Consider the following 118,347-nt stretch of genomic DNA (forward strand, 5'->3'; position numbering starts at 1 on the left):
GAAAACTAGCAGGGGAATAACATGACTGAGGGTGCCTTTAGCCAGAGTGGTCAGTCAGGTGGTTGCCCCGAGGGGGGACGTCTGAGCAGAGAGAAGACCCCAGCCTTGGGGACGTCTGGGGTGAGAGCTAAAAAACAAATATGCACATGATCCAAGTTTAAGTTTTAGATTAGTGGCGTTTCCTGTGGTTTTCCTGCAGAAGAGACATTTCTTGGAAGTTTACATTTTAGCTTAATTAGACTTGAATGTGTTGCGTGCTAACATGGTCCTCTGCAATTGAAGATTAATAACTGAAGGCAGCAGAGCATGGTTCTTTGGGAAGAGGAAATGTCTTTTCCCCTGTATACATGACAGCGAACTTAATCAAATGTATTTCTCATTATCTGAAAGCATCAATATTTGTGGGACATCCACAGGCCTCAAAGTTTACAAATATAAACTATGCTGCTTATTTTTATTTCTCTTACCCCCAGGTAGGGTCTCGTCTTCCTTTCAGAGGATAGAATGCTGGTTTCAAGGACTTTCTTTTATTACATGTCCCAAGTGTCAGCAGACAGTGCAATTACCCCACCCCTACTCTGCCCCACCAGCAGCAATGGAGGTTTGTACACTGGTTACATGCAAAGGCCCAGAGTTGTCACACACTTACTATTGTGTGACCTTAACTTCTCTGAGTCTCAGTTTCCTCATTTGTAAAGCGGGACAATATTGACACCTGCCTCGCAGGGTGGTTCTGAGGATGAAAAGAGGCCATGTGTGTAAAAGGATAGCCCAGTGCCTGGCACTTAGTAGGGATTCAGTGATGGTATGATGATGGAGATATTGATGGAAAGCAGAGCCAGACCGGAGACCCTCTACGGTCAGACCTAGATGATTTTTGTTTTTATCGACAGTCTAACAACTTCACACTTCAGTGACCTTTCAGTTGAAAAGAGACTTTGGGGACTTTCTTGGTGGCTCAGCGGTTAAGAATCCGCCTGCCAATGCAGGGGACACGGGTTCGAGCCCTGGTCCAGGAAGATCCCACATGCCTCGGAGCAACTAAGCCAGTGCACCACAACTACTGAGCCTGCACTCTAGAGCCTGCGAGCCACAACTAGGGCTCGTGTGCCGCAACTACTGAGCCCACGTGCTCCAACTACTGAAGCCTGCACACCTAGAGCCCATGCTCCACAACAGGAGAAGCCACCGCAGTGAGAAGCCTGCGCACTGTGAGGAAGAGTAGCCTCCGCTCGCCGCAACTAGAGAAAGCCCACGTGCAGCAACAAAGACCCAACACAGCCAAAAAAAAAAAAGGAAAAAAAAGAAAAGAGACTGTCTTTGACATGGCACTGAGATGGATCAGAATTCAAATATCATGTGAATTATCATCAACATCTTGGAACCAGCTGAAGTCACTGAAATTTTTATGTTTTAAAACACATGTATATATGGGCTTCCCTGGTGGCACAGTGGTTGAGAGTCCACCTGCCGATGCAGGGGACACAGGTTCGTGCCCCGGTCTGGGAGGATCCCACATGCCGCGGAGCGGCTGGGCCCGTGAGCCATGGCCTCTGAGCCTGTGCATCCGGAGCCTGTGCTCCGCAACGGGAGAGGCCACAACAGTGAGAGGCCCGCGTACCGCAAAAAAAAAATAAAAATAAAAATAATAAATAAATAAAAATAAAAAAAATAAAAAACATGTATAGGGCTTCCCTGGTGACGCAGTGGTTGAGAATCTGCCTTCTAATACAGGGGACATGGGTTCGAGCCCTGGTCTGGGAAGATCCCATGTGCCACGGAGCAACTAGGCCCGTGAGCCACAACTACTGAGCCTGTGCATCTGGAGCCTGTGCTCCACAACATGAGACTTTTTGATAGTGAGAGGCCCGTGCACCGTGATGAAGAGTGGCCCCCACTTGCCACAAATAGAGAAAGCCCTCGCACAGAAACGAAGACCCAACACAGCCAAAAATAAATAAATAAAATTTAAAAACATGTATAGGATTTACTTTGAAATGCATTAAAATATAAAATGTATAGATGGGTAGATATGTGATAAAGCAAATAGAACAAAATGTTGATTGTAGAATCTGGGTGGTGGTTCTATAGAAGTTCACCATCCACTTCTTTCAACTTTTCTGTGTGTTTGACATTTTCCTAATAAAATGCCAGCAAAAGATACGTACAGAGTCTTGACCGTACAGCCAAGCTATAATCTTGATATTTTGTCTTTGGAAATCATTTTTTTTTTCAACCTAAATATATGAAGGAATGCGGTGACTTAAAAAGAAAGTATCTTCTCATGCCCATTTCCTCGATGACTGACTCTTCCACACTTTAAGAAGCTCTGTAGAAGTTGGGGTTTTTTGAGTCAAAGTTCAGAAGCCCAAGATTAATAACAGTCACAATCACAGTAGGACAAATGGGTGTTTAATGTAGCAATCACCATTCTAGATGCTTCACATTTAATCCTCACAAAACTCTTTGGGATACAGAGTATTATTAGCCCCATTTTACAGATGAGGAAACAGAGGCATAGAGAGAGAATAAGTAACTCACTCAGAGTCACAGAGCTAGTAAGTGGTGGGTTAGTAACACTGAATATTTGATTCTGTCAGATAACTAACCCCAAACTAAGCTTAATGGGAGGTGGAGAGCGGTTATCAGTGGAATTCAGATTTGTTTGGGTTTTTTTTTTTTTTGCTATTGCTTGTTTGTGCTCTGAGTTACATAAAGGATGTCCTCTTGTGATCAGAAGCAAGCTCATCTATGCCGGCTATCACTGTTAAAAGGACAGTCTTAAATATGTGCGGAATTATCATTGTGATCGTTGTTAAATCCAGCTATCCACTCCTACCTCTGCTGACTTCTCCTGTGGACATTATGGTGTATTCCATTCATTCTAAATATGACACTGAATAATTAGAGGACTGTATTTTTCTAACAAAATTGTTTTCTGAAAACCTGTTATAGGAAAAGCAGAGAATATGAAAGCCTATCTAAAGAGTGCAGAAGGCTATTTTGTCCTGAATAAAAGCACTACGATTGGAAGGCATGAAAATTCAGACCTTGTTTTAGAGGTAAGACCTCTTCCTAGCCAGTCCCCGACCCTCCCTACCCCTCACACCACCAAAAGTCCTTACTGTTCTGTGGACTCCAGTCTCTTGTAAAGCACAGCCTCTGGCTAACAGTCCCAGCCTTCCTCGGTGTGCCACCAATAACCAATCCCGGCATGTGCTGGGTCTCCCTGGCACATGTGGTAAGAATGAGCACAGTGCAAAGTGCGATGGGCCCTGTGTCCTTTGCTGACTGTGTCTGCAGTGTCCCACCCTGATGGCATGGTTTGGAAGGTGGGCTTAGAGCTGATGCTTGACCTTCACCTGCTCTGCGTCTGGCAGCCACGGCCACCTGAAGGGCCCAGCTTGAGCAATGGCCTCTCGCCCTTTCCAGAGCTTCTGGAGACTATGGGCCCCTCAGAGCCCTCCCGTGCCCCCGTACCTCCAAGTAGTAAATCAGGGTAAGCCCTGGGCATGGCCTCAGTGCTCTCTCACTTCATTTCATTCCATTCTCTGAATTAGCTGTGGCTTGGTCCACAGTCCCAGCTCATTGACAGCCAAGGAAGTTGGAAGAAATTGTAAGTAAGGAATTATACAAACAGTGGCTTTGAGCCTTTTACCATTTTGAAAGGGATTAAAATATTGAAGCAGAAAGAGAAATGCAATGGAATCCCTTTAGGACTGTGAAAGGCAGACCACTCTCAGACTTCACTCAACAGATTTTTTTAAACTTTATTTTGAAATAATTATAGATGCACAAATAGTAGAGGGAATGGCACGAAGCATGTGTGGAGACCTGTGCCATTTTACCACGTGTGGATTTGGGTGTGGCCCTCAGGATATAGGAGTATTCCATCATCAGAGATGTCCCTTGTGATGCTCCTTTTATAGTCACAATTCCTCCTCCCACCATCGTCCCCACGCTCCGAAAACCACTAATCTGTTCTCCGTCTCTATAATTTTCATCATGTATGTATGACCTTTGTGATTGATTTTTTTTTTTTTTAGTCAGTGTAGTGCCCTTGACATCCATTTAGGTTATTAGCTTGTTCTTTTATTGCTGAGTAATAGTCCACGGTATGGACGTATCACCTGTGTTTAACCATTCACTTTTTGAAGGACATTTTGTTTCCATTTGGGGCTATTACAAATAAATGTACTATAAACATTTGTGTACAGGTTTTTGTGTGAACATAAGTTTTTATTTCTCTGTGATAAATGCTCAGGAGTATGATTGCATGGATTAACATATGTGTTTATATATATTCGGTTTGTAAAGAAACTGCCAGACTTATCCAGCATGGCTGTACCATTTTTCATTTCCACCAGCTATGTATGAGACACATCCTCACCAGCAATTAGCATAAACACTGTTTTTCATTTTAGCTGTTTTAGTAAGTGTGTAGTGGTATCTCATCATAGTCTTAACTTGCATTTTCCAAATCGATAGTGATGTTAAATGTCTTTTCATGTACGTGTTTGCCTTCTGCATATCCTCTTCAGTGAAATATCTCTTCATATCTTTTAAGTGTCTCTAATCGAATTGTTTAGTTTTTTTACCATTGAGTTTTGAGAATTCTTTATGTATTTTAGATATGAGTCCCTTGTCAGATAGATGGTTTGCAAATATTTTCTCCCATCCGTAGCTTGTCTTCTCATTCTCTTAGCAGAGTATTTCACAGAGCAAAAGCTTTAACTCTTGATGAAGTCCAGGTAGTTATTTTTTCTTTTATAGATCATGCTTTTAGTGTCATGTCTAAGAACATGCCACAAGGTCCCTGACCCTGAGGATTTTCTCTTACGTTTTCTTCTAAGTGTTTTATAGTTTTATGTTTAAATCTATGAACCATTTTGGGTTCACTGTCGTTTATGATGTGAGATTTAGGTCAAAGTTCATTTTTCTTGCATGTGGATATTTAGTTGTTCCAGAACCATTTGTTGAAAAGACTATCCTTTCTCCATTGAATTGCTTTTGCAAGTTTGTCAAAAATAATCTGGCCATACTTTCTATGGGGGCTACTTCTTAGTTCCCTATTATGTTTCATGGATCTATTTGTCATAATGGATCTACCATTATGAGATAGCCTTGATTACTGTCGCTATGTAAGTCTTAAATCAGGTAGAGTGATTCCTCCCACTTTTCCTTAAAGAAATTTTTTAACCTCTTCTAGTTGCTTTGCCTTTCCATTTACATTTTAGTGTAAGCCTGTCTGTATACACAAAATATCATGCTGTAATTTTGATTGGAATTGTGTTTTATCCTATATATCAATGTGAGAATAATTGATATACTCCTATATTGTCCTCCAATTCATGAACATGGTATATTTCTCCATTTATTCAGTGTCTCTCATGAGTGTTTTGTAGTTTTCAGCATACGAGTCCTGTACGTGTTTTGTTAGATTTACACTTAAGTATGTCTCTCTCTTTTTTTTTGAGTGATTGTAAATGGTATTATATTTTTAATTTTGGTGTCCACATGTTCATTGACAGTATATAGAAATACAGTTGATTTTTGTATGCTTCTTGGGATCTTGCAACCTTAACTGCACTTTCTTATATAAGGGCTTTTGTAGATTTCTTGGGATTTTATACATAAACAATCATGTCATCTGCAAATAAGAACAATTTTATTTCTTCTTTCAGAAAAGGAGATCTGAATGCTTTTAATCTTCTTTTCCTTGCTTTATTTCCCTGGTTAAGACTTCCAGGACTCTGCTGAACAAGAGCAGTGTATAAATCCTTATATTCGCTTGTTCCTGACCTTAGGGGAAAGCAGTTACTCTTTCACCATTAAGTAGGAGTTAGCTGTAGGGTTTTTATACATGTTCTTACCAAGTGAGAAATTTCCCCCTTTATTCCTAGTTTTCTGAGAATGTTTATTGTAAATGCAACAGATTTAAAGATAACTCCATGAACCTCCCCGTGAGATTCTCCTCCATGATATGGTCTCCCTTCAAGGACACAGAACATCTGTTCAGTGTGCAAAGTGGGAGGAAAAAGAAGAAGAAGAAGAACTGTAGTTTCTTCTTTATCCTAACAAGGCATAGATTTGGGGTCGTTTTATTTCCTGTCTGGCTAAAGTAGAGACAGAGATCTCTGTTTTGAACCTGACTATGATATTAGAAAACTGTAGTAATTTTTAAAAGCACGGGCTTTGGAGATAGACAGACCTGGGTTTGAATCTCATTAGGCTACTTTGTGGCTGAGTGACTTCAACCAAATTACTTAATCACTCTGAGCTCCTTTTCCCTGTCTGTAAACCTCTTACCTCACAGGGTTATTCTGAGGATTAAGTGAGAAATGCATATAAAGAGCCTGGCATGTGGTGCTCAGTGAATGACACAATGATCATTATTATGGTCTCCTAAAACAGAGACTGAGAAGAATCCTCAGAGGTGCACAGGGTTGAGATGAGGATCCACTGACATTAATAAGCCATTTGGAAAAGGGAACTAATGAGGACAGTTATTAACGAGACAGAAATTGAGTTGCATTCATTGTATATAAATAATTGACTGCTTACTGCTCCTCGGACTTAGCTTAAGAAATACGTCACCAGGCTTCCCTGGTTGCGAAGTGGTTGAGAGTCTGCCTGCCGATGCAAGGGACACGGGTTCGTGCCCCGGTCCGGGAATATCCCACATGCCGCGGAGCGGCTGGGCCCGTGAGCCATGGCCGCTGAGCCAGCGTGTCCGGAGCCTGAGCTCCACAACAGGAGAGGCCACAACAGTGAGAGGCCCGTGTACCACAAAAAAAAAAAAAAAAAAATGTCAGGGATTTATATTACTAAAAATCATCCTTGCAATTACCCAGAGGTTACATCTAGCAAATAAAAAAGATTGTTTGTTTTATTTGCCTGGATCAATCCTAAAGAATAGGCAGTCATGCTTCTAAAGATTTCTACTCATCAGCAAGGCTGACATGTTGTTTTGACTATTGGTATTGTAGTATTTCGACATCATTTACTCTTTCCGATAATGGAAGGTAGTTACATGCTTCTTGTTTTTAAAAATTGGGAGAAAGGAAAATATAAGGAAGAAAATAAAAGTCACTTGTAATCATTTGGCTCAGGGAAAAATCAATATTGATATTTTCTGGGTTTTACCCTCCAGACTTTTTTCTATATCCTGTAAGGAGTTTGGTTCCCTAAGGCAGTAGGAAGCCTGTTTATAGCCAGGCTAGTGAGAACTGTTTATAGTCAACAGTGATAACTGTTGCTATCACTCATTCATTGCACAGTATTTACCCAGAGCCTCAGCACCGAGCCAAGTCTAGGGGTACAGTGATGTCAGAACTGGACATGGTCCCTGCCATCAGGAAGCTGCCAGGAGAGAGAGAAATAAGTCAAATGATCCCACAAAGGTGTGACTAATTCCATTCCAACATTGGGGCTGTAAAGGAAAGGAATATGGAAGACAAGGAGGACTTAACTAGACAATAGGAGAAGGGAATGGCATGTGCAAGGGTCCTGGGGTGGAAGAGCATATTGTGAACCCAAGGGACTGAGAGAAAACCAGGGCGTCCAGAAGTCAGAGTGGGAAGGAGGAGGGCTAAGGGACAAGTCGGCCTCCTTCATGTCACCATAAGGGTTTTGATCTTTATCTGAAAAGCAGTGGGAAGAAGGCTTGAAGGATTGTAAACAAGGGGGAGACCTGCCAGTGAATATCCCGGCTGCTGTGTGCAGACGAGCCATCAGGAGCTCTATTCACAATCTCCCCTCTCCCATTTTACACGGCTCAAAAGCCTCAGCCTTGCTCATTTCACAGCTAAACCTTGCAAGTTATAATTTATATGATTTGATGTGCCTTGTAAACTGTATTTTTTAGAGTTGGATATGGCTGTTATTTAAACTCTGCTGAGAAAGGGACTCAGTTCTTCCAGAATGAAGAAACACCAAAGCCAGTGGTTGTTGGATTTTCCTCATGTTTAAGAGTGGTTGTTCAACATGAACTCCTAGGCATTCTGACCCAGTGGGTTTGGGGTCAGGCCCAGGAATCTTCACATTTGTATGCTCCCCAGGTTCAGGTGGGGGGAATGGAGTCCCTGGAATTGGTTCCAGGACCACACTTTGAGAACCCCACCATCAGTGCTCCCTCCCTCTCCCTTCTTGATCAGCAGAGCTCCTGCTTGTGTGTGTGTGTGTATTCTTTCAATAAACTTTGTTTTGAGGAAAAGAGAAGCGAAGGGTAAACAATGAAGGGCTGACTGACCCTACCCCCTCCCCAGGGACTCCCCCAGTCCCACCCTGGGGAAGTCCCAGGATCCCTAGAAGACTGAGCTCTAGGACAGCCCAAGTCAGTGCAGGGCTGCAGCTAGGAAGGTGGAGATGGGAGAGAAAAAGAAAGAACAGACATGACAGGGGGTTGAAATGCTGGTGTCCACACCTCACTCTCGGTGGTCAGTGTCCTGCCAGGCATCTCCTTTCTCATGGGTTTAGCCATCTCTCCAGCCTGTGTCAGCCCTTCTCGCGTGGGATCTGAGGGTCGTGAAGCCAGACTGATCTCATACACACACCCCAGATCCCATCCAGCCGGATGACTCTCGTCCCTTTTCCTGGCCCCTGTCAGTTCTGGGCTGCCTCTCAGGAAAGAACCAGAGCCTACACCATAATCTTGTTTATTATTATTAAACAAGGCTGCTGGGATTCTCCTATTATTTGCGTAATTTCACGGACATCAGGTATGTCTGCTCTGTCAAAGGACACACACAGCTGTAGCTCTGATGGGCATGGCCAAATTTCCCACCAGAGGTTTCCGGATGTGGTGTCCTGCCAGCAGTGGACGCCCGTCTCCCACTCCCTCCCCAGCCTAGGGTGCTGACCCCCCATTGGATCTTCACTGATCTACGGGGTGAAGTATGGTACCTGTGTCATTTTAATTCACATTTCTCTTATTCTAAGCGAACACCTGCATTTTGAGACATAAGGTGACAGGTAGACTCTCTGTGGGGAAATCCACGGAATGAAACAGGCCTGGGAGGGTGCACTTGCTGGCTCCCCATCTGCATCGCGCTTGTCCTCCTGCCTGGGTCGTGCTCCCATCCTCCCCCCTCACCCCCACCTCACCCCTGGCTTCTCCCCAAGTGCTCCTTGCTCTGGGGGTTCACCTGTTAGGTCTCACCAGTCCTCAGGGAATGTTTTGTCCCCTGTTTGGGAACTGGCGGCTGATTTCATTGGTCAGTACCCAGCACAGCAATTGATGGGACTAGTTTCTCACCAGCAGATGGAGGGCTTCCAAGAGGAAAAAGTTCAGAGGAAAGGGCTAGATCGTGATCTCATTTTTCTCATTTTTTTTTATTGTGGTAAGATATGCATAACATAAAATTTACCATCTTAACCACTTTTATTAAGTGTGCAGTTCAGTGGCATTAAATATATTCACACTGTTGTGCAGCCATCACCCCCATCCATCTCCAGAACTCTTTGAATCTTGCAGAACTGAAACTGCACCCATGAAACAACAACTCCCCTTGTCCCCCCATCCCAGCCCCAGCAACCACCGTTTTGCTTTCTGTCTCTATGACCTTGGCTACTCTGGGTATCTCATATAAGTAGAATCATAACAGTATTTGTCTTTTCATGACTGGCTTCTTTCACTGAGTATAATATCCTTTCACTGAGTATAATGTCCATGTTCATCCATGCTGTAGCATGTGTCCGAATTTCCTTCCTTTTTTAAGGCTGAATAATATTCCATTGTGTGGATTCACCACATTTTGTTTATTCATTCATCTACTGATGGACACTTGGGTTGTTTCCACCTTTTGGCTGTTGCAAACAATGCTATGAACATGGGTGTATAAATATCTCTTCAAGGCCCTGCTTTCAGTTCTTTGGGATATATACCCAAAAGTAGACTTGCTGGATCATATGATAATTTTATTTTTAATTGTTTGAGGAACTGCCATGCTGTTTTCCATAGTGGCTGCACCAAGTTACATTCTCACAACAGGGCACAAGGGTTCCACTTTCCCTGCGTCCTCACCAACACTTGTTATTTCCCTTTTTTTTTTATAGTAGCCATTCTGATGGATGTGAGATGAAAGAAAGATCATAATCTTTTGAATAGCATACATAATACAAACAGCTACAGCATACATTTATGGACTACTTACTGCATCTCACATGGCTTTATACATCACCTATGTATGTTCTGTATATATATTTATAGAATTATATCCACAAAACAAATCCTGTGCGGGTGAGAACTACTATTATCGTTATTATCCTCATTTGATGACATGGACATGGGACTCAGAAAGGTTAAGGAACTGGCCCAAATCACACAGCTAGTCGGGGGAGGTGGGGCTGAGTTTCAGACTGAGCTGACTCAAGCTTCTAAAAACAGAAGCTTCACTTTTTGAGTGTAAATTTAGCTTTGGGAACATCTAATATCTAAATTGGAAATTCTCAGTTAACTGAGATAACAAGATAATTGACTAAGCTAGGGAAATTCCACCCTGTGGAATGGAGAATGGGGGTTGTCAGTGAAATGTGAGATCAATGTTCTCCTGATCCTCATTCATGCAACAGACTGAGGTGGTGCCATCTAGGGGGGGATTTGGGTAAAGAGGAAACGTTGACCTGGTGCTTTCCCAGGAAGAGGAGCATTGGGGCTGTTAAGTGGGGGCCCAGCAAGAAACACCACTTATCTCTCCAATCCAGCCAGAGTAAGTTCTCTGCTTATAAGGACTGGTGGAGTTCAATTAGTCCCACCTGGATAACCCAGGATAGTCTCCCACTTTTTAAAAAATTTTTAAAAAGTTTTTGGCTGGGTTTGGTCTTCGTTGCTGAGCACAGGCTTTCTCTAGTTGCAGCGAGCGAGGGTTACTCTTTGTTGCGGTGCACGGGCTTCTCATTGCAGTGGCTTCTCTTGTTGTGGAGCACGGGCTCTAGGCACACGGATTCAGTAGTTGTGGCACGTGGGCTCAGTAGTTGTGGCTCGTGGGCTCTGGAGCGCAGGCTCGGTAGTTGTGGCACACGGGCTTCGTTGCTCCATGGCATGTGGGATCTTCCCGGACCAGGGCTCGAACCCGTGTCCCCTGCATTGGCAGGCGGATTCTTGACCACTGCAACACCAGGGAAGTCCTTAGTCTCCCTCTTTTAAGAGCACTGATTAGTAACCTTGACATCGGCACAGTCCCTTTGGCCACCTCATGGAGCATATTCCCAGGTTCTGAGGATCAGGGCATGGGCATCTTTGGGAGACCATTCTGCCCACCACATTAATACTACCACCTGACTGGACCGTTGCTTTGGGACTGGTCTGAGAGCTTTCTGGAAGGATCAGTAGGATCAATGCCACAGGCCATGGAGAAAGATGGCTGGATGAGCTGGCAGGTGATAATCCCGTTACCAAGAGGGCAGGAAGCAGGACTGGTTGAGTGAGCACCTCAACATCCCGGAAGCAGCCAGGCAGTTTGGGGCCTGGAGATGAACCAGGGGTTGGAAATACACACCTGCGAATCCAGGGGGTGGCACAGTGGCCCCAGCCCATGGACAGAGTGTGGAGGAAATGGACATCTGCAGGGAGAGGAGCCCGGCGTGGACACCTGGAAGCAGTCAGAGAGGTGAGGGAGCCAGAGAGCTGCTGCCAGGCTGAGGGTATTCATCACAGAGACAGCTTGCTTTGTGCCAGGTACTGTTCTGAGCACTCTCGAGTGTATTAACTCATTTCATCCTTAGGAGGTTAATGTTGTTTGCCCCACTTTACAGATGAGGGCGTTGAGGCACAGATAGGCTGAGTATCCTGCCTGAGGTCACAGAGGGAGGCTGGGGCACTGGGCACCACGCTCGGGCAGTCTGATTTCAGGACCAGCCTCTCCTGAGGCCTTGCCGGTCCACAGGGCTCTCCCGGGGAGACCGGGGAGGAAGGATCCAGCTGACGGGGAAGCAGAGAAGCTTCTTCTTTCCTTCCAATCCCAGACCCATCATCTCACCAGCGCCTGGCCGTTTCCTCATATCCTTATTCTTTTGAAAACCCCATTTTTTTTTTTACTATTTCTGCACTACATCCCTTTCTGGAGGCAGTGGGGGGATGGGGCTGGGGGATGGGATAGCCTAGAACCAAAAGGTTAAAAGAAATAGATAAAACACACACACACACACACACACACACACACAAACACACACACACAAGTTAATTTCAAAAATGTTATCCCACTCCTTAGAACATGTCACCAAGCAGTACCTTTTGTCAATCCTACGAAGCCCAGCTTATCAAACTCATTTTTGCTGCTCAGGGAGCAACCAAAGAGAAGCAAAGAACCGTGCCCCAGGCTGCACAGCTGGAAGGTAGCAGAGGTGGGACTTGAACTCAAGGCTTTCTAACTCCAGAGCCCATCCTCTTGCTCATAATAGAGAACATTTCCCATTTGCCCTATGTTCTCTTCTAAGTGCTTTAGTATGTATTATATCATTTATACGTCACCAGTAGCTTATAAGACTGTCCTTTTGTTACCTTACAGATGAGGAAGCTGAGGTATCACTTGCCCAAGGTCACCCTTCTAGGAAGTAGGAGAGCTGGACTCGAGCCCATTCTAATAACCACCACGTTGCCCTGCTCCCCCAACCCCTGAACCATCAGGCCACGTGCCTCTCTCTGAAAACTGTGTTTCATGTCACAGGGAGGCCGAGAGCCCGAGGAGGCCCCCGAGGGCAATGGCAGTGGGTTGAGGACCCAGCGGGAGAGGACCCTCTTGAAGCCATTTGACAATAAAGGAAAGGAAGGGGGAAGGGGCGGCGTTTCCAGGCCGAGGGGGTGGTGAGCACGTTCACAGGTTAGACGGAAGTTACACTGTCAAGGTGAGGATGCAGAAGAGGAGATGGTTGAGGAGAGGGACCAGACCAGGGTGGGATGAAGGCAGGACCACCCGGAAGCCCTTGGCAGCTAAGAGAAGCCTTGAAGGTCCCATCTAGGAGCTTCTCCAAGCCTGGGAAGTCCAGGTCCTGGCAGGGAGCTGAAGGCACATTCACAGGGGTGTGGAGTGATGGAGGGGAGTTTCCTGAAGGGACTCCACAGGGAGTGGGCAGGGCTCAGAGAAACCACAAAGGATAGTGCAGGGCCCAGAGCTAGTATGAGTGAGGACTGTTCCCACCCCCAGAGCTGAGGGGTGAGGGGCAGGGGCATTTCCTGGGACCTGGAGACCCCGAGGGCTGGGTAGAGTCCTCTGAGGGAAGCTTTGTGGCCCCAGAGAATGGAAGCCAGGGGAGTAAGTACCCCAAGCTCTCTCCCTGCTCTGATCTCTAACCCCCCCATTGGCCAAACCCAACCAGAAACCAGACACAAGGAGCCCATCAGCCCATGGATGTAGCCGCACAGGTGGGCCTGCTGGGCAGAGGGCGCCGTGTAAAGGGATGGAGGAGGGTCGGGAGAAGCAGACGGAGGATGCAGGCAGGTGCAGGAGGTGAAGACCTAGGAGGCTGTTGTCAAAGTAGAATGAAAAGCCTGAGAGCAGGGACCTGGTGGCTGGGGGGCACAAAGGGCACTGGGCCAGCCTCAGGACAGAAGTGTGAGGGTGGCAGGAGGGTTTGGGGGCCGGGATGGGCTTGAAGGAGCTGGTGAGCTTGAACAGGGCCCAGGCTGGTTGAGCATAGGGCATTACCCCTAGGGAGCAAACAGGGAGCAAAGGCTACGTGACTCAAGGAGAGGACGAGACAGAGGATAAGGAAGGCCGGGAGTGGGAGGTTATGGTCTGAGATGGGGCTTCCCAGTGCCAGGTGATGCAAGGTTGAAACCTAGCTCCAAAGGACGGTTCCAGGTACACGTCGAACCTCAGCGACAATGTCAGTGAACCTCAGGGCAATGTCATAACTAAGTCAGCTTCCCGAGGAGGCTTCCTTAAAGCACAGGGGTCATCAGAGCAGATGGTCATTCTTAATAGAAATTGAAACGTCTCAATATTTTATGGACTCACTATATACTTTTTAAAGACATTTTCAATGCAGGAGCCTTAAAAAATGCACTTGTTTTGTATATTAGGTCCTGCCTGTCTCCTCTCTCATTATTAAATCACTCTCTACTCTGAAAATCACAGGGTACAAATCAAAGGTACAAGTTTTGGAATTAGACTCGGGTTCAAACCCTGATATTGCCCTGGGCCAGCATCCTGATGTTGAGTGAGTCCCTTCATCTTAGCCATTTTTTAAATCGTGGTAAAATACCTATAAAGTTTACCGTCTTAACCACTTTTAAGTGTACAGATCAGTAGTTGTAAGTTATTCACATTGTTGTGCAACCAGCCTCAGAATTTTTCATCGTGCAAAACTGAAACTGTACCCATTAAACAACAATTCCCCGTTTCCCCTTCCCCAGCTCCTGGCAACCCCCGTTCTATTTTGTTTCTATGAGCTTGACTACTTTATGTACCTCACATAGTGGAATCATACAAAATTTGCTTTTTTGTGACACTTATTTCACATCATGTCCTCACGGTTCATCCATGTTGTAGCATGTGTCAGAATTTCCTTCCTCCTACACTGAATAATATTCCACTGTATGGATGGACCACATTTTGCTTATCCAATCATCGGTCAGTGGGCACTTGGGTGGCTTCCACCTTTTGGCAATTGTGAATAATGCTACTATAAACATGAGTGTACAAATAACTCTTTAAGTTCCTGTTTTCAATTCTTTGGGGTATATACCCGGAAGTGGACTTGCTGGATCATATGATAATTTTATCCTAAATTGTTTGAGAAGCCGCTCTACTGTTTTCCATATCAGCTGCACCATTTTACATTCTCAGCGGTACATAAGTGTTCCCCTACTCTACATCCTTGCCAACACTTGTTATTTTCTGTTGCTGTTTGTTTGTTTTTGATAGTAGCCATCCTAATGGGTATGAGGTGGTATCTCACTGTGGTTTTGATTTGAATTTCCCTAATGACTAGTAATGTTGAGCATCTTTTTATATGCTTGTTGGACATTTATATATCTTCTTTGGAGAAATGTCTATTCCAGTTCTATGCCCATATTTGATCAAGTTATTTGGGGGTTCTTTTTTGTTGTTGTTGTTGAGTTATAGTTCTCTATATATTCTTCATATTAACCCTTTTTCAGATTTGTGATTTGCAACTATTTTCTCCCATTCTCTAGATGGCCTTTCACCCTGTTTATTGTGTCCTTTGATTCACAGAAGTTTTAATTTTTGATATAGTTGAATTTATCTATTTTTACTTTTGCTGCCTATGCTTTTGGTATCATATCCAAAAATGCATTGCCAAATCCAATGTCATAAAGCTTTCCTCCTGTGCTTTCCTCTAAAAGTTTTATAGTTTTAGACTATGTTTAAGTCTTTGATCCACTTTGAGTTAATTTTTATACATGGTGTAAGGTAAGAGTTCAACTTAATTCTTTTGCAGTCTTTCCCAGCATCATTTGTTGAAAATACTGTTCTTTCCCCATTGAATAATCTTGGCACCCTTGTCAAAAATCATTGGACCATATATGCAAACTTTTATTTCTGTGCTCTCTATTCTATTCTATTGGCCTATGTGCCTGACCTTATGTCAGTATCACACTGTTTTGATTACTGTACCTTTGTATGCAGTAAGTTTTGAAATCAGGAAGTGTGAGACCTCCAACTTTGCTTTTCTTTCTCAAGATTATTTTGGCTATTTGGGGTCCACTGAGATTCCATATGAATTTTAGGATGGATTTTTCTATTTCTGCAAAAACTGCTGTTGGGATTTTGAATCTGTAGATCCTGCTGTGTAGTAATGACATCTTAACAATATTAAGTCTTCCAACCCACGAATACAGGGTGTCTTTCCATTTATTTGTGTCTTTAATTTCTTTCAGCAGCACTTTGTAGTTTTCAGTGTACACATCTTTTACCACCTTGGTTAAATTTATCCCAAAATATGTTATTCATTTTGATGCTATTGTAAATGAAATTATTTTCTTAACTTCCTTTTCAGATTGTTCATTGTGAGCATATAGAAACACAACTGATGTTTGTGTGTTGATTTTGTGTCCTACGATTTTGCTAGTGAATGGTATTTTTTAGTTCTAAGAGGGTTGTGGTTTTTCATGGACTCTTTAGGATTTTGTACATGTAAGATCATGTTGCCTGTGAACAGAGATAATTTGACTTCTTCCTTTCGAATTTGGATGTCTTTATTTCTTTTTCTTGCCTAATTGCTCTGGCTAGGACTTCCAGTACTTTGTTGAATAGAAGTGGCAAAAGCAGGTATCCTTATCTTATTCTTGAAATTAGAGGAAAAGCTTTCAGTCTTTCACCTTTGAGTATGATGCTACCTGTGGGCCTTTCATATTTGACCTTTATTATGTTGAGGTAATTTCCCTCTATTCCCTGTTTGTTGAGTGCTTTTATCATGAAAGAGTGTTGCATTTTGTCAAATGCTTTTTGTACGTCCATCGAGATGATCATTTTTTCCTTCTTTCTGTTAATGTGATGTATTACGTGGATTAATTTTCATATGTTGAACCATCAGGTCTGCATTCCAAGAATAAATGCCACTTGGTCATAGTGTATGATCCTTTTACTGTGCTGTTGCATTCGGTTTCCTCCTGTTTGGTTGAGGACTGTGGTGTCGGTGTTCATAAGAGATATTGGTCTGTGGTTGTCCTGTCGTGTCCTTGTGTGGGTTTGGGATCAAGGTAATGCTGTCCTCTCACTTCACCTGTTGAGTCTCAGCTTCTTCATCTCTAAGATGGAGATAACAATAGAGTCCCTGTTTAGGGCTGTCATGCAGATTAAATGATAAAAATGCACACAAAATGCTTCAGCAGGGCCCAGTTCACAGGAAGCCCTCAAAATATGTGAGAGGACGATAAGGATAATAATAAAAATAATAATGAATAAATAACAGTTCATCTCATAGTGGGACAGCTCAGTAGGCTGGGGCTTATAGACTCAGTCTGTATTAGCAGCAGGGCGTCTGTCCAGGAGCAGCATTTAGCAATTTTCCAAGTAAAGGGAGCGAGTGATATTATAGGGCCGAACTAGGAAGCTGTCTCCTGGCCTAACATGTGGTAGAGGCTCACCCAAATTTGTGGAGTCATTGAAAACTTCCTGCTTGCTTTGATGTCTTAATAATGGCCTGACAGTTTTTGAGGAACTGAACGCAGTGAAGCCTGGCAAGAGACAAACAAAATGTCACAGACAGAATTTCTCTCATTCATGGGTTATCAAAGGTTCAAAGGACACAAAGATCAATGGCAATGGTGATGAAGATGATGTGGGTGACATTTTCCAAAGAGCTAATGTGTTTTCATTTTTTTTAATACTTTATTTTTTTGAACAGTTTTAGGTTTACAGGAATTTTAGCAGAGAATACAGAGAGTTCCCATATATCCACCCCTCCAATACACACAGTTTCCCCTATTATTAACCTCATGCATTAGTGCGGTACATTTGTTACAACTGATGAACCAATATTGATATGCTATTATTAACTAAGTCCATAGGTTACATTAGGGTTCACTCTTTGCGTTGTACGTTCTTTCGTTTTGACAAATGTATAGTGACAAGTATCCACCATTACAGTATCATAAAAAATATTTTCACTGCCCTGAAATCCCCTGTGCCCCTCGTCTTCATCCTGAGCCCCAGAGCCCCTGTGCCCCTGGCAAGCACTGATCTTTTACTCTCCTTATAGTTTTACTTTTTCCAGAATTTCATACAGTTGGAATCATACGGTATGTAACCTTTTCAGACTAGGTTCTTTCACTAAGCAATATGCATTTAAGATTCCTCCATGTCTTTTTTGTTATTTGATAACTCGTTTATTTTTATCACTAGTATTTCATTGTATGGATGTACCACAATTTGTCTATCCATTTACCTTTTAAAGGACATCTTGGTTGCTTCCACTTTTTGGCAGTTATGAATAAAGATGCTGTAAGCATGTATCCAAAATAAATGAGTCTTCATGGATATAGAGAACAGACTGTGGTTGCCAAGGGGGAGGGGGTTGAGGGAGAGATGGAGTGGGGGGTTGAGGTTAGCAGATGTGAGCTGTTACATCCAGGATGGAGAAACAACAAGGTCCTACTGTATAGCACAGGGAACTATATTCAATATCCTGTGATAAACCATAATGGAAAAGAATATTTTAAAAAGAATGTATATATATGTATAACTGAATCACTTTGCTGTACAGCAGAAATTAATACAACATTGTAAATCGACGACATTTCAATAAAATAAATAAATAAACAATATAAATGAGTCTTAAAAATCAACAGTAAGAAACCAAACAACCCAACTTAAAAATGGGCAAAAGAGCTCAACAGACACCTCACCAAAGAAAAGCTACAGATGTCAAATAAGCATATGAAAAGATGTTAAACATCATATATCATTAAGGAATTTCAAATAAACATGAAATATCTCTTCATTTATTTAGACTACTTTGATTTCTTTCATCAACATTTTGTAGTTTTCTTCATATACCTCTTCACATAGCTAAGTATTTTGTGAGATTTATTCCTAGGTAATTCATTTTTTTTTTGGTGCTAATGTAAATGATGTTGTGTTTTTAATTTCATATTCCACTTGTTCATTGTTGGTATATAGGAAAGCAATTGACTTTTGTATATTAATCATGTATTCTGCCACCTGGGTACAATTGCTCATTAGTTCCAGGAGGGCTTTCTGTCGGTTCTTTGGGATTTTCTGCATAGACAATCATGCCATCTGCAAAATGGGCAAAAGATCTGAACAAACACCTCACCAAAGAAGATTTCTTTTTCCTTCCCAATCTATCTTTTATTCTCTTTTCTTGCCTTGTTGCATTAGCTAGGACATACAGTACAATGTTGAAAATGAGTGGTGAAAGGGGACATCTTCACCTTATTCCTGATCTTAATTGGAAAGTTTCTAGGTTCTCACCATTAAATATGACGTTAGCTTTAGGGTTTTTATAGATGTACTTTATCAGGTTGAGGAAGTTCCCCTCCATCCCTAATTTGCCAAGAGTTGTTGTGGTGGTTTGGTGGTTTGTTAGTTTATCATGGATGGTGTTTAATTTTGTCAAATGCTCTTTTTGCATCTACTGTTATGATAATGCGATTTCTCTTCTCTACGCTGTTGATGTGATGGATTACATTAATTGATTTCCAAATGTTGAACCAGCCTTGCATACCTGGAATAAATCCCACTTGACTGTGGTGTAGAAGTCTTTTTATACATCACTGGATTCAATTTGCTAATATTTTGTTGAGGATTTTGCATCTATGTTCATGGGAGGTATTGGTCTGCAATTTTCCTGTTTTGCAATATCTTTATCTGGTTTTGCTATTAGAATAAGCTTGGCCTCACAGAATGAACTGGGAAGTGTTCTCTCTTCTTCTATTTTCTGGAAGAGATTATTTAGAACTGATATCATTCTTTCCTTAATGTTTGATAGAATTGACCAGTGAACCCATCCAGGCCTGGTGCTTTCCATTTTGGAAGGTTATTCATTATTGATTCAAATTCTTTACTAGATATGAGTCTATTCAGAGTATTTATTTCTCCTTGTGTGAGTTTCAGTAGATTGTGTCTTTCAAGGAAATGGTCCACTTCATTAACTTATAAAATCTGTGGGCATAGAATTATTCATAATATTCCTTTATTATCCCTTCAGTGTCCATGAGATCAGTAGTGATGCCATCGCTTTCATTTCTGATTTGAGTAATTTGTATCTTCTCTCTTTTTTTCTTGGTTATCCTGCTAGAGGTTTGTCAATTTTATTGATCTTTACAAAAAAAAAAAAAACAAACAGCTCTTTATTTTGCTGACTTTTCTCTATTGTTTTCCTGCTTTTTATTTCATTCATTGCTTCTTTTCTTGTGCTTGTGGTAGGCTTATATTGCTCTTCTTTCTCTAGTTTCATAAGGTGGAAGCTTAGATCTTTTCAAATGTATGCCTTCAATGCCATAAACTTCCCTCCAAGCACTGCTTTCACTGCATCTTGCAAATTTTCATAGGTTGTATTTTCATTTTCATTTAGCTCAAGATAAATTTTTATTTCCCATGAGACTCCCTCCTTGACCCATCTGTTATTTAGAGGTGTGTTGTTTAATCTCCAAATATTTGGGGATTTTCCAGCTGTCTTTCTGGTATTGGTTTCTAGCCTAATTCCATTGTGTTCTGAAAACGTACTTTGCATAATTTCTATCCTTTTACATTTGTTGAGGTATATTTTGTGGCCTGGAATGTGGTCTGCTTCATGAATGTTCCATGGGAGCTTGAGAAGGATGTGTGTTTTGTTGCTGTGGGATGAAGCTGTGTGGTTGCCAGTTAGATCCAGATGATGGTAGTGCTGTTCAGTTCAACTTCATTCTTCCTAATTTTCTGCCTGGTGGGTCTGCCCATCACTGACAGAGGGCTGTTGAGGTCTCCAGCTACCATGATGGATTCATCTGCTTCTCCTTGCAGTCCTATCAGTTTTTGCCTTCCATACTTTGATGCTCTATTGTTGGGTACATACAGTGAAGGACTGTTATGTCTGCTTGGAGAATCGACCCCTTTATCACTATGTATCGCCTCTCTTTATCCCTGATAACTTTCCTTCCTCTGAAGTTGGCTCTGCCTGAAATTAATAGAGCTACTCCTGCTTTCTTCTTGTGTTTCAGTATTTTAAGTGCCAAAGTGTTTGGTAGGAATTTGAAAAGTGGGTAAAGGCACAGTCATTTGAATCAGGCAAACCTGGGAACAAGCCAAGCGAGTCAAAGTGGCTGACTGTGGGCACACTTAATCGTTCTATGCCTCAGTTTCCTCATCTAAGAAATGAGTAACTATCGGACCTACTGTACAGCACAGGGAGCTATATTCAATATCTTGCAGTAACCTGTGATGGAAAAGAATCTGAAAAAGAATAGATATTATATATATGTATAACTGAATCACTTTGCTGTACACCTGAAACTAACACAACATTGTAAATCAACTAGACTTCAATAAAAAATTAAATTTTTTTGAAATGAGGAAGTATCCCTTTGAATTATTGTGAAGATGAAACGGGATAATGCAGTAAAGCACTTAGCAAATTTCCTGGCATTTGTGTAATTACACATAATGTGTCATTAATATATTCTACTAATATATGCAGTTATATTATTATCTATTCATATACTATAAGCTATTATTAATATAAGCTATAGGTTATAATTATATTGTGGGACATTAGTATAGATTTCTAAGTCCAAGTACTCTCTATGAAATTTGGGTGAGGCACTCTGAGAAGAGTGACTTAGAAAATATTTGCAAAGTCTCAGGCTGGAGTGGATGGCTCATAGGCAGTGTCCTGAGAAGACACAGGACTTCGCACGTGCCCTGCAGCCCATAGTCCAGGGCGCCGGGGCCAGGTGGGGATGTGATATTTCCTCCTTGGTGCCGAGTTTTGCTCATTCTTCTTATTAAAGTGGTTACACAGGAGGTTTCTGAGGCCACTGACAAATCACTGTCTGGGGTCTCTCTCTTTTGAGGGAAATGTGGTCACACCAGGGCCCCTATTGAAAAATAGATCATCTTTGGTTAGATAAATTCTGATTAGCTTTTAAGAAGCAACAGTAATAATTAAGCACATGGGAAAAACCTTCATTGTACACCAAGGCTTTTAAAAGGTAGTTATAAAACTATGTTTTGTGGTGTGAGCTCAATTGTGTTTAAACTTTTTAAAAAGATTGTAAGCATAGAGAAAAGACTGGAAGGATGTGAACCACCGTGTTCTCGGTGCCTGCCTCTGGGGGACGGGAGTCTAAGTGATTTTAATGTCTTCTTTGTGTTTTTCTCTAGTTCTCATTTTCTGCATTATTACAAAAAACATGTTATTTTAAAAATGAATAGAACAAACAACAATTATTACAAAACCTCCCCTGAACTTTAACACTTGCAGTAAATGGACAGTTGTCACTTGCCAACTGACCTTTCTGGTTTGTGTTGGGCCATTTCTGCTGTCTTGCCACTCGGGACAACCAAAAGGATCCTTGCATGGGATCAGAGAACTATCAAGTGGCCAATTCCTGGCCAATTCCCCCCGAGTTCCCTCTTGCCTCTGTGTTGCCTGACGCCCTACCCCAAAACTGGGCATCTATTCTGGGTCTGCTGTCAGGGTCTGGTGACCCTCCACTCACTAGCTGTGTGGCCTTAGGCAAGTCACGTAACCTCTCTGACCCTCAGCATCCTCCTCTTAAAATGAGGATTGCAGTGACTGTCCAGCCAGATGAAGTGGTTAGCACATTGGGGCCCCCAGTGTCAGTGGCACTAGTTATTCCTTGTTATTCCTGTTATTGCTGGCTCTGACTGTCCCCCTTCTGCATTTCAGTCTGCAGACGTCGACAACCATCACGCACTCATTGAATATAATGAGGCTGAAAGCAGCTTTGTTCTCCACGACTTCAATTCCTGCAACGGCACGTTCGTCAATGAGTGCCACATTCAGAATGTGGCTGTGAAGCTCCTACCCGGAGACATCCTGAGGTTTGGGTCCAGAGGGCTGACCTACGAACTGGTCATCGAAAACCCAGCCTCGGTGAGTCCAGGCCCCTGCGGGGGTGGGGTGGGGTGGGGTGCAGAGGTGCCGTGTTGTGCCACCTTCCGTGCAGCCTAGGGCTCGGGTACGGCCACAGGTGGAGTTCGTCTGGAGCGCGTCACTCTTGCTTTCGCGATTCTGCGAAGTTCAGCCCCATCGCGTGGGTGCCCGGGGAGAGCGAGTCCTCCCGCCCTCTTCTGGGCATTTCGTGGAATTACGTGCAAGGGTTGCCTAGCGACCAGCCCGGAGCGAGAGCGTTTTCCTGAAAAGTGAAGCTTGGCGAGGGGAGGTGGAAAGCAAGTGTGTGCTTCTGAAGATGCAGAGATGGATGCTTCCTTTTTAGGCAGATCAGTGCTCTGCAACTTCCTAGCTTTGTGACCTCGGCCAGGCTTCTCTGTATGCCTGGGTCTGGGTCTTCTCAGCGGTGCAGGGCGTTGAGAGAGTATCTATGTATAAAAAGTCAAAGTCTCTGGCCAGAGTAGACGCTCAAGGCCTGCCAGCTGTTATCACACCGGATCAGAAATGTTCCCGGGATCAGGACCTAAAGTATGGCCCCAGGTTAAGCGGAACGTAACCCAAAATTCGCCCAGCAAAGCTCAGTGACAAGAAGTATCTGGTTCAGTAGGGAGGCAGGATGGGGGCTGGTTAGCAACACAGTCCTGGGTCAGAACCCCAGCTCTGCCACTGGCCTACTCGGTGCGCTCTTGCACAAACCATTGGACCCCTCGGAACCTCGGTTTCCTCATCTACAAAATGGGGCCAACGACAGCAATGACCTTGCAGGCTTATCTCGAGGGCTAAATGAGATGGTTATCATTGTAAAGCTCCCAGAATAATGCCCATTCGTGGTGAGCACACAATTAATACCTGTCGTGTGTGTCCCAGAGAGACGGCGTGTTAACCTCACTCGCCAGCACCAAGAACCCTGCATGGACTGAGACCTCCCAGGCTTAAAGTCCTTTCTGGGACGAGGCTGGGTATAAATAAATAAAGTTTAGAGAATCTAGACAGAATCCTGGGGTGTGGGTCCACTAGGCAGCCTTAAATACTCACTCAGAGAAGATGAGCACCGTCCCTCAGGCTGCAGGGCCCGTGACACCGTATCCACCACGTTTGGCTTTGAAAACCTGGGACAGTTTTCTCCTGCTGCTTCTCAGCCCCCTTTTCCTCCTTGGACCAACATTAAAGTGTGCTCACTTGTGGGATGCACTGGGATCCACTGGCCGCCCTGAGGAGGGGCTCCTGACATAGAAGGTGTTGACCTGATCAGGGGTTCTCAACATGGGTTCTAAGGATCCCCCTCGTCAGAAGCACGTGGGGAGCAGACCAACAGTGCAGATCTGGGCTTCACCCCAGGCCTGAGGACTCATACTTAGGATTCCCAGATGAAATACAGGACACCCAGTTAAATCTGAATTTCAGATAAGCAACAAATAATTGTTATGTACAGGTGTGGCCCAACTATTGCAAGGAACCACATATGCTAAAAAAATTATTTGGTGTTTATCTGAAATTCAGATTTAACGGACACCCTATAGTTTATTATATATTGATTTATTCATTTCTTTATTTATGCGAAATCTGGCAACCATACACATCCTCCCTGGGAGTAGGGCCTGGGAATATGCATTCTCACAAGCTCCCTGATGATTCTGATGCACCGCCAATAGGAGGGAAACCGAAATTTAGAATCATTTGTATGGAACACTTACAGAATTTTTTAGGGATCAAAGAAAAGGGGATTTCACACTGCCAAGCCTGAAAATCCAAGTTCATGAAGTTTGATTCAATGTGCCCCAACATGTCTGATTCCAAGAATTTTTCAGGAATGTTCAGTAAAATTACAGGTTCCCAGGCCCCCTCCCTGGGAAATTCTGACGTTGTGGCTTGCCCGTGGGGAGAAGAAGAGGGGGAGCAGCAAACAATATCTGCATTTTTTTCTTCTTTTTTCCTACACAGATATTTATTGAACTATTATTTATAGGGGCATAAAATTTGAAACCTAAATTTCCATCCAAAGGGGGCATTGTTTAATAAATTATATTGTTTAATATATTCTAAGGAGTTTAATATATTATAAGGAGTTTGTTATATATGGAATACTCTTCTGCCTTTTTAAAACACAGCTTTAGTAAGATATAATTGACATGCAATAAACAGCACATGTTTAAAGTCTGTAAGTGGATGGGCTTTGACATATGGGTACACCTGTGAAACCATAGCCACAATCAAGACAGTGAACAGCTCCTTCATCCTCCAAAGTTTCCTCCGGATCACAGCATGTGTTTGTTTGCTTGCTTGCTCTTAACAGCTTCACTGAAGTACAATTTACATAACAGAAACTTCACCCATTTGAAGTGTCCAATTCAATCAATTTGAATATATTGATGGAGTTGTGCAGCCATCACCACAACCTGCTCTCAGAACATTTTCCTCCATTTCTATCACCCCAAACCTCGGAGAAACCTTGGAGGTATTTCATTTTGGGGTTTGTTTTTAACTTTTAATTTTCAAAATTATGGTAAAATACACATAAAATTTACCATCTTAACCATGTTTCAGTGTACAGTTCACAGTGGCATTAAATCTATTCACACTCTTGTGCAGCCATCACCCCCATCCATCTTCAGAACTTTGTTCATCTTCCCAAACTGAAACTCTATGCCCATCACATCAAACCCCCTGCTTCCTTCCTCCCCTCCCACCATGCATTCTGTGTCTGTGAATTGGACTATTCTAGGTTCCTCATATAAATGGAATCTTACATTGTTTGTCCTTTTGTGACCATCTTATTTCACTTAGTATGATATCCTCATGGTTCATTCCAGTTGAATATTTCATTGTATGGATTCACCACATTTTGTTTACCTGTTCATCCATCCATGGCCACTTGGGTTGCTTCCACCTTTTGGCCATTTTGAGTAAGTTTGTTATGCACAGGGGTGTACAACTATGGAATGGGGACTTTATTTTACAAGGTGCTTCTTATATAATTGTGGGAAAAAGTGATGACGACCTCTAACCTTGAGTAGATAAGACGGAAGAAGATGCTTTGTAAGAAGAGAAACCAGGAGAGCAGCAGGAGGAATCACTGACGTGAACAGCACTGTGCTAAGCAATTCACCTGCTCTCCCTTATTTCACGCTCATAGCAACCTATGAGATGGGTTCTCCCATGATCCCCATTTGACAGACAAGGAATCCGAAACTTAGAGAGGTTAAGTAATTTCCCCAGGGCCACACAGCTAGTCAGTGCAAATTAAACACTATCCCCACTTGCGGAAAAAGGAGGGGAGAAAACCATTTAGTCTGATGCTAGCTGGAGCAGTAGCCTTGACTGGTTTTCACACCGAGGAAAGCATACTCTCACGGTCACTCGAATATGCACGGATTTTTTCAATTCTTATTCCTACACGCACTTGCACCTTGCTTCATTCCTCAGTTGACTGCAGGCAGCTGCACAAGTGTTCCCCTGGCCTGTGCCCAGGGCACTTTGCAGGACTCTCCATAGCCCCATCTTCTCAAAAGCGCTCTCTGCTGGGGCGTCCCCAGCTTGAGAAGCTTCCATCCATGATGCTCATATTCATGGAGGGGTCCTTTGCAGCATCCGTGTGAGGGCGGCCTGTGGACTGACTGACACGTTCCTACAAATTCCACTTCCTGATGACCCCAACCTGCTGGCTGTTTAAAAGAAGAGAAAGGAAGAGGGGAAAAGGGAGAGGTATTGAAGAGCACCTCTCATCAAATATTTTGAAGCCCAGTTTTTCTAAAAAATTCGTGGCCGTCTTGCTTCCGGCCTATTCTTGTTTCCAATTGATTTTGGGGTCCCTGGTGAGGGCGCTGTGTTTCCTCCTTGGATGGAGTTTCCACGGAGGACTGCCCTGATATCATACAGATTCAGTATGATGAGAACTGTTCTTCTCCCAACAAAGAGTTCCCAAATGAAAGCATTTATTTCAGGCTTTGTGGTGACCCTAACCAGTAGAGGAGGGTGTGACGGCATTTTATTGGGGGAGGCGGGGGAGGTGCGGGCGGTTAGGAATCCAGATGTGTTTGCAGATGTCTCAGTGCTTAGAGCACGTGCCCTGAGGTCAGGCTGACTCCAGCGCCGTCCCAGCCCTGCTCTTGACCGGCTTTTATACTGGACGTGCCCAAATCATCTACCTCTCAGGGCCTCGGTCCCCACTCCTGTAACAATAGTTCCTACCACCTTGAGTGACTGTGGTATTAAGTGGGCAAAGTGCGTAAATTGCTTAGTCCAGCGTCTGGCACCTAATAAGCACATGATAACCCTCAGCTTTAGAGTCAAGCAAACCAGCATGGAGCAGCCAAGATGCCTCCTTTGTAAGTGTCCTTATGGACAGGGAAACCTCCCAAGACCTGCCCCCGCTAGCAGATAAATACATTTGCAGATAAATTACCCATAGAATAACATACAAGATGGAAAAATATAAAGAAAAACTCTTGTTTGACAAAGTGCATTGGCAGCCAGGTTGTGCCCAGGACCATCCTTTTTTTTTTTTGTGGTCGCGGGCGTCTCACTGTTGTGGCCTCTCCCATTGCAGAGCACAGGCTCTGCACGTGCAGGCTCAGCGGCCATGGCTCACAGGTCCAGCTGCTCCGCGGCATGTGGGATCATCTGGGACTGGGGCACAAACCCGTGTCCCCTGCATCGGCAGGTGGACTCTCAACCACTGTACTACCAGGGAAGCCCCCAGGACCATACTGTGTAAATTATAGCTCTGTCATCAAAGTATTACCTAGGGCTGCCATATTGCACAACTCCAGGGTCACCATTCACAACGTAGTCCATGTGGATGGCGCCCACTGAAACTGTGCAGGACATAACCCGCAGGGCCATCTGCAATGCCCTGAAGCAACCGTTGATTAATCCCATAGAGTCTTGGCACCAGGCGTGGGAAATTGAAGTCCCAGAGTCAGGTGTGCCGCCGTGTTGTGGGTTTTGTTGGTTGTTGCCTTTACTCGTGCTTTCTGAGCTCTGGGAAAGGAGGTGTGGAAACAAGTTGTGCTAGTCACAGTGGCGCCGTTCTTACAAGGCAGCTGAGTAAGGAAACCCACGTCACCCATATGTATCAATCATGTCTCTCTCTGTTCTGAAATACGGCAAAACAGATGGAAATGGCCAGAATGAAAAAGGAAGCCAGGGGCCACAAATGACGTGCCAAGTTGTTCCATGAGGGGGTTGACAGCTCCTTGTCGGCAGCCCCCATCCCCATGACAGCCTGTGTCTGGCCTTCCCTGTAGCCTGCTCTGCCCTGTTCCCAGTCCAGCCAGGCTCTCCCACTTGGCTCCTGGATACTGTCTTCTGTCCCTGCAATGTCATGACGTTCTGTCTTGTGAGAAGCGCGCCCTCTGTCGGCCAATATTCCTTGCTGCTTTAATGGAGAAGCTCTGCAGAACACAATCCAGAAAGCAAGGGCTTTGGAGTTGGATGGACCCAAGTTGAAATGCCAGCTGCAACTGACTTTACCTTTCTGAGCTTCAATTTCCAATTTCTGCCAAGGAGCTACTCATTAATCCCAGGTCCCCTTTCCCCCTTCAGTTGTTTTTATAGAGGTCCCTGGGACCACCCCTATCATGGCATAAACTGAGGCTCAGAGAGTTTCAGCGACTTCCCCAAGGTTAGGCATCAGTCCTATAGATCCAGAGCCAGGATTAAAAGCCAGCTCTCCTGAGTCTTTTGGAGGCTTTTCCTAATAGCACGAAGCATCGTGGGGCCGTGAGAGCCCAGGCAGGTCCTTCACTGCCCAGCGGTTAAGGAAGGTCTTGCAATTCCCAGTCCAACCTGTAATTTCACACGCTGACAGGGGATGATTCATTATGTGGGTAAAAACGAAAGCCACTGATAATAGAAGAAAATGCATTTTCAGTTACCTGGCTTCCTTGCTTGTTTGGCTCCACTAACTTATTTTTAGGCTGCACTAACGCAGGATCTTAGGTCCTCAACCGGGGATCAAACCTGCACCACCTGCATTGGAAGCGTGGAGTCTTAACCACTGGACGGCCAGGGAAGTCCTTGGCTCCACTAACTGTTTTTTCTTTAATTATTTTATTTATTTTGTTTATTTATTTTTGGCTGCGTTGGGTCTTCGTTGATGCGCACGGGCTTTCTCTAGTTGCGGCGAGCGGGGGCTACCCTTCTTTGCAGTGCGCGAGTTTCTCTTTGCGGTCGCTTCTCTTGTTGCGGAGCATGGGCTCTAGGTGCGTGGGCTTCAGTAGTTGTGGCACGCGGGCTCAGTAGTTGTGGCTCGCGGGCTCTAGAGCACAGGCTCAGTAGTTGTGGCCCATGGGCTTAGTTGCTCCGCGGCATGTGGGATCTTCCTGGACCAGGGCTCGAATCCCTGTCCCCTGCATTGGCAGGCGGATTCTTAACCACTGCGCCCCCAGGGAAGTCTACCCACTAACTCTTTACCAGGGATATTGCTGCCGTTCCTGGACAAATTCAGTTGCGCCCTTTCTTCTCCTTTTTTGACGATGGTGATCACACCTGGTGGCTAATGTTATATGCTCATTTATTATGGACCAGGACGTGTTCCCAGCATTTCACGTGCACTGTCTCACCCACTTCTCACAGACTAAGAAATGGCTGTTGGTATCCCTGTGTCTTACAGACAAGGCACAGAAATGACACACTCGTCAGGGTCCCAGAGACGGAGCAGAGCCGGGAGCCGGACCAGAGTCTGTGTGACGCCGGATCCCAAGGTCTTAACCTGAGGTCGGCACGTTATGGCCCAGGGCCAAGTGCGGTCCATCGCCTGTTTCTGTAAAGTTTCCTGGGAACACAGCCATCCCATTCATTTCAGTATTGCCTGTGTTGTCGGCTACAATGGCAGAGTAAGCTGGGCAGATCCTATGGCCCACAGGGCTGGAAATGCTTACTGTCTGGCTCTACAGAAAACGTTGACCAGCCTCTGCCTGTAACACTATGCAGTCCTGCCTCTTTCATTTGACTTGGTTTCTAAAAGAAGAACTTAAAATAGAGGGGGGAGCTGGGGAGAAAGAACTCACTCAGATTGAGCCTTACTGTGTGCCAGGAAATGTGCTGGTTAATTGCTTAAGTTTACTGAGGAATAAGAAAAAACAGACAAGCTGGAAAACTAAATTTTGAACAGGCTTTTCAATACCTCTTTAAAAAAGAGCTGGAAATATGTGGTTCTAAATATACATACACATATATATGCATTTGCAAATATAGTAATAATATAATTACATTGACATGGATCTGATAAATGTACTAGACATTAACATATTATATATACAACAGATGCATATTATAAATTTTACCTGTTTCTTCAACTGGAAAGTTTTCTTTTAAAACTGTGGACTGTTGGGAATTCCCTGGTGGTCCAGTGGTTAGGACTCAGTGCTCTCAGTGCTCTCACTGCTGAGGGCCTGGGTTCAATTCCCGGTCAGGTAACTAAGATCCCACAAGTGCACAGCGAGGCCAAAAAACGAAATAAATGAAACTATGGAATGTCTTCCCTGAGTCACTTTTGAAGCAGAAATTTGGGGTTTGTAGTCTGAAGCCTGCTGTAGCTAGAGAACTATTTATCTATCAAAGTTTCTCTAAGCAGCGTTTTACTACTTGTCTTATGACTGATTCCTTTATCTTAAATCATTCTTCTCTGGAGATGCTGCTTTACTTTTATAAGTTGAAAGGTAAACTTGGTGCATGATGACAGTCTGGTGGGTTTTATTTGAGCATGTCATAACCTTTAAAACAACTTTCACTCTGAGTACATAGTGATGCTTATGCTAAAGTCTCAGTAAGCATACTGTCCAGGAAATTTGATTGTTTGCAAGTGTCAGAAAACCAACTAAAACTAGCCTAAGCAAAAAAAAAAAAAAAAAAAAAGCTCATGGAACTGAAAAGGCCAAAAGCTGCAGCTTAGGCCCAGCTGGATCCAGGCGCCCAAATCATGGTCAGGAATCTGACTCTTTCTTCCCTGTTAGCTTCCCAATCTCAGACAGACTCTTGCCTCACCTGTAGGAAAGTGGCCACCAGCAGCCCCAGCACCCTACAAAGTAGCAGTTCCAGGGAAAGAGCCAGCATCTTCATTGACAGTGGCTTGGATCACGTGGCTTCCCCTGAACCAATCACTGAGGCCAGGGGCCAGGAATGCTCTGATTGGCCAGACCTGGGTTATGGTCTCACCCCTGGGGTGGAAGGGTCAGAGTTCTATGGACTCAGGATTGTCAGGGAAAGGGTGTCTTCCCTGCCAAAAAATTAAGGTGCCCATCCAGAAGATGGAAGAAATGGATGCGGGGGAGGCAAAAACAAAGAAGATGTCCATGACATTAGGAAGCATTCCTATTGCCTAAGTGGAGCCTTCCTAACGGGATTTGCCACTAGGGATCTGGGGGGAGGAAAATGATGAATAATCCACTTTTCCATTGGAAAAGTCCCAGGCCAGTCTCCAAGGTAGCAGAGTTGCTCATTTCTCTCCTGTGGTGAACTGGTGTGATGAGAAGCTCAGAGTCTGGGCCTTAGTTGTCCATCCCCAAGAAGGGTGGTGTTTCCACGTTCCTGGGACCTCTGAATAGGGCCCGTTCTTGAGGAGGATGTGGCTTTACTGTACCGGGGGTTGAGAAGCCGGCAACTGAGTGAATGACCAGAGAGTATGGTGTCCTTCAGAACAAAGCCTCTTTCTGGTCAAGCTTTGTCATCTCCTACCTAACCTTGTAGGATTTCCTCTACCCTGTGCTCTTCCAGGTCCCGTGGGGACTTACTTATGTGATGAGAACTCCTGAGGCTGGGTGTTTCATATCAAAGGCGATTTCCCGAGACCAGTGAAGTGGAGGGCACGGGGCAGCAGACAGCCTCAGGCTCGGCCTCTGCAGCAGAAACTCACACAAAAGGACCCCTGAGGCTGTGTTGTCACCAGATGTCTACAGGCGATGCAGATGACATCGGGGGAGGTGGAGACGGGAGCGCGGGCTGAACCCTTAGCATCCTGCTGAGACAGAACCCAGACTCGGTCAGGAACCGGGCCGCGTCCTGCTTCCTCTGGCAGACCACACCCTTTGTTACCAAATCAGAACCACGTTGCTCCTTCTCTGAACTTAGTTGATGATCATTCATTCATTCATTCATTCCGTCTCTCTATCTGGCAAGACCGAATTGAAGCAGGCCAAGTCTAGGGGTAGCAAAAGCTATTTGCAAAAATCCGGCTGTTTTCTCATTAGATTCTATTTCCCATTTTATGGACTGACCAGGAAGCTGATTAGAACTTGAAAGGAAAGGAAAAACCGTAAGATTGAAGATTTACAAGAAAATGGGAAAATTAGATGGGCCAGATCTCCTTTAACACAGCTGGGAAAAACCCAAACGAATGGCTTTTCTGAACAGCTCAAAGGGACTTAATTCTTTTAAGTTCCAAAACCTAAAAATGATGTATAACTTGGCGGTTCTGTGTTCTAAATGTATAACCCTGATTTCTCACACTGAAGCCCCGTACATGATTTACCCTTTTCTTGGGGACATAGAATTATTACCCGTCTCTGAGTTACGGTGACACCCCGGTAGCTGTTGAGATAAAGGCCATTTGTCCTGGCACCAAGTAGCACCCTCTCCTGGCTTCTGAGATCTACTGGCCATGTTTTCTAGTCTCCATTCTGTCTTTCCAGGTCCATGGCTCCTCCATGCTGCGGTCAGTGTCCCTGCTCGCCACCATCACCCCTACCCCCCAGGCCCTTCCAGACCATGGGAATTAAGCTCCACATCTATGTATGTTAAATTCTTCTGTAAGGAAGCCGGTCTCTTCTCCCTCCTTTATGTATTTACTCACTAATGTATCTATGTCAGTATGGATCCATGTATACTGATTTTACACTTTGAATTATAATCCAATACTCATTAACTTGTTCATTGCTCAAATTCTTCCAGCCTTGGCCACTGGGAGCTCTTTCAGATTGCTTGCTGTGTCCTTGAGCATCTCCCCACCTTTTCGTTTTGGGCACTTGCTTACTCTCTGCTGTTACAAGATGCACCAGGTTTAGCATGTGTTTTCCCCATCCCAGCCCCAGAATCAAAGTGCTTTTTATTTACACTCCATTTGCCAACTGTTCAGCTCAGTCAGCGAACACCTACCATGAGTAGCAGGCACTCTGCTGGGTGCCAGCACAGCCAGCAATTGGCTGGTAAATATTTAATGACCAGCTCTCTGGGAAAAGTAAAGTACATGGATGCATAGCATAAGGTTTACTGATATAAAGAATGTGTAGCACAGTCTTTCCATGTAACAAGATATACAGTACTCTTTCTTGTAAATTCTATATAGCCAGCTGAGTCTCACAGAATGCTTTCATTGACTTTAGGTGAACTCTTGTATCCATAGCCAATTTCTCATTGCAGTTGACGAATGAGAGAGTTCCCAACCTGAGCACTGGTGGGTATTTTTGGATATTTTGGATTTATGAATAATACAAGTGAAAAAAGAAAGACGTTAGAACTTCACATGTTCATCAGTGACATGAGTGACTTTGTTGCTGCATCAGATAATAATTTTTAAATACTGGAAGAACGTTTCCCCAATTTTTTGCTCTATTCATAACATAACGGCTAAGACACAACATGCTTTTGTATAATCTGCATTGTTAACATTTTCTCCATTACCGTCTTAAGTCTAGGCAATCAACAAAACAAACAAACAAACAAAATCAAGCTCTACATGAACCACCATTATTAAACCTATTTATAAAACTTTTTAAAAACCAAGCCCTCATTTATAACATTTCCTGATTTCTATGGTGTAATACGCCCTCCACGGTCAATTTCCAGCTCCCAATGACACATCCCTGAATACAGAGAAGGAAAGAGAGGTGTGGTAACACATTACTATGTAACATTTCCAACAGAAACATATAGTAGAGTGAAATAACCTCAAGAGCATAGGTAATAATAAAATAGAGTAAAATAATTAGGAAGGGGTGACTTTTAAGTTTGTATACCAATTGTTTCTGATATAATTTAATTGTAAATTTATGTAAGTTAATTCTTATTAATGGCTGTGTTTCTCAACCAGTTGGCAAAATTCCTGGACATTTAACAATCAGTTCTCGTGGGCGGGTACCAGCAGGCCCCAGCACTCCTCTGGTACAGCAGTGAACATACCACAGGTCTTCCCGGATGGAGGCTGGGGTCCTCTGAGCTGCTTCCAGGGCGTGGCATGTAGCAGAAAGAATAACACTTCCATAAGACAGTTGTCAGTGTTCCTAGAAAATCCCATTTCTAAGTAGCCCATGCGATGTCTTGTGTTTTTTCACACCATCTAATGTTCATTTCCTTTTTTTAACTTGGAAAATATCCTATCATTCACTAACCAGTCGTCTAAGATCCGTTTCTGAGTATGGAAAGCAGGTAATAAATCATGACTTCGAGTAACCTAGAAGTCCTAAGAGCACAGGTATTGGAGTCAAATTGTGTCACCACTTCCTGGCCGTGAGACGTTGGGCAAGTCATTTAACCTCTCTGAGCTTCAGTTTCTTAATCCACACAATGAGGGGTAAAATGCCTCCTGCAAGATTATTCTGGAGATCAGATGAGACCACATGCATTAAGTGCCCAGCACAGTCTGTGGCACATCTGTGGCTTCTCTACACAGTGGCTCATAGTCGTTGTATTGTCCACAATTACTTACAAATGGCAGAGCACATAACAAGCTCTCCAAGGGCAAGGTCTAAGTTTCCACCTTCTCTGCAGGCTCCAGGGCTTCCTGGCAGAATTCATGTGTACTGTAGGCACTCGATGTGCAAACTACTTCGAATTTTTTTTAGGGTGTCCCATTCAACTTACACTCTTTTCAGGGTTAGAAGCAGATATTGGGGAAATAACACAAAGAACAAATAGATAATCTGAAAAAAAATGGATAGTGATTTCTTGAGTAAATCATTGACCTGTGTTTATTAAAGCTAATATAAATTCAGCCGTGGATGTGGTCATGGTTAATCCAGGTGGTTGACAACCTGCTTTTTTTTTTTTTCGGTACACGGGCCTCTCACTGTTGTGGCCTCTCCCGTTGCGGAGCACAGGCTCCAGACACGCAGGTTCAGCGGCCATGTCTCACGGGCCTAGCCGCTCTGTGGCATGTGGGATCTTCCCGGACCAGGGCACGAACCCGTGTTCCCTACATCGGCAGGCGGACTCTCAACCACTGCACCACCAGGGAAGCCCCAACCTGCTATTTTAAAGGTAGTATGGAAAAGAAATCAGGAGTATCACATATGCTACCTCAAAAACAAAACAAAAAACCCAACCATGGCAACATACCATATGGTCAGAGAACAGACACAAAGAAAGAGAAAAGGCATTAGCATGTATTTTTAAACTAAAGTTTCTAAAAACAGACTTGAAGACTTCCCTGGTGACACAGTGGATAAGAATCCACCTGCCAGTGCAGGGGACACAGGTTCGAGCCCTGGTCTGGGAAGATCCCATATGTCGTGGAGGAACTAAGCCCATGCGCCACAACTACTGAGCCTGGGCTCTAGAGCCCACGTGCCACAACTGCTGAGCCCATGTGCCCCAGCTACTGCAGCCCATGCGCCTAGAGCCCACACTCCGAAACAAGAGAAGCCACCACAAGGAGAAGCCTGCGCACCACAACAAGAGTAGCCCCCCGCTCGCCGCAACTAAAGAAAGCCTGCAAGTAGCAACGAAAACCCAACACAGACAAAAATAAATAGAATTAAATCTAAAATAAATAAATAATAAAAACAAACTTGTTGATAACTGACCTTGACCCCATGCTTCCTGTACAGCCCAGAGCTAGCTTTTTTTTTTTTTTTTTTTTTTTTTGCGGTATGTGGGCCTCTCATTGTTGTGGTCTCTCCCATTGCGAAGCACAGGCTCCGGACGCGCAGGCTCAGCAGCCATGGCTCACGGGCCCAGCCGCTCCGCGGCATGTGGGATCTTCCCGGACTGGGGCACGAACCCGTGTCCCCTGCATCGGCAGGCGGACTCTCAACCACTGCGCCACCAGGGAAGCCCATCAGAGCTAGCTTTTAATGTGAGTCTTCTTCTTATGTTTGCTTTTCTCCCTGCCTGTATCGTTGTAGTTGCCAGCAGCAATTTCTGAGAAAACCTTGACCTTCCCTTTGATAAAGCAAGCCGGGAAACTAGAGAAAACCAACTTTAACCATCCAACTAAAGCTACCCTCAACCAACATGCTTCAGAGAAAAAAAAAAAAAAAACCTTTATTTTTAAATTTTTAAACCCGAAGAGCTTGGAGTCTCTGCTGCGTTTATACATCTTTGGCTCCTTCCCACTAGGGGCCCTATCGTTCGGGCTCTGTGTGCTGCAAGCGACAGAAACCAGCTCTAGCCAGCCTCAGGGATGGAGCACTTCAGGGTAGCACCCCAGCCAGTGCTCAAAACCAGCTTCCTTATTTTCCCCACCATGTTCACAGCAGCATAGTTATAATAGCCATGAGGTAGAAACCACCCAAGTGCCCATGACGCTTAATGGATAAAAAAAAATACACTCTAAACTGTATGGTGGAATATTATTTAGCCTTAAAAATGAAGGAAGGGCTTCCCTGGTGGCGCAGTGGTTGAGAGCCCGCCTGCCGATGCAGGGGACAGGGGTTCATGCCCCAGTCCGGGAGGATCCCGCATGCCGCGGAGCGGCCGGGCCCGTGAGCCATGGCCGCTGAGCCTGCGCGTCCGGAGCCTGTGCTCCACAACGAGAGAGGCCACAGCAGTGAGAGGCCCGCCTACCACACACACACACAAATAATAAAATAAAAGAAGGAAATTCTGACATGTTACAACATGGATGAACCTTGAAGGCCTTATGCTAAGTGAAATACGCCAGTCACAAAAAGACAGGTACCATGTGATTTCACTTATTTGAGGTACTTGGTACTTAGAGTAGTCCAATTCATAGAGACAGAATGTTGGTCACCACGGGCTGGGTGGCGGAGGGAATGGGGAGTTGTTGTCTAATGGTTAATAGAGTTTACATTTTGCAAGACGAAAAAGTTCTGGAGATCCATCTCACAGAAATGTGACTATACTAACACCACTGAATAAACAGCTTCCCTCTCTCCATGTCTGGGCTCCACTCCCTCATGCTGGCTGCATTCTGAAGTCCCACCAGGTCACTCCAGATCCTGGTGTCCAGCCAAGTCTTCTTGGGTCTCCTTGGCTCTGATTGCATCACTTGCCCCACCACTGAACCAATCAGTATGTCCAGGGAGTGTGATTGGTTGATTGCTTAGCCCCACCCACAGCAATGGGCCGACAGATTGGGAGGGAGATTCCTGGAATTTCCAGAAGAGCCAGGTGGGTTGCGGCCTGTCCACTACGGCAGTGAACCACTTGAGTCATGAGATATGAGCACTCCCTTTAGCACCCTGGCAGTTAGTGGGCAGTGAGGCACATCTACCTGAGCATCCCAGCACAAAAGGGAATTCCTCCACACTACCCGTGGTCTCTCGATTTGTTTTCTATCAGGCGGGGGTAAAACATATTCAAATTTCCCCCTTCCCACCTTCAGCCCTTTCATTCGATAAATCTTTATTAAATCGATGAGGAAAGGTTGTAGGAATGATTGAGGCAAGACAGCCCCAGAGGAGAGGACGGGAAGGGATCGGATGGATGGAGAAGTGAGTGCAAGGCAGGAGCAGGACACCTCAGCTTCTGAAAGGAGAGAAAGGAAGAAAGCTTCGGTGGAGACCGAGGTGCCCACAGTGGAGAGAAATTCGAATCTTCACATAAGGTAACAGAGTTCTGGAACACTGCCAAGTCCGTTCCTGAAACAGGTTTCAACGGGGCCAGTGTCATCATAAATGCTGGGCCAGGTGTCGCCAGGCAATTGGAGTTTGATTTTCCCGAACAGTGTTCTCCCTGACTCCAAAAAAGTCTTCAGGGGAATTCACCAGATTCTTGACTTGGCTGGGAAAGACTGTAGCTAAAAGACTGGTTTGGGAACCTGAGTGAGTGGAGAACCTTCCTCTTGAATACAATCCAGCTGGAGCTATAGGAAGTTCTGTCTGCCAGTGCTCCTATTTCGGAAGCATTCTGTCCTGTTTCTCATTCTGTGTCTGCAGTCTGCAGAAAGAGAAACGTGACCGCCACAGGCGGGAAACCTTTGAACTTAGCTTCTTCCTTGAAAAGTGTGTTTTTTTCTGCCAAGCGACTGGGGGTAGGGTTGGGGCAGAGAAGGGAGAGAGAGACAGAGAGGGAAAGAACTTTCCAGAACCCCAGTCCCACCACCCTCTCCACCACCACCTGAGCTTGGTGAAGTCCTTAACCTCTCCAAGCCTCATTTGTAAGCTAGGAATAAGGAGAGCTCCTCCCCTTCAGGGCTATCGCGAGAAATCGGTGAGTAATTACAATAAATGGTAGCATTCACGATGTCACGGTTTAACCACTAGGCACAGGGAGGGACGGCCACAACAGCATTAACCAAGAAAAAGCCAGGTGTCAGCACCTCTCAGCATTTGCTTCTCCTGGTGTAGATGGATTTTGATGTGCTCTCTAATGAAAGTAGATAGAGACATCTTCCGCCGGGTCAGATGAAAAAAGGTTCCCTCGATAGATATTTATGGAGCGTCTGCCAAGAATCAGATGTGGCAGATGTTGAGGATCACAGGCTAATGAGCCAGCTGGGTTTCGAGCCAGTTGGGGTGCCTGCCACCCCAGAGCTCTCGGCTTCGGGGAAGAGGTGGAATGGGAGTGCCAGGGAGACACACAGTGTGTATGTGTGTGTCCTGGAGAGCTGGGCTTGAATCTCGGAGATGTGTTCATTCATTCTTTCAACCAATATTTAAGGACCTACTGTGTATGTGCCAAGGGTTTATTCTAGGAGCTGAGGATACGGTGCTGAGCAAGGTAGACAAAAAGCTGTCAGCCTCTCAGAGCTCAGAGGTGGCGTTGTACCAGCTCAGACGCTCACTGCCAAATCTGTGGTCCTGGGAAAGTCACTAGGTCTTGCTCAGCCTCGGGCTCATCACAGAGCATCAGGGGTATTAAATGAGGTAATGCATGTGAATCTCTTGACTGGGTGCCTGGCACGAAGGCTGCACCCAATAAATGGTGGTGCGATAGTGTGCAAGGTGACCCATGGTGGGGACCGCCATCCCAAATTTGGGGAGAGTGTGGGAGGGATTCTTGGGAGAAGTGACTTATACGCCGAAATCTAGGGCAGCAATTATGTCGCCGGGACAGAAAGGTGAAGACCACCCCAGCTGCTCGTAACCTCCCCTGACCCTCTTGTCTGCCCCTGCAGGTCTCCTTCCCATGGGTGAGGGGCCCAGCACCTTGGCCAAGGCCACAGCCACCTTGGGCCACCCAGGAACTGAACCAGTCACCCTCACCACCACAGACCCCCTTCTACCCGGGCATCTGGACAGCGCCAGTGCAGAGGAGCTGGTCGCAGGGGTCCCCCGAGCCCCCCATGGTCCCACCAGCCTCCCACAGGCGGCCCGTGAGTGCCAGCGAGAAGATGTTCTCCTTCAAGGTGGACAGAGCCGCCCACAGCGTTCCCATCATCAGGCAAGGTACTCATGGGCGCTTCCTTGGCGGCTTTGGGGAGGGGCTTTTGCTAGGAGGACGGGTCTCAGTTTCTGCTTTCCCCTTTTTTTAAAAATTTTTATTGAGGTGCAGTTGATTTACAGTGTTGTGTTAGTTTCAGGTATGCAGCACACTGAATCTGTTCAACATATACATGTATCCACTCTTTTTTAGATTCTTTTCCCATATAGACCATTACAGAGTATTGAGGAGAGTTCCCTGTGCTATCCAGTAGGTCCTTCTTAGTTATATCTTTTATGTATAGTATTGTGTATGTCAATCCCTCTCTTCCAATTTATCCCTCCCCCCTCTTATTCCCGGTAACCATAAGTTTATTTTCTACATCTGTAACTCTATCTCTGTTTTGTAGATAAGTTCATTTGTACCTTTTTTTAGATTCCACATATAAGCAATATGGTATGATATTTGTCTTCCTCTGGCTTTTGCTTATGTTCTCTGGTTCTGAAGTAGAACATAATCAAATGTGAAAAAATTGGGATAAGCAGAAAGTTAGAAAACAGTAAAAGATAAGCTGTCACCCTTATCACCAGAATTCTCCCTGTTGACTTTTTGGTACAAACTCCTCCAAGACTGTGCTCTGCCCATCTGCACACGTCAGTACCTCTGTGGTGAGTGTGTGTGTGTGTGTGTGTGTGTGTGTGTGTGTGTGTTTGTACATATATATGAATATATATGAATTTGTATCAGAATCTAAATTTATATACTTCAACTCAGATGTACAGACATATTGGTAACTGAAATCCCTCTTGCCTTAGGAGGTTTTTAAATATTTTATTACCATTTTACAGGTAAGAGGAGACTGAGGCTTATGGAGAAAATTACTTCTCCAGAGGTTATGTATTCAATCTAATCTAAAATAACGCTTTTCAGTCAACTTTAAGGCTGGTTATCTCAGTGACTGTCACTCACAGCCTGGTCACTTTGGGGACACACAGCCATCAGGGTTTCCTTCTCCCCCCCTCCCCCCCAGAAGGCCTCATGGCACTTGGGGAGGAGACTTCCTGTCTGTCACCATCCTCTTGGCCTTGCCAGGCTTACTGGCAGAGTAGCTGGGTCGACTTAGTCCCTGGCATGATTCCCAGGTTTCTTCTGTGGCCACTGGTGTGGAGGTCCCATTCTCTGTTTTCTGTGTCCCAGCCCCAGACCCCTCTGAGTCCCCAGGTCTCTCGATGCCTCCACACCCTTCCCTGGTCTCACTCAGGAGCACTCACCTAGTCACTTCCCTCAGCCATTCAAATAATAGTTATTATTCTGAAATAAACAGACTAAGGAGCAAATGAAAGGTATCTCTGCAGTTTACATCATCATCATCATCATCTAAGGAACGCTCATGTACCAACCACCCAAGTTAAGAAATTACTCAGCCATTTCCCCCCAGCATTTTTTAAATTTAATTTTATTTATTTCTTTATTTATGGCTGTGTTGGGTCTTCACTTCTGTGCGAGGGCTTTCTCCAGCTGCGGCGAGCAGGGGCCACTCTTCATCGCGGTGCGCGGGCCTCTAACCATCGCGGCCTCTCTTGTTGCGGAGCACAAGTTCCAGCCGCGCAGGCTCAGTAGTTGTGGCTCACGGGTCCAGCTGCTCCGTGGCATGTGGGATCTTCCCAGACCAGGGTTCGAACCTGTGTCCCCTGCATTGGCAGGCAGACTCTCAAACACTGCGCCACCAGGGAAGCCCCCCCCCCAGCATTTTAATGTGAAAACTTTCAAGCATACAGCAAAGCAAAAAGAATTTTACAGAGACAGCTCTCCTCCTAATTCTACCGCTAACACTTTGCTGTACTCTTTATTACATTTCTGTCTACCCATCCTTCTTGTCCTGCATTAATCCATCTTATTTTTTGGATGCATTTCAAAATAAATAGCACACATCTGTAGTCCTCCCCCTAAATGTTTTAGCACATATACCATTAACTAGAACTCAACATTTTTTGTCTCCTTCATGTAAAATGAACACAGAATGTGTATTAGTTATCATGAATGCATAACGAATTCTCCCCAAACGTAGTAGCCTAAAGCAAAATCAAACATGTGTTATCATCTATACGGTTTCTGTGGGGTCAGGAATTTGGCAGCAGCTTAGCAGGACGGCTGTGGCTCAGGGTCCCTCGTAAGGCTGCAGTCATCTGAAGGCTTGACCTGGGCCAGAGGATCCACTTCGAACACGGCTGCTCACATGGGTGTCAGCAGGAGGCCCCGGTTCCTCACCACATGGGCCTCCCCAGAGAGTGGCTCGAGCGTTCTCATGACACGGCAGCTGCTCCTCCTGAGCAAGTGATCCTGGAGGACAAGATGGAAATGGCAACATCTCTTGTGACTAAGCCTCAGAAGTCATGCTCTGTCATTGTTGCAATATCCTGATGGTTACCCAGGGTGTCACCCTCCAGTGTGGGAGAAGACTACACACGGGCCTGAAGACCAGGAGGCGGGGATTATCAGCAGTCATCTTGGAGGCCGGCTACCACAGCCTGCCCTCGGGTCCTCAATGATTCACACTCCTCCTCCTCTCTCCCGAGGCCCCCCAGAATCTCACCCCAGTAACAGCATCGGCTCAAATTCCAGAATCTCGTCTAAATCAAGTCCAGGTACAGATGGGGCTCATGGGTGTAGTACGTTACGTTCAGCTCATCAAGTACTACTTCCAGAAATCTGAAGACCTCTGAACAAAGGGTCTGTCCCTCACACACCCAGCACATATTGGTGGGACAGACATAGCATCACTGCTACATACACTCCTCTTGTTCCAAAAGAAGAAAAACAGGAAACACACAGGAGTCCCTGGCCCAAAGCAGTTCTGAAGTCCAGCTGGGAAAATATCGGCAGTTCCTTGACTGGGCTTCAGTCCAACTCTTGCCCAGAAATGACTTTCCAGGGCTCTTGGCTCTGCCCCTGGTCCGTGAGTTCCGCCTTCTGAGTCGTCCTCCCTTTCCTATGAAAGGTGTCCCATGGATGTGGCTGCATAGTTTTATAGCCTGCTTCCTGCCTGTAGAAGCTTGGGGGTCCAGACGCTTCTTTGACTTTTGTGGGTCTCTGTCAGTGTGAGTTGGCAGTGCTTCTTATTGGGGTTCATCCTATCAGGCAAAAACCACGCCCACAGACTTTTTTGTCACAAGCCCTTCCACCATGGGCTTCTGCAAAGACTGACAAAGGACAGAAGCTTCTTAGAAGCCCAGTTCTTTGACCGAAGGGTTCTCTTGGACACTGCCCTGGATCTGTATTCTTAACAAAGGATTTTACAACCACACCCTCAGCTTCTTCTCTGGACTGTGTTTTCTTGAGAGTGCCCTTGATTTGATCTTTGCCCAGAACCTGTTTCTTACATTTCATTTGCCACCTGGAGAGGCAGGGAATTTTCAAGCCCAGAACATTGCCCTGATTTAACAGCCCTTCCTTTAACTGTCTCTCCCCCTCACATTTCACTATAAGTAGCAAGAAGTAACCAGGCAGCACCTTCCAAGACTCTGTCTGGGACTCTCTTTAGCTTGACCACTCAGCCTCATCACAAACATTTTCTACCTTCCTCATGACCACAGGCAACGTGTTAGGAAACCTTCTGCCACCACCTGACAAGGATCCCTTAACCCCAGTAACATTTTCCTCACTTTCCTGGAACCCTTCCCTCACTGCCTCCTCAAAGGCCATCGGGCTTCTACTAAGACTATTCACGCTTTCTCAAGGACTCTTGGCCAAAGTCCTCCAGCTTCTGGCCACTGTTCCATCCCAAACCACTCCACATTGTAGGGTTTTTGTTAAATTTTGCACCACTCCTGGTGCCCAAACCTGTATTTGCTACTTATTGTTGCATAACAAATTACTGCAGGATGTAATGGCCTAAAACAACAGTAAACATTTGTTATCTCCTAGTTTCTCTGAGTCAGGAAGTTGGGAATGGCTTCGCTGGGGGATTCTTGCTCAGGCTTGTCCATGAGGTGGCAGTAATGGTGGTGGCTGGGCTGTGGTCCTCTGGGGGCTTGTCTGGGGCTGGAGGACCCACCTCTAGGATGGTTCACTCACATGGCTTTTGGTAAGAGGCCTCAGTTCTTCACTAAGTGCACCTCTCCATACGTTGCTTGAGCATCCTCAAGCTGCCAGCTCCTCCAGACAAGTAGTCCTAGAGAGTGAGGCAGACGCTGCAATGTCTTTTAGGATCTAACCTCAGGAATCAAACTGTGTCATTTCTGCAATATCCTTGGTTACATAGAGAAGCTTTGTTACGGACTGAATTGCATTCCCCCAAAATGCATATGCTGAGGCCTCAATCCCAATATCGCAGAATGTGACCCTATTTGGAGATAGTGTATTGAAATAGATGAGTAAGTTAAAATGAGATGATTGGGTGGGCCCTAATCCAAGGGCTGGTGTCCTTGTAAGAAGAGAGAGAGAGACGCCAGGGATGCACGTGCACAGAGAAAAGGGCATGTGAGGACACAGCAGGAAGGTGGCCGTCTACAAGCCAAGGAGAGAGGCCTAACCCTGCCCACACCTTGATCTTGGACTTCCAGCCTCCAGAACTGTGAGAAAATGAATTTCTTTTGTTAAGACCTCCTGTGGTGTTTTGTTATGGCAGCCCCAGCTAACTAATATAAAGTCCATCCAGTATTGGAGAGGATGATGCAAGGGTCTGAATACCAGGAGACAAGAATCAGTGGGGCCATCTTGGAGACTGGCTACCACACCCTGAAAGGTGTAGACCTTGAATGTGTTCACTGAGTTGTGCCAATCGTGCACAACTATGTAACCCAAATTCCTATCAAGATATAGAACATTATCATCACCCCAGAAAGTTCCCTCATGTCCCTGCCCAGTCAATTCCCAGCCCCAGGCCCCAGAGGCACCCACTCTTCTGAATTCTTTTCCCGCCATGGATTAGATATTCCTGTTCTAGAATCTCAAGTACACAGAACCATGTAGTACATGTTCCTTTGTGGAAGGCTTTTTTCACTCAGCATAGTATTTCTGAGATTCATTCATTTTGTTGTATGCATCATGTTCTGTCTTATGAACATATATACAGGGTTTTTGAGTTTTTTTTTTTAATGTGTCCTTTGGACACATGGCACATGGGCTGTTTCTTTTCTTTTTTTCACTCCGCCATTTAAATTTTTCCACTGTAATCACCGGTTTCTCCAGTGCCATGCTGAACTTGGGGCTTCTCTGAAGGCCTTGGATTCCCCCTGGAGAAATGAAGGATGAGTCGTATGGCTTAGAGTCCCTCACATCTACCTGGGCTCTATCTCCTCAGCCTCTCAGCTAGGTCTCATGTTTCCAAACGTTTGCCCTCGTTCCCCTGACACTCTCGCCATCCTCAGAAAAGGACTTTCATCTTCCCGTGTCATGGGGAGTTCCTTTGTGTCTGGGCCTCTCTACTCCACGCTTTAGAGAAAACTCTGTGCTCCAGTCCTCCATGATGTCTCTTGACAGAAAACACCTCTTTTTAAGGGTTCCGAGAAAGCTCTTTACTCTCTTAGCAAAGCTGGGCTCTTCCAATTAAATTGGCTTACTGTTAGACTGTCACCTTGCTTTAGACTTGAAAAATTCTATTTGAAAACCCAAAGCCAAGGATTTATTTACTGCAGATCAGGTCAGGGTTTCTCAATCTTGGCACAGTGACAGGTGGGTCGCATAACTCCTTGTTGAAGGATCTGTCCTGTCCACTGTAGAATGTTTAGCAGCATCCCTGACTCCTACCCACCAGAGGTACCAGTAGCAACACCACCACCACCAACCGCCCTAACTGTGGTACTCAAAAATGTCTCCAGACATTGTCAAAAATCAAAACATCATTTTGCCTGGGGGAGAAATCACCCTGTTCTAGTTAATACTCATCCTTCCTTTACCACAAGGCAATAAAACGTCAGCTCCAAGGCCAAATCTTAATGGCAAGAGCTCATGGGAGGTGGGGAAGAATTACTGAGAAAAGAAAATATGTGGAGTGACTTATTAAAATAGCATCTTGATTCATATATATATATATATATTTTTCCCAATAATGGGATCATATGAACCTAACATAGGTAACCTTTTTTTTTCTTTTTTTGGCCGTGCCGCTCAGCTTGCAGGATCTTTGTTCCCCAGCCAGGGATGGAACCTGTGCCCCCTGCAGTGGAAGCACAGAATCCTAATCACTGGACTGCCAAGGAATTCCCTACCTGATTTTTAAAATTCAATAATATGTCATAAACATCTTCCCACTTCAATACATTGACTACATAGTGGTTAAAAGCATAGGCTCTGAATCCAATAAACTTAGGTTCATCCCTTGACTCTACCACTTACCAGCTGTGTGTCCTTGAGCAGGTGACTTGACATCTCTGTGCCTCATATCTCTCACGTATAAAATGGAGATGGGAATAATAATGCCTATCTCACTGGGTTGTTATGAAGACGAAATCGTATCCTGCCTGTAAGTGCTGAGCACGGCGCCTGGTGCATAGCGAACATTCAGTAAATATTAAAATATTTAATATTTTAATATTTAAATTTTAAATTTTACAATCTTAATAATTTAAATATTTTAAAATTTTAATATTTAAATTTTAAATATTAAAATTTAAAAATTAAGTTATTACCTAACCATGATTGTTATTTAACTTTTATTTACAACTTACAATGTCTTAAAGACACAGTTAAGGTGCACACATACTGCCCCTGCTGCAGACTGGTGATTATTGGAGCGCACCAGGACAGCTGGGGGTTGTTAAAATATTAAAGTAACTCCCCTGGCTTTTGGCCAACAGCTCATGCCCGAAAATTCTTAAAGTGCCTGCGTCCCCATATCCGCCGTCCCACCGCCCCAGCCCTCCCGACTCTCCCTGGGGCTTCTCCCCACTGGGACCTCCGAAGGATCCAGCATCTAGAGTTAAGCCGGTTTGGTCATACATGGCCCTTATGTTCTTTCTGATAAATAACAGTAGCCGGTAAAGAAGTTTGGGGCAGGTGAGGGGTAACTGCCTGGGGTAACGCACCTCCCTGCCTGGGTGTAAGGAAAGCAAGTCTCAGAGCAAATTCTATCCCCACAAAGACTTTGAGTAAACACACCTTCCCCAGTAAAGGGACCCCATCGATCAGCCTGTTCTGTAAGTTTGATGAAGTCCCCCCTCCGGCCATCATCTTGCAGGGAAGCGTCCCTCAAGACAGCCACGACAGGTTCGCAGAGGCAGCCGGAGTCACCCCTAGAGATGGCATCAGACGCCAGAACTCTAAGCTGAGACTGGACAGGGGCCCAGTTAGGGTCAGACCCCAAGGCCCTCCCTGGGGACACAGGCCAGGCAGTACCTTCCTCCAGTGGGAGCCGATTTCTTGAGGAATATGAAAACAGATGAAATCTTCCTCCTGAAAACTCAGTTTCCAAATTGCGATGCGCAATCAGTGTAAAATAAACCCCAGATTTCAAAGGCTTCATGCCTCGAAGGAAAAGAATATAAAATATCTCCATATTTTTTGTCGATTACGTGTTGAAATGATGCTTTTTAATGTATTGGGTTAAATAAAATTGATCATTAAAAAATCCTCTCTTCTTTTTACCTTTTTAATGTGACTACTAGAAAATTGAAAATTGCATTCTGTAGCTCCCATTATTTCTCTATCAGGCACTGCTGCTGTAGTCAGTTAGGACTTTGCTGCTCAGGATCCAAGCGAGTCAGATGGGGGCAGTGAGCTTCAAATAAAAGTTTTCTAATCATGGACCTAGTTGGGGAGGTGGAGGGAGAGAAAATGGGCAGCTGCTGAAGTTCCAGGCCCTTCTGTTCCTCGCGCCCCAGGGAACACTGTGGCCAGGGCTGTTCATTCAACACGCAAGGCTGTGCATTCTCTGGGCACCACAGGCCATCAGCTATGTCCACTAGAGGTTCTGGGGTCCACAAACAGGTTTGAGACCTGGCTGGGGGGCAGGAATCTTTGATTCTAAAATGCATAAATAAAAAAGGCAGAAGCAAAATGAATAGATGATGAATGTCCACAAACATGACAGTGCCTGCTTCATCCATCATTGATGTTAAGACTCATGAAAGTTCCATCACCACTGAAAACAATTTGTTCAGCTTCTCACTTCACAGGAAGATAAGAATGTGCAGTGACTGTCCAGAGACCATAGTCACTTGGAAATTTAAAATACGCTGCTTGGGCCCAAGTGATCTCACACGTAGAATTATAGAAATCTTGACAAACGTTTCTACACCAATAAAAAGAAATGTATTCAGTGTTGATGTGAGTGAATTGCGAGATGTCTGATGTGATACAGAGTGGGACCCCCAAACACAATGCCATAATCCCTGAAAGTCATATAAACAGGCCTTGTAATATTGGGGTAAATAAGAAAAAAATTAGGAAAGCTTAAATGTCTATCAAGTGGATCCTAGTTAAACAGGTTTGGCACACTTGGACAAGGGACCACAATGCTACCCTTGAAAACAACCAAGTACAGCCTCAAATACTGACATGGGAAGATGTTTTTGATATTGTTAGCTGAAAAGTAAGCTGGATAAGCATCTCTGTCATGTAAATGCATTTTTGTTTTTTGAAAAGATATGGCTGCAATAAAACAAACATAGCTAATGTTTAGGGCTAAATGCTCTACTTGAGGGGCCAGCAAACTTTTCCTGTAAAGAGCCAGATAGTAAATACTGTAGTATTTGTGGGTCACATGGTCTCTGCTGCAACTACTCAGCTCTGCCTTTGTAGCTGGGAAGCAGCCATAAATAATATGTAAATGAATCACTGTAGCTGTGTTGCAATAAAACTTTATTTACAAACATAGTCAGAATTCCAGATTTGGCCGCAGGGCCATAGTTTGCCAAGCCCTCCTCTATATCATTATTCTATTTAATCTCCAGATAGCCCTTTATAACAGAGACTATCAGGAATCCTGAATTATGTATGTGGAAACGAAGGCTTAGAGAGAGCAAATGATTTGCCCAAGGTCCTCAGCTCTTATGCAGCATAGAAAAAAGTCTGGAAAGAGACACACCACAGTGCATCAGTGCAGTTAACGCTGGGGAAGAGAAATGAGGCAGCTCTTACCCTTTCCAGTCCTCCTGTAATGCTTTCAGTGCATAAGTCTCATGAATGTGAAGGTTAATCTGAAAATATTCTTTAAGACTTTGGGGAAACTCACTGTCTCCTCTGCCTTCTCTGTTGATCTTGTGTGTTAGTGTGGACCAACGCCGCGGAACTGTCGGAACAATCAGTGGCCGAGGAAAGTCCTGGGACAGGGCCCTACAGAGAAATTTTTGTGGACCAGGACCTGTCCCAGCACGATAAGGTGAGGGGTCTTGGGGAAGCACAGAGCTACAGCAGCAAGAGGGACCATGGAGAGATTGCCACTGCCTCTTGTTCTCTGTGTCTCAAGGACTGTCCCTTTTTCCTACTTCCAAGAAACCACCTCTTCCTCCCAAGACATTCAGCCAGGTTTGGCCACTGCTCACTTTATCCCAAATAACATCTACAACTACAAGGTACTGAGCACCTACTGTGTGCTGGGCCATGTCCTGTGCACTTGACATTTATTAGCTCGTTAATCTTCACCATCTTCAAAAAAGATTGCATCACCCTCACTTTGCAGATGAGGAAACTGAATCTCAGAGAGGTTCAGTAATGTGTTCAAGGCTGCCCAGTGCAAGGAGCAGTGTTAGGATTCAAAGCGAGGTCTGGTTAGCTTCTCAGCGGGTACTTCTAACTCCCACACAGTAATCACTTGGTCAACCTTCAGTGATGGAACAGTGATGCAAAAACACGTTCCTTGCAGAAGGACGTGAGCCCTGAAGTCAGGGAGGCGTGGGCCGAGAGACTCGTTAAAGAACCAGAGAGGTTTAAAGCAGGGATGCGAGCAGAACAGGTGGATTCAAGCCATCCTGGGAAGGGCCCAGGTCAATTTCTCCCCACTTAGACACGCCTCGAAAGTTACTCTAAAAGAAGGAGTCTATAATATCTCGCAGGGCCAGGCCCTGCTCCTGCAGCAATTCTCAGAGTTTGTGAGGAGCAGACCTACCTGGGGTTCTTGTCAGACACGGAAATCCAAACCTTCAGGAGGCAGGGGGTTCCAACCCAGGCATCCTGGGACCAGACTCTGAAAAATGTTGCAGAAAGGCGAGAAGCCACGCTCAGATTCTGTATTTATCGCTGTGTAACAAGCCATCCCAAAACTTAGTGGCTTCCAACAGCAATTCATTATTCCCCAGAATCTATGGGTTGACCTGGAAGGTTCCTTTGCTCGTGTCCCCTGGCCTCACTCATGCGGCCTCAGTAAGCCGCTGGCTTGGCCAGGCTGGTGGTCGGTCTCCATTGGCCTCCTTCCCACATCTAGGGCCTCAGCCAGGACGCCTGGACTGGTGCGCCCCTTTGTGCATGTGGCTTTTCATCACAGCACGGTGGTCTCGGGGTTCCCAGGGGGCCAGAGCAGAAGCTGCACAGCCTGTAAGAACTTGCCTGGAGATCATGCAGCATCACTTCCACTCCATTCCGTTGGTTAAAGCTAGTCACGGGGCCAGCCCAGACTAGAGGGTGGGGAAATAGACTGGATGGCAAAACTGCAAAGTATTTGTAGCCATTTCTCAACCTGCCTCAATTTTAACTTGGAAATATAGTGCAACGACTATAATTTTTTCTATTTATAGAAAATTTTTATAAGCCATTTATCATTTTTTCTATTTATAATAGAAATAATTCTTTCTCTTGATAAGTCGTTTATACCCTGACTTGCCAGGACTCCTTCAAGTGACAATAAACAAATTAGCTTGAGGGGGCGCATTGAGTAGCTCATCTTATTGGAAAATTTAAAGGGCCACTAGCTTCAGGTATGGCTAGATCCAGGAGCTTGAATAATGTCATCAGAACACCTCCCCACTACCAACTTCTCCCCTCTGTTTCCCTCAGTGTCTGGCTTTCTTCATAAGGCTGGCTTTGTGTGTTAGAAAAGACAAACTCAGGCAAACAAGCCTACATGATCCAAAAGAAGGCAAGATCCTCTCCCTCTGTAATCGATGTGTGAAATCTCTGATTGACCAGCTTGGGCCACATGCACATGGGGAGGTGGGACAGGAAGGAGCAGGGCACATGACTGACAGTCCTACCCAGACCAAATGGAAGGAGGAACACTCCCTCCAAGAAGGGCAAGGGGACCCTCAGCAGGAAAGCAGAACCCACAGCTGTCCACTGCCCTCTGCAAACTTCTTATATTCCAGCACTGGCACGGGGCCTGGCACTTAGTTGCTGCCCGATGAATGTTTGTTGCATGAAAAATGAATAAGCACCTGGCTGATCATAACAGGGTGAAACAGGGGAAACTGCCCAGGAGTAGGGAATATGTCTGATGCTCTCTCTTGAAGTTTTGCCACCAACTTTCACAAGGACCCAAAGGACGGCCCCTGGCAGCAGCTGGCAATGTCAGACAGGCTTTCTCATGAGCGAGACCCTGTCCTTCCCCAGGTCACGGAGCTAGCAGGTCGTGAGGCTGACTGCACGGCTCTCCTGGGAATGAGCTGGCCCAGAAATTGCCCGTTTACCTCCTCCCGTGACTGCTTTGGAAAAGGCCTCTGGGGAATTTCTTCTTCTTCTTCTTCTTCTTCAGTTTTTCTGACATTTTATTGATAACGTCTGGTGAGAAGTTTGGGGGAAATTTTTTTTCCTTTTTTGGAAAACCTAACCAATTCTTTGGCTGCAGAGCTTTATCACTGGAGAGATGGAGGACAGGGTTAATTATACCTGTGGGTACAGTCTACCAGCAATTTTGTTTTTCCAGCCAAAACTTTACATTAGCCCATGCAAATAAATCACTATTCCTGTCTCATTTACTTTCCAGATTGAGTTACCTGGAAAAATTTCATACATGAAGAGCCAAAAGAGGCTGGAAATATTAGAAGAGAGGAAAGGGAAAACAAATATTTCAGAATGTTTTAAGTTAAAAAAATAACCCTCATTATAAGCAGAATGTGGTCAAACAGAATGTTGTTTTCCTAACTACCTTTCCTAGGTCCCCAGTGTGCTAGGCTGAATATTGTAAATGAAAACATTCTAAGTAAACTTTGTAGCAACAAAAGTTCCCAAGTGGGATGGTTGTTCTTAATATGAAAGTCTAATTCTCGGGGAAAGGAAAGTTTCCGTACCTGTGAGGTATAGACATCCATTACAGGAGTCTATATACAATTACCTCATTTTAACCCAATTCTTGTCTCTATGAGATTTTCCAAGTGACAGAGATAGCCTTGAAAGTCTGCTTTTTCCCTCCCTGCCTGCCCTCACCTTCCCAAAGAATGATACCATATTTTTCCTGTCTTTCTTTAAATGGGCTCAGCCTTACACCCAGACCCACACCTAGTAAATTTCCCATCTGGCCTCCACCCAGGATGAAATAATTCTGCTGCTGGGAAAAGAAGCCAGCCGTCTCTCCGATTTTGAACTTGAATCTAAATACAAAGACACCGTGATAGCAAGCCTGCAGAACCAAGTGGCCAACCTGAGGCAGAAGCTGTTGGAAACAGCTGCCTCCAGGCAGAAGGAGAGGGTGATCCCGCCCAAGTTTCAGGTTCTGCATGAAGAGGACGATGCCCAACAGAGAGAGATCCAGAGCTTGAAAAACCAGGTAGGGCTCAGAGACAAGTGGGTCGGGGCCTTGGGTCACAGCACAGGGTGACAGCTCTCAGGTGGAGCCTGGAGGGAGCCACCCGGGTAGTTAGAAATGGGCAGTGAGCACAGCATGGTGAGGAGTACAGTTCCAGGGAGTGCAGGGTTGGCAAGTTTCTAGCCTTGTAAGAACAATATTAGATTTCATTAAGTGCCTACCATGTTCAGGCCCCGGTGCAGATGCTTTGGGTGCATTAGCTTATTTATTTATTTATTTATTTATTTATTTTATTTTATTTATTTATTTATTTATGGCTGCATTGGGTCTTCGTTGCTGTGCACGGGCTTTCTCTATTTGCAGTGAGCAGGGTCTACTCTTCACTGTGGTGCATGGGCTTCTCATTGCAGTGGCTTCTCTTGCTGCAGACCATGGGCTCTAGGCACGTGGGCTTCAGTAGTTGCAGCATGAGGGCTTCAGTAGCTGTGGCTCGCGGACTCTAGAGTGCAGGCTCAGTAGTTGTGGCCCACGGGCATAGTTTCTCCACAGCATGTGGGATCTTCCTGGACCAGGGCTCGGACTCCTGTCCCCTGCATTGGCAGGGGGATTCTTAACCACTGCACCATGAGGGAAGTCCCCTCATTAGCTAGTTAAACCTCAGTCTTCTGGCAGATGCCATTCTACAGATGAGGAGACTGAGGCACGCTCAGAGATGCCCAGGAGCTTGTTACAGCTTGCACAGCAAGTGAGGGGCGGTGATGTGACTTGGGCTCAGCTCTGCCACCTTGTACACCTCACGCTTTCACACCCACTTTGCATTTCCACCCAACTCCTGTCGCTTCAGTGACCACTTCTCACACCCACCCGGACCCAGCCAGAAAGAGCTGGAGGTGGGGAGGAGGAACCCCACAGTGTTCCAAACACTGAGGCCTTTATCAAACCCTGAAGGCAGCTGCTGGTTCATTTATAGGGAATTTCACCAAAAATTCTCCACCCAGAATGTCTGGATTTACCAGTCAACTTCCTTCCTCCTGAAACTAAATCCAAAAGAAAAAACAATTTTTTTAAGTTTTAAAGAACTACTTTAAAATTGGCCCCTGATCTTGTACATAAATTATATCTCAACAAAGTTGATAAAAAAGCAATTGGTCATTGATGAATTTTGGCCTCAGTGCATAATTCTGCTTAAAACCGTAGTCAGATTTGGTTCAACATGGTGGAGTAGAAGGACATGCTCTCACTCCCTCTTTCGAGAACACTGGAATCACAACTAACTGCTGAACAATCAGCGACAGGAAGACACTGGAACTCACCAAAAAAGATACCCCACATGCAAAGACAAAGGAGAAGGCGCAATGAGACAGTAGGAGGGGCGCAATCCCAATAAAATCAAATCCCATCACTGCTGGGTGGGTGACTCACAAACTGGAGAACACTTATACCACAGAAGTCCACCCACTGGAGTGAAGGTTCTGAGCCCCTCGTCGGGCTTCCCAACCTGGGGGTCCAGCAATGGGAGGAGGAATTCCTAGAGACTCAGACTTTGAAGGCTAGTGGGATTTGATTGCAGGACTTTGGCAGGACTGGGGGAAAGAACGATTCCACTCTTGGAGGGCACACACAAGTAGTGTGTGCATTGGGACCCAGGGGAAGGAGCAGTGACCCCCCTAGGAGACTGAACCAGATCTACCTGCTAGTGTTGGTGGGTGTCCTGCAGAGGCAGGGGACAGCTGTGGCTCACCAAGGGACAAGGACACTGGCAGCAGAAGTTCTGGGAAGTATTCCTTGGCATGAGCCCTCCCAGAGTCTGCCATTAGCTCCACCAAAGAGCCTGGGTAGGCTCCAGTGTTGGGTCACTTCAGGCCAAACAACTAACAGGGAGGGAACCCAGACCCACCCATCAGCAGACAAGCAGATTAAAGTTTTACTGAGCTCTGCCTACCAATGCCACAGCCAGCTCTACCCACCACCAGTCCCTCCTATCAGGAAACTTCCACAAGCCTCTTAGCCTCATCCACCAGAGGGCAGACAGCAGCAACAAGAAGAACTACAATCCTGCAGCTTGTGGAACAAAAACAATATTCACAGAAAGACAGAAAAGATGAAAAGGCAGAGGGCTATGTAACAGATGAAGGAACAAGGTAAAACCCCAGAAAACAACTAAATGAAATGGAGATAGGCAACCTTCCAGAAAAAGAATTCAGAATAATGATAGTGAAGATGATCCTGGACCTCAGAAAAAGAATGGAGGCAAAGATCGAGAAGATGCAAGAAATGTTTAACAAAGATCTAGAAGAATTCAAGAACAAACAAACAGATATGAACAATACAATAACTGAAAAAAAACCACACACTAGAAGGAATCAATAGAATAACTGAGGCAAAAGAACGGATAAGTGACCTGGAAGACAGAATGGTGGAATTCACTGCTGCGGAACAGAATAAAGAAAAAAGAATGAAAAGAAATGAAGACAGCTTAAGAGACCTCTGGGACAACATTAAACACAACAACGTTCACATTATACGGGTCCCAGAAGGAGAAGAGAGAGAGAAAGGACCCGAGAAGATATTGAAGAGATTATAGTCAAAAACTTCCCTAACATCGGAAAGGAAATAGCCACCCAAGTCCAGGAAGCACAGAGAGTCCCATACAGGGGAAACCCAAGGAGAAACACACCGAGACACATAGTAATCAACTTGGCAAAAATTAAAGAAAAATTATTGACAGCAGCAAGGGAAAAATGACAAATAACATACAAGGGAACTCCCAGAAGGTTAACAGCTGATTTCTCAGCAGAAACTCTGCAAGCCAGAAGGGAGTGGCATGATATACTTAAAGTGATGAAAGGGAAGAACCTACAACCAAGATTACTCTACCCAGCAAGGATCTCATTGAGATTCGATGGAGAAATCAAAAGCTTGACAGACAAGCAAAAGCAAAGAGAATTCAGCACCACCAAAGCAGCTCTACAACAAATGTTAAAGGAACTTCTCTAAGTGGGAAACACAAGAGAAGAAAAGGACCTACAAAAACAAACCCAAAACAATTAAGAAAATGGTCATAGGAACACACATATCGATAATTACCTTAAACGCGAATGGATTAAGTGCTCCAACCAAAAGACACAGGGTTGCTGAAAGGATACAAAAACAAGACCCATCTATATGCTGTCTACAGGAGACCCACTTCAGACCTAGGGACACATACAGACTGAAAGTGAGGGGATGGAAAAAGATATTCCATGCAAATGGAAATCAAAGGAAAGCTGGAGTAGCAATACTCATATCAGGTAAAATACACTTTAAAATAAAGAATGTTACAAGAGACAAGGAAGGACACTACGTAATGATCAAGGGATCAATCCAAGAGGAAGATATAACAATTATAAATATATATGCACCCAACATAGGAACACCTCAATACAAAAGGCAATCGCTAACAGCTCTAAAAGAGGAAATCAACAGTAACACAATAATAGTGGGGGACTTGAACACCTCACTTACACCAATGGACAGATCATCCAAAGAGAAAATTAATAAGGAAACACAAGCTTTAAATGACACAATAGACCAGATAGATTTAATTGATATTTGTAGGACATTCCATCCTAAAACAGCAGATTACACTTTCTTCTCAAGTGCGCACGGAACATTTTCCAGGATAGATCACGTTTTGGGTCACAAATCAAGCCTCAGGAAATTTAAGAAAATTAAAATCATATCAAGCATCTTTTCTGACCACAACGCTATGAGATTAGAAATGAATTACAGGGAAAAAAACGTAAAAAACAGAAACACATAGAGGCTAAACAGTACGTTACTAAATAACGAAGAGATCACTGAAGAAATCAAAGAGGAAATCAAAAAATACCTAGAGACAAATGACAATGAAAACACGACGATCCAAAACCTATGGGATGCAGCAAAAGCATCCCATAGTTCTAAGAGGGAAGTTCATAGCTATACAGGCCTACCTCAAGAAACAAGAAAATTCTCAAATAAACAATCTAAACAAACGTTACACCTAAAGGAACTAGAGAAAGAAGAACAAACAAAACCCAAAGTTAACAGAAGGAAAGAAATCATAAAGATCAGAGCAGAAATAAATGAAATAGAAACAAAGAAAACAATAGCAAAGATCAATAAAACTAAAAGCTGGTTCTTTGAGAAGTTAAACAAAATTGATAAACCATTAGCCAGACTCATCAAGAAAAAGAGGGAGAGGACTCAAATCAATAAAATTAGAAAGGAAAAAGAAGTTACAACAGACACCGCAGAAATACAAAGCATCCTAAGAGACAACTACAAGCAACTCTATGCCAATAAAATGGACAACCTGGAAGACATGAACAAATTCTTAGAAAGTTATAACCTTTCAAGTCTGAACCAGGAAGAAATAGAAAATATGAACAGACCAATCACAAGTAATGAAATTGAAACTGTGATTAAAAATCTTCCAACAAACAGAAGTCCAGGACCAGAAGGCTTCACAGGTGAATGCTATCAAACATTTAGAGACGAGCTAACACCCATCCTTCTCAAACTCTTCCAAAAAATTGCAGAGGAAGGAACACTCCCAAACTCATTCTCTGAGGCCACCATCACCCTGATACCAAAACCAGACAAAGATACTACAAAAACAGAAAATTACAGACCAATATCACTGATGAATATAGATGCAAAAATCCTGGACAAAATACTAGCAAACAGAATCCAACAACACATTAAAAGGATCATACACCATGATCAAGTGGGATTTATCCCAAAGAGGCAAGGATTCTTCAATATATGCAAATCAATCAATGTGATACACCATATTAACAAATTGAAAAAGAAAAACCATATGATCATCTCAATGGATGCAGAAAAAGCTTTTGACAAAATTCAGCTCTGATTTATGATAAAAACTCTCCAGAAAGTGGGCATAGAGGGAACCTACTTCACCATAGTAAAGGCCATATATGACAAAGCCACAGCAAACATCATTCTCAATGGTGAAAAACTGAAAGCATTTCCTCTAAGATCAGGAACAAGACAAGGATGTCCACTCTCACTACTATTCTTCAACATAGTTTTGGAAGTCCTAGCCACAGCAATCAGTGAAGAAAAAGCAATAAAAGGAATCCAAATTGAAAAAGAAGAAGTAAAACTGTCACTGTTTGCAGATGACAGGATACTCTACAGAGAGAATCCTAAAGATGCCACCAGATATCTACGAGAGCTAATCAATGAACTTGGTAAAGTTGCAGGACACAAAATGAATGCACAGAAATCTCTTGCATTCCTATACACTAATGATGAAAAATCTGAAAGAGAAATTAAGGAAACACTCTCATGTACCACTGCAACCAAAAAATACAATACCTAGGAATAAACCTACCTAGAGAGACAAAGACCTGTATGCAGAAAACTGTAAGACACTGATGAAAGCAATTAAAGATGATAGCAACAGATGGAGAGATATACCATGTTCTTGGATTGGAAGCATCAATATTGTGAAAATGACTCTACTACCCAAAGCAATCTACAGATTCAATGCAATCCCTATCAAATTACCAATGGCATTTTTTAGAGAACTAGAACAAAAAAGCTTAAAATTTGTGTGGAGACACAAAAGACCCCGAATAGCCAAAGCAGTCTTGAGGGAAAAAAACGGAGCTGGAGGAATCAGACTCCCTAACTTCAGCCTATACTACAAAGCCACAGTAATCAAGACAATATGGTACTGGCACAAAAACAGAAATATAGGTCAATGGAACAGGATAGAAAGCCCAGAGATAAACCCACACACCTATGGTCAACTAATCTATGACAAAGGAGTCAAGGATATACAGTGGAGAAAAGAGAGTCTCTTCAATAAGTGGTGATGGGAAAACTGGACAGCTGCATGTAAAAGAATGAAATTAGAACACTCCCTAACGCCATACACAAAAATAAACTCAAAACGGATTAGGGACCTAAATGTAAGACCAGACACTCTAAAATTCTTAGAGGAAAACATAGGAAGAACACTCTTTGACATAAATCACAGCAAGGTATTTTTTGATCCACTTCCTAGAGTAATGGAAATAAATACAAAAATAAACAAATGGGACCTAATGAAACTTCAAAGCTTTTGCACAGCAAAGGAAACCATAAACAGGATGAAAAGACAACCCTCAGACTGGGGGAAAATATTTGCAAAGGAAGCAACTGACAAATGATTAATATCCAAAATATATAAAGAGCTCATGCAGCTCAATATTAAAAAAACAAACAACCCAATTCAAAAATGTGCAGAATACCTAAATAGACGTTTCTCCAAAGAAGATATACCGCTGGCCAAGAAGCACATGAAAAGCTGCTCAACATCATTAATTATTAGAGAAATGCAAATCAAAACTGCAATGAGGTATCACCTCACACCAGTTAGAATGGGCATCATCAGAAAATCTACAAACAACAAATGCTGGAGAAGGTGTGGAGAAAAGGGGGACCCTCTTGCACTGTTGGTGGGAATGTAAATTGATACAGCCACTATGGAGAACAGTATGGAGGTTCCTTAAAAAACTAAAAATAGAATTACCATAGGACCCAGCAATCCCACAACTGGGCATATACCCAGAGAAAACCATAATTCAAAAAGCCACATGCACCCCAATGTTCATTGCAGTACTATTTACAATAGCAAGATCATGGAAGCAACCTAAATGCCCATCGACGGACGAATGGTTAAAGAGGAAGTGGTACATATATACAATGGAATATTACTCAACCATAAAAAGGAACAAAATTGGGTCATTTGTAGAGACGTGGATGCATCTAGAGACTGCCATACAGAGTGAAGTAAGTCAGAAAGAGAAGAACAAATATCCTATATTAACGCATATATGTGGAACCTAGAAAAATGGTAAAGATGAACCAGTTTGCAGAGAAGAAATGGAGACACACATGTAGAGAACAAACGTATGGACACCAAGGGGGGAAAGCGGCAGGGGGTGGGGGTGGTGGTATGATGAATTGAGAGATTGGGATTTACATGTATACACTGATGTGTATAAAATGGGTGACTAATAAGAAAAATATAAATAAATAAATAAACATTTTAAAAAAGGAGAGAGGAAAACAAAAACCGTAGTCAGTGCTTGGGGGCCTTTGTTCTCTTGTTCTCTGTTTGCTGTCTTTCCCTCTGTAACCGATTCTAGGTACACAGTTTCAATCCTAGAAATGGTGCTCTAGAAAGGACTCAGATTGTGTATGGTGAACCTAGGAGATTCTAGCAGGAAACTGTAAGCTCCATGAAGGCAAAGGTTGGGCCCAGTAACCTTCTAGAACTCTGTTAGGACCGTGTCTGTTTGTTTGTTCTTTATTCATCCATCCATCCATCCGTCCATTAATCCAAAGAAATATTTTGGGGGGCCTATCCCGTGCCATGCCCTCTTCCAGGCTCTGAGAATTCAGCAGAGAACAAGACAGACATGATCCTTCCCCCTGTTATGCTCTAGTGAGGGAGACAGAATAAACAAGTCAACAAATACATGCTCTAATATTTAAAGGAACTAATGACTCTCCTTCAAACCTGGTTTTGAAAAAACAATGAAAGTAACAGGTCCTGTAGGAATTATTAGTGCAAACAGCTACCTTGACATGTAGCTGACACATTAATGAGCATCTTTTTCTTGAACTGAACCCAATTTTGCTGAAATATTCCTTTCAGTTATTCTCCCATTTCAGAGCTTTCCTGAGAAAATGACATGTCTTTTTCAGGTACATGGATGAGGCTGAATTATTCCCACATACCTTTTTTATTTTTGGCCATACCACGCGGCTTGCAGGATCTTAGTTCCCTGACCAGGGATCAAACCCAGGCCTCCAGCAGTGGAAGCACAGAGTCCTAACCACTGGACTGCCAGGCAATTCCCCACATACCTTTTTTTTAATAATTGAAATATATTTGACATAGAATATTATATAATTTCCACATATCTTTGAATATCAGCCGGTCCCAATTTGAGTTTTATTTAAAGTGGCTGCCGATATCTGGGGGAAAAAAATGGTTTCTTTACAAAGAAATTGTCTAGAAATAATTACACTGATGCATCATGCTCTTGCCTCCCATACCCCTGGAGCTTCACTTATAACTGAAGAAGAATATTTTATAGCAAGGCATATGTGAACCAGAGGCTCAATTCATTTGAACTCAAATCGAGTTTCATCCACTGACATTTTAGTTTCTTAACTATTCTACTGCCTGCAGAGCATTCCACCAGAAGTGTAAGCCACATGGCAGGTTGATTTATGGTTCTGATTACTTTATGTGTTTTCCCTGGTCCCCGAAGGTGTGTGCATAATGATTTGCTCTCAGAGATCTTCGATCTGCTACAGTATCACTAGAAAATTCTTACCTCCATGTGCTCTTATACGCCTGTGGTAATTAGAAGCCAAATTATCATCCTGAAACAATCACTCCTCCTAGCACTCTTAACTTTCTTATGATTCAGTGCCCATTTTATTACACAGCTTAACAGACATTAAACATCTTGGAATTGATGCCATTACAAACAATATGGATATTTATTTTGATAGTAAAATTATCAAAGAGGTTTGAAGACTCTTTGGAGTTTTCCAGCAATCTGAAATCCTAAAACTCTGACACTCAGATTGAAATATTTTAAATCTGTCAAAACCACTGGAATCTTAGAGGGGAACGTATGTTTTCCCTCCCGGAAGTTTGTCTCTGTGTGTTCTATCTCTGGTATCTTGCAAATAAAAGCATTAAGCTGAGAAGAGCTTACAAACACTTTCAGTGTTCCAAGGACCTTTTATGGAAAAGTTGTATTTCCCCCCAACAGAGAAAAGTAAAATGTGAAAGAATTTTTTTACTCAAAGTTTCCAAAGCACAAACATGCAAAAGTATAGCCTTGGGGAGAGTGGGGGTCAGAGTGGCCTGTGTCCCCTCAACTTCTAGCATAGATCCCCCCAAAAATGTCTCAGGTGCCCCAGGGAAAAAGTAAGTGTAACTGCCCCAAGTGTCCTAGACTCTGAACCATGATGGTGCATGAAACGAGTCGGAAAACGTGTGAGACCTTGACGCTTCTGTTAATTCTACCAGAGTAATAATGACAAGATTTCCAAGGACACAAACCAAGACCAAAGGCTGTGATCGCCATCTGGTGGCCATATCAGCACACCCGAACTCCATTACCTGGGCATGCCCACCACCTCCCCCCAATCTTTTTTTTTTTTTTTTTTTTAGTGTGCTGCCTGCAACCTGGTCTGATGATAAACAGGGAAATTCCTGTATTTCTTCTTTTGGAGGGATCATTTTTATTTAAGATACTGAGTCTCTATTTACTCTTATAACAGTTATTTTTAATTTAATGCACGTTTTTAAGTTTAAAAAGGGAGCTGCTTCTACGAAAAATGCTAAGAAATTATAGTGGGGCTAGCCAAGAGACATGGGAAAAATGGTGAAAGTGGTATATGAATGACTGAAGTTTAGGAACTCTCTTCGGGTGGGGTTGCCAGATAAAGTAAGGACACCCAGTTAAATTTGAATTTTAGAATTTCGTTTTAGTGTGTGTCCCAAATATTGCATGGGACACATTTGCACTGAAATATTATTCATTATCTGAAATCCTAATTTAAGTGAACATCCTTTTTTCCTCCCCTAAATCTGGCAAACTTACCTTAGGAGAACAAAGAAATTGCACCCATAACTTCCCTGGTGGCACAGTGGTTAGGAATCCGCCTGCCAGTGCAGGGGACACGGGCCCGAGCCCTGGTCCAGGAAGATCCCACATGCCGTGGAACATCTAAGCCCGTGTGCCACAACTACTGAGCCCTCGTGCCACAACTACTGAAGCCCGTGCGCCTAGAGCCCATGCTCTGCAACAAGAGAAGGCGCTGCAATAAGCCTATGCACCGCAACAAAGACCCAACGCAGCCAAAAATAAATAAATAAATAAATAAAATTTATTTTTAAAAAAAGAAAAGAAATTACATCCTTCTCCTTGTCACTTCCGTTTTGATCTATCAAGACAAGCTAGTGGGGCTTCCCTGGTGGTGCAGTGGTTCACAGTCCGCCTGCCGATGCAGGGGACGCAGGTTCGTGCCCCGGTCCGGGAAGATCCCACATGCTGCGGAGCGGCTGGGCCCGTGGGCCATGACCACTGAGCCTGCACGTCCGGAGCCTGTGCTCCGCAATGGGAGAGGCCACAACAGTGAGAAGCCCGCGTACAGCAAAAAAAAAAAAAAAAAAAAAAAACAACAAGGTAGTTCTTGTCCTGTCTACGGATTGCGTGGCATTTATGCCCCAATAAACGTGTCCCTGTGGAGTACTGAGGCCTGACATCTGAAAAATCACAGGGCAAAGGCCCACAGTGCACCTTGAGGTGGGGAAGTCCGGGCCACTCAGAACAAGCAGTCTGGCCACATCAAACCGAGAGGGAGGGTGTTCCCGGCCCAGCTCTCTTTCCCAACCTCTCAGGTACCTGCTCTGTGGAGGCCGAGGCCTGGCAGCTACTTTCGGGCCCTTACCAACGTTGCATTTGATGGAGAGCCTTCCACACCCCACGTGTAGACCTAGACCCCTGGAGGGGAGACCGCCCTTGAGGGGTCTCTGAGCCATGGACTTAGAGGGTGCTCACAGCAGCCATAGATAGAGCCGGCCTGTGGTGCTCCCACCCACGATTCCTGTATTTCCTGTTTTTTTTTTGGTTTTTTTTTGTGGTACACATGCCTCTCACTGTTGTGGCCTCTCCCATTGCGGAGCACAGGCTCCGGACGCGCAGGCTCGGCGGCCACGGCCCACAGACCCAGCCGCACCGCGGCATGTTGGATCTTCCCGGAACGGGGCACGAACCCGCGTCCCCTGCATCGGCAGGCGGACTCTCACCCACTGCGTCACCAGGGACGCCCCTGTATTTGCGCTTAATAACAACCACACTGGCGTTTAAGTGAGCCTGGCAAGGCTTACAAATGCACACATAAAGATTACCAACTACCTTCCCCAGAGACGGACGAGGGAAGCTGAAGCTAAAACACCCTGTGAGGGCTTCCCTGGTGGCGCAGTGGTTGAGAGTCCACCTGCCAATGCAGGGGACACGGGTTCGTGCCCCGGTCCGGGAAGATCCCACATGCCGCGGAGCGGCTCTGCCCGTGAGCCATGGCCGCTGAGCCTGCGCGACCAGAGCCTGTGCTCCGCAATGGGAGAGGCCACAACAGTGAGAGGCCCGCGTACTGCAAAAAAACCCAAAATAAACCCAAAACAAAAGAAAAAAAACACCGCGTGGGTAGTCAGAGGAGAGGACCGTCACAGCTCATCCCCCTGTGCCGTGTGCCAGGCATGATCTGATCACTTGTACACATGCTAACTTACTAAAATACTTCTAACAATCCTATCAGGTTGGGACTACCATCACCCCGCGTACAGACAGAACAAAAGGAAACAGAATATGGTGTCCTCCTTGTGTTCACAAAGCCCGTTAACTGGCAGAGATAGGACTTGAAGGCCACAGTCCGGCTCCCGAGTCCATGTCATGCCTTACAGCCTCCAACTTCTCACACTCATTCCTAGAGCCACCTGGGAAGGAGGAACCAGGCAACTAAAGACTGGGTTTGAATCAGACTCCACGTCTGACCAGCCGCGTGATCCCGAGCAGGGGGCCTAACCTCTCTGAGTCTCAACCTGGCTCCCTTGCAAAATGGGCACATTAATGGGAACGTCAGCCTTCAGCAACGCTATGACGAGTATCAGTGTAGCATGTGTGAACGGGCTCTGTAAACTCTGGAGTGTTCTGTGAGGTATAAACTACCCTCTATTCTCATTAGAGGGAATTCATTTCATAACCTGCTCCCGGCTCTTGAACTTGGCTGTGCATCCAGTCAGTGCTGGATGATCTGGAACCAACAGCTGGTCTATTTATGGCTGAAAACCCACAGGTCATAGGAAGACAGCAGCACCGGAGCCCCTGGGTGGCCACAAAGATAAGGTTTGTGTCTCGAGGACCGATGACATGGTGGTCACTAAAGGAAGAGGCCCCTCCTGCCCCTTCCACTAGTGACAACTGAAAACCTTGGTTTCCCCAACACCCCGATCCAAGATCAACCCGACTCTTTGCCCAACGTTGGAGAAGTACTGGCGTGTCCTGCAGGCCTGGCTGGCCCCCTCTGACTGTGTGTTGCCTCTTTCCACAGATCAGTGCCCTACAGCAAGGCTACAACCAGGTGCTGTGCCAGAACCTGTCTGAGAGAAACTTAGAAATCACCTCCCTGAAGCACGAGGCCGAGAACTTAAGGAGGGAGGCCGCCATCACGTCAGGTGAGGCCCTTCTGCATTCAGGCCCCAGAGCTTCTGCCCTCCCCCTGCAGACATCACCAGTCAACCAGCACACCTGTGCCCGTGACCTGGGTGCAGCCTCAGGGATCACCCGTGTCGGTGCATTAGAGTTCTCCCTCAGTGGAGGTTTCTTGCCACCCATCCGAGGGCAGGGCCTGGTAAATATTTGAGAGAATGGTATCTCTTGGCTACAAGGTCTCCTGAGCACTGGCCCCACCAGGGAGAACACAGGTCGCCTTGTGGCTTGGGTGGTTCCACAAAGCAGCCTGAGTGCAAACTAGAGCGTGGACAAAATGGGGTCACTCCTTTAAGGCACCCACGGTCTCACCCATTTCAGCCGAGTGCACTTGGGCCCAAGGGAAACCATTTTCTAATTTGATCAGAGGTGGTTCCCTGATAAAGGGCTTGGGTTGGGAGAGGGGCAGCCAACGCACAGCTGTGGCTGAGCTTTGATTCCCTGGATTCCTTCATTGCTTCCACATGTTTCTTGAGCTTCTACTAGGTGTCAGGCCCCGTTCCAGGCTCTGGGGAGGGAGAGCCAAGCAAGACAGTCAGATTCCTGTACTCACAGATTCGGGAGGGGGTGACAGACAATAAAAGTAAATGGATGAATAAACAAGCCCACTTCAGAGAGCAGTGGCACTGTGGAGAAAATAAACTGTGTGTCGTGGTGGCCAGCGCTTCAAGGGAGGAGGCCAAGGGGGACCAGCTTAGTGGGTGTGCAACCATGGAACTCAGGTGGGACTTGAACCCGTGGGCTGGGACTCAAACCCAGTCAGAACCCACTATCTTTTAATCGAGATCACTCATCTGGCCTCGGGACTTAATAAAGCTCAGGTTCTTTATGTCTCATCGCAGAAAGAATCCAGTGAGAGACAAAGTAAGAAGTGGATTTCTTTAGAGAGAAACACACTCCACAGACAGAGTGTGGGCCATCTCAGAAGGCTAGAGACCCCCAAATATGGGGCGGTTAGTTTTTATGGGCTGGGTAATTTTATAGGCTAATGAGTGGGAGGATTGGGACAACTCTAATATTTTGGGGAAGGGGCAGGGATTTCCAGGAATTGGGCCAACACCCACTTTTTTTTTTTTTTTTCCTGTATGCGGGCCTCTCGCTGTTGTGGCCTCTCCCGTTGCGGAGCACAGGCTCTGGACGCACAGGCTCAGTGGCCATGGCTCACGGGCCCAGCTGCTCCGTGGCATGTGGGATCTTCCCGGACCGGGGCACGAACCCGTGTCCCCTGCATCGGCAGGCGGACTCTCAACCACCGCGCCACCAGGGAAGCCCCACCACCCACTTTTTGACCTTTATGGTCAGCCTCGGAACAGTCCTGGTGCTGGTGCGTGTGTCATTTTGCTAATGTATTACAATAAGCCTGTAATGAGGCTCCAGTTCCCCAGGAAGTCGAATCTTACGCCCCCTTGGACCTAGCCGATTCTAACCAGTTTATGTTGTATCCTCCATGGCTATGTCCTTCTTTTAGAGAGGACCTGTTTCAGGTGGGCAAGGACAATCCAAGGGCAAGCGAGTCTGCGTGGAGTGAACAGGGGATTGTGGGGCTGGGCAGGGTCGGGGGTCTGGGTTTTTATTGCAAGGGTGTTGGGAATCCAGTGGAGGTTTTTAAGTAGAAACTGACATGTCTAGAGACCTGAAGAGGATGGGACCGCTCACAGACGAGGGGAGGGAGAGAAGCAGGTGACAGGGCGGAGGCAGTGAGCCTCGGAGGGGCACATCACTCTGAAAGCAGCCGGCGCGTAACAGGAAACATGCCCACAGCTCTAGAAGCCAGGCATAGCATTGAGTCGCACGTGAATCCCCATCTCTGTATGAATCTGTGCTTTTCTTCTGCCTCACTCTGCAACTTAATGACACCCACACCCACCCCCTGCTGCCCCCAGGTCTCTACTTATGCTCCTCCCTCACTTGGGATGTCCTCAGATATTTTCTGAGCACCTCTCACAGGCTAGGTGCTGTTCTGGGCACCAGGAATGGAAGGATGAACTCGCTGGTCCTCACCTTCCTCCCATATGTCAGCCAGTGAAACCTCATCCAAGCATCGAGCCTGTCTCAGATCCCACCTTCTCCGATCAGGGAGTCGGACAGACCTGGGTTGTGATAACGCTTGAGATGGGCTGGACCCACTCAAAGTGTGGCAAGCCCCAGAGGAATTTCCAAGTAACTGAACTGTGTCCTGGAGGCAAAGCTCATTTTTAAACTGAAATTCTGGAGCATTTTGTGCTTTATTTCATAGACATTCTTGATTGATACCTACCACTAAAACTGGGCCTGATGTTCTTTCAAGAAAAGAACCGTAGGAGATAACCCAATACCACTGCAGTTATGCACCCTTCTTCCCACTTTTATTCAAAATGATACTACAATGCAAGAGGGAAGAGATATGGGGAGATATGTATATGCATAACTGATGCACTTGGTTATAAAGCAGAAACTAACACATCATTGTAAAGCAATTATACTTCAATAAAGATGTTAAAAAAATGATGCTACAGTAATGGAGTAGTTATCTATTGCTGCATAACAAGTTACCCCAAAATGTAATGGATAAAACCCCAACCAATATTTATTATCTCACCCAGTATCTGTAGTTCAGGAATTTGAGCGGGGGGTGACTTAGTTCTCACGAGTTGCAGTCAAGATGTCGGCTGGGGCATCAGTCATGTCATCTAAAGCCTCGGGGGGAGCCGGAGGATCCCCCTTCCGAATGGCTGCTCATGTGGCTATTGGCTGGAGGCCTTAGTCCCTCAGCCCACATGCTTCTCTCTAGGGCTGCTTGAGTGTCCTCACGACACAGCAGTTGGATTCCCCTGGAGTGAGTGATTCGAGAGAGAGCAAAGAGGAGCCCACAGTGTCTTTTATGACACAGCCTGGGAGGAAACAGTCCGTCATTTCCACAGTATCATATTGGTTACCCATGGCAGCCCTATTCAGGGTGGGAGGGGCTACACAGGGCATGAATTCTAGGTGGTAGGGATCACTGGGGCCATTTTGGAAGCTGGCTGCCGAGAAAAATAATAGGCTCCCTGTAACAAACATAATTTAGCCACTTTGTGTTCTTGGGACATACCGCATCATTCGACCCTTACAATAACTCTGTGTGGGACAGACAGTGGGAGGTGAAATAACTTGTCCAAGACCATGAAGCTAATAAGTGGTAGAGATGGGTCCAAACTCAGAGGACTGTGAAACCAACCACCCCATCAATAGTGTCCAGCAGTGCCCTCTGCCACACGGCCGTCTCCTGGCCTCTGGAGAAGAATTCCTGGACCTTTCCTGTGCTGGGCCTTTGTTCCCCAGGCCCATGGTGTGGCCTCTCCTCCCAGCTTTGCCTGGCCTGTGCCCACAAGGGGCCCCCAAAGGCTTCTCCTCTCGCTGGTGCTGACTGCCCCTCATTCTCACTGAAGCCTCAAACCCTGTTCCGTGGACTTCGCTCTCATTCCCATTCCTGCTCTGAGACCCTTGGAAAAAGCCTCCCCAATTGTAGGCAGGCAGCGGTGGTGGCCAGGACTAGGAAGGTCTTTTCCAAACATTGGCTGACAGCCATGGTGTTGCCAATAATCCTTCCTGCCTCTTTGACCTCCATGAGTCTTTTGTTTTGGTTTGGTTTGGTTCTTTTACAGAGATGGTGTCATCTTTGCAAAGAGACGTGTTAGTAAAGGATGGTCAAGTTCAACAACTACAACAGGAGGTGAATCAACTGAAAAGTGAGAACAAAGAAAAGGATCACCAGCTCGAAGCCCTCAGCTCCAGAGTGAGTGTCGGGTCATCAGCAAATTGTAGCTGCGAAAAGCAGACAGAGTGGAGTCACATGACACACGGTGGTGAGATGAGGCCAGTGCCCAAGGACACAGGGAGGGTAGCTGCTGGGCAGGTGGCCAACTTCTCTGAAGCCTTTCAAAGGACAGCATGTATGTGGCTCAGAATAAGCATAATAGATTTTCAAATCAAGCAGACATTTTCTAACCCCTATTATAAATGAGTTTGTTTAATCCCAGCAACAAACACACCTATGAGCATATACTGCCAGTACAAAGTTTAACATTAAACAGAATACGATCTCTCTGTGAGCAAGGATGACCAAACGGCTGCATCATGGTCCCAGCACCACTGGTTCTCATAATTGTCTTCAAAGCAGAATGTCTGAAGATCCAGATGCAAACACGCAGACTCTCATTTCTTCCTTAGACTTTAGTGTGTAGAATGTCTCTAGGGAAGATGAACGTGGTAGTCAAGCAAAGAGCTTTTTCCATGTAACTGACTATTTGCAAATCTTGCCTTCAATGCTAACTTTAGAATCCTGACTCTAGAGGATAAGATTTCTCAGTATTTGTATGATGTGCCTGTTTCTGTGAGTCAAGGTAAAACCTCGAAGCTTTCATCTCAGGTGGCAACTCAGAGATTCCCAGAGGCTACCTGATAGCTAGGTCTGCATGGGGGTGGGGTGAGAACAGATCTTGAGGTTCCAAGGAAAAGGCAAAATAAGTAATACCTAGTACATAGTACCATACCCAGTTTGGAGCTGGTGAAAGGCACTGCACGAGCTTTGGGATCAGACAGACCAGGGTCCAATCCCAGAGCTTTCTTTCATTGTAAATTATTTGGCCTCCATTTCCCCATTTGTGAAATGGGGATGACAAAATCGTTTTCTGAGAAGTGGGAGGCTGGTTTTAGTTGTGCTCTTCTGCCTCTGCCCTGGGTCGGCTGCCTGGCCAAGCCCTCTGCATTCGTTTCTCCCAAGCAGAGTGTCTTCCCAGGCATGTGCTATAGCTGTTTAATGTGGGGTGTGTGTGTGTGTGTGTGTGTGTGTGTGTGTGTGTGTGTTGGGGACGGGAAGGGGATGCAGAGGTGGTGCTAAGTAGAAGGAATCTGCAAAGACAGCAACTGCTTGGCTCTTCTACCTCCTGAAGTGCATTTGGATGATTTATGTCCCCGTTTCCCCTTCCTTGTTGACCTCGGAATGAGGTCCCTTCTCCTCTAGACTGTGCTGGCCAGTAGCACAAGGGCTCGTCACCACCAAGGGTACTGCTCTTGTGAACATTTGAGATGCCTTTTTTTTTTAATGACATACATCATGTGTGTTAATTTTAGAAAAATAAGTAGATGACATTGAGAAGAAAAAATAAAAAGAGAGGAGAGGAAATGCTACCTTGAGAAATCAGTGTTAATATTTTCATGTATGTTCTTCCAGTCTTATTTCTATATATTGCCTAGAAATCAATCAATCAATCATTTTATAGTGAATTTATTCTATGCACCTTTTTAAAATTTTTAAATACTTACTATTTTCCCGTGCTAATAAATCAGCGCTCTTATCATTCGTCTTAAATGCTACATACTTTCTCCTGGATGTACCCAGTGTTATAAAGTGGTCTGCTGTTCTAAACAACACTTGGGATGTTTCCTCATTTTTTTTTTTATTCCACGGTTACTGAAAATTCTGTGAAGAGCATCCTTGAAACTACAGATTTACTTATTTCTCCAGTCATTGTCCTTAAGGTACATTCCTAAAGTGGGAATTGCTGGGTCAAAAGAAGGCACATCCATCCTTATGCACTTAATGCCTGTTGCCAAGCCACCCTCGGGCAAGACAGCTCCGTTTACCCCTCCACACCAGTCGGGGCAGTTGTGTCTTTGAGACTCAACCTGCACAAAAGCCCTAAGATGGACCCCAGCTCTCTGTCTCAGCCCCCTGCACCCTCACCGGTCACAGTGTGAAAACATCCCAATTCCTGCACCCTAAGTACCCAGACTCTACAAAGCTGGATTTCCCCTGAAGTGAAGTTTGCTGGCTCTTGAAGAGGAATTTAGACGCTCTATTCCTCAGAACTCATGAGAGGGGTGAACTGGGAATGACTGCAGGATCCCATGCTCCCATCACACAAATGGTCTCGCCTCTCAGAATTCAGAGGTGTGATTGGGTTATACAGCAGGAAACACACCTGGGCGTGAACACAGGTACTTGGGACCCCCAGCCAAGCCCCCGTGGTCTTGTCCTTTTTCTCCACAGTGCTCAGTGCTGAAAGAAGATTTACAGAAGGAAGATGCCCAGAAGGAGAAGTGGGAAGCCCAAGAGAAAGAGCTAAAACTCTGCAAAACCGTGCGTTGAACCTCCTGACCCCTAGGTGTCCACTGAAAGCCTAGATTGTGGCCTTGAGGGTTTTGGAGGGGTTTCTTGGCCCATTAGCTAGCACAAGCTCTGGGGCTTTCTGGGTGTTTGTCTGTTAATGTAGTCTCCTAATTCTTTGATTTGCTAGCCTCAAAGAGATGGGTGAAAAGACCATGGAAAACACACTCTCCCCAGATTTTCTGGGCAGTTGGCTCAAGGCCCCTCATCAGGTTTCCCCTGGGGACAGGGATGGGAGGTGGCCACCATATGCTGCTAGAAATTCACCGTGGTCCCTACCCCTGGACTTGTGATGCCCAGACTTTCATGATCCACTGTCACAAGTTTTATCACAGCCCTGAGCACTGTTATTAACACAACTCTTCTTGAAGTATTTTTGCTTAAATACATTCAATTTTACAACAATTCATAAAACCAAAATAAAAAGCAAATGTATCACTGGCCTTGTATGGAAGGTGAACATAAAAATTTATAAAATGAAAAGATGACCACTAAATGTAAATGTTCACCCCCTGTACTGGCCCGAACCCTCGTGCACATCACCAGGCATACGTTTTCCATCCGTTGGGAAGGACGGTGCCTGGGACGGGGGGAGGAGACGTGTGTTCTTCTCTCTGTCAGGAGCACACTTCTCTGCCTCAAATGAGATAAAAGAAAAATGTCATTGTTCTTTTCTTCCAAACTGTGCCCATTGTGTCTTCCAAACAGCCCTTATTTAGATTGAACTCAAAAATGTGCCCCAAGGAAAGAGACTCTAATGAGTGGATAGGTATCTTGTACTGTTTAATCCAGGATCCATGCTGATCTTCAAAAGAAACTCAAGTTTTCCCTCACCCAGCCCTTTCATTGCATCCGTTGAAAGAAAGTCTACTTTGCCTCAAAGATGTGGAATTGTCCCCCAAGGGAAGGAATGAAGCGAATCCCAGACTAGGTTTCTGCCTTAATGAACCGGATGAAATGCGTTGTGAAGTTGACTTCCCTGTTGTTGGAACTCTTTCAGCAAATCCATGACATGGAAAAAGAAATGAGGAAACTCAGGGTGGAGCTGAAAAGGAGCAGTACTGAGCAGAGCCTGATCTCCATGACGCTGCAGGAAAACAGCAAGGTATGGCAGGGACAGGTCGGCCTGGAAACCACTCTGGGGCAAGCACTCCACCTGCATCATCTCTGTTCATCCTCACAATGACCCCATGCGGTCTATACTGGTATTCACCCCACTTTACAGTTGGGAAAACTGAGGCTCACAGAGGTGAAGGAAGTTATCCAAGTTCACTTGCATAAAGTAGTTGTGGCAGAACTTGAATCCAGGTCTGCCTGACTCCAAAGCTCCTGTGTGTAACCACTACCCTAGACTGCCTTCAGATCTTAATCGTGAAATTATCTAAGAAAGAATTGATCCATTAAATCAAGTTTGCCAATGATGTTGTTCCAACTTAAATTCTCATATTGATTTTTTTTTGTCTTTTTGTTCCATCATTGAGAATGTTTTTAAAAATCTCAACATGTTTGTCATTTGTGTGTTTCTTCTTTTAATATGAACGATTTTTGCTTTATATATTTTGAGGCTGTGTTACTAGGTGCATATGAATTTAGAATCCTAATACTTCCTGTAGAGCAAAACTTTAGATCATCATGAAATGTCCCTTTTCATCTCTAGTAGTGTTTCTCCCTTCACGTCTCCTTTGTCATTTAGCTTCATCACTGGCTTTCTGTTGGTTAGAGTTTTCATACCATATCTTTTTCATATGTTCTCTGTCAATTTTTGTCTTAAGGTTTAGACATATGCCATTAAATAGCGTATCATTTTTACAAAATCCAGTTTGACAATCTTTGACTTTTAGTCCATTTATATTATGTAATTACTCATGTACTGGGGTTTAAATCTACCTTCTTGCTCAATACCAGTTGTACCATCTGTGTTATGTTCCTTTCTCTCCTTTCTTGCCTCCTTCTGAGTGGATGGTTTTCTCTTATTCCACTTTCCCCCTCTATTAGCTTGGAAATATTTCACTTTTTTACTATTCTTTTAGTAATAGTAAGACAATAGCATTCATCCTTGATTCACCCAAATCACACATTAATTAAGTTTTTCACTCTTCTACTATTCTCTTTGTAGTCATCCTGAAGACTACAATATGCATTCTTTTTTTTTTTTTTTTTTTTTGCGGTACGCGGGCCTCTCACTGTTGTGGCCTTTCCTGTTGTGGAGCACAGGCTCCGGACGCACAGGCTCAGCGGCCATGGCTCACGGGCCAAGCTGCTCCGCGGAACGTGGGATCCTCCCGGACCGGAACACGAACCCATGTCCCCTGCATCGGCAGGTGGACTCTCAACCACTGCGCCACCAGGGAAGCCCTGCATTCTTAACTTACCAAGAGGCAATAGTAGTTGATAATTATGCCCTTCTCCTTGACAGTGCAATGAGTTTCAAACACCTTAACTTCACTTACCCCCTCCAGATTTATAAGCCATTGCTGTCATTTTCTAAACTCCTCTTGATAGTTAATACCCCACAAGACATTATTAGTGTTTTGCTATAGTCAGTATCATATCCACACATTACCCTTACTGTTGCTTGTCTTTTCTGCATCTCTGATCACCCACCTGGGTTCATTTTTCTTGTGTCTGAAGAATACCCTTTAATGTTTTCCCTCATTGTGGCTCTGCTGATGACAAATTCTCACATGTGCCTGTGTGTCTGCCTGGAGATGTATATTTAACCTTCACTCTTAAAACACATTTGACTGCGTATTGAATTCTACAATGGCAATTCTTTTCTTTCAGCACATTAGATATGTCACTATTGTCTTGTGGCTCCTATTATTTCTATTTAGAAGTCATCTGTAAGCCTAACTGTTGTACCTTTGCATAATCTATCTTTTTCTCCGGTTGCTTTTAAGACTGTCTTTTCCCTTGATTTCCAGCAGTTTTATTATGGTTTATCTAGGTGTGGATTCAGTTTTATTTACCTCATTCAGAGTTCGTAGCTGCTTCTTGAATCCCTGGCTTGGTGTTTTGACTTAGTTCAGGAGCTTGGGCTCTGTACCACACAGGCAGTGGGGAGCTACTATGGCTTCTGAACAAGTGACTGATGCAATGACCTTCGTGGACAGTAATCAGGGTGACAATGATAGTTACAATTTCTCACTTACTAGGTGTTCCCTTGAACATTTCATCTCTTCATCTTCACAACAGCACTGTGATCTAGAAATCATCCTCTCCATTTTACAGATGAGAAAGTCAAGGCTACTAGTTACTAGTAAAGTAACTAGCCCAATGGCACAGTCGGTTTTGTCTGACTCCAGGTTCGTCTGACTTCAGTGACGCTGGCGTAGCAAACAGCCACATGCTACTGTTTACACTGAAATTAATGAAAATTAAATAAAATTATTTATTCAGTTCCTCCGTCACACCAGCCCCATTTCGAGTGCTTGATCCCCAGATGTGGCTGGTGGCTGCCGTATTAGACAACACAGCCTCGCTCAGAGTACCTGTACCATTGCAGAAAGTTCTGTTGGACAGAGTTGCCTTACAGCTGGGTAACTCTCACAGTACCATTAAGATTGCACTGGAAGAAACTAAACTTGAGGCAAGGAGGCCAGTTGTCACAGTCCAGCTTGCATGTGAGAGGGACTGGAGGACATGCGTGAGACGACCGAGTGTGAGAGAGGGAGCAGGGCGGCCACTGAAGGTGACTCTGAGGCTTGGGGCTGGGAACGGGGGCTGTTCATGCAGAACACAGACAGGGGCAGAGTCCAAGGCTGGACTTGGCTTTTGCAGCACATGAAACAGGCTGCTGACATAGAAGTCCAAGCATGTTTAGACCTGGGAGAAAACTAAGGCCCAGAGAGCTTAGATGACTTTTCCAAGGTAACGGAGCTGGGTAGAGGCTCTTCCACTGGACCACACTACTCAGAAGAAAGCTCTTAAGGGCTTTTCTGGGTCTTTTATTAGATCCCTGTGATCCCCCTCTTCAGATCCCTAAAAAAACAGCCTGTGAATTTGTTTCAGCACAAAAACTTTCCATTTATTTACGAGAGTTTGCCTCATTTCCTGTTAGTGCCAGGGCCCAGGGCTCAGCAGGTGCATCCAAGAATTGAGCAGCTGCGAAGCCTACACTGGCCAGCCAAGGGTAGCGTGGAGCACTCCCAAGCCTACCGTGCGTTGACTGTTACCCAAGCAAGGGGGGAAAAGTAGGCAAGCTTCTCCACTTTAAATGCCTTCGTTTGCAGGCTGCAATTCTTAATAGACATTGCTTTAGCAAGCCTCCATAGAGGTTACCACCAGTGAGTGTGCTCAAAGTGGTAATGACAAACAGTTATGATAATAAACCCAATCATAACATTTCCAAGTACCCATCACGAGTTATTAGAAAGAGACTGTACGGCGGACATTCCCGTCCACCTTTCATAGGTTACAACAGTACTTAACACACTCACAGAGCCCTTAAGCACTATGCCAAACATTGAATCCCCACAATAACTCTATGCAGTGATACTAGTATCATCATCCCCATTTGACAGATGAGGGCACTGAGTCACGGAGCAGTGAAATAACTTTCCGAGTGTCATACCGCTTGTTAAGGACCGAGCTGGGATGGGAGTGTGCGGTAGAACATAGTTGAGCCCCGGGTGCAGAGCTCGGCCCTTTCCCATAGGGGGCAACTCCCTGTGAGTTTGCCTCCACCCTGTGCATGCCTGTGACCCCTGCTGCTGGTCTGCAGCTGTCACTACCCCTCAGGGACTCCCCCACTGCCATTAGCACCCCCCAAGAAGAGTTTCCCCAGAGGGCATGATGATCACATTAGCAGCAAGCCCTCGGTTTCATCATCCTTTCAGGTTGAAGAGAAGCTTCGGGAGGATTCCAGAAGGAAATTGCTTCAACTGCAAGAAATGAGGAACAGAGCAAACCTCATTAAAGCCAATTTGAAAAGGGCAGTAGGTCAGGTAGGCGTGCTGCAGAGCCCCTTCACGGGCCTGTGCTCTCCACGGAATCCCACACCCAAGTGGCCGGCAGGGATGAATGAGGAGGAGGAGGCCTGCCTTAGTTCACCCGCTTATTTTCTATACCAAGAAGTGTCTAGAAAGAACTAGAGCTGAGATTCTATCTAGATCTAGAGTCTGAGCTCTTAACCACGATGCTCTACTACTTAGCTATTAGTTACTATGCTAAGCATCGTTTTTCTGTGTTTTGAAGAAAGTTTCGTGAACCTTTGTCCCGCCCCCAAAGGTAGTGGAAATGACTCCTGCGTTAGTCCTGTCCCCCATCAGCTGCAGTTCCCCTTCCCCTCATTTCAGATGAACATCAACAGTTCTCGGGAAACTGAGCAGTATCTGGCAGAGAAGGAGAAGCTGACCGAGGAAAGGCTACAGCAAGAGGAGAAGCTGAAAGCCAGAGTCAAGCTGCTAATGGCAGAGAAATCGGTAAGGTGGTCCCCGTCCTTCTCTTTACTACTGGAAACTGATGAAATGGACTTTCCTATGAGAAACAGAGGGCACGTACTTAGATGGAGGAATCTCAGCAACTCCTTGTTGGGAGCTAAATTAATTAAAGAGGGTGAATGATGTAGGAGGAATTAACATGAAGCTTGAATCCTAAAACTCAGAGATCAAGTTGAAGATCAACTTGAAGAGGCAAGCTTATTGAAATGTCTAAAAATGGTACTTTGTTTATATACCGCAGCTGATTTTATTGATACAAATCCCAGTCGTTACTGCGGGTCCTGGTTTGTGTCTAAGTGTGTGCAAGACCAACCAATAGTATTTCAGTCTTTTGCTTTCTCTTCATGCATATCAGGGGAAACACATGGCCAAAACGGCTACTTACTTTTCCAGAAACCAGCCAATTGCAGGATAGTTAACAGTGGCACCTCTCAACTCAAAGGTGTCCACGGATCATATGCGGATGTTGTTGAAATGCAGATTCTGACTCAGCAGGTCTTGGGTGGGGGGAGCCTGGGATTCTGCATTTCTGAACAGCTCCCAGCTGGTACCGATAGCACAGCTCTGCAGACTACATTTTCAGCCACAAAGTCTTAGAAGAAGGTTTTCCCCAAGTTGGCCGATAAGAACCACCTGGGGCTTCCCTGGTGGCGCAGTGGTTGAGAGTCCGCCTGCCGATGCAGGGGACACCGGTTCATGCCTCGGTCCGGGAGGATCCCACATGCCGCGGAGCGGCTGGGCCTGTGAGCCATGGCCACTGAGCCTGCGTGTCCGGAGCCTGTGCTCCGCAACGGGAGAGGCCACAAGAGTGAGAGGCCCGAGTAACGCAAAAAAAAAAAAAAAAAAAAAAAAGGCGGCTCCAGGGACTTCCCTGGCGGTCCAGTTGTTAAGACTCTGTGCTTCCGCTGCAGGGGGCACGGTTTCGATCCCTGGTCAGGGAACTAAGATCCCGCATGCCGCATGGTGCCGGCAAAAAAAAAAAAGCCCCTCCAGGAGCAAATTGATGTGATTGTTCAGGGATGAGACCAGAATGAGAACAAGTGGAAACCCCGGCTTAGAAGAGCATTAGAAGAACAAGAGAAAGAAAACGTGGGGAGGGAACACAGGGGGGATCTCTTATTTATAGTCATGCTAAGTCGGTAGGAAAGTTGGAAATCTTCCTAGACGTGACTTTGTATTCGAAATGAAATTTTTAAATTCCTTCTCTGCTGAAGCCCTGTAATGATATTTTCCAAGGTACTAAGTAAGTGACAGGGTTTCTGCTAATCCATGATTTGTTCATGTTTCTTCAAATACAAGAGAGGGAGGTTGTGATCACTGATAAAGCTGCTGTCCTCACCATTCTGGCCACAGGAGCAGTCCTTCAGTGATCTAGGGGCCAAGTGCAAAGCGTCCCGACATGAGGAAGTCATTCAGTGTCAGAAAAAGGCTTTATCTGAGCTTCGTGCACGAATTAAAGAACTTGAGAAGGCCTGCTTGTCAAGTAAGTTTCCTCCTGCCTAGTCACCCCCTCTGTGCTGAAAACCGTGGACCCCAGACTTGAGGGTTCACTTTAGGGACTAACCAATTTGCCAGGACCACCATCTTCTATCCCCATCATTTCATAACTAAAAAAACAGAGTTATAAAAAAAGATGGGCAGGAAAAAAAAATAGATGGGTAGGCATGAGCTCAGAGTCAAGAGCAGGCCTTGATATTAAATAAACAGGATTTCATGAAAAACTCAGAACCTTGTCCCTCTTTTTCTTATTTCACTGTGGCCCAGTGAAAACTTTTTCATAGACGGATGCTGTGCAAGGACCAACCTTGGGGAACTTCCCAGGATAAATACCCTGTTTAGAGGGAATAGGGCTTTCAAGAAGCCAAGCTTGCTGCTGGGTGGAGCCCTGGGCCAGGACACAGAAGCCTGGGTTCAAGTCCATCCTCACACCTGTGGCCGAAGGTTCCCCCTCAGTGCCCCCGCCCTGGGAGGCTGCAGCCTCATATGAGCTGTGTGGCCTTGGACAAGTCATTTCACCTCTCTGGGCCTCGATGCCTCACCTGCCAAGGGAGGATGGTGAGCTAATTAGTACTGGCCTGTGGTAAGGGTCCAGTAAATAGCAGCTGTGACTTTTACATGCAGTAACTTCTTCCTGAGCCTTTCTTTTGAGTGTAAACTTTTTCTTTTATAGATCACAAGGACCACATGGATGGATCATTTCTAGACTTAAAGACCCTCGGGATGGAAAAAAATGTTCGGAAAATATTGGATGTAAAACCTGACTTGCCAACTTTTTCAAGAGTAGAGATCGGAACGGTAACCAAAGAAACTTTGTCTCTGCATTGACTGACACGTGGGGAGGGTGGGCATGAGGACAGACACGAGCCGTGTGCCCTGGCACCACTGTATACATCATTGGTTCGAGGCCAGGTCCTCCCTGATGGGCTGGCACCTGTATGGACTGGTCGGTGCCTGGCCGTACCAGCGATCCAATGTTTGAATAGAAAGGCGGCTTCCCATCATGTACAGCATGATATAGCATTGCACTGATGCTGGCCAGGTCAATCTCTGGGCCCTCCTTTTCACATCACATGTTATATTCTGCAGAAAATATCCAACAAGCTAATGTACAACATTATGTCATGAGCTTGCCTAACACTTGCTTTTTGCTATAAACTGAAAAACATGAACACATAAAGGGCAGCAGAAGGGAGCCATGATGATTAAGAAGACACAAGTTCTAGAATCAGAGACCTGTGTCCTAATCCCAGCTCTACAAGCTCTGTGACCTTGGGCAGGCTCCTAACCTTTCTGGGACTTCATTTCCCAGCTGTAAAATGATGATGGAAAAATTAAAGGAGATCATCATGTAAAGTGATTATCCCAGTGCCTAGCTCATAGCGAGCACTTTAATAGATGATAGTTATTATTGTCAAACAGTATTTAAAGAGTATTATCCAAGAAAACCTTCCTTTCTTAGGGAGCATAGTTTGTGTTTTCCAGGATTTTCAGAAGTAATTTGATTGTTAGGTTGAAGGTGCCGTGTATCCTAAATGGATGTTTGATCAGGTGTTTGACTGACACATGACAATGGACAGCTCAGGTCAGCGTGGCTTGCTGCGGCAGCTAGTCTAAACCAGCTTTTGGAAAACATAATAAAGCCATCCTCTCTGTACCAGCATTTTCTCCTACAATTTTTCTAGACATTTGCTCACACGTCTAGAGATGTGAGTCTTCAGAAACGTGTTGGTCTTCCTGGTAAAATCGAATCTTCCTTCTCTGAGGTTGGGAGTAGAGGGCCTGTCTCCAGGTGGGGAGCTCAGCTGGATCTCACGTCCTGATGGTCCTGCTTCCAAGATTGACCTTCCCCTTGGCAACAAGCCCTCATCCCACCACTGACACCACAGAGCAGGAAACCTCCCAACTCTCAATCCTCCAAGGTTGGCAGTAATTAAAGGAAAGAGCAGGAGGAAGAATAGCTGACATCTGTGAACTGCTTACTGTGTGCCAGGCGTTGAGCTCAGCCGGCTCCATGCCTTATGTCATTTAACCATCGTAGCAGCCTTGTGTCATAGTTACTATTATTGTCCCCATTTAACAGATAAGAAAAATTAAGGCTTCAGGAGGTCAAGTACCTCACCCAAGGTCACAGAATAATGATTGAAGACACACCAGCGGTGTGTCCCTGGTGGTCTGTCTGCGAGCCTGCAGAGACTGGGTGGGGACTGTGTGCTTGGATCCTGTAGCCCAGGCTCTTCCTTAGTGACCCTCCCCTCAGGAAAAGAGGGGGCGTCTGGAGCGGTACAGAGGATGCAGCTCAGGGTAGCTGAAGACACTGAACAGCATCTCAGGTTCTTTTTGCAGCAGATCTGCCCGGTTTATTGTCATCTTCAGATACCCTCTTTTATTCTCATCTCCATAGGTACATAGACAAATATGTCCACTCTTATCTATCACAGTCACTTTGGGGGCATTTATATTTCTGTAGTTGTTTTGTTTTTAATCTCAGAGGGTTTCAGGGTAGTGCCAACAAATGCTAGGGCTAAGAGAGGCTCATGGCAAGCATTAAAAGCCAATTTATTTTTTAAGGAGGCTTGTTATGGTTATTTGTAGTCGTTCAGATCAGGTCCCCTATTCAGTCTGGTGGCCTTTCCATGCAGTCAGTTGGGCTTCCAGCAGCCAGCTGGCTGGTTGGGGTCTTAGGGAGATGCAGCTGCAAACACTATCTGCATTGTCTCTGGAAAGGTTCTGAAGGGATGCCCACCCACCAGGTTCCAGAGCTAGGAGAAGGTTGGGCCGAATTTTGTGAGGGTATGGTTTCTGCTGCACAGAAATGAGATTCCTTTAGTAAAAAGGAGGGAGGCCATTTTCCACTTAACCTTCATTCGTTCATTCAACAAACATGACCACTATGCACCACTCGGTGACAGGTGCCATGCTGGGCACAAGGAGGGAGATAGTGAGCAAAAGCCACATGGTCTCCATTTTTCTGGAGCTTGTCTTCTCAACATCAGCGGTACTGATTTTTTGAGCCAGGTAACTCTTTGTTTGGGAGACTGCCCTATGCATCATGGGGTGTTTAGCAGCATCCTTGTCCTCTACCCACTAGACGCCAGCAGCAATTATGACACCCACAAATGTGTCCAGGCATTGCTAAATGTCCTGAAGGGGGTAGGGTGGCCAGAGTCACCCCCGGTTGAGAACCACTGGCCTAAAGGGAAGACAGACGAGACGGTGGCCAAAGAACGGCACAAGTGATGCATCATTTCAAAGGCAGTTGTGCTCTGAAGGGGTAGGAGCACAGTCATAAAGAAAGCAGTTCACAGAGTCAGAGTGGATTTAAAACCAACTCTCTTGGCGTGGACATATATACACACACACGCTACCAAAGGTAAAATAGATAGCTAGTGGGAAGCAGCTGCATAGCACAGGGAGAGCAGGTCGTTGCTGTGTGTCTACCTAGAGGGGTGGGATAGGGAGGGTGGGAGGGAGATGCAAGAGGCAGGGGATATGGGGATATATGGATACGTATAGCTGATTCACTTTTTGATACAGCAGAAACTAACACACCATTGTAATGCAATTATACTCCAATAAAGATGTTAAAAAAATTAACTCTCTCAAATTATTCTTTAGTAACTTTCCAGTTCTTCCATTATTCTTTGGGTTATTATTCTGGATGTAGAAAATCATAATGGAATGCCAAGAGAGTTTTTCTTCTTTTTTTTATTTCAGCCTCAAAATGGCCTTTCCAGCCCAGGGTCCATCATGGTCTCTGAGAAGTTAGGGAAAATGGATGTGGCTGACGCTTTAGATCTCAGTGAAAACCTGGTAGGTATACCCAGCATCAGTCCCCTCCTGTCCAAACCTGTGTGCCCTGCAGATAGTTTAAACATCAACTCCACATACATGTTTAGTTGGTACAGTAGCTCCACGAGACCCATCTCCTATCCCAGCATGGGCTGGAAATTGCAGAGCCCAATTCCTTGGAAGACTGGGTAGTAAGAATGAATGTTTATGTCTGTTGTCATTCCCCCTCCCCCACCCCAATTCTCAAAAAGGCATAGTGTAAATGGATGCGGGGGAAAATGAAAGTCGTACTAAAAACCCCAAATGCACTCATTTGCAAAGCATGTGTTTCTTCTCTGCAACTGCAGAAAATGAATGAAACAGAGTTAGATGTTTGCCTCCTCAAAGTGGCCACCAGCGGTCTTGGGCCAGGCCTCTTACCTGAGAAATGCTTTCTCGTAGTACATGGATATGAGCAAAACCCTCGGGACTTTGATGAACATCAAAGATATGTCAGGTCACGTGTCCATGAAACACCTCTCCCCAAAAGAGAGGGAGAGAGTCTACCAGCTTCGACAAAGAGACCTGTACCTGGTGTTTGATAAGATCACCCTACTCAAGAACCAGCTGCAGAGAAAAGAAGAGCTTTTGAGACGATACGAGGAGGACATTGAACAGCTCAAGTATGGCCCGTGTCCCCGGCAAAAGGCCCAGGCCTCCATTCTCCAGGCTAAACCTCGGTGCAGCTGCAGACCCGTAGGGACCAGGACAAGAGGACAGAGGCCTGGGTGTGGAGGGGGGAGGCGGGATGGTGACTCAGGGCCTGATGGACCCAAGTCTCTGGGCAAGAAAGCAGCAGTTAAAGTACCCTACTGTTAAGGAATAAGGTGCACCTTTTATAAATGTGTCTGATGTGTCACCATGTGTGTGCTTTTCGTAATTCCACCCTATTTTCAGTGGTATCCGTTCCCCCACCCTCTCTGGGAAATTGGGAGGGGCTGGTAGCATAACCGTTGCCCCCTTCATGCTGCACGTCCACAGCCAATGGGCTATTTATTCTGCCCTCTAGTCCCCACATCTTCAGCCTTCCCCCCACTTGTAAGGAAACCGCGAAGCCAGGCATATATGGAAGTGTTCTGAGGATCTCCCAGGTCAGGAGCATTGGTGGTGAGTGAGAAAGCTGAGGAGAAAAGAGACTTTGTCTCTCCCGTGTGCTCAGGCAGAGCAAAGTGTCGGTTCAGATGTACCAGTCACAGGTGGCAAAGCTGAAGGACGACACCTCCAAAGAGGCCGAAGAAAAGGCGCTGCTGAAGGAGGCCCTGGCGCACATGGAAGAGTGGCTGCACCAGGAGAAGAGGGTCACCAGGGCGATCAGGCAGCAGAAGGTGAGAGGTCCCTGCTCGGAGCAGAGCCTCTGAGGCTGCCCCTCAGCTCCCTTTAGAAACAGCCAACTGAGGTCCCAGTGGGATCCAGGCAGCACAGAATGCATTCGCTCATTGCAAAGGAAGGTGGCAGAATAGCTTTAGCGTTAGGCAGACTTAGGTTTAGACTCTTGTTCTGCCATTTACTGTGTGACTTCAGGCAGCTTTTATTTTTTTAACATCTTTATTGGAGTATAATTGCTTTACAGTGTGGTGTTCGTTTCTGCTGTATAACAAAGTGAATCAGCTATATGCATACGTATATCCTCAGATCCCTCCCTCTTGTGTCTCCCTCCCACCCTCCTTATCCCACCCATCTAGGTGGTCACAAGGCACTGAGCTGATCTCCCTGTGCTATGCAGCTCTTTCCCACTAGCTATCTGTTTTACATTTCGTAGTGTATATATGTCCAAGCCACTCTCTCACTTCGTCTCAGCTTACCCTTCCCCCTCCCCATGTCCTCAAGTCCATTCTCTACCTCTGTGTCTTTATTCCTGGCTGCCCCTAGGTTCATCAGAACCTTGTTTTTTTGTTTTTTTTTTTAGATTCCATATATATGTGTTAGATTAACCTCTCTGAGACTCATAGTCTAGCTTGCCTCTATTTTTTTAAACTTTCTTTTTCTTTAATTTAATTTTTATTTTATATTGGAGTATAGTTGATTTGCAGAGTTGTGTTAGTTTCAGGTGTACAGCAAAGTGATTCAGTTATACATATACATATATCTATTCTTTTTCAGATTCTTTTCCCATATAAGTTATTACAGAATATTGAGTAGAGTTCCCTGTGCTATACAGTAGGTCCTTGTTGATTACATATTTTATGTATAATAGTGTGCATATGTTAATCCCAAACTCCTAATTTGTCCCTCCCCAACACATTTCCACTTTGGTAGCCATAAGTTTGTTTTCAAAGTCTGTGAGTCTGTTTCTGTTTTGTAAATAAGCACATTTGTATCATTTTGTTTAGATTCCATATATAAGTGATATCAAATGATATTTGTCTTTGTCTGACTTACTTCACATAGTATGATAGTCTCTAGGTCCATCCATGTTGCTGCAAATGGCATTACTTCATTCTTTTTTATGGCAGAGTAGTATTCCACTGTATATTTGTACCACATCTTCTTTATCCACTCCTCCATCGACATTTAGGCTGCTTCCATGTCCTGGCTGTTGTGAACAGTGCTTTCTGAGACTCATAGTCTAGCTCGTCTGTATTTTTTTAACTTTTGATAATTCGTGTATTTTATTTTGTTCTTTCTATCCAGATAACTATTTTTTCCACCAGTTTTATTGAGACATAATTGACACATAGCACTGTACTGAGTTTAAGGGTGTCCAGCGTCATGATCTGACTTCCCTGCCTCCTGCAATGATGACCACAATCAGTTGAGTGAACAGCCCGAGTGTTTTCAAAGGCGGCGATTCTGACTGTCATTGTTCTGCCAGGTGCCAGGGATACACCGAGGAATAAGCTCTCTGAGAATAAAGATCTGGGTTTGCTCTTCTGAGTAGCCAGAACAGTACGCCAGTCTTTCTGACTTGGGGCTGCGTATTTGTACACGCATGCTTGCGTGTATGTGTGTACATGTGAGTATGTGCTGTGTGTTGGCATGTGTGTGTATTTGTATGTGTGTGTTTGTTGCCTGCATGAGCTCTAAGGAGGCCAAGGTCATAGAAGGGTGCCCTTCTGCTCAACCAGGAGGTGATGGTCAGATAGTTCCTTGCAGAAGCCTGCCCCCCATCCTGCGAACCTTCCAGGCAATAGGTTTCCAGACAGCAGTCTGTCTGGCTTAGAGCCCCAGAAATGAAAAGTGGCTGTCCTGCTCTGAGGGAGCCTGGATGAAGTGTTTCCAGTGCTCACTGCTGTGAATTAAACATCACAGACCTTAGTCTGCATATGTCATGGGGCTGCCTCAGGCAGAGGACAGTTTCCTTTCACACCAAGCAATGCCAGGGAGAGCTGGGCCAGTGACAGAGTTGTGACTTTCCCTTTGATGTGCCCTCTGCAGAGCTCACCCCTCCCCGAAGTCCCCCCCCCGCCCCCAGGGCTTGGCAGACTAGGCCCCAAAGCAGAGACACCAGACCACAGAATGGGACAGCGTAGGGCCCAAAAAAAGCCATTGTCATGTACTGAAAACCTGAGGATTTACATAATCAGGCTTCACATGCATTATTCATGGGCTGCCTCATTCATACACAATGCAAGGGACGTGCCAGCCTGTTTGTCAGGAAGAAAACAATACTACATTTTAAAGTTTTGCTGGATCCTAAAGGTCACTTGTATACATCTGTCTTGGCATCCATTCCTTCCAGGGAGTATATCTTCGTTGTCTTTAAGCAGAAATGAACAGAAAGCAGAATTCCTCTTTTCTAAGTTTTACACTTAGTATTTTCACAAGGAGCCTTAGTTTTTTAGCCTGCTGTATAAAACTTTGAAACTCTTCACCCATTCACAGAGGTGGCAAGGTTGAAGCACTGAGATGAAATTACACATCTTAAGCTTCAGAATTGCCCCCCCCAAAAAAAATGGAGTTTGTAGTTTTAATGTTTGATCATCTCTTCACCAAGCAGACCTTTCAAGAATCAAAAGTCCTATTTCCACACTAATATCTCTGGCTGTGAAAATGAGACTTGGTATAAGATGCTGGGCCTTCACAGCGAACTGGGCCTGTGGCTCTGTCCATGTGGCAGAGGGACGGGAACCACGGCCCAGGCCGTGCTCACTCGAATCCACATCCCACATCCCTCGAGAAGCCGGCAGTGTCTCTCAGAGTTCAGAGGCCAGATTTGGAGTCAAACAAATAGGGGTCAAGCCCCACCACTGCTCCGAATGACCCTGAGTAAGTGGCTTGACCTCTGTATCGCAGGTTCCTCAACAAAAGCAACCAAAACTCTTAGCAAGGGGCCTACTCCGTGGGGCAGTGGGAGGGTTAAATGGCAAAATGCCTACAGTGCCTGGCATATCACAAGCCCTGTTTCTAAGGGGGAAGAATAGGCAGCTCATGCATGGGTGGGGATTCCTCTATTTTTTCCAGGGAGCTTCCTGCCAGCTGACGCCTTCCCCGGTCCGCCCAAAGCCGCCACCTCTTATGGGACGCGCTCTTCTCTTTGGTGAATACGACTAGGGCCACGGCCAAGAAAGGACCCAGATACCTTTTGTGAAAGGGCTAAGGCTGGGATTTTCAAGAGGAAATTTTTAAATGCACAGAAGTTGCCACTTGGGAAGCACGCAAGCCCTTTCTTAGGACTTGAAGTGGAAGAAAGGCTGAAGGGCACCAGCTGCTTCTGGCAGGAGAAGCCGCTCAGCTCTCCTGCCAATCAAATCTCCAACCAATCAAGTCCTGGCTAGGGGGCGTGACCACCGCTTTGTCTTGTGGTCTCAGCCAGGAAAACCCCCTAACCTTCCCTCTGCTTAATTAGCTCAGATCCCTCTTCTTTAAGATAAGAATAAAAATGGCACCTAGCTCGTAGCCTTCCCAATGGGAGCTTGTATACAAAAGCCTTAGCACATAGGACCACAAAGCATTCACCCTCTCCTACCATCGTCATTATCCTCACTATTCTCTTTAACTCACTATCTTCCAAGATTTCCTTGGGCCCAGGTATTCTCAAGATTCTGGCTTCCTCCGTGCCACTTGTGTGTTTTGTTTGTTTGTTTGTTTGTTTTTGCGGTACGCAGGGCTCTCACTGTTGTGGCCTCTCCCGTTGCGGAGCACAGGCTCCGGACGCGCAGGCTCAGCGGCCATGGCTCACGGGCCCAGCCGCTCTGTGGCATGTGGCATCCTCCTGGACCGGGACACGAACCCTGCGTCGGCAGGCGGACTCTCAACCTCTGCGCCACCAGGGAAGCCCCACAATTGGTAGATGTTGTGTAGGAGGAGCGTGGGATGGGAGGGGCTTGGGGTGGTGCTCTTCCGCCCACAATGATGAAGTAGAACCATGTGGCCAGGCCTATGCAGCATACGGATAGAAGAAGGCTAAAGAAAAAGACCCTCCCGCACCCCCTTCATCACATCCCAGTGAGTTCAGTAAAGTTCAGGAAAAGCAGGTGCACAGGGGCCAGGCTCTGCCCTCAGTGCCCAGCTGCCCACTGATGGAACTTAATCCAGGAAGGAATTTTGCAGCAATGTTCAAACTGGGGTTCCCTGGAGCCTTTGGGTGCCATGGAAAGGTGTGACTCTCAAAGCACACACACCTTTCTCCCGCCAGAGAAGCTCTCCGTTATCTTATACCCCAAGTTCCTCATGGGATTTTGCTTGGATAAAGGGTTCTGCAAACAAAAGGGAGGGGGGGGATGGGGTGGGAGAGAAGAAGGCTGTTGGTTTAAAACTAACCCCTGCTCTATAATATCTGGGCATTTGGATAGTGATTGTCTCAGCGGAGTTTGTGATAAATACCGAGTGGCCGCAGGCTCGAGGCTTCTCCACGGAAAACGCCTGGAGGGCAATTGTCAGTTCAGTACGGGCCCATCAGCCTTCACGGACAGTCCTCTGAGGGTAGAGTCAGCATCCTTCTGGGAGAAGGGAAGAGTCTCATAAGCACCTATGCCCTGTCCCAAAAGACAGCCTTATTTCCTCCCTGAGTTTTGTGACTACCCGGTAGGGTTGCCAGATTGAGGGGAAAACAAACAAACCAAAAACACGATGCCCAGTTAAATTTTAATTTCAGATAAACAACAAAAGCTATTCGGTATAAATGTCCTAAATATTACACGGGGCATATTCACACTCACAAATTTGTTGGCTTCATTCTGGAATTCAGATTTAACTGGGCATCCTGTATTTTATCTGGCAACCCCTCCAACATTTACTGAGCACCAACTAGACACCAAGCAGGGAGGTTCTGAAGCAGATGTCGCAAGATGGCAGCCCACAGATATATTCCATTTGTCTCTTGGGATTTTTTTTTTAAGTTACATTTCAAAATAGGGCAGTTTCCTGGAATATTCTGGATTTCCATCTTCTCTGGGAAACTTGGAAGATCTGGCGACCCTAGGCCCACAGACCCACAAGCCACCATCACAAGCCTCCATCTTCCAGGCCCCTTAGAAAGGCCCTGGGCTCGTGTGTTTGCTGCTGTCCACCACCACCCCAGCTCACTTCACCCACTTCTTTTACTTTCCTGGCCGCTGTAGGAATCAGGTTGGCGACCCCAGTGGATGCTCAGGGCTCTAGGAGAACGTCTCCTTCCTGACACCACTGCACATTCACCTGCGGAGTGTCAGTCTGCAAGGGAGACCCCAGTTCCCTCTCACTTTTGTGTCTCCAGTGCCTAGGGGATGCTCTTTCTTTGATGAGCTGCCCCTGAGGTGCAGGGTCTTGAGCAGATCAGGGTCAGCAATAGTCATCAAACCCCAGGGGAGCGGCAAGCTCCAGGTTTTCAGTGATGCTGGCTTGCCAACAGGCCCGTGTAGTCCCTGCCAGGGAGGTTAGCCACTGGGGCTTTCAACATTTCCACTGGGTGGAAAGCCACTGGACATCTACAGCCTCTTCCACTGATCTAGGAGGCTCTGCTTCCAGCTAAAGCAGATCTGTCCTCCAAGAAGAATGCAGTATCCTTCATAGCCTTCTTGGTTGACCACCTCCTTCTCTGCTGGAATCTGGAACAGAGATTCCCTAAAAGGTGCAGCAGGACAGTGTAGCGTTACCCCAAAGCCACACCCCCTTCTGGAGACCTCTATCCTCACCTCCTCACCTAGGAAGGCTCAACATTCCATCCAAATGGGTAGCATCTGAACGTTGAGAAAAATCCATTTTTCTCTGATGCAAAAGGCAAAGAAGAACATAAGCTAAATTTTGTCAATATTCTTTCTGTGTTAGAGACGAATGTTTGGAGAGCTGATGAAGAACTCAAAGATGCAGAACTCACATTTCCAGGTGAGCCAGAAGAGAGAAGAGAGAAAACCCTAGGACGTCAGCAGGAAGCCCAGTGGACAGTTATCCCACATCTATTATGTATTGAGCCTTTGGCATGTGCCGGGCACAGAGCCAAACACTCGACGTGCAGTATCTCTTTTAAGCTTCACAACAACCCTATGGGGTGGGTGTTGTTATTATACCCAATTTACAGATGAGTTGTCTGAGGCTCAGAGACTTTCTTTGTCCAGAGCCACACAGCTCAGTAGGAGAGCTGGGAATCAGTGCAGATCTGACACCCAGGTGAGTGCTAGCTTTTCCTCCTTTAGGTTATAAACCTCCAGGTAATAAACCTGATACATTTCCAGTGGAATTTGTCTTAAATTTCAAGGAAGCATCCTCTAGAATTCTCTTCAAAGTTGAGGATTAAGACTATGAAATCTTGAACATGTTGAAACATTGCCATTGACAAATCAGCCCTGGAACTGGAATTAAGCCAGTCCACGTTCCCACTTTGCAGACAGTAGAGGCGTGCTCTCAGGAAGCTAGAAAGCCAAACACATTTTGGTTGAATATGAGAGAGGAGACATTCAAGTTTGATAAAAGGCCACAGTCATGCTGAGGCAACCAAATTATCATGGGAAGAAACGAAGATATTCTAGGTGAGGGATATATTTGGAAAATAGAAGCTTCTCAACCAGCATCCTTCAGCTAAGACCAGAAGGTGGTTACTCCCCAGAGCAGGATGTTAAGAGGATAGAGAGCATCCTGAGGGCCCCACTTGATCTGAGACGTTTGCCACCCTGCAAAGTGGAAACGACTGGAAGTTTGTTACTTATTCACTCACATATATGACTGAGCTGGGAGGAGGCAGAAACTGCCCTACATCTAGGTTTTTTCTGAGGACCAGCGGGGATGTGAAATGGCAGAGGAGATATTGGGATGGGCCCCGGATGTTGTGGGAACATTGTGCTTCTCTGAGATGTGAGACACCCTGGAACTTCACGCTGCCTCTGACTTTAACAGAAGCAGGGCAGATGGTGCTTCGGCTAAGAGCAAAGAGCCAGCTTCCCATTCTCCCTGCCCTCCAGCCTGAGCTTAGAAGTTTGGTGTCTAGGATCTCCTCGGTACAGAAAGGTTTCCTCCAGGTTCCTTGCCAAGTGTAACTTGGGCGACTCCTTCCCCAAGAGTGGGCCTTGGGCTTCCCTGGTGGCTCAGTGTTTGAGAGTCCGCCTGCCTATGCAGGGGACACGGGTTCATGCCCCGGTCTGGGAAGATCCCACATGCCGCGGAGCGGCTGGGCCTGTGAGCCATGGCCGCTGAGCCTGCGTGTCCGGAGCCTGTGCTCCGCAACGGGAGAGGCCACAACACTGAGAGGCCCGTGTACCGAAAAAAATTAAAAAGAGGGGGAGGGGGCTTTTTTAAGGATATAGGGGTGAGTGCCTCATAAAAACTGGGAGCTGAAAGAGAGCCTGGCCTCGAAATAGAACTGGTAAGCCATCAGATCTCAGGCATCATCTCTTTTACACACACACAAGCATGTGCACACGCACACACAGGCCGTATCTCCTCTCTGTGTCTCTGTGTGGCTCCCCTGATCTCTGCTCTCTCCAGTCATGTGACAGGAAGGAATGACCTCATGGTCCCCCAGTTCAAAGGACCAGCCCAGGAAGCAAGTAGCATCTTAGAGCCCATAAGCCCAAATCCTGGGAGTGACCATCTTAAAAGCCCAGCCCGTGCCAAGTGCCCGATCAGGAATGACCAGGGACAGAGTCACACACATGGCTGCCTGGATCCAGGAGTAGTGCTCAGAAAAGGGTTAGACAGACCCCCTAGAGTATACTGCATTTTACCCTCCTAAGACATCAGAGACATAAGGCATTCAGTTCAGTAACAGCTTTTCGAGAGAAAGTCCATCCTAATGAAATTGCCTATCATCAGAAACTCCTGGTTCAAAAAAAGATGCAAAAGTAAGAAGAAAACATTATATGTGGATCTGGAAGAGTGTACACCAAAATGTGAATAAGATTACCTGTGGGTAGTGTGATAATTGTGGATCATTTTACCTTCGTTTTGCTCACGTCTATGTGTGTATATAAATATTTTTTACAACAAAGATTTTATCTTGAGTAAAAAAAAATGTCATTTGAGAAATATTTGGGGATCTCCCTACAATTATAGAGTCTGGGCATTTGTTGCTCTTGCTTGTTGTAGGTTGGAGCCAGAAAAGGCACCCCAAAGATGGACCAAGGAAGGGAGATGCTGAAGAGAGAAATGTCCAGCAAATCCAGCCAGAGCCTTCTGTTTACTAAACCTGGTGGAAGGAACTAGAAACGTCGTCCTGCTGGGCCTTGCGTGATCCTCCGTGAGTCAGTGTAACTCTTCTGCGTCAAACTACTAAGATGCTTTTTTAGGACATTAAAGGTTGCTACCCTAGTGTGTTGCTTCCTAGACTGGTATTTTGCACAATACTGGATTTTGGAGTGTGTGAGGAGAGGGGTTCTTTTCACAGATATTATGAATGTAAACATACGCAGGCATATGAAGAATAAGTTTGAAATTCAGACTCCTAGGCCTGGTAGATGCAATTATGTGTTTGGGTAGTGACAAACCCAAATGTCACACCTCCAAGGAGCTCTGAGAAGCCCGCAGTTGAGAAAACCCAGGGCGTGTACTGGGGCCACAGGACAGAATGGTAACCTCAGGGCTGTTGGGGCCATGGTATAGTGCATTTATATCTGAATTTATTCTAATAAATGTGAACAGCAACCAGTTTTATCGCTTCCATAACAGTGAGTCATGTTTATATGGCGCTCTGCGGTGTTCAAAACACTTCTCGTCTAATCCTCTCTCAAGCCCTGGGAGGTAAATAGCATTATGTTCCCCATTTTACAAATGAGGAAGCTGAGGCCGAGAGAGGTTAAATGGCCCGTCTAAAGTCACACAGCTAGTAAATTCAAGAATTGGGTCTGGAACCCAGGTTTCTAACTCCATCTCACGCTGCCCATTCTGCCGCACCAAGACAGCCCAGTAGGTCAAGTCCCAGGCCATCAGGACAGACCAAGTACCCAGTCATCAAAGAACACACACTGCCCAGGTGGACACACCCCTTTCCCGTGGTGTTTGAAGAGACCCTCATTTTTGCCTTCTCTCCAGCCATCTGTTCTCTCCCTGCCTTTCTTGTACAGCCAGAGACCACCAAACAAAACAGGAGGAAGAGCCAGAAGCCATGAATATCATTTATTTTTTATTTTTAAAAAGCCACAATAAAAGTATTTTGATATTTTAAAACCAAATGCATTCTTTATACTGATTAAAACTAGAAGGAAATGGGAAAAATGATTTGCATCATCTTCCACTAAAGGTACTTCTTACACAGTGAGAAGGGTGAGCATCACCTGACCTTAAAAATAATCTTGAAAATCCCAGCAGTTTTCCATAAAGAACATATTACTTATACTGTACCATATAGCCAAAATCCAAAACAGCAATCTCCAGCACCAGAAAAGATCACTTGGTCAGGCAGTAGTTAAGTAGCTGGCTCATGTTTGGAAGCCAAATTGTGTGGGAAAAAAACTACTTTGGTTGAATACAAATATTTGAATTTGCATAAGTTAAATGTAATGCCTATGTGACTCCACTGTATTTCAGGTCTTTCAAAGGACGTGTTAATCTTTATCGTATCAACATTGCAACCCACAATGGCAATGTCCTTTCTTCACTCCTTGAACTAGATGGTTCTTTAGGTGTCTCCTCAGCCACACACCCCTTTCTCTGAGAATGCACATTCCCCAACCAGGTTTACCCTACCTACTGCTGCTCTCTTGGCCACACCTGACTGGCTGATCAGTAGATAGTCTACCCAAGCCAGACCAATCAGGTTTCTCTTCTAACCCAAGCTGGGCCAATCAGCACCTGTGCCCTTGATATTTGGAAGTGGGACACGGAGTTACCACACAGGTCATTAATGGCCCGGAGCTGAAAGTCTTGATGCAGTTCCCAGCTGGGGTGGCCATTTCTCCCACTGTGTTTGGAGAAACAAAGCCAGTCTTAGAAAGACATGGCCAGGATAGATAAGCAACAGGTAGAGACAAGAAACCAAGACCCAGGGAATTCCCTGGCCGTCCACCCTGCGCTTTCACTGCCAAGGGCCCGGACTCAATCCCTGGTCAGTTAGCTAGGATCGCATAAGCCACACCGTGTGGCAAAAAAAAAAAAAAAGAAGAAGAAGAAACCAAGACGACCCCCAGAGAGACAGTGCAGCAGACACTACAAGCCCCTTAGTCATTGCCCCCCTCTACTGTATAAGCAGCCCGCGAAATGCCCTCATTTCCCAGCCTCCCTTGCAGCTAGACCTGGCTGTGTTGTTCAGTTCTGGCCAGTGACATGCAGGTGAAGGCCCTGGGCAGGGCTTCCCTTCTGGAATTAAAGGCAAGGCTTTGCTAGGAGAAAGTTTTTCTCTTTGTCCCTTTGCCTTGTCTCCTTTTCTTCTCCTGCAGCTCGGACTTGGAGCTGGAGCAGCCATGTTGGGGATCACCAGGTAACAAGCAAGAGACCAAAGCCCACCTCAAAGGACAGTGGAGTGGAAAGACATGAAAAGCCTGGGTGGGAGCCTAGTGGCATCACTGTGCTCTGCACTGTACCTGAACTGCCTACCTCTGTACATCCTGTTGTATAAATAAATAAATCCTATCAGTTTAAGCCACTGTGGTCAGATGTACCTGTTTGTGCTGTGGAGCCAACCACTCAAAATTTAGTGACTTAAAATGGCAACTATTAGTTCTCATGATTCCAGGCGTCAAGCTGGCCACTTGTACTAGTCTGGTTGGTTTGGCTGGGGCTCGTTTAGGGTGGCTTCGTGTACATGCCTGCCTGGTCATTGCCAGGCAAGCTGGGTTAGGACAGTGGTTCTCACCTGGGGGCAATTTTGCCACCCAGGGGGCATTGGGCAATGTCTGGACACACTTTGGTTGTTAAACTGGGGTGGGGGTGATCCTATCATCTCGGGGTAGAGGCCAGGGATGCTGCTAAACATCCTGCAGTGCACAGAACAGCTGCCCACAACCAAGACTTATTTGATCCAATATGTCAATAGTACCGAGAATGAGAAACCCTGGTCTAGAAAGGCCTCAGCTGGGACGTCTGATTCTGCCTGGTGTGGTCCCTCATCACCCAGCAGGCCAGACCAGGCCACGTGTGGTGGGTACAGGTTTCCAAGAGCAGCAGGAGAGAGAAAGCCCCAAAGCACACTTTTCAAGTCTCCACCTGCCATGTGTTTGCCAACATCTCATCAGACAAAGCAAGCCACATGGCTAGAGTTCATTTGGGAGGGGCTCCAAATTTTTACCATCTACCCACATCCAGGTTTCTGTTATTTAAAGCTGAAGGCAGCGCGCGCCCAGAGCGTTAACGGGCGGGGGCGGGGGTGTGGAGTTGGGAGGTCAACTGGGCCTCCTGGTAGCCTCCCTGAGTTCAACCAATCCAGTGAGGAGAAGCCGTGGGCGGGGCGAGCTCCTCTGCCAGAGCAGCGTGAAAAATTTCCCAAGGCAGAGCGAAAACCTTTCCTGAGCCACTGAGCATGCCCGCTGGTGAAAGGTCCAGCCCAACTTTCACCACATCCCAGACTCCAGAGGGACTTTTCTGAAACCCAGAGAATTGACCATGTCCTCAAACAGCTTAAAAATCTTCCAGGGCTCCCCCATGCCTCCTCAGGAAAAAAAGATCACACTTCAGTGGGTTTTTTATGCTTCATCCTCAACCTATTTCTTCAGCCACGTCTCCCACTACTTTTGCAAGAACTCTTTTGCTCCACGGATGTTGCAAACTTGCAGCTTCTCATACATACCATGTTCTCTGTGCACACAGGTTCACCTACCTGCGATTCTCTGCCCAGGCCCTCTCTACCAGGGTAATTGCATCTGTGCTTTCTAGGTCTATGAAGACAGTCATGCTTCATCCCTCTGGCATAGCTCTTGTTTTTGTCTGTTTGTTTGTTTTTTTGCATCTTTGTTGGAGTGTAGTTGCTCTACAATGGTGTGTTGGTTTCTGCTTTGTGGCAGGGTGAATCAGTTATGCATGTGCATGTGTTCCCATGTCTCTTCCCTCTTGCGTCTCCCTCCCTCCCACCCTCCCTGTCCCACCCCTCTAGGTGGTCGCGGGGCGCTGAGCTGATCTCCCTGTGCTGTGCGGCTGCTTCCCACTAGCTATCTATTTTATGTTTGCTGGTGTATATGTGTCCATGGCATAGCTCTTCTTCTTCTGTGTTGTGAATATACTCTATGTGCTCACATGTCTTATCTTCACTAGAATGTGAACTACTTGAGGGCAGGGGTCTTGGAATATTTTATACCTGGATGGAACTCTAAGACCTAGCAGGGTGCCTGGCACAGGATAGACACTCAATAATTGCTTATTGAATAAATGAATGGATTATGAGCTCCATGAAGGAAAAAAAAAAAAGCTGAAGGCATTCCAACTGATGCAGAAAGTTGCCCTGATTCCTGATGACTTTCTGGTTCTTGGTTTCTTTCCTTGGAAAGGCCCATTCCAATGCCTGCCCTTGGGTTCCACTAGGACTTTTTGTATCACTCAAGATTCTCTGGTTGCAACCAACAGAAATCTCCTGTGGCTAACTTAAAGAGAAAAGGAGTTTACTGAAAGGAAATGCGGAAGGTTAGAGAATCAACGGGCAAGCAAAGCGGAGGAGTCTGGACAGGCAGGAGCCATCTTTTCTTCCCCGTAGATGTCCCCTTTTTTGCTTCAGCCGGTTTGAGTTTCTGTTATTTGCAACCAAAATGGCATTTACTAAGACGCTCTGCACAGCCCCAACTGGTAGCTCTGAGAAGCTACCAGCGACCTTTCTTTCCCCTGACGTTGTACCAAGGGACAGCAAGGTACCTGCAGTCCCCCCCCCCAGAACTCCCAATCTTCTGATCCCCAAAGAAGCTAAGCCAAACAACTTCCTTCCACCCTTGGCAATGGGGGCCCATTTGGATTCGTGACTTTGCAGATAAGGTGCCCTTCTCCAGCAACTTGGCAGAGCCAGCAGTGCCTGCTGTTGTGGAAACCGGGGTCATGAAGTGTCTACGGAAGAAAACAGCTTCCCCTGGATCCGTGTTGCAAAGTGTGTTCCTGGTAAGTGGAGTGGTTTCCAATTTTTTAGCGTCTTAGGAATGAAAGCAATACACTAACGATGAGAGGAAACCCAAAATCTGCTAATGCATTTATTTTTTTTTATTATTATTATTTTTTAAATTTATGGCTGCTTTGGGTCTTCGTTGCTGCACCCGGGCTTTCTCTAGTTGTGGCGAGCAGGGGCTACTGTTTCTTGCGTTGCGCGGGCTTCTCATTCCATGGCCTTCTCTTGTTGCAGAGCACAGGCTCTAGGCATGGAGGCTTCAGTAGTTGTGGCTCGCAGGCTCAAGAACGCAGGCTCAGTAGTTGTGGCGCACGGGCTTAGTTGCTCCGCGGCATGTGGGATCTTCCTGGACCAGGGCTCGAGCCTGTGTCCCCTGCATTGGCAGGCGGATTGTTAACCACTGCACCACCAGGGAAGCCCCTCATTTACTCTTAATGCTTCCCCCTGTTGAGGAAAAACAGGAGGAAAAAAGAAAGGGCAGGGCTTCCTTGGATGCCAGCAGCCAGCAGAGCTGGAAGAGGCAAGGGATGGACTCCTCCCTAGAGCATCCAAGGGAGTTTGGTCCTTCTGAAAAACCTTGATTGCAGCCCAGCTGATGCTGATTTGGGGCTTCCAGCCCCCAGACCCATGAGAGAATACGTTTGTTGTTTTAGGCCACTAAGCTTGTGGGAATTCATCACTGTGTTTAGCAAACCAACACGGGGCTCAATCTTCAACTCATTAGAGACCAGCCCCCCACTTTGATCTGAACACTTCTGGACTCTTCCTATACGGCAGGAGTGCTGTGGGAATTGCACAAAGGACCTTAGTTGTTTTGTATGTGTGGAAACAATCAAGTAGAAAATTATTCACGTTGTTCAGAGAATAGCTCATGGATGTTTAGTACGTAAAATATGGAGCATGGATGCACCTCCGTCTAAAAGGAAGGCAGGGAGAATGTTAGCTGGGAATGGTAGCAATAGGCTGGACCCCTGAATAGTGCCTAGGAAGACAAGGAAGTTATCTGCAAGAGTAAATTAAAACCAAAGCAGGAGGTCACTTTCACCTCAAAATTCCCGAAGGCACACTCATCCTGCTTGTTCACTGGTTCAGACTTCTCAGAGCTCTCTCTCTTTTCACTACAGAAAAAGCTAAAAAGGTAAAAACCAGAAGAAAGACCCTGGCCCTTCCTTTCCTCTCCGCCGTGTTTTGGTTCTTAGACTAAATATAAGAAAGGCAGAGACAGGGGAGAAAAATCAAAAGCCACCCACCTCACCTGTTCTTGGGCCCTAACTGGCCCCAGGGCTATGAAAGAGCAAAGAAAATTCCCCCAGCGCTCCCACCCCACACAAAAGGAGGAATCTCAGCAGCCATATTGGTGCCATGTGACCTCCACCCTCTCAAGTCACAGCTGATAGGTATGTGTTCACCTGACCCAGGAGAACCAATCAGAAGCTGGGCTGGGCTAGGCTCATCTCTCCCAGGTCCTGGGCTGGGCAATGTGGTATCAGGGATTAAGGGGCCACAGGTGAGTGAAGCAGGGGACGTACCTCAGCACAGAGAGAAGGTGACTGCTGAAAGAGGCCGACATGAGGATGAGACCTCAGACATAGCTGTGTCCTGATGACTTTCTGGTCTTTGATCCTGATGCCTTGGAAAGCCCAGCTGTACTTCTGCCCCTGGGTTCCACAAGAAATGCTGTGTCCTCCCAATAAATTCCCCTTTTAAGGTCGGATCCTAAATGTAGTCCATGTCCTTGAAGGTGGGCCCTGCCTTTGCATCATATCAGGCAGTGCTGGGCCCACAGTGGATACTCCACCTGGTCTCAATTTTGATTTTCACTTTTCTCAGACCAGTTACAGTTCTGAAAAGGGGAGCCACAAGCAGATGATTGAGATAAAGATCGTGTTGGAGCACAACTGTGACTGCAGTGCAGAGCGCTGCCTGGTGTGTGTGTGCAGCTAAGTCAGCTGCATCCACCCACAGATAAGTATGGAGCTCCACAGATATGTGCCAGGGTACTGTTCTGGGTTCTGGGGATAAAGCATGAAGCCCCGCTCTCCATGGGAAGGGTCCTTGCTTGAACAGTGTTTCCCAAAGTGGGTCCCGTGGCCTTGGGTGACAATGACCATGGTCATTTTGGACTGGCTACTTGCACTGGATCTAATCAACTTGAAAGCCACCAGGGAGCCACGTGCACAGAGAAAGCTGATCTGCAAGAGGAGACTCATGAAGCAGAGGTTAACGGAGAAAACAGTCCTTCATAGAAAGAGATAGTTCTGGGCTCTCCTTAGCCTGGCCTCACTCACTGTCCTATAGGATGCCCCAGGCTACTTTCAATAAAGTCCTATCTTATGCTTAAACGAGTTGCAGTGGGTTTCTGTTGCTTGATGCCAAATGTTCTGAGACGCCTTGGCTCTGGATGAACATGTGTGAGATGGGAAATCTAAACTAAACCCACAACTGTGGAGCAAAACTGAAAATGGGACACAGCTTTATCCCTGGAAATGAATGGATCAATCAAACCACAGGCCATAAATGGGCAGTACACGAAGAGCCCTTCTGAGGATTACTGGTCTCATTTGTTGCCTTAAGGGCCCTGGCCAGGCCCATTTAGCTCCTAGGACAAATTGTGCTGAGTATTTAAGTGTGGAGGTACAAAAGGACAGCCCCTGTTCTGTATGCAAGCACAGAGGGCGAGAGATAGGCTTTCAACTGGGGAGGACTTTGTTTTAATCCAAGCACTGCTGCTTCCTAGAAGGATGATCGTGAGCAAATAATTGGATCCCTCTGAGCCTTCCTCTCTACACCAGCAAAATGGAGTTTCCTAATTTTTTTTTTTTTTTTTTTTTTTGTGGTATGCAGGCCTCTCACTGTTGTGCTCTCTCCTGTTGTGGAGCACAGGCTCCAGCTGCACAGGTCCAGCAGCCATGGCTCATGGGACCAGCCGCTCCGTGGCATGTGGGATCCTCCCGGACTGGGGCACCTGTATTTCCTCTTAATAACAACCACACTGGCGTTTAAGTGAGCCTGGCTAGGCTTACAAATGCACACATAAAGATTACCAACTACCTTCCACAGAGACGGACGAGGGAAGCTGAAGCTAAAACACCCTGTGAGGGCTTCCCTGGTGGCGCAGTGGTTGAGAGTCCGCCTGCCGATGCAGGGGACACGGGTTTGTGCCCCGGTCCAAAAAGATCCCACATGCCGCAGATTGGCTGGGTCTGTGGGCCATGGCCACTGAGCCTGTGTGTCCGGAGCCTGTGCTTCGCAATGGGAGAGGCCACAACAGTGAGAGGCCCGCGTACCGCAAAAAAAAAAAAAAACAAAAAAAAACCCCAAACCAAAACAAAAAAAACACCCCGTGGGTAGTCAGAGGAGACGACCGTCACAGCTCATCCCCCTGAGCCGTGTGCCAGGCCTGATCTGAGCACTTGTACACATGTTAATTTATTAAAATACTTCTAACAACCCTATCAGGTTGGGACTACCATCACCCTGCGTACAGACGGAACAAAAGGAAACAGAATATGGTGTCCTCCTTGTGTTCACAAAGCCCGTTAACTGGCAGAGACAGGACTTGAAGGCCACAGTCCGGCTCCCGAGTCCATGCCATGCTTTACAGCCTCCAACTTCTCACGCTCATTCCTAGAGCCACCTGGGAAGGAGGAACCAGGCAACTAAAGACTGGGTTTGAATCAGACTCCACGTCTGACCAGCCACGTGATCCCGAGCAGGGGGCCTCGCCTCTCTGAGTCTCAACCTGGCTCCCTTGCAAAATGGGCACATTAATGGGAACGTCAGCCTTCAGCAACGCTGTGACGAGTATCAGTGTAGCAGGTGTGAACGGGCTTTGTAAACTCTGGAGTGTTCTGTGAGGTATAAACTACCCTCTATTCTCATTAGAGGGAATTCATTTCATAACCTGCTCCTGGCTCTTGAACTTGGCTGTGCATCCAGTCAGTGCTGGATGATCTGGAACCAACAGCTGGTCTATTTATGGCTGAAAACCCACAGGTCATAGGAAGACAGCAGCACCGGAGCCCCTGGGTGGCCACAAAGATAAGGTTCGTGTCTTGAGGACCGATGACATGGTGGTCACTGAAGGAACAGGCCCCTCCTGCCCCTTCCACTAGTGACAACTGAAAACTTTGGTTTCCCCAACACCCCGATCCAAGATCAACCCGACTCTTTGCCCAATGTTGGAGAAGTACCGGCGTGTCCTGCAGCACTGGCTGGCCCCCTCTGACTGTGTGTTGCCTCCTTCCACAGATCAGTGCCCTACAGCAAGACTACAACCAGGTGCTGTGCCAGACCCTGTCTGAGAGAAAATTAGAAATCACCTCCCTGAAGCACGAGGCCGAGAACTTAAGGAGGGAGGCCGCCATCACGTCAGGTGAGGCCCTTCTGCATTCAGGCCTCAGAGCTTTTGCCCTCCCCCTGCAGACATCACCAGTCAACCAGCACACCTGTGCCCGTGACCTGGGTGCAGCCTCAGGGATCACCCGTGTCGGTGCATTAGAGTTCTCCCTCAGTGGAGGTTTCTTGCCACCCGGTTCCGAGGGCAGGGCCTGGTAAATATTTGAGAGAATGGTATCTCTTGGCTACAAGGTCTCCTGAGCACTGGCCCCACCAGGGAGAACACAGGTCGCCTTGTGGCTTGGGTGGTTCCACAAAGCAGCCTGAGTGCAAACTAGAGCGTGGACAAAATGGGGTCACTCCTTTAAGGCACCCATTGTCTCACACATTTCAGCCGAGTGCACTTGGGCCCAAGAGAAACCATTTTCTAATTTGATCAGAGGTGGTTCCCTGATAAAGGGCCTGGGTTGGGAGAGGGGCAGCCAACGCACAGCTGTGACTGAGCTTTGATTCCCTGGATTCCTTCATTGCTTCAACATGTTTCTTGAGCTCTTACTAGGTGTCAGGCCCCGTTCCAGGCTCCGGGGAGGGACAGCCAAGCAAGACAGTCAGATTCCTGTACTCACAGATTCGGGAGGGGGTGACAGACAATAAAAGTAAACGGATGAATAAACAAGCCCACTTCAGAGAGCAGTGCTGCTGTGGAGAAAATAAACTGTGTGTCGTGATGGCCAGCGCTTCAAGGGGGGAGGCCAAGGGGGACCAGCTTAGTGGGTGTGCAACCATGGAACTCAGGTGGGACTTGAACCCGTGGGCTGGGACTCGAACCCAGTCAGAACCCACTATCTTTTAATCGAGATCACGCATCTGGTCTCGGGACTTAATAAAGCTCAGGTTCTTTATGTCTCATGCAGAAAGACTTCAGTGAGAGACAAAGTAAGAAGTGGATTTCTTTAGAGAGAAACACACTCCACAGACAGAGTGTGGGCCATCTCAGAAGGCTAGAGGCCCCTAAATATGGGGTGGTTAGTTTTTATGGGGTGGGTAATTTTATTGGCTAATGAGTGGGAGGATTGTGACAACTCTAATATTTTGGGGAAGGGGCGGGGATTTCCAGGAATTGGGCCACAACCCACTTTTTTTTTTTTCCTGTACACAGGCCTCTCGCTGCTGTTGCCTCTCCCAGTGCGGAGCCCTGGCTCCGGACGCGCAGGCTCAGCGGCCATGGCTCACGGGCCCAGCTGCTCCGTGGCATGTGGGATCTTCCCGGACCGGGGCACGAACCCGTGTCCCCTGCATCGGCAGGCGGACTCTCAACCACCGCGCCACCAGGGAAGCCCCACCACCCACTTTTTGACCTTTATGGTCAGCCTCGGAACATTCCTGGTGCTGGTGCATGTGTCATTTTGCTAATGTATTACAATAAGCCTGTAATGAGGCTCCAGTTCCCCAGGAAGTCGAATCTTACGCCCCCTTGGACCTAGCCGATTCTAACCAGTTTATGTTGTATCCTCCACGGCTATGTCCTTCTTTTAGAGAGGACCTGTTTCAGGTGGGCAAGGACAATCCAAGGGCAAGCGAGTCTGCGTGGAGTGAACAGGGGATTGTGGGGCTGGGCAGGGTCGGGGGTCTGGGTTTTTATTCCAAGGGTGTTGGGAATCCAGTGGAGGTTTTTAAGCAGAAACTGACATGTCTAGAGACCTGAAGAGGATGGGACCGCTCACATACGAGGGGAGGGAGAGAAGCAGGTGACAGGGAGGAGGCAGTGAGCCTCGGAGGGGCACATCACTCTGAAAGCAGCCGGCGCGTAACAGGAAACATGCCCACAGCTGTAGAAGCCAGACATAGCATTGAGTCGCACGTGAATCCCCATCTCTGTATGAATCTGTGCTTTTCTTCTGCCTCACTCTGCAACTTAATCACACCCAGCCCCACCCCCTGCTGCCCCCAGGTCTCTGCTTATGCTCCTCCCTCACTTGGGATGTCCTCAGATATTTTCTGAGCACCTCCCCCAGGCTAGGTGCTGTTCTGGGCACCAGGAATGGAAGGATGAACTCGCTGGTCCTCACCTTCCTCCCGTATGTCGGTCAGTGAAACCTCATCCAAGCATCAAGCCTGTCTCAGATCCCACCTTCTCTGATCAGGGAGTCGGACAGACCTGGGTTGGGATAACGCTTGAGATGGGCTGGACCCACTCAAAGTGTGGCAAGCCCCAGAGGGATTTCCAAGTAACTGAACTATGTCCTGGAGGCAAAGCTCATTTTTAAAATGAAATTCTGGAGCATTTTGTGCTTTATTTCATAAACATTCTTGATTGATACCTACCACTAAAACTGGGCCTGATGTTCTTTCAAGAAAAGAACGGTAGGAGATAACCCAATACCACTGCATTTATGCACCCTTCTTCCCACTTTTATTCAAAATGATACTACAATGCAAGAGGGAAGAGATATGGGGAGATATGTATATGCATAACTGATTCACTTGGTTATAAAGCAGAAACTAACACACCATTGTAAAGCAATTATACTCCAATAAAGATGTTAAAAAAAATGATACTACAGTAATGGAGTAGTTATCTATTGCTGCATAACAAGTTACCCCAAAATGTAATGGATAAAACCCCAACCAATATTTATTATCTCCCCCAGTTTCTGTAGTTCAGGAATTTGAGCGGGGGGTGACTTTGTTCTCATGAGTTGCAGTCAAGATGTTGGCTGGTGCATCAGTCATGTCATCTAAAGCCTCGGGGGGAGCCGGAGGATCCCCCTTCCGAATGGCTGCTCATGTGGCTATTGGCTGGAAGCCTTAGTCCCTCAGCACACATGCTTCTCTCTAGGGCTGCTTGAGTGTGCTCACAACACAGCAGTTGGCTTCCCCCAGAGTGAGTGATTCAAGAGGGAGCAAAGAGGAGGCCACAGTGTCTTTTATGACTCAGCCTGAGAGGAAAGAGTCCGTCATTTCCACAGTATCATATTGGTTACCCATGGCAGCCCTATTCAGGGTGGGAGGGGCTACACAGGGCATGAATTCTAGGCGGCAGGGATCATTGGGTCCATTTTGGAAGCTGGCTGCCGAGAAAAATAATAGGAGCCATGGAACAAACATAATTTAGCCACTTCTTGTTCTTGGGACATACCATCTCATTTGACCCTTACAATAAATCTGTGTGGGACAGACAGTGGGAGGTGAAATAGCTTGTCCAAGACCATGAAGCTAATAAGTGGTAGAGAGGGGTCCAAACTCAGAGGACTGTGAAACCAACCACCCCATCAATAGCGTCCAGCAGTGCCCTCTGCCACACGCCCGTCTCCTGGCCTCTGGAGAAAATTCCTAGACCTTCCCTGTGCTGCGACTTTGTTCCCCAGGCCCATGGTGTGGCCTCTCCTCCCAGCTTTGCCTGGCCTGTGCCCACAAGGGGCCCCCAAAGGTTTCTCCTCTCGCTGGTGCTGACTGCCCCTCATTCTCACTGAAGCCTCAAACCCTGTTCTGTGGACTTTGCTCTCATTCCCATTCCTGCTCTGGGACCCTTGGAAAAAGCCTCCCCAGTTCTAGGCGGGCACCGGTGGTGGCCCAGGCTTGGAAGGTCTTGTCCAAACGTTGGCTGACAGCCATGGTGTTGCCAATAATCCTTCCTGCCTCTTTGACCTCCATGAGTCTTTTGGTTTGGTTTGGTTTGGTTCTTTTACAGAGATGGTGTCATCTTTGCAAAGAGACGTGTTAGTAAAGGATGGTCAAGTTCAACAACTAAAACAGGAGGTGAATCAACTGAAAAGTGAGAACAAAGAAAAGGATCACCAGCTCGAAGCCCTCAGCTCCAGAGTGAGTGTCGGGTCATCAGCAAATTGTAGCTGCGAAAAGCAGACACAGTGGAGTCACATGACACACGGTGGTGAGATGAGGCCAGTGCCCAAGGACACAGGGAGGGTAGCTGCTGGGCAGGTGGCCAACTTCTCTGAAGCCTTTCAAAGGACGGCATGTATGTGGCTCAGAATAAGCATAATAGATTTTCAAATCAAGCAAACATTTTCTAACCCCTATTATAAATGAGTTTGTTTAATCCCAGCAACAAACACACCTATGAGCATATACTGCCATTGCAAAGTTTAATATTAAGCAGAATACGATCTCTCTGTGAGCAAGGATGACCACACGGCTGCATCGTGGTCCCAGCACCACTGGTTCTCATAATTGTCTTCAAAGCAGAACGTTTGAAGATCCAGATGCAAACACGCAGACTCTCATTTCTTCCTTAGACTTTAGTGTGTAGAATGTCTCTATGGAAGATATGGAAGATGAACATGGTAGACAAGCAAAGAGCTTTTTACATGTAACTTTGACTATTGGCAAATCTTGCCTTCAATGCTAACTTTAGAATCCTGACTCTATAGGATAAGATTTCTCAGTATTTGCATGATGTGCCTGTTTCTGTGAGTCAAGGTAAAACCTCAAAGCTTTCATCTCAGGTGGCAACTCAGAGATTCCCAGAGGCTACCCGATAGCTAGGTCTGCATGGGGGTGGGGTGAGAACAGATCTTGAGGTTCCAAGGAAAAGGCACAGTAGGTAATACCTGGTACGTAGTACCATACCCAGTTTGGAGCTGGTGAAAGGCACTGCATGAGCTTTGGGATCAGACAGACCAGGGTCCAATCCCAGAGCTTTCTTTTATTGTAAATTATTTGGCCTCCATTTCCCCATCTGTGAAATGGGGATGACAAAATCGTTTTCTGAGAAGTGGGAGGCTGGTTTTAGTTGTGCTCTTCTGCCTCTGCCCTGGGTTGGCTGCCTGGCCAAGCCCTCTGCATTCGTTTCTCCCAAGCAGAGTGTCTTCCCAGGCATGTGCTATAGCTGTTTAATGTGGGGTGTGTGTGTGTGTGTGTGTGTGTGTGTGTGTGTGTGTGTGTGTGTTGGGGACGGGAAGGGGATGCAGAGGTGGTGCTAAGTAGAAGGAATCTGCAAAGACAGCACCTGCTTGGCTCGTCTACCTCCTGAAGTGCATTTGGATGATTTATGTCCCCGTTTCCCCTTCCTTGTTGCCCTCGGAATGAGGTCCCTTCTCCTCTAGACTGTGCTGGCCGGTAGCACAAGGGCTCGTCACCACCAAGGGTACTGCTCTTGTGAACATTTGAGATGCCTTTTTTTTTTAATGACATACATCATGTGTGTTAATTTTAGAAAAATAAGTAGATGACATTGAGAAGAAAAAATAAAAAGAGAGGAGAGGAAATGCTACCTTGAGAAATCAGTGTTAATATTTTCATGTATGTTCTTCCAGTCTTATTTCTATATATTGCCTAGAAATCAATCAATCAATCATTTTATAGTGAATTTATTCTATGCACCTTTTTAAATTTTTTAAATACTTACTATTTTCCCGTGCTAATAAATCAGCGCTCTTATCATTCGTCTTAAAAGCTACATACTTTCTCCTGGATGTACCCAGTGTTATAAAGTGGTCTGCTGTGCTAAACAACACTTGGGTTGTTTCCTCATTTTATTTTTATTCCACAGTTACTGACAATTCTGTGAAGAGCATCCTTGAAACTACAGATTTACTTATTTCTCCAGTCATTGTCCTTAAGGTACATTCCTAAAGTGGGAATTGCTGGGTCAAAAGAAGGCACATCCATCCTTATGCACTTAATGCCTGTTGCCGAGACGCCCTCGGGCAAGACAGCTCCGTTTTCCCCTCCACACCAGTCGGGGCAGTTGTGTCTTTGAGATGCAACCTGCACAAAAGCCCTAAGATGGACCCCAGCTCTCTGGCTCGGCCCCCTGCACCCTCACCCGTCACAGCGTGAAAACATCCCAATTCCTGCACCCTAAGTACCCAGACTCTACAAAGCTGGATTTCCCCTGAAGTGAAGTTTGCTGGCTTTTGAAGAGGAACTTAGGCGCTCTATTCCTCAGAACTCATGAGAGGGTGAACTGGGAATGACTGCAGGATCCCGTGCTCCCATCACACAAATGGTCTCGCCTCTCAGAATTCAGAGGTGTGATTGGGTTATACAGCAGGAAACACTCCTGGGCGTGAAAACAGGTACTTGGGACCCCCAGCCAAGCCCCGGTGGCCTTGTCAATTTTATGCACAGTGCTCAGTGCTGAAAGAAGAGTTACAGAAGGAAGATGCCTAGAAGGAGAACTGGGAAGCCCAAGAGAAAGAGTTAAAACTCTGCAAAACCGTGCGTTGAACTTTCTGACCCCTAGGTGTCCACTGAAAGCCTAGATTATGGCCTTGAGGGTTTTGGACGGGTTCCATGGCCCATTAGGTAGCACAAGCTCTGGGGCTTTCTGGGTGTTTGTCTGTTAATGTAGTCTCCTAATTCTTTGATTTGCTAGCCTCAAAGAGATGGGTGAAAAGACCATGGAAAACACACTCTCCCCAGATTTTCTGGGCAGTTGGCTCAAGGCCCCTCATCAGGATTCCCCTGGGGAAAGGGACGAGAGGTGGCCACCGTATGCTGCTAGAAATTCACCGTGGTCCCTACCCCTGGACTTGTAATGCCCAGACTTTCATGATCCACTGTCACAAGTTTTATCACAGCCCTGAGCACTGTTATTAACACAACTCTTCTTGAAGTATTTTTGCTTAAATACATTCAATTTTACAACAATTCATAAAAACAAAATAAAAAGCAAATGTATCACTGGCCTTGTATGGAAGGTGAACATAAAAATCAATACAGTGAAAAGATGACCACTCAGTGTAAATGATCACCCCCTGTACAGGCTCGAACCCTCGTGCACATCACCAGGCATACGTTTTCCATCCGTTGGGAAGGACGGTGCCTGGGACGGGGGGAGGAGACGTGTGTTCTTCTCTCTGTCAGGAGCACACTTCTCTGCCTCAAATGAGATAAAAATGTCATTGTTCTTTTCTTCCAAACTGTGCCCATTGTGTCTTCCAAACAGCCCTTATTTAGATTGAACTCAAAAATGTGCCCCAAGGAAAGAGACTCTAATGAGTGGATAGGTATCTTGTACTGTTTAATCCAGGATCCATGCTGATCTTCAAAAGAAACTCAAATTTTCCCTCACCCAGCCCTTTCATTGCATCCGTTGAAAGAAAGTCTACTTTGCCTCAAAGATGTGGAATTGTCCCCCAAGGGAAGGAATGAAGCGAATCCCAGACTCGGTTTCTGCCTTAATGAACCGGATGAAATGAGTTGTGAAGTTGACTTCCCTGTTGTTGGAACTCTTTCAGCAAATCCATGACATGGAAAAAGAAATGAGGAAGCTCAGGGTGGAGCTGAAAAGGAGCAGTACCGAGCAGAGCCTGATCTCTATGACGCTGTGGGAAAAGAGCAAGGTATGGCAGGGACAGGTCGGCCTGGGAACCACTCTGGGGCAAGCACACCACCTGCATCATCTCTGTTCATCCTCACAATGACCCCATGCGGTCTATACTGGTATTCACCCCACTTTACAGTCGGGAAAACTGAGGCTCACAGAGGTGAAGGAAGTTATCCAAGTTCACTTGCATAAAGTAGTTGTGGCAGAACTTGAATCCAGGTCTGCCTGACTCCAAAGCTCCTATGTGTAACCACAACCCTAGACTGCCTTCAGATATTAATTGTGAAATTATCTAAGAAAGAATTGATCCATTAAATCAAGTTTGCCAATGATGTTGTTCCAACTTAAATTCTCATATTGATTTTTTTTTGGCTTTTTGTTCCATCATTGAGAATGTTTTTAAAAATCTCCACATGTTTGTCATTTGTGTGTTTCTTCTTTTAATATGAACGATGTTTGCTTTATATATTTTGAGGCTGTGTTACTAGGTGCATATGAATTTAGAATCCTAATACTTCCTGTAGAGCAAAACTTTAGATCATCATGAAATGTCCCTTTTCATCTCTAGTAGTGTTTCTCCCTTAACGTCTCCTTTGTCATTTAGCTTCATCACAGGCTTTCTGTTGGTTAGAGTTTTCATACCATATCTTTTTCATATGTTCTCTGTCAATTTTTGTCTTAAGGTTTAGACATATGCCTTCAAATAGCGTATCATTTTTACAAAATCCAGTTTGACAATCTTTGACTTTTAGTCCATTTATATTATGTAATTACTCGTGTACTGGGGTTTAAATCTACCTTCTTGCTCAATACCAGTTGTACCATCTGTGCTATGTTCCTTTTTCTGTCCTTTCTTACCTCCTCCTCAGTGGATGGTTTTCTCTTATTCCACTTTCCCCCTCTATTAGCTTGGAAATATTTCACTTTTTTACTATTCTTTTAGTAATAGTAAGACAATAGCATTCATCCTTGACTCACCAAAATCACACATTAATTAAGTTTTTCACTCTTCTACTATTCTCTTAGTAGTCATCCTGAAGACTACAATATGCGTTCTTTTTTTTTTTTTTTTTTTTTTTTTTGCGGTACGTGGGCCTCTCACGGTTGTGGCCTCTCCCGTTGTGGAGCACAGGCTCCGGACGCACAGGCTCAGTGGCCATAGCCCACGGGCCCAGCCGTTCCGCGGCATGTGGGATCCTCCTGGACCGGAACACGAACCCATGTCCCCTGCATCGGCAGGTGGACTCTCAACCACTGCGCCACCAGGGAAGCCCTATCCTGTGGTTTTTAAGTATCCCTGCACACTCTGCCTGTCTCTAGAGTATTAAGTCCAGTTGCGCTGTTTTTACCTCTTTGTTTATTGAGATTATTATTTACTTGCATTAAAATGTACCAGTTTCAAAGGTACAGTTTGATTAATTTTGGTAATTGTATACCAGGTGTAACCACCACCACGACCCAGATATAGAAAAGTTACTTACCCTTTAAAAGTTTTCCATCCCAATTTGCCCCAATTCAGTTTTGAGACACTTTATTGAGTTTTACTGCTTTCTCTAACATCGACTCTCCGGGTGATTTAGGAAAGTCACTTTACCTCTCTGGATGTGTTTTTGCTTTTATAACATGAAAAATGCCAGAACAGATGTGTTACCAAGGGCCCTTGCAATACTTTCAGAAAATGAGGGGGTAGGGTAAGGGCGGGAATCTCAGCCTTGCGTCCTCATTCTTCACACAGCACACGCATGTGGCAGATCCTAGTGGGAAAAGCCTGTGGTCGCATCAGAGAGAATTCGGTTTCCATCTCCTCTCTTGCTAGTGTGTATGTAACCTTTTGTAAGCATCAGCTTTCTCATCTCCAATATCAGGCTTATTAACAAGGCCTATTTGTTTACTGTTGTGAGGATGAATTGAGATGCACCGGCAGCCTTAAATGTTAGTTGGTATTTGTATTATGGCATAATAGAAAGGCACTGCATTCAACCATCTCAGTTACTACACGTTTATGCAGGCTGATTCTCACAGCCAAAACAGACGCACAAAGTACACCCACCCATTTACATACCTGGGGAAGCCCGAAGCCTCCCTTGCCTGCCTTCCTTACGGGGCTCAGAGAAAAGCTGCGCATGCGTGCGCGTGCTTCCAAAGCGCCTCGCTAGGGGGCGGAATGGGAAACAGGAAGTTCTAAAGCCTGTCGTACAAGCGCGACGTAAAGCGGGTCTGCTTTATGGCACCCTGCTTCCGCCGTAAAGCGCCGTTGGCAATCCCGCGTGAGTGGGTTGAGGAGACGACTGCCAGATGAAAAACGCGATTCTTGGAGGTTGGCTGACTTGACGTCTTCCCCTTGGGCAAACGCGGGAGCCGGAGCCGGAGCCGGAGCCGGAGCCAGAGCCAGCTGCTCAACTCCCTAACTAAAAAGCAGAAGCATCATCTAAGGGATTTCGGCGAGGATCATCCCTTCTATGACAGGTATGGAGAGGCAAGGCTGGGACCGGCGCTGCCGGCGTCCTTTCCCGGTGGGAGCCCGCGTGTCCCCACGTTTGGTCCGCCGGTGCCCCGGGGGTAGTGACAGGGCAGCTCCCGCCGCGTGCCACGCTGCCCCGGCGCCGGCCTAGCTCGCCCGGGGATCCTGGCGGCTTCCCGCCTGAGATGGGGTTCTTCGCCGGTCTTCCTACCCTTTGTTGAGCCTGTAGTTTTATGCTAGACGGCACGCCTCCTGTGTGGCGACTGGGCAGAGGTTTTATAAGCTTGTGTTCGTTTTCTATGTTTTTAAAGAATTGCTTGGGGGCTTCCCTGGTGGCGCAGTGGTTAAGAATCCTCCTGCCAAGGGAGGGGACAGGGGTTCGAGCCCTGGTCCGGGAAGATCCCACATGCCGCGGTGCAAGTAAGCCCGTGCGCCACAACTATTGAGCCTGCACTCTAGAGCCCGCGAGCCACAACTACTGAGCCAGGGTGGTGCAACTACTGATGCCGGCGAGCCTAGAGCCCCTGCTCCGCAACAAGAGAAGCCACCTGTCGCCGCAACTAGAGAAAGCCCGGGCGCAGCAACGAAGACCCATAGCAGGCCAAAATAAATAAAGAAGTTAAAAAAAATAAAAAAAGAATTGCTTGGGACCCTCGACATCACCTATCTATTCAATGACCATGAGGAAACTAATGTTTGGGTAGTTGTGGGTTCCTCTCTAAGTGTCCAGACTCTCAGTTATGATCTTAGTGCTCATCCCACCCCTTTGGGCTGCTTTATCAACAGTTAGAGGGATAGTCTACTTAAGAAATTTGCTAGAAAAGGTGAACCCCGAGGGCTTTTATTTGCCAAAATTTCCCATCTTTTGGATGAGAGCCTGTTACTGTGTGACTGTAGTATTTGTCATGTGGTCTTGTTAGACTTTTTCATTCGTCTCTTATTATCTATTTGGCATATCCTTCCAAAACCTGTCCAAATGCATATGGAGTTTTTACTTGACAATAGATATAATGTATTTATAACGGTATAGTCTGCCATGTTCATTTAAAGTTGTATCATTAGACTTTTCCTAATTGCTACCTACTAGTAGTTAAAGTTTAACATTGCCTGTTTCTTCTCAGGGTTTCCAGAAAGGAAGCAAAACCAAGACTTGTCAACTGGTAATGCTTTATACCTTCTTTATGATAGTAGATTCTGGACTGTTACTTTTAAGATTATATATGGTACTAAAGTTTGGCTACATTTCCACTCTCTTTGATTTTAGATGTAAGCTATATTTTAGTAATATTGCTTAGTTTTAAGTGCAGATGTCTGTTAAAATGCCATTGTGATAACTAATATAGTATAGAGTATGGAACTGTCCTGAGAGATTAGCCTGTTAGAACCTGTTAAGGAGGCTTACCAGAGGGCTCTTGGTGAACCCTAAGAGGGAATGTCATGTTTGCTTAACATAAAATAGAGTGCAAAATCATCAAAGGTCTTATTTCATTACCACAGACTCAGAAATAAAGTACACTTTTTTGTTGTAAGTTTTCCTGTTGCTCCTTTAAAGGTGCCAAATGTCTGACACATAGGTTAGATCGCCTTATAACCTAAAGCTCCATGTGTTTAGTTTGCTGTCTTCCCATGTGGAACATGAGCAGTTCAAAGAAGAGGAAGCGCTTCTAGAATCATAGCTAGATTAGCTGTTTGAAACAAATTTGGTGCTCGGTCTGGTTGAATAGATAGGATTGCATATTTTCAGAAAAGCTAGTTTTTATTTAGAAAAGTCTGAACTTGGTTCCACTGTGGGCCTGATGATAGTCGTGGGGTAGCAACAAGAACAGTATAATTTTTGTTTTTAAAATCCCCATTTTCCTTTTAGTCAGAGAGTTTATAGATACTTCAAGTTCTGAAAGTGAAGCATAGAGTGAACCAGAACAAGTTTCTGGTTACAACAGACTACTTGCCACATTAAAGGATGTCTCCAAGGAAGATGAGGAGGAGGAAGAGGAGGAAGACAGTGTTCTAGATGAGACAGAAATGAATCTTGAAGATGGCGAGAGTGACGTCATTGTGGAGGAAGAGATGGCAGTGGAGTCCACTGACATGCAGAAGAGTGAGTGTCTCTGATGTGGGTTTATCATCTTTGCAGGGACCACAGACAGATTGCCCCAGGGGCAGGGTGCCTTGTACCACAGAGCTGGGTGAAAGCACATGGATTCAAAGCAGAGATTCTTAACATTGTTGGGCTCTGTGATATCTTCAAGAATCTGATGAAAACACAGGACCCTGTGGCCATAAAAATGCAGAAATGACATTTTTGCTTATGATTTCCAGGATTTCATCAATCCTACTTCAAATTCCCCTGATTGGGAGGAAAGGGAACATAATTCTGTTTTTGTAATGGTCTCAATTTATGAAAGAGATTATTGTTCCTGCCTTAGAGGAACCAAGTTTAATGGAAGATAGACATAAAATATACAAAACTTTTCAAGCATCAAATCTGAATGGAACCGATAAATATAAGGTGTTAAAGAGATGCAAAGTGGTCACATGCTGCCAGGGTAAACGAGGGGAGGCTTCAGAGAAGAGCTGGGACTGAAAGCTGAAAGGGACTCTGTCTCACTCAGACATCTAGGTGACTATTTTTTAAAAAATTATCATTAATTTATTTATTTCTGGCTGCATTGTGTCTTTGTTGCAGTGCACCGTCTTCTCACTGTGGTGGCTTCTCTTGTTGTGGAGCATGGGCTCTAGGCACGTGGGCTTCGGTAGTTGTGGCACACGGGCTCAGTAGTTGTGGCTCACGGGCTCTAGAGCACAGGCTCTGTAGTTGTGGCGCACGGGCTTCGTTGCTCGGCGGCATGTGGGATCTCCCCAGACTAGGGCTTGAAACCACGTCCCCTGCATTAGCAGGCGAATTCTTAACCACTGTGACACCAGGGAAGTCCCCATAGGTGACTTTTTAATTTAACTTTAAAATCAACTTTATTGAAGTATGAATTACATTCAACAAGGTGTACCCATTTTAAGCATGTAATTTGATAAGTTTTGACAAATGTGTATATCTATATTGTCATCGCCAAGGTCAAGATACAGAACACTTCCAATACCTGCAACAAGTTCCTTCTTATCCTTTTACAGTCAGTTTCCCAGGCCTGGCATCAGGCAACCACTGACATGCTTTCTTTCACTATGTATTAGTGTTTCCTATTCTAGAAATTCATATGAATGGAAGCATACAATAAGTACCCTTTTGCACGTGGCTTCTTTGGCTCCTCATGTTGTTGTGACTCATCCGTGTAGCTCATATTAGTAATTCATTTCTTTTTATTACTGGAATAGTAGTCCATTGTCTGAATATATCTGGGTAACTTTTTATATTCTATTATCTTAATGCCTACTTGCCTTACTGTATTTTTTTCTATACTTTGTGGTGTCACACACCATTCTTAGTATTTTAATTCATCACTTGTACTCGGATAAAAAAATCGTTGCCTCAGACTTAGGGATTGTTTTAATTTTGTTGGTTTTCCAGTTTTCTTTCATGTTTTAGGTTTTTAAAAATGAAAAGTTTGGCTTTTTAAATTATAAAAGTAATATATATTTAGGGTAAAAATTTAAGAGGGTAATATAGTTAACGTATATCTCCTCCACCGTAGGATGAACACCTTTAACATTTTATAGAACCTTCCAGACTACTTTTTTATGGATATATGAGTGAATATATATTTGTGTGTATGTGCATAATGGCCTCATACATTTCTGTAAGTTACTTTTTTCTAAAAAAATCCATATGTACCACATTGTAAAAAAGAGAAGGAAGACGGCGTTCATGATTACTGGGCTGGCAGGGTAGGGGACAGTTGCATGCTGGGGGTGGCTCTCGTACTGGCTCTTCCACTCTTCACACTTGTGCTCGGCCAGGGCCAGGGACCGCTGAGGGAGATCAGAGGAGAGGGTGGTGCCTTGGGGGTTCCAGGGAGTTGTGCAGCTGGCTCCCTTGCCACCCAGACTGCCCCAGGGTTCCTAGCCCCAAGGATTATGCAGCATCCCCACACCTGTTTGCTCTGCAGTTGCTGTTCTGCACGCATTTTCTCCTCCAGCACTTTCTGCAGTGTCTCCTTGGCCTTCTGCTCGTAGCTGTATTCCTGGTCTTCCATCCGTAATAGCAACTTATTCATTCCCCAAGAAGTGTATTTCTGTAAATTTGAGGCAATTCAACAAATACACATTGACCTACTGTGTGCTAAAGCCTGAGCAGGGATACAGAAATGAAAAGAAATTGGTCCTTGCCCACAGGGCAGAGATGTCCGTAATCTGGTGGACCTTCTTCCAGGCTGGAGGCAGGCAGGGAGAGTCCCTCAGGTGATGTGAGAGGTGAGTGGGGATAAAAAACTGCCCTGGGCATGCTGGGCCTTCTCCCCTAGGCCTTCCACAGGCATTTGAACTCCGACATTTCCAAAGGGAAATCATCTTTCTAAACCTGCTCCTATCTCAGTGGCCAGCATCACCCCCCACCCAGTCTCCCAAACCCTAAACCAGGGAATCATCCTTGATTTCTCTCTCACCTTCTTCAAGGACTCAGTTCATCATCAAGCTCTGTCAACTCAGCGTCTTTAAGGGCTCCTTCGTTACCTGTATCCTCTATCCCTACCGCCACCTCCTTAGTTCAGACCCTAGTGACACTATTATATGGTTTAATAGAGACTATGTGTTATCTTCATGCCTTGCCTCCCTCCAAACCCTTTTCAGTCCTGCAGCTAGAGGGTTCTTTCTAAAACTTAAATCTGATCCCATCACAACCTGCTTAAATCTCTCAGTGGTTCTCAGTGTTCTAAGAATCAGGTCCAAACTCCTTGGCATGGTTCCTACTTACAAGCCCAGACTTTCATCTCATGCTGCCTCCACGCAAGCTGAACTACTTGTAGGTCCCCTAAGCACTGTGCTTTTCAGCCTCTGCCTTTGCCCATAAAGCTTCTTCTGCTTAGAGTATCGTGACCCACGCTTCTCACCTGGTTAACTTCTACCCATGTTCAAGATTCAGCCCTAGAATCATAAATTCTGATAAACTTGGCCAACCATACCTACCCCCCGACTCTTTATGGATTAGGCAGTTTTACTGGTGTTCACATAGTATCTCTATTTCTGATCTATTGACTCATCTGTCTCCTTTAAGGGATTGTAAACTCCTTTGAGGCAGGGAGCATTTTTATTTTTGTATTTTTTGTATTTTATTTATTTATTTATTTTTTATTAGTTTCTGCTTTATAACAAAGTGAATCAGTTATACATATACATCTGTTCCCACATCCCTTCCCTCATGCATCTCCCTCCCTCCCACCCTCCCCATCCCACCCCTCCAGGCGGTCACAAAGCACCGAGCTGATCTCCCTGTGCTCTGCGGCTGCTTCCCACTATCTATCTACCTTACATTTGGTAGTGTATATATGTCCATGCCTCTCTTTCGCTTTGTCACAGCTTACCCTTCCCCCTCCCCATATCCTCAAGTCCATTCTCAAGTAGGTTTGTGTCTTTATTCCCATTTTACCCCTAGGTTCTTCATGACATTTTTTAAAAATTCCATATATATGTGTTAGCATACGGTATTTGTCTTTCTCTTTCTGACTTACTTCACACTGTATGACAGACTCTAGGTCTATCCACCTCATTACAAATAGCTCAGTTTCGTTTCTTTTTATGGCTGAGTAATATTCTGTTGTATATATGTGCCACATCTTCTTTATCCATTCATCCGATGATGGACACTTAGGTTATTTCCATCTCCGGGCTATTGTGAATAGAGCTGCAATGAACATTTTGGTACATGTCTCTTTTTGAATTATGGTTTTCTCAGGGTATATGCCTAGTAGTGGGATTGCTGGGTCATATGGTAGTTCTATTTTTAGTTTTTTAAGGAACCTCCATACTGTTCTCCATAGTGGCTGTACCAATTCACATTCCCACCAGCAGTGCAAGAGTGTTCCCTTTTCTCCACACCCTCTCCAGCATTTATTGTTTCTAGATTTCTTGATGATGGCCATTCTGACTGGTGTGAGATGATATCTCATTGTAGTTTTGATTTGCATTTCTCTAATAATTAATGATGTTGAGCATTCTTTCATGTGTTTGTTGGCAGTCTGTATATCTTCTTTGGAGAAATGCCTATTTAAGTCTTCTGCCCATTTTTGGATTGGGTTGTTTGTTTTTTTGCTATTGAGCTGCATGAGCTGTTTATAAATTTTGGAGATTAATCCTTTGTCCGTTGCTTCATTTGCAAATATTTTCTCCCATTCTGAGGGTTGTCTTTTGGTCTTGTTTATGGTTTCCTTTGCTGTGCAAAAGCTTTGAAGTTTCATTAGGTCCCATTTCTTTATCTTTGTTTTTATTTCCATTTCTCTAGGAGGTGGGTCCAAAAGGATCTTGCTGTGATTTATGTCATAGAGTGTTCTGCCTATGTTTTCCTCTAAGAGTTTGATAGTTTCTGGCCTTATATTTAGGTCTTTAATCCATTTTGAGCTTATTTTTGTGTATTGTATTAGGGAATGATCTAGTCTCATACTTCTACATGTCCCTGTCCAGTTTTCCCAGCACCACTTATTGAAGAGGCTTTCCTTTCTCCACTGTACATTCCTGCCTCCTTTATCAAAGATAAGTTGAGCATATGTGCGTGGGTTTATCTCTGGGCTTTCTATCCTGTTCCATTGATCTATCTTTCTGTTTTTGTGCCAGTACCACACTGTCTTGATTACTGTAGCTTTGTAGTATAGTCTGAAGAGGGAGCATTTTTAAAAAAATAAAATTATTTTTGTAGGCTTGGGGATCTGAACAATATTCAGTAAAGTCAAGTTTTAAAAATGAATACATTTGTATTTTTAGAATTTCTCCTGGCTTCAAGGTCAAAAAGAAAAAGACACAAGAGCAGCTTTGCAAATTCCCTGGGGGTCTTGCCTGTCCAGTGCTTTTCATTTTTACGCCCTGTGATTTTTGGGAAAGCAGGAGCCTTTTACTGTCGCTTCTGGGTTACCCAACTGGGTAAGAGATAGTCTAGATAATGCAGATTTAGAGTTCAATATCAAATCATTTCCATTTAGCTTTGGAGTCATCTGAAAATTTGGATTTAAAGGTTGAGTGGGTCTTATGTTCTTGGAATTGTCATTAGAAACCAGACACAGGAGTTACTGGTTGAGATCATACATGGTTATGTCCAGGTTATTGGACTTAACCATGCTGGTCACTGACCAGCTTTATCCCCCATTGAAAATGAGTAGACTGGCATTCTGGATTATATGTCAGTCTCTTATGAGCTTGGTTGGCATTACTGAAAAAATAAAAGTTGTGGATCTGCAAACCCATAGACTCTATAGACTATGTTTCCCTGCAGAATTCTAACTACAAGGCCACCTTATCTTCCTGACATCGAGTGGGAGCAGTCTGGCCGGTCCATCTCGTTCTCTTGATCTTGAGTCCTCTGCAAAAGACATCCCCCTTTTCTGCACCAGCACATACGTCACAGCCCTGAAGAAAGTGTAGACATCTGAGATACGTTAACAGTGGGGAAGGGCTGATATCCCGTGAACAGACACATAGATGCCTGTTAGACCTGGAAATTGAAAACCAGAGAGGCGGGGCCACACTGGTTTTGGCCCAGGCCACCAGCCACTGGTGTTCCCAGCAAAATGTTCCCAATGTGGGAGTTTGAGGAAGCAGGGAAAGGCAGGTGGTGTGAGTTTATTAGGACTTGAGGCCCTCAGCCTCGCACTGAGGCCAGCTGAACCCCCAGAGCGTGCTTCCTGCCCTCCTATGGGCTGCTACTCCTAAAGGTACTTGGTTTCAACAGTTATTTGTGCATCAGGTTAAAGACTGAAGGGAGAGGGAACTGCAAGCCTAAATTCTTCATATCATACGCCACCTCCCTTTCTCTTCTTATTATATAAGCAATTCATGTGAAAAACAAATAAGGCAAGCCAAACAAAACAAAATTACCTGAAATCTTGCTATCCAAAAGTTACCATTAGTATTTTGGTGTATACGTGTTCCAGATTTTTCTTTATTTTTAACCCTTCATTAAGGCCATTGTAGTCTTGACAGATGATGCTGGCACAAGCACTTAAGATGAGGCTCCTCTTTTTAAAATACTGTATTTGCATTTGGCTTAATTTGTCTCAGGCCCTGCCTTGCCTGGTCCCCAGCGTGGTGTTTTCTGCTGCAGTCTCTGTAAATTGGAGTTGGGGTGATGGGGCGGTCAGGCAGGGCTGTGTGTATCTGTGTCTGTATGAGGGAGGGCGGGCACACTTTCCAGTGTTTCTGGGCAAGAAGTAGGCACTCACTGCAGTTTCCTATCCCTCAGGCCTGGGCTGTGGAGACAGGGGAAGTACCAGGAAGGGGTGGACGACCCCGACCCAGCTAAATGGAAGGCCCAGCTCCGCTGTGCGCTCAACAAGAGCAGGGAATTCAACCTGTTGTACGACGGCACCAAGGAGGTGCCCATGAACCCAGTGAAGATATATCAAGTGTGTGACATCCCCCAGCCCCAGGGCTCTGTCATTAACCCAGGTGAGGCCCCAGCTGCTGGGGAGAAGGTGGACAGTGTGCCAGGTTCCCGGCTGGACCCTTAAAGCGATCGATAGTCGACTTGAAAGTCGCCTCGCTTACAAAGTTGAAGACTGGTAAATAAAGCAAGAAATGCTGTCCCTAGAAAGAACCCAGAGAACAAAAGATATAAACTCAGCACAGTCTTCCTGCCCACCCAGTGGAACAGTAAAGCATTAGAAAGAAGAGGGGGTATTGAGTTCTATAAAAAATAACTTCTCTTGGGACTCAACACTGAGAAGAGAGGCCAGGTAGTTTAGAAGACGGAGGGCTTAAAACTTAGAAGGTCTGAGTTATAAACCTCGGTCTTTCCATTTCACTACTTGCGGGACATTGAATCAAGTCATTCAACGTTTTGAGCCTCAGCTTCTTCCACTATAAAATCTGGGTTCTCATCTTTCCTGCGTATTTCAAAGGCTGTTCTAAGAATCAATTGCCATGACATTATGAAGGCTA

General features: G+C 45.6%; 1 protein-coding gene across 1 annotated transcript; it reads left to right on the forward strand.

Moving 5' to 3' along the window:
• Positions 1–2,969: 2,969 nt before the first annotated feature.
• On the forward strand, positions 2,970–90,417 carry LOC308609775 (forkhead-associated domain-containing protein 1-like; the record flags this gene model as incomplete). Its single annotated transcript, XM_081259070.1, has 17 exons — positions 2,970–3,062; positions 22,318–22,524; positions 38,777–39,047; positions 48,231–48,340; positions 51,419–51,655; positions 63,812–63,935; positions 67,593–67,723; positions 69,980–70,069; positions 71,097–71,201; positions 74,935–75,036; positions 75,394–75,519; positions 76,891–77,020; positions 77,708–77,832; positions 80,752–80,847; positions 81,268–81,488; positions 82,025–82,190; positions 90,301–90,417. The coding sequence occupies 17 exons, from the start codon at positions 2,970–2,972 to the stop codon at positions 90,415–90,417; spliced, it is 2,451 nt and encodes an 816-aa protein (XP_081115196.1).
• Between the last annotated feature and the right edge of the window lie 27,930 nt (positions 90,418–118,347).

This window comes from Mesoplodon bidens (genome assembly GCF_964165515.1).
Source record: "Mesoplodon bidens genome assembly, contig: HAP1_SCAFFOLD_146, whole genome shotgun sequence".
In the NCBI taxonomy this organism is placed as follows: domain Eukaryota; kingdom Metazoa; phylum Chordata; class Mammalia; order Artiodactyla; family Ziphiidae; genus Mesoplodon; species Mesoplodon bidens.